Genomic DNA, 106,798 nt, shown 5'->3' with positions numbered 1-106,798 from the left:
GGGGGTGGTCTCTGAGGCACTGGTGCAGAACAGCTCCAGCTGTCTCCAGTGGGCTCCTGTGAGTCCCAGGTGTTGGCCTCTAAACTTTGGGGTTACTCATCAACCAGGGGTGAGTGCTGTGCAAACCAGGAAGCTTCACAGCCTGCTCCCCTCAGCACCTGTGGGGTTTGCCTCACTCTGCAGACTGGGGAATTGACATCACAGAAGGATCATGGAATGGTTTGGGTAGAAAAGGACCTTAAAGTTCACCCAGTCCAAGCCCCTGCAGCCAGCAGGGACATCCCCAGCCAGAGCAGGTTGCTCACAGCCCCAGACAACCTGACCTGCCCTGGTGCCAGGCATGGGGCAGCTCCCAGCTCTCTGGGCAGCCTGGGACAGGCTCTCCCCACCCTCAGTATAAAGATTTCTCCCTTCACTCTGAATCTCCCTCTTGCAGTTCCAAACCATCCCCCCTTGTCCTGTCCCAACAGGCCCTGCTCCAAAGTCTGTCCCCAGCTTTCTGCTCAGCCTCTTTAAGCACAGCAAGGCCACCAGAGGGTCCAGAGGAGGCCACAAAGATGATCAGAGGGCTGGAGAGTCTCTGCTGTGGGGACAGGTTGGGAGAGTTGGGGCTGTGCAGCCTGGAGAAGAGAAGGCTCCAGGGAGACCTTAGATACCCTGAAGAGGCTCCAGGAGAGCTGGGGAGGGACTTGTGACAAGGGCTGGGAGTGCCAGGCTGAGGGACAATGGCTTTGAGCTGGGAGAGGAGAGATTGAGAGTGGAGATGAGGAAGAAATTGTTGAGAGTGAAGGTGGGGAGAGCCTGGCACAGGCTGCCCAGGAGGCTGTGGCTGCCTCCTGCCTGGAGGTGTTCAAGGCCAGGCTGGATGAGGATGAGCAAGCTGTGCTGGTGGGAGGTGTCCCTGCCCTTGGCAGTGGGGGTGGAACTGGATGGTCTTTAAGGTCCCTTCCAACCTCAGCCCATTCTGGGGTTCTCTTTCCCTGCTGGGGGTGCAGCACAGAGTGGTTTTCTCCCTGGGAAGGAGGGGCAGGAGCCAAGCTGAGCAGAGCCCTCCCTGGGGCTGCCTGCTTCTGCCAGGATCAGCAAGCTGGCTGAGGAGACTCTGCAGGGTTTGATCCTTCCAGAGGCATGGCCACCCTGAGTGGTGGCAGCAGGGGGAGGGAGCCTGTGTTCAGCAAGAGCTGTGCAGAGCTGCTAAAACACTGAAGGATTTGGGCTGTTGTGTCCCAGCTGATTCTCTCTTGCCAGCAGCTCCCTTCCCAGCTAACAGCCACTGTTGGTTTGCCTCAGCAGCTGGGAGGGTGCACAGAGGCAGAGGAGCCAAGAAACCATCTCAGCACCTAAATGAGGCATTAAACCTGGTGAGTTCAGACAGCTTTCTCTTGCCATGTTTGTGCTTTGCAGGGCTCCCCCCGACCTGCCTGTCTCTGCAGGGGGCCTGGGGCAGCTCCCTGCAGCCTCAGCCTTTGCCAGCTGCCTCCAAGAGCAGGTTGGTTTGCTGCTGAATGAGCCAGGCCTGCAAGGAGGGCTTGTGCTGAATGAGGTGCCTCAGGCTGGAGCTTCCTGTGAGGAAGGAGAAATCCTGAGCCTGCCTGGAAGGTGGCAGTGAGCTTGCTGTGGGCAGCTGGAGAGCAGCAGTGTGCAGGGGGACCCCCAGGCTGGCAGTGTGGCAGCCACTGCCCTGAGAGCCTCCAGTTCTAGGAGGTTCTTTGGGTGCTGGTTAGTGACACAGAATCATAGAGTCACAGACTGGGCTAGGTGGGAAGGGACCTTTAAAACTCATCCAGCCCAAGCCCCTGCAGCCCCCAGGGACATCCCCAAGCAGAGCAGGCTGCTCACAGCCCCAAACAACCTGACCTGGGGTGGTGCCAGGGATGGGGCAGCTCCAGCCTCTCTGGGCAACCTGACAAGAGCCCAGCCCCAGCCTCTTGCCCCCCACAGCTCCTTTAGCTCTTGCTGAGCATTGCTCAGCTCCCCTCTGGGGCTGCTCTTCTGCAGGCTCTCAGCCCCAGGGCTCTCAGCCTTTGCTCCTCACAGAGCTGCTCCAGGCCCCTCAGCAGCTTTGCAGCCTGCCCTGGACTCTCTCCAGCAGCTCCCTGGCTCTCTGGGAAGGGTTCCCTGTCTCCTTGTTCTGGGCAGCCCAGAGCATCCCAACCCTGACCTTGTTGTGTGCTGCTCAGAACTTTCCTTTGTTTCAAGCAGTTTTATTTCAGCTCTCCTGCAGCTGGTGCTTGGGAGGCAGCAGTGGGGTTGGGATCCTTTCCACACCAGGCTCTCTGCACCTGCTCTCCAGAATCCCAGGATCCCAGACTGGTTTGGGTCAGAAGGGAACTTAAAGCTCACCCAGTCCAACCCCCTGCAGCCCCCAGGGACATCCCCAACCAGGGCAGGTTGCTCACAGCCCCAAACAACCTGACCTGCACTGGTGCCAGGGATGGGGCAGCTCCCAGCTCTCTGGGCAGCCTGGGACAGGCTCTCCCCACCCTCAGGGTCAAACATTTCTCCTTCTCTCCACTCTGAATCTCCTTTGAGTTCCACCCCATCACCCCTTGTCCTGTACTGATATTTTTCTTTCTCCAACAGGTCTGCTGCTGCCTGCCTGAACCTTCCCCAGGGAACCCTCACCAGAGCAATGGCAGGTAAGGGCCTCTCCAAACCTGGCAGTGCAGGGAAGGTGGTTTCAGAGACTGATTTCCAGTGAGTTGTGATGGCTGTAAAATGTCAGGGGTGCAACTTGAGTCCCTTCCTCAGCTCTTCATGACCCCTGGAGCTCTTCAGCTACTTCTTTTTCCTTGCCTTGGTCACAGTCACCCTTACCCTGTGCCCTCTGTAGGTCAGGTCTCTCAGCTGAGGTTGCTGTTGCAGTGCTAAAGGCTCAGGTGAGACTTGTCTGCAAGTTTAATGAGGAGGGAATCACACAGAAGGGTCCAGCAGAGGAATTCCTGCCTGACAGAGGCTAAAGAGCTTCCCACAGTGCTCCTGCTGACATCTCCACATCTGAAATTTCATGGCCTCACAGAATGGTTTGGATTGGAAGGGACCTTCAAAGCTCACCCAGTCCAACCCCCTGCAGCCAGCAGGGACATCCCCAACCAGAGCAGGTTGCTCACAGCCCCAAACAACCTGACCTGCAATGGTTCCAACCATCTCTCACCTCCCTGGGCAGCCTGGGCCAGGCTCTCCCCACCCTCAGGGTCAAACATTTCTCCCTTCTCTCCACTCTCAAGCTCCCTCTTGCAGTTCCAAGCCATCCCCCACCTTGTCCTGTCCCAACAGGCCCTGCTCCAAAGTCTGTCCCCAGCTTTGTGCTCAGCCCTTCAAGCACTGCAAGGCCACCAGAAGGTCTCCCTGGAGCCTTCTCCTCTCCAGGCTGCCCAAGCCCAACTCTCTCAGCCTGGCCTCCCAGCAGAGGGCTTCCACAGCCTTTCTTCAGAGGAGAGCTGCACTGGAGTGAAAGGAGCAGCACAATTCCTGCCAAGGTTTTGAAGATAAGATAAGAAAGTCAGAGACTTCCACCCAGCTGCTGTTCATTGATAGAATAACTTGGGCTTTGCAAGCAAGGCTTCTCCTGGCTGATCCAACCTGTTGATCCTGGCCCTGGAGTGGGAGCAGCCAGACGTGAGAGGCAATGTTTTCCTTTGCTTGCTTTTGTCTGCTCTTGGAAGCCACCCACAACAGCTGAAAGCTCCAAGGTCTCCCTGGGAGAGGAGGTGCTCATCTGGCTGCCTGCAGCTGGGCAGCAGCACTGAGGATTCCTTCTGCTCTTTGTGTGCCTAGCAAACCACCATGGAAGGGTTTGGAGAGTTCTGTCAGCCCCACAAGTGACCCTGCAGCAGCTGGTGCCCAGCAGGACAGTGGGGTTTGGGGACTCTGTGCATTGGAAGATGGCAGCAGAGCTGTTAGGATAGGAGAGAGAAAAGGGAGGAGAGCAGAAGGAGAGGAACCAGCTGCAGCTTGGGCTGCCTGAAGAGGAATGGAACCAAACTTTCCTCATGGAATCATGGAATGGGTTGGGTTGGAAGGGAGCTCCAAAGGTCATCCAGCCCAACCCTCCCTGCACTCAGCAGGGACATCCTCCACTGGAGCAGGTTGCTCAGAGCCTTGTGGAGCCTCACCTTGAATATCCCCAGGGATGGAGCCTCAGCCAGCTCCCTGCCTTCTCAGAGAACCTGCTTTAACCTTGGGCTCCCTGGCTTCCCTAGAGAGCTGACTTGGTTTCAGAGCTTGCTCCCTCCCTTTCCTTTGACCCAGCACTGCTGTGGCTTTCCTAGGCTGCTGGCTGCCCAGGAGAAAGCCCTCCCAGAGTTGATAGCAAAGCAAAAACCACTTCTGTGAAGGCCAAATTCCTTTGGACTTTGGAAGCAGCCCTGAGACATCAGCCCTGGGTTGGGGGGGGGTCAGCAGAAGGTGTTAACCAGTAACTGATACCAGCTTCAGAGGCCACCTGAAGTAGTCATGGAAAGGTTTGGGTTGGAAGGGACCCCAGAGATCATCTGCTCCAAGCTCCCTGCCATGGGCAGGGACACCTCTCAACTGGCACAGGCTGCTCAAGGCCTCATCCAGCCTGGCCTTCAACACCTCCAGGGATGAGGCAGCCACAGCCTCCCTGGGCAGCCTGTGCCAGGCTCTCCCCACCCTCACTCTCAACAATTTCTTCCTCATCTCCACTCTCAGTCTCTCCTCTCCCAGCTCAAAGCCATTGTTCCTCATCCTGTCCCTCCCAGCCCTTGTCCAAAGTCCCTCCCCAGCTCTCCTGGAGCCCCTTCTGGTCCTGGCAGGCTGCTCTGAGGTCTCCCTGGAGCCTTCTCCAGGCTGAATTCAGCCCCTCAGCTCCCTCAGAGCCATGTGAGGATGCCTCTGCATTCAAGTGATCTCTGTGTTCTGTGTTGTAGAAAAGGTGAACAACTTCCCCCCACTGCCCAAGTTCATCCCCCTGAAGCCCTGCTTCTACCAGAACTTTGCTGATGAGATCCCCATCGATTACCAGGCTCTGGTGAAGAGAATCTACCATGTGTGGATCTGTAAGTGGAGTCAGAACCTTGTGCTGGGGCAATGGCTGGGGGTGGGAGAAGCTTGGACATTTCACTGCCTTGTGTGCTTTAAAGTTGTGGCAAATTGTGGAGCCTCCTTCTCTGGAGAGCTTCCAAACCCCCCCCTGGCCCTTGTGCTCCTGGGCACAGCTGCTGTGGGTGCCCTGCTGGAGCAGGGGGGAGGGTGGTGGACTGGATGAGCCCCAGAGGTCCCTTCCTACCCCTCCCCACCAGCCTGGGATTCTGTGAGTGCAATTAGTTGATGAGAGAGCAAATCCTCTTAGAATCCTGCAATACAACTTTGGGAGCAAATGTTAAAGCTGTCTTGCCTTGAATCATCAGCACAGAGCTGCTGGTGGAGAAAGGAGAGGGAAACAGGGATGGAAAAAGCCAGGAGGAGGTTTGAGGAGAGCAAAAGCAAACCCCACCTGGCACCTTTGTTAATGGCAAGTGATGCTGGCCTCCCAATTCACCTAAAATAGGGTGAAAGGAGAATCTTAGGCACCAAAAGGAACTCACAGAATGGGTTGGGTTGGAAAGCACCTCAAGGATCATCCAGTGCCAACCCCCCCTGCCATGGGCAGGGACACCTCCCACCAGCCCAGCTTGCTCAAGGCCTCATCCAGCCTGGCCTTGAGCACCTTCAGGGAGGGGACAGCCACAGCCTCCCTGGGCAGCCTGTGCCAGAGCCTCACCACCCTCATACTGCAGAACTTCTTCCTCAGCTCCAGCCTAACCCTGCTCTGCCTCAGCTTCAAACCCTTCCCCCTTGCCCTGTCTCTACACACCCTCAGGAGAATCCCTCTGCAGCCTCCCTGCAGGATCCCTTCAGGTCCTGGCAGCAGCTCTGAGGTCCCCCTGGAGCTTTCTCCTCTGCAGGCTGCACAGCCCCAGCTCCCTCAGCCTGTGCTCCCAGCAGGGCTCCTCCAGCCCTGGGATCCTCTTTGTGGCTTCCTCTGGACTCCCTCCAGCTGCTCTGTGTCCTCCTTCTGCTGGGGACACCAAAAGTGTTGTGAAGGAGCAGGTCTGCTGGCTCTGGCCTCGTGTACCTTAACCCCTCCAAAGCCAGCCCTGAGAGCTGCCCTTTGGACAGTGCTGCTCAGTGCAGTGCCAGGGAATGCCCTGGAAGGTGAAAATCTTTTTTGCCTTGCTTGTATTTATTTTCCTTCCCCCCCTCAATGTTCCTCATCCCTTTTTTACCCTCCCCACTGAAGGAAAGCTGCTCTTCTGCCAGCTCTGCATTGGGTGGCCTGGTTTGGGGTCCAGATGCATGGGCTGTGTGTCTGAGGGAGGTTTGTGTGCAGCAAGAATGGCCTCCTCTATGGCCCCATTGTCCCTGCCTTATTTAGAGCTGCTGAAATGAGCTCTGTAATTCTCTTGCCTGAAGAAACTGCTTGTCCCTTCAGCCCAACTGCTTCCATGTTTGGGGGCTCCAAAGCCACCTTTGTCTCTGCCTCTCCCCCAGACAAAGCCTCCCTCAAGGCCAGTCAGTGGCTGGCTGGAAAGGTGCCAACCACTGTGGGCCACTGGTCCCAGGGCATGGCTTGAGGAAGCCCTGGAGTCCCCACCCTGAGCTTCAGCTCTCCAGCTGCAGCTTTCTGCTGGGCTCTCCTCGAGGTTTGGGGCTGAAAGGAGGGAAGGCTGGAAGCAAGGAGAGGCTGCTGTTAAAAATAGCAGCCCCAAGTCGTTGCTGGAAGGTTGGCTGCTCGTTGCTTTCATGAGATGTCAGCGTCTGATGGAGGTGGGAGGTGGTTTGGGGAAGCCTGTCCCAGAGCTCCCACTGCTGGAGAACAGACTCCTGCCTGACTGCAGAGCAAACTCCTCCTCTGGAGACCTGCCAGCCCCATCTGGATGTGTTCCTCTGTGAGCTGTGCTGGATTCTCTGCTCCTGCTCTGGCAGGGGCTTGGACCCTGATGATCTCTGGAGGTCCCTTCCAACCCCTAACCTCCTGTGATCCGCTGCAGGGATGACCAGAAGGTCCTTCAGACATCCCAGGTGCTCTTGGCTCCAAGGCTGTTCTTAGTCAAAGTAACTGGGGGGCAATAAATGGCACCTGGAAAGCAAAGTTTGCAGAAGCACAGCTAAGAGGAATGCTCCAGGAGTGTGGAGTTGGGAGGGCAGGGTTAATGCTTGGACTCTGATGGTCTCAAGGATCTTCTCCAACCTGAAGGACTCTGTGTGAAGGAAATGTCATTGCTGACAATTCCTTCCCCCAGTGTTAAGATGTAAGAGCAAGGAATTGACCCCCAGCATGGAGGAGTTGGAAGGGACCTCTGGGAGGGGTGCAGTGCACCCACAGCAGCCTGCCCAGGAGCACAGTGCCCAGGGGGGGTTGGAAGCTCTCCAGAAGGAGACTCCACAACCTCTCTGGGCAGCCTGCTCCAGGCCTCCAGCACCCTCACACCAAACAACTTTCTCCTCCTGCTCAGATGGAACCTCCTGGGCCAGGCTCTCCCCACCCTCAGGGTCAAACATTTCTCCCTTCTCTCCACTCCCAATCTCCCTCTTTTAGTTCCAAACCATCCCCCCTTGGCCTGTCCCAACAGGCCCTGCTCCAAAGTCTGTCCCCAGCTTTCTGCTCAGCCCTTGAAGCACTGCAAGGCCACCAGAAGGTCTCCCTGGAGCCTTCTCCTCTGCAGGCTGCCCAAGCCCAGCTCTCTCAGCCTGGCTCCCAGCAGAGGGCTTCCAGCCCTCCAAAAAGAGGAACTTGTGTTTGGGCTGAGCCTGGGGGGGATGCAGGGAGTCCCTGGATCATTGAGGGGAGCCCATGGAGGAAAGTGGGGAGCCCCTGGCATGGGGACTGAGCTCAGGCTGCAGAGCTGGGAGCTGTGCAGCTCTGCTTGGTGCTGGGAAAGGGAGGAGCAGCAGCAGCAGTTTGCTCACATCTCCTTAGCACAGCACTAGTGTGCTCCAGGGGCTGCTGTCATCTGTTCTTTTTATCCAAGTGGCAGGAGCAGGGATATGAAGAGGCCTTGGAGCTGTCCCTGTGGTCCTGTGTTCCCAGCCTGGCTGGAGTTTGCTCATCCCCTCACTCACAGCAGCACTTACAAGCCCCTGAAGCTCCCTCCTGGCTTCCTCAGAGGCCCAGGGAAGCAGAGGCAGAGCCCACAAAGGCTGTGCTGACCTGGGGGAGCTCCTGAGGCAGCCCCAGTGAGCACAGAGACCAAAGTCCTGCTGAGCCTGGGTGCAGGGCAGTGTTCCCCCTCCTCCCTTCTCCCCTCTCCCCATTTGCTCCAAGTGGGACCTGGACCCTGCTCGTAACTCCGGATCCTGCTGGCCTGAACCTGCTGCTGGTCACAGCGTTTGCCACCCAGCTCTCCACCCTTTGGCAGGTCCCAAAAGAGTTTCCTCATCCCCCTGTCACTGCATTCCCTTTGGGGGTGGATGTGCCAGCTCCTGGGGCTGGCAGCAGCCTGCATGATTGCTGCAGGATTGGAGTTCCCCACTGCAGGGTGGACCCTTCCCATTGCCGCCCCTGGGTGCTGACTTCCTCCCTGTGTGGAGATGTGGCACTGCAGGACCCTCTGTCCTCTGCTCTCTTGCAGTTTACTGCATCACTCTGGTGGTGAACATCATTGCCTGCCTGGCCTGGTGGATTGGAGGAGGCAATGGAGTCAACTTTGGCTTGGCCATCCTCTGGCTCATCCTCTTCAGTCCCTGTGGCTACGTCTGCTGGTTCCGCCCTGCCTACAAAGCCTTCCGGTGAGCACCAGCCCTGGAGGAGCTTCTCTGTCCTCCTGGGGGGGTGAGGGGGGGAATGGGGTAGTGGAGAGGGGGCTGGGTTGTTACTGCTCCTCTGGAGCTCCCTCTGGGATGAAGATCTTGAGGTCTGAAAGCCTTGGTTACTTCTGAGGTGATCAGAATGTGGCTGTTTCTAAATGCAGGGTGCAGGACTGAGGGTCACCAGGGAACCACAGAATGGGTTGGATTGGAAGGGACCTGAAAGCTCATCCAGCTCCAGCTCCCTGCCATGGGCAGGGACACCTCCCACCAGCACAGCTTGCTCAAGGCCTCATCCAGCCTGGCCTTGGACACCTCCAGACAGGAGGCAGCCACAGCCTCCCTGGGCAGCCTGTGCCAGGCTCTCCCCACCCTCCCTCTCAACAATTTCTTCCTCCCCTCCAGTCTCAATCTCTCCTCTCCCAGCTCAAATCCATTGTCCCTCATCCTGGCACTCCCAGCCCCTGTCCAAAGTCCCTTTCCAGCTCTCCTGGAGCCCCTTCAGGTCCTGGAGGGCTGCTCCGAGGTCTCCCTGGAGCCTTCTCACCTGCTTAGGATCAGAGGTGAGCAGCAGTGAGTTGTTTGCTGCTTCCATGAGGATGAAATTCATCTCTTCCTTAACTCTCTGGAGCTAGCAGCAGCCTCCCAGCAGTCTGCCACTCAGCTGCTGGTTTGGTGAAGCCTCACTGAGGCTGCTTTTGATGGAGGACCATTAGCTTATTAGTTTTTGAGAGCTCTTCTTTCTGTCTCTGGATCCTCCAGAGCTCAGCTGCTTTGCTTTAGAGATAAAAGCAGCTCCCTGGAGCAAGTGCTTCTGAAACTCCACAAATATTTAAAGCCATCTGAGGGTTGTTTTTTTTTTCACTTTAATTAATAATCATTTGCATTTGCTCCTGCTGGCTGTGATCACCAGGCTGGATTCAGTGCATGAAGCTTGTCAGAGCTGTGAGGGTCCTCCAGAGGCAGGGAGGGGAGACCCCTGCCCAGTGTCACACAGCAGACCCCACACACCACTCAGGGCTGTGGGTGGTGAAGTTGAAGCTTTTCCTGCTTCCCCATTACCAAAGTCCTCAGGATTGTGATGATTAGAATTGTTTTGGTTGGAAAAGATCTCTGAGCTCTCAAGAGGGACTTGGAGCTGCTGGAGAGGGTCCAGAGGAGGCCACAAAGATGATCAGAGGGCTGCAGAACCTCCCCTGTGGGGACAGGCTGGGAGAGTTGGGGCTGTTCAGCCTGGAGAAGAGGAGGCTGCAGGGAGACCTCAGAGCAGCCTTCCAGTACCTGAAGGGCTCCAGGAGAGCTGGGGAGGGACTTGTGACAAGGGCTGGGAGTGCCAGGATGAGGAACAATGGCTTTGAGCTGGGAGAGGGGAGACTGAGAGTGGAGATGAGGAAGAAATTGTTGAGAGGGAGGGTGGGGAGAGCCTGGCACAGGCTGCCCAGGGAGGTTTGTGGCTGCCTCCTGCCTGGAGGTGCTCAAGGCCAGGCTGGATGAGGCCCTGAGCAACCTGTGCTGGTGGGAGGTGTCCCTGCCCATGGCAGGGGAGTTGATAATCTCCAGAGGTCCCTTCCAAACCCTTTGTTCTGTGATTCTCTGATCAGAAAGTTCTACAAGACAGGAAAATGTCAGCTCTGAACTCTTGCCCTCTGGGGCTGGGGTTTTGTCCTCATCCCTGCTTGAGAAGCCCTAAGCCTGGCTGGAACTCACTTCAAAGAGCTGTTTCCAGGCTGGGAGAAATTACTCCTCCCTGCTGACCTCCCCTGGGCTCCTCAAGGAGTGTTTCCAATTATTTCTGTGGTGTTGGTTGTGTGTTTGTGCAGCTGAACACTGAGAGGTCCCTGAGGTTGCTCTGCAAAGACCTCAGCAGTTAAAAAAAGCCCAGGCCCAGGGGGCAGCCTGGCAGGGCCACAGGGAGCACTCATTGCCTTTGACATCAGTTGAGGGAGAGCCTGGAAAAGCCCTGCCAGTGGGGCAGCACTGTGGGATTGCAGCTGGTTAGGAGCCAGGACAGTGAGGTCAGACCCTCTTGTTCTGCTGCTTCTGGGAAGAGGCAACCCTTGGGCCCTGGCCTGCTGCCTGCCAGGAGGCTTTCGTCAGAGCTTCGTCACAGCTCTGCCTCCAAACCAAGCCAGCTGCAGAGCTCTGGGGCCAGGCCAGGGCTTGCTCCGGGCCGGGGCTTGCTCCGGGCCGGGCCAGGGCTGCTCCGGGCCGAGGCTTGCTCCGGGCCGGGCCAGGGCTGCTCCGGGCCGGGGCTTGCTCCAGGCCGGGGGGCTTGCTCCGGGCCGGGGGGCTTGCTCCGGGCCGGGGGGCTTGCTCCGGGCCGGGGGGCTTGCTCCGGGCCGGGGGGCTTGCTCCGGGCCGGGGGGCTCGCTCCGGGCCGGGGCTTGCTCCGGGCCGGGGGGCTTGCTCCGGGCCGGGGGGCTTGCTCCGGGCCGGGGGGCTTGCTCCGGGCCGGGGCTTGCTCCGGGCCGGGGGGCTTGCTCCGGGCCGGGGGGCTTGCTCCGGGCCGGGGGGCTTGCTCCGGGCCGGGGCTTGCTCTGGGCCAGTGCTGCTCCAGGCCTGCTCCAGGAATCACAGAATGGACCAGGCCAGAAGGGACCTCCAAAGCTCAGCCAGTTACAACCCTGCTGCACTCAGCAGGGACATCCTCCACCAGATCAGCTTGCCCAGAGCCCTGTCCAGCCTCACCTTGAGTATCTCCAGGGATGGAGCCTCAACCACCTCCCTGGGCAACCTGTTGCAGTGCTCCAGCAGCCTCCTGGTGCAGAACTTGTTCCTCACATCCAATCTCAATCTGCTCTGCTCTAGTTTGAAGCCATTGCCCCTGGTCCTGTCCCTTCAGGCCTTTGCAAACAGTCTCTCTGCATCCTTCCTGTAGCCCCTTCAGGTCCTGGCAGGCTGCTCTAAGGTCTCCCTGGAGCCGTCTCTTCTCCAGGCTGAGCACCCCCAGCTCCCTCAGCCTGTCCTCATAGCAGAGCTGCTCCAGCCCCCTGAGCATTTTTGTGTCCCTCCCCTGGACCCTCTCCATCAGCTCCAGGTCCTTCCTGTATTGAGGGTTCCAGCCCTGCACACAGCCCTGCAGGTGAGGTCTCAGCAGAGCACAGTGGCAGAATCCCCTCTCTGGCTCTGCTGGCAGTGCTGCTTTGGATGCAGCCCAGGCTGTGATTGGCCTCCTGTGCTGCAGTCTCCCCCTGCCTGCTCCTGGCCAGCTTCTCCCCCACCAGCACCCCCAAGTCCCTTTCCTCAGGGCTGCTTTCTGTGACCTCCTCCCCTGGCCTGTGTTGATTGTGAGGTTTGTTCTGGCCCAGAACCCTGCACTTGCTCTTGTTGAACTTCATGAGGTTCACCTAGGGCCACCTCTGCAGCTTGGCCAGGTCCCTCTGGATGCCATCCTGTCCAGGAAGCTGGATCAGAAGCCACCTTTTCTGGGGATCCTCACTAATTCCCACAGATCCTCTCAAATGAAGACTCCTCCAGCCCTTGCAGGTTGGAGTTGGAAAGAGTCTGTCTGAGGGCTCAGCTTCCAGCCTTATCCTGGTTAATTGGATTGGGGGAGGCTCTGAGCAGCCCACGGTGGAAGGGTTCCCTTCACTTTGCTGTGCTCTGGGGTGACATTTGAAGGGTGGGATCATGGGGATGCCAAATGTCTTTCATGGATTCAGAGAATGGGTTGGGTTGGAAGGGACCTCAAAGCTCAGCCAGTCCCAACCCCCTGCCATGGGCAGGGACACCTCCCACCAGCCCTGGGTGTGTAAGGCCCCATTCAGCCTGGCCTTGGACACCTCCAGGCAGGAGGCAGCCACAGCCTCCCTGGGCAGCCTGTGCCAGGCTCTCCCCACCCTCACTCTCAACAGTTTCTTCCTCATCATTTCACAGCAAATCTGTGGCCTTCTTGTGAGAGGCAGAGGGTGACTGTCCCAGCACAGGGATCAGTGCCAGGGCTCTGCCTGGAGGCCTTTCTGCTTGTCTCAGGCTAGCTGAGGTCCACAGCATCAACCTCTCCAGAGGCTGGGCTCCTGCCTCTCTCATCTCCTTGTTAAGCATCAGGGGATGATAATTCCAATCATAAACAGTTGAATGCTTCCAGGGTCTGTGCAGGAACTGGGAATGACCTCAGCTCTTTTGCAACCTCCCCCTTGCTCCAGGCTGCCTCCTGAGCAGCTGAAGTAGGTTTTGTGAAGCTGTAAATCAGAGAATCCCAGAACTGTTCAGGCTGGAAAAGACCTCTCAGATGATTAGGTTCAACCACTGCCCCAACACTGCCCCTGAACCATGTCACAGAACCACAGAGTTGTCAGGGTTGGAAGGGACCTCAAGGATCATCCAGTTCCAACCCCCCTGTCATGAGCTGGGACACCTCACACTGCATCATGTCCTTCAGCACATCTCCAGAGCATTTAAATCCCTCCAAGGATGATGATTCCAGCAGTGTCCTGGACAGCCTATTCCAGGGCTTGACAACCCTTTCAGTGCCACCATGGCATCTTTGAGGTCCTGTCACTGCTATCATTCACCTCATAAAAACTGGCTGCTTGGGGGGTTCCACATGTGCCTGGGCTAACAACAAAGGGCTGACTCCATGGCAGGGCTGCTTGCATGGGATGAAGATGCTCTGCTGCAGTTCTGTGGCAGAGCCAAGGCTTGGAATAATGAAATCATAGAAGTGTTGAGGTTGGAAGAGACTTCTGAGCTCACCAAGTCCTACCTAGAGCTCCCAATCCAGGCCCTGCTGCTAAGCCACTGCTACCAAGCCATGGCCCTCAGCACCACATGGAATTGTTGGGGTTGGAAAAGCCCTCTGAGATCATCCAGTTCATCACCAACCCAACCCCATCATGGCCACTAAACCATGGCCCCAGGGTTCTGGAACACCTCCAGGGATAGGGACTCCACCACCTCCCTGCTCAGCCTGTGCCAGTGCCTCAGAACCCTTCCTGGGAAGCCATTTTTCCTCTTCCCCAACCTGAACCTCCCCTGGCACACCTTGAGACCATTGCCTCTTGTGCTGTCTCTTGTCTTCTTGAGAAGAGCCCAACCCTCACCTGGCTCCGGACTCCCCTCAAGGAGCTGCAGAGGGCAATGAAGTCTCCCTCAGCCTCCTCTTCTCCACACTAAGCACCCTCAGCTGCTCCTCCCCAGCCCTGTTCTCCAGACCCCTCCCCAGCTTTGTTGCCCTTCTCTGGACCTGCTCCAGCCCCTCATTGTCCTCCTTGCAGTGAGAGACCCAAATCTGAACTGAGCAGAACCTGGGCCAGACAGAGCAGTGCTCCAGAGCACCCATGACAGAGAGACCATGATCAGGTCTCCTGGTTTGGGACCATGTTCATGCTCTCTGTGCCCTCTCATGTTCAGGGCTCTCTCAGCCTCCCCAGCCTGGAGATGTGGAGCCCTCAAAGCTGTGAAAGGCAGCTCCTGCACCTGCTCTTCTGGTGTCTCCTTCCATCATGTCCCAGTGCTGGATCATTACCCATGGGCAGGATGCTGAGGAGCCCCCGAGACAACCCCAGCTGCAATTCTCATGCTCCATGATTGCTTCTGGCACATGGCAGCTTCAGCCTGCTGCTGCTGCTCAGGTTCCTCTGTGCCAGCTCTCAGGGCTCAGGCTGAGCTGTCTGCAGGTGCTGGGGCAGAGGAATGCTTCAGGCTCTCTCTGAGCTGCAGGAGGCTGCTCTGCTCGTGTGTCAGCATCAAGGCAGGCACCCTGGCAGAGAGTTGCAGGAGCCAGGCTCCCTGGGAGGGGTCAGGTACTGGTGATTCATGGATCTGTGCTTTGGCTGCCAGGGAGAGAGGAGAAACCTTCAAAGCACAGAGCTCCAGAGGGGTCTCTTCTGAGAGGGTCTGTGCATGGGGGCTGAAGAACCTCCCCTATGGGGACAGGCTGGGAGAGCTGAGGCTTTTGAGCCTGGAGAAGAGAAGGCTCCAGGGAGACCTCAGAGCAGCCTTCCAGTACCTGAAGGGCTCCAGGAGAGCTGGGGAGGGACTTGTGACGAGGGCTGGGAGTGCCAGGATGAGGAACAATGGCTTTGAGCTGGGAGAGGGGAGACTGAGAGTGGAGATGAGCAAGAAATTGTTGAGAGTTAGGGTGGGGAGAGATTGGAACAGGTTGCCCAGGGAGGTTTGTGAATGCCTCTTGCCTGGAGGTGCTCAGGGCCAGGCTGGATGAGGCAGCCTGTGCTGGTGGGAGGTGTCCCTGCCCATGGCAGGGGCTTGGAACTGGCTGAGCTTTCAGGTCCCTTCCAACCCAACCCCTTCTGTGAATCTCTGATGGGGTCAAACAAGGGTGTGAAGCAACGTGGGGTGTTGGTCCTCCCCTAACTGCCTCTCTTCCTTTCCAGGTCAGACAGCTCCTTTAATTTCATGGCCTTTTTCTTCATCTTTGGAGCCCAGTTCCTCCTCACAGTCCTGCAGACCATTGGCTTCTCTGGCTGGGGAGCCTGGTAAGCAGAAAGCTCCAACAGCCTGGCAGCTGAGCATGCAGCTCCCCTGCCCCAAGGGCTGCTTCTGGCAACTTCTGAGAAACTGGTGGGAGCCTGTGCTGGGTGGAGTGGAGGCAGCTCTCTGTTTGGGCTGTAATTACAGAGTGCACTGTTTGGTTGTTGCAAGAGTTCCTCTGTTGGCAGAAGTCTGCTTCACCTGCTTGGTCTTTGCAGCACCTTCCTGCAAGGCCCACTGCTTTTTACCATTTCACCACCCAGTCTCAAGGTTAATGGAACTGTTTGGGTTGGAGAAGCTCTCTGAGAGCATCCAGTCCAACCTTCAACCCAACCCCACCATGGGCACCACACCATGGCCCCAAGTGCCATGGCCACAGGGTTCTGGAACACCACCTCCAGGGCTGGGGACTCCACCACCTCCCTGGGCAGCCTCTGCCAAGCCCTGACCACCCCTCCAGCAAAGAAATTGTTCCTCCTCTCCAACCTAAGCCTCCCCTGGCACAATTTCAGGCCATTACCTCTCCTGTCACCAGATCCTAAGGAGAAGAGCCCAACCCCCACGTGGCTCCAGCCTCCTCTCAGGAGCTGTAGAGGTCTCCCTCAGCCTCCTCCACACTAACCACCCCCAGCTCCCTCAGCTGCTCCTCCCCAGCCCTCTTCTCCAGACCCTTCCCCAGCTTGGTTGCCCTTCTCTGGACCTGTTCCAGCCCCTCAGTGTCCTCCTTGCAGCGAGGGTCACTCTCTCTTAAGAAGAGAGCTCTGATGATGTTGTTTCTCTCTCTGTGTCTCCAGTGGGTGGTTGGCAGCCATTGGCTTCTTCAGCTCCAACGTGGCAGCTGCTGTGTTCATGCTGTTCCCTGCCATCATGTTCACACTGTCAGCAGTGGCAATGCTGATCTGCATTATAAGGGTAGGTTGCTCCAGCTGTCTTCTCTGTCCTCAGCTGGGGGGTCTCAGGAGTATCTAGAGGGCAGATCCAGGGAACACAAGACATGGGGCTGGATGTTGTCACCCCTTCACGTGGTGATGTTCCTTGCCATGGAATCATAGGAACATAGAATGGGTTGGGTTGGGTTGGGTTGGAAGGGACCTGAAGGCTCATCCAGTCCCAACCCCCTGCCATGGGCAAGGACACCTCCCACCAGCACAGCTTGCTCAAGGCCTCATCCAGCCTGGCCTTGAGCACCTCCAGGGAGGAGGCAGCCACAGCCTCCCTGGGCAACCTGTTCCTTTCACCACCTTTGTACTGAAGAACTTCTTCCTCAGCTCCAGTCTGACCCTGCTCTCCCTCAGCTTTAGACCATTCCCCCTTGTCCTATCCCTAGACACCCTCAGGAGAAGCTCCTCTGCAGCCTTCCTGTGGGCTCCCTTCAGGTAGTGGCAGGCAGCTCTGTTCTCCAGCTGCAGCTCCCTTCTCTCCAGTGCTCCCTTCTCAGTGTGTTCAGTGCTGTTGCTCCTTGGAAGTGCAGCTCCTTAGAGAGAGAGAGGAACAACCCCAGCAGAGCCCCTGAGGGCCTGGAGCTCTCCTCAGCCGAGGATGCCTGGTGCTGACTTCCCTTCTCTTCTCTCTCCCCTCCCTTAGGTACACAAAATCTACCGAGGAGGTGGTGGAAGCTTTCAGAAAGCTCAGGATGAGTGGAACAGTGGCACATGGAGGAACCCCCCCAGCAGGGAGGCTCAGTACAGCAATTTTTCTGGGAACAGCCTGCCAGAGTACCCCACAGTGCCCAACTACCCCCCGGGAAACCAATGGCCTTAAGCAGCCTCAGCTGCAAACTGCCTGGCTGCCCTTCTCTGGTTTCCTCTTGGGTTTTGGTTGGGTTTTGGGGTTTTTTTTTTGATCTTTTTATTATTGTCATTTGAAAAGATCATTTGGCATTCCCCCTGCCCCCCCCAAGCCACCCCCACCTTGGGGCCTGTGGTTTGGTTTTGTGTCTCCTCATCACCGCAGAAGTGCTGCCAGCCCTCGCCAAGCCCTCGCCAGCTCCGGAGCTCTGCACGGCCTGCCCCACAAGGTTTTTCCTGTGCTTTTTGTTGCCAGTGTTTGCCTGAGGAACCAACCATTCCCTGCCCTTCCTCCAGGGGATCACACCTCTCTTCCCCCTCCGTGGTGGTGCCCACCACCAGGACTGCTCCTTCCCCTGCCTCCCTGCTGAGCTTTCGTCTCTCGAGCCGCCGGCGCCCGGCGAGCGCTGGGAGCCCCTGGGCTTTGCTCTCCTGGGTGAAGGATCTGGACTTGGTGACTCCAAGGGAAAAGCAGCACTGCAGTTACATGGTACTAGCAAAGGTATCTGTGACCTCTACAGCCTCAGCCTCCCCTGCTCTCTGCTGAAGAATCCCTTTGGGTGCTTGTTGTGGGTGAGTGGCGTTCAGCTGTGAAGTCCTCAAGAGTCCTCCCGAGCCTGGCCAGGACTCTGCTGCCACCAGACACTTTGCTTTCCCTGCTGCCAAAAGTTGTAGCTGGATCTGTGTGCTTCAGAGGTGCAGATTCAGCTCATCTGCTCCATGATTGCTTGCTAAAAGCCTGAGTCAAAGCCCACAGGAACCTGCTGAGAAGCTGGCTGACTCTGGGCTTTGGACCTGGCTCCCTGGGCGACGTGCTCCCTGTCACAGGTAGGCAGCACAAAGTCTCTGTGCCACCTCCACTCCACTCCTGTGGCATCCAGGTTTTGTGCTGACCCAAGAAGGGCCCTCTGGGGCACACCTTGCCTTGGTGGGACACTTCTCTGGGCCATCAAGGTAACTGTTGAGCTCAGTGCTGGGCCCCAGCATGGTTTGGGAACATTTCTCTCACAGTGAATAGTTTTAGTCCTGCCTGCTCCTGGTGTGGTTGAGACCCAAACGTGGTGGGGTCTGGCAGACCAAGAGAATCTTCTTGTTAGTGCTCCTGAGTGGTGTTTGCTGTGCAGACCTGCTCTGTGTAACCAGCAGCACTCTCTTCCCACATCTGAGCAGGGAGAGAGATTCCTGCCTTGCTCCAAGAGTCAGCTCAGGAGAGGATGAAGCTGCTGGGAGGTTTTGTTTTCCCCAGGAGCTGGCATCCATCTCATTGTTCATCTCTGTTCTGCACCCCAGGACTTGTGTGGCCTGAGCCATCCCCTTCCCCTCTGTCCCACAGCCCTCCAGGCAGCACAGGTTCTTCTTCTTCCCCAGAAGCCTGCTGGGAAGCTTTTCCAGCCTGTCAGCTGGGAGAGCACTTCCCAGTGGTTTTCTAGGGGAGGGAGTGTTCAAAGCCTTCAGCTCTGAGAGTTTTGGCCCCAGTGACCCTCTCTGGAAACCTGGGAAGGGTTGGGCACCAGAACTGGGATGGGATCCCAGAGGTGTTCTGGTGTAAGTGGAGTCACTCCAAATTCACACTGAGTAACTGGAAAATCCAAATTGGCTGCTGGAGAAGGCCAGGGAGGTTGTCCTAGGTAGGTGGGACTGATGTGCAAGTGATCTTTTGTCTCTACATGTGCCTTATCTAATCAAGTACTGGCTGGGGAAGGAGAACCCTTCGGCCCCCACCGCCCCTGTAGGACATCCCCTTTGCTCCAACTCCTCCTGTGTCATACTGGAAACACCACCTGGAGCCTGCAAGGCAGCTTTGTTAGGGCCCAAACGAAGAGGGATCAGAGGGCAGAGCCTCCCTGGGGGCTTCTGCTCACAGGCAGCACTGAGGCCTTCTGCTGGCTCCGGGGGTGCTGAGCTGCTCCCAGCACCGGGGGTTTAGTGGTGACTGTGCAATGTGCTTGTACGTACAAAACGCTTGAAGCCTTCTTAACAGAGCACAACCTGACCGCTGTTGTCAAGCTTTTAGGTGCCTTTGTCTTGTGTCAAGTGTCATTTGGAGTGTTCTTTGTCACTGGCCATCAGAGAGTGACAGGAACTGCCTGGGGGTTAACTGCCTGGAACTGCGACTGCCTGCGGGGAGCCAGGTGGGGAACAGGGCTGGGAAGCCAGAGCCCGTGGGGCACCCCTGCACCATGCTCCCACCTCCCAGCCCTGCCCCTTCCCCAACCTCAGCCTCTTGCCAAAACCTTCCAAAAGCAACTGGTTTGGTCCTTTTTTAGCGTGTCAGGTTGGAGGTGCCAAGGGAACCAAGAGGAGAAGCACTGCTGGGGTCCTCCACGTCCTGCTTCTCTCTGAGGTTGTCTTTCTCACCCTTGGCTAATCCTGAGGGGGCAGTTTTGAAGCCTCCCCCTCCAGTCACGTTGGAAATGCTTGAGGCAAGGAGAGGAGGGGAAGTGTTTAGGAGCTTGCCCACCAAAAGGCTTGGAGCCAGCCACCAAACTGATGCCCAGAGCTGGCTGAACCTCTCCAGCTGGGCTCTGCCATCTCTCATCCCCCTTCCATGTCATCGTTCCAGGAAGTTGACTCAACACAGTGCCAGAAACTTCGGGGCTTTTGTTGTTGTTTGCCTCACGGTTTGGGCTCCTCCTGGATGTTTTTAAATGTTTACATTTTAGCTTCCAAAGGCTTTGTTTAACACCATTAACCTGGCCCTGGCCCCCCGGGCTTGCTTGGCCCTCCCGTGGCGTGGAGGTGTCGCCGCTGGAGCTCGGGGCGGGGGGTGTTTATTTGTGGGTTTCTGTTGGGTTGGGGTTTTTTTTTCTCCTCTCCTGATCACAAGACAATAAATGCTCATCCTGTGCTCGATGAGAAGAACTGGGCCTCTGCAGAGAAGTGTGTCTGTTCCTAGGTAACCAGAGCTCCCTGGCAAAGGGAAATGGAGATGTCTCTATTTTTCCCTCCGCGGTCTCCCAGCGCAGGTTGTTTTGTCTTTAAAAGAACAGCACAATGTGGGATGAAGCTCCTCACCCGGGCTGGGAAAGCAGCACAGGAGTGGCCTCCTGTGCTTCCTGCTCCTACAGGTCTGCCATGAGCAGAAAAAAAATCACAGAGTGGTTGGGTGGGAAGGGAGCTCTGGAGAGCATCCAGTCCAACCCTCCTGCCAGGGCAGGGGCACCTGGAGCAGCTCACACAGGAACACATCCAGGTGGGTTTGGAATGTCTCCAGAGATGGAGACTCCAGCACCTCTCTGGGCAGCCTGCTCCAGGGCTCCACCACCCTTCAGTCACAGGAGTTCCTCCTCATGTTCAGATGGAACCTCTGATGGGCAAGTTTGTGCCCATGTGGAGTCCTGGGGCCAGTTCTGGGCACCCCAGTTTGAGAGACAAGGAGCTACTGGAGAGAGTCCAGCAGAGGCTCTGAAGATGCTGAGGGGCCTGGAGCAGCTCTGTGAGAAGCAAAGGCTGAGAGCCTGCAGAAGAGCAGCCCCAGAGGGGAGCTGAGCAATGCTCAGCAAAAGCTAAAGGAGCTGTGGGGGGCAAGAGGCTGGGGCCAGACTCTGCTCAGTGGTGCCCAGGGACAGCATAAGGGGCAGCAGGCACAAACTGGAACCCAGGAGGTTCCATCTGAACAGGAGGAGAAAGTTGTTTGGTGTGAGGCAGGCTGCCCAGAGAGGTTGTGGAGTCTCCTTCTCTGGGGAGCTTCCAACCCCCCCTGGCCATTGTGCTCCTGGGCAGGCTGCTGTGGGTGCCCTGCTGGAGCAGGGGTTTGGACTGGATGATCTCCAGAGGTCCCTTCCAGCCCTCACCACGCTGGGATCCTCTGTAAATGCCTTTTGCTGAAGTTCTTGCTCCACATCCTCAAAGTTTGAGCACAAAACACAGCTTTAAGCTCTTGGTCCAGCTGCTGCTTGGGCAGGTGCTTGGCACCTGGAGCTGTGACTCGTTCACCTCTGCCACACTCCCTCTGCAAAAGCCTGGACTCAGGAAGCAGACAGGGCAAACAGGACAGGCCCAAAGTGTGGGGGCAATGGGTGGTTGTGCAGCCAAACTCAGCACCGTGCCCCCAAGGAGCTCCCCAAAAGCTTCAGGGTCCTCTCATCATGGTGCACCCACCAGGAGGCTTTGCTTTGTCTGCTTCTTGATGTGTTTTTGTCACTTTGCTTTCCCAGGCCCTGACCAGGAAGGTTTCAGGGCAGGAAGGTTTCATCCTCCCACCGCTGAGCAGCTCGTTCTGTTTGTCATTGGGAGTGCTTCATTTGTGTTGTCTGCTGCTAATTATCCCTCATTAACTCCTGCCCACGGGCGAAGGGCAGGGTTCAGAGCTGGATGGCTTTCCCAACAGAAATTCCCTGGCTTTCCTGCCTCACTCCCTGGAGCTGGTTCTGGAGCTGGTTCTGGGGCTGTGCAGGTCTCTGCAGCCCACCTCTGGCATGCTGCATCCTCACCGCTGGAGATTTGCCCTTCAAATAAAATTCAGATGATTTGCTTTGCCCCTCTCCTGCTCCAGATGGTGCCTTCAGTCCTTGGGCTAAACAGCTGAACACCCTGAGTGTTCCCCAAGTGCTTGACGTCAGCTCTCCCAGTGGTGTGGGGAGGTGGCATGGTGCAAGAAGGAAATGGGGGGGGGGGGGGAGGGGGAATGGGGGTGGCTCTGCCAGTGGGTGCTGCAGGGGCAATTTTCCCCTCTGCACCAGCAGGATGAAGCTCACAGCCCCTTGCTGCCCTCCTGAGCAGGAAGAGGAACAGGACCATGCCACAGCTTGGGCTTTATCAGAGAATTGTTTGGGTTGGAGAAGCTTTCTGAGATCATCAAATCCAAGCAGCAACCCAACCCCACCATGGCCCCAAGTGCCATGGCCACAGGGTTCTGGAACACCTCCAGGGATGGGGACTCCACCACCTCCCTGGGCAGCCTGTGCCAAGCCCTGACCACTCTGGCAGCAAACAAATTGTTCCTCCTCTCCAACCTAACCCTCCCCTGGCACGATTTCAGGCCATTTCCTCTCCTATCACCTGATCCTAGGGAGCAGAGCCCAACTTCCACCTCACTGCATCCTCCTCTCAGGGAGGTGCAGAGAGCAAGGAGGTCTCCCCTCAGCCTCCTCCACACTAAACACCCCCCAGGTCCTTCAGCTGCTTCTCCCCAGCCCTGTTCTCCAGACCCTTCCCCAGCTTGGTTGCCCTTCTCTGGACCTGCTCCAGCCTCTCAATGTCCTTCTTGGTGTGAGAAGCCCAAAACTGACCCCAGGATTCAAAGTGCAGCCTCACCAGTGTCCAGTCCAGGGGCACCAGCACTGCCCTGCTCCTGGTGGCCACACCACTGCTGATCCAGGCCAGGCTGCTGGTGGCCTTCTTGCCTACCTGGGCACATGTGTGGAGCAGCTCATTCTCTTTTGTTTGTTCTCCAAAATCCTGGCATTTTTTGGCAGAAGCAAACACCCACAGGGAGAAATGAGCTCCAGACAAGTGCTGGGGGGAGCATTTCCCTGGAAGTGGGAGAGAATCAATGCCAGCAGCTGGGACTGCTGAAGAGGGTTTGGAGTGATGCTGGTGTCTGAAGAACCCCCCAGCCCCACACAAACTTGTTTGCCCTTTGCCTGGAACTATTTTGGGGGTGAGTCTGTCCTATGCTGTGCAGACGTGGAGAGCAATGGGATCATACAGTCATGCCTCTGCTCTCTACTGATACCCTGAAAGGGCCAAATGGTGACAGCTCTGTGCCACCACCAGAAAGGAGAGATTCTCCTGGCTGTGCCCTCCTTCACAAGGAGAGGGCTTTAATGGCCTAATGATTGAACAGAGTAGCTCCAAAGACTGAAAAGAGCAAAAGAGCTTTAGGAGGTGGCACTGGGGGCTGTGTGCCAGGCTGGCTGCTGTCCTGGCAGGGGTATTAGCCTGGAGCTCTGTCCTGGTGACATCCCCTGTAAGGCAGCGAGGATGGCAGCAGCTCCTTCTCTCATGTTCTGTGCCAGTGACTTTGCTTGGGGCTGCTGTCCCCAGAACAGCTTCAATGTCTGTAAAATTCGTTTCCAGCTCTCCTCTCCTCCCATGGGCCAGGATGGGGTTGCAGTGGAGGTGGCCATGTGGCTACACTCACCAGTTCCATGGCTGTACCCCCTCTGTCCTATCCCCCAAGCCTAGGTGTCCTCCTCAGATTGCCCAGCCAGGCTCTAGAGCAGGGCTGGGTGTTGCTGTGCCCTGTGGTGGGGTCGTGCTCTATACTGGGGCTGTAGACTTATTCGGGGGCTCAGGCCTGGCCCCTATACCTGAGTTGCTGTGACACATACCGGGGCCTGCCCCCTATAGCCTGTGCTGCCTATATAGCAGGGTCTGGGCCCCATAGCGGTGCCGTGCCCCATTCTGGAGGCTGTTCCCTGCAGTGGGGCTGAGCACGGTGCACCACACCGGATCCCAGTGGCTGTAGTGGTGCTGTACCCCACACCGGGAGCACACCCTGCAACGGGGGCTGTACCCCTCTAGCGGGGGGCTGGCGTCTGCGGAGGAGCCGTGCCCTATACCGGAGCCTGCCCCACACATGGAGCTGGGGGTAAGGCGGAGCTGGACCTTATTCCGAGCCCTCTGGACCAGGCCCGCTCGCGCCCGCCGGGCAGCGGGGAGTTAAACGGAGACGCCGCCGGCAGCCGCCAAGCGCGGCGCTACCGTAAAGCGCTCTGCACTGCCGCAAAAGCGCTCTCCCGTCGCTCTTCTCAAGCCGCCTATTCTCGAACGCGCTTTACGCCAACGCCGTTGCGCCACCACCCTGCTGCCGGCTGCGCTTGCGCTGAGCTCCGCCGGGCCTCTCCGCTCCGGAGTTGGTATTCAGGAAGGGCGGTTGCGCCGGCGGCGTGACGGGGGGCGTATGGGTGCGTGGGGAGCCTACGCCGGCGGCGTAGTGCTGTGGCTGGCTGGCCGCTGCCCGCGGAGTGCTGAGGGGAGGCGAGAGGCGGCGTGAGGAGAAGCCGGGCCGGGGGCGCCGCCATGGGGAGGCGGCCGCGGGGCAGCGGCAGCGCGGCCCAGCGCTGAGGGCCCGTGGAGGTAACCGGGGCCGCGGTGCCCTGCGGCTCGACCCAGCCTGGACCGAGCAGCGCCGGGGCCGGGGGAGGGCCGGGCCGGGCGGCGCCTCGGGCGGGGGCGGCGGGAGCCGGGGCCGTAGGGGGGCTGCGGGGGCTGGGCAGAGCCCGGAGGGGAGAAGGGGCTGTGGAGGCCGCGGGGCGAGGTAGGTACTGGGGAGAGGCCTGGGCTTGGCCTGGGAGTCTGAAGGGGGTCGGGGAGGTGGTGGGGCTGAGGGTAGGGGCTCGGACTGGGCCGGGGGGGTGGGGGGGTGGGGCTCTGACTGGATCTGGGGGTCTGGTGGGCTGTTGTGGCCGGGGAGTGTCGGGGGGCTGAGGGCCCAGCGCCGCCGTGCTCCATTTCCTCCCGGCGATGCCTGTTTTGTGGCCCTGGGAGAAAAGGGTCCGGCTCCAGCCGCGATCGCGGCCCCCTCTCCCCCCCAGCCCCTTCTGAGGTCGGGTCGAGGGCAGGGATGGGCTCAGGCCTGTCCCGGCTGTGTCCCCCCTGGCCTGCCCCCAGCCCCGGCCTGCCCCGGGGAGCCGGAGCCTCGCAGGATGTTGGCTCCTTTGTATGTGGCTTTCCTCTCTCCAGAGGGTTTGGGAAGTGTTTATTTGGGGGAAGGGACTGGGCTGAGCTGCTATTTAAAAGAGCTTTTTATTATTTTTTTTTTCTTTAGCAAAGAGGGTGAGGATGAATGTGAGAAACGGGGAAAATACCTTCCCCCCTTCTGCCCCCACCAGACGGGAGCTGACTTTCCGAGGCAGCCAAGAGCAGTTTTGCAGAGGAGAGAAGCAGCTCTCCTGTGGAGCTGGGCCACCACCAGAGGCCTGTGGCTCCCCTGTGGTGGCTGGCAGAGGGGAGCTGAGTGGGGCTCTCGCCCCTGGAGGGTGGGACACAAATAACCTGATGCTGGGGGGGATTTCAGTAAGGTCACTTCCTTTGAGGAGCAGCTCGTCGTCTGGGTAGAGCAGGGGCCTCCTGTGTTAAAAAGAATGAAGTTTGTGAAACCTCTTCTAAGTTGCCATGAAATTAGTGAGTTCTAAACGAGCTGGAGCTAACCAGGACCCAGGTCAAACCCTGTGTAGAGTGACTGCAGGGATGCAAGTGGTTCCCACCAGAGTGTTTGGAAGTTGCCTTGTTAACTAAAGCAATTGTTTCCTCTTTGCACAACAAGTGGTTGGCTCTCTGGAGATGATTCCTGGGGAGTCTGGAAGTTCACCTGCCAGCCAACTGTCCCTTCAGCCTGCCCCCTCTCCCCACAGCCAGCGTGGAGGCTCCAAAACTGGGCCTTATGTAACCGAGGGGAGCCAACGTTTGGTGTTTGCCAGAGTGTCTGAGGAGGAATGGCTGTAAATTAGGACAGGAGGCCTCCATGGGGATCCTGTGGAGAGGCCTTGTCTGTGGCAGGGCAGGCTTGGCTCCTGCCAGAAACTCACCAAACATTTGTTAGGTTTGGTGCCATGCAGATAGGAGCATTGCTTGCTGCTGGCTTTAGCACTGCTTAGCCACCTTTGGGGCCTCTAGGGGTGGGTTGTAGGTGGTGTGGTGCAGATGAGGTTGGTCTAAGCCTACTCTGCTGCCTGGCTGGTGGCAGGTCTGGATCTGGTGGTCTGGCATGGGGTTGGAGCTAGATGATTCATGGATTCGTAGAATGGGTTAGGTTGGAAGGGACCTTCAAGATCATCTAGTTCCAACCCCCTGCCATGGGCAGGGACACCTCCCACTAGACCACGTTACTTAGGGCCCCATCCAACCTGGCCTTGAACACCTCCAGGGAGGGGGCAGCCACAACCTCCCTGGGCAACCTGTTCCAGTGTCTCCCCATCCCCACTGTCCCTCTTCAAGGTCTCTTCCAGCCCATTCTATGATTCTACCCACGCTCAGGGGACCCCCAGCTCTCCCCAGAGAGGATTGTCTCCTTAGCTGCAGAGACAACTGCACTCCTGTGTCAGGCTACCTTGGGATTTGATCATCTCCTCCTTAGCTTACAAATCTGGAAGGCCTTCTGGAGCCGTTCTGCAGCTTCTTTGCAGGAGCAGCTGCCGCCCTGCTTGGTGCTCGCTGCGGACCGGCCGGGGCGCAGGTGGCGGTTTGCAGGGCAGCCTGTGTCTCTGCCCAGCGGTTTCCCTGGGCTCACTGAATGGGGCTCTGTGTGCCTGGCCTTGCAGCGTGGTTTGTGTTTGGTTTGCTTGTTGCAGCACTCCTCAGAAGAGCGAGTGGAGAGCAGGAAGCCGGCGCTTGCCGTTCAGCAGGTTTCTGGCTGCTGCCCTGCGAGCGCTGCTCCCTGCCGCCGCCGGGAGAGGCTCTGCCTGGCCTCTCGCTTTGTATTCTGCTTCCAGGCTCCTGTGCAGCCTGAGCCTTGTCAAAACTGTTGGTAGGGAGTGACTCAGCGGATCAATGAGGCTGACAGGAGGGCTGTGCTCACGGACAATCAGGATTGTTATTTCCCCTTCCAGCCCCGCTGGGCTGGAGGAGACCACGTCCGAGAGCAGCTGCCGATAAACACCTTCCCTGGGCTCTGGCCTGATTGTGCTCTGGAGCCTTCTCCCCCCTGCCCTCCCCTGTGCTTTTCCCAGCTCAGAGGAGCTCTGATGAGCTGTGCTGGAGCAGCAGCACTTTGCTTTGGCTGCTCCATCCCGGTGTGTGCCTGGCTGCTGGGCTGGGGATGTTACAGAAGGAGCCAGGCTGGGCAGGGAGCTGTTTATCTGTGCTCCTTAGAGAGGGGAACTGCAGCACCACAGGCACTAAAGGCTTGTCTGAGGTGCTGAGGAAGCCTCGGCTGAGCAGCAGCCCCTGCAGTGCTTTGAATCCTTTCTGGGGGTGTGCAGGAACAGAGCAGACTTCAGGTCTGTGGAGATGCTCTCCTGTCTCTCAGCAGTTAACAGGGGGGTTGGTAGCACTGTGCAGGGGCCTGGTTTGCCTTGTGCTGCTCCTGTGATTTCCACCTGCCCCAGGAGTCAAACCCTCTGCCCTCATAGCGCTGCTGGGAGGGGAGAGACTCAGATGCCAACTCAGGAGCTTCCTTCATCTGCTTGCATTGCTTGGCTCAGGGCTGGTGGGAACACAGTCTGTCTGTCTGCCTTCTGATGGCTGTGATGGGAAGGCTGCAGCAAGTTAGGGGTGCTTGAGAGGTGCTGAAGTGATCCCACACTGTGCTGTCTAGGAGGTGGTTCCTCAGGTAAGCTGGAACCTGTGGGTGAAACCTTGCAGGGCAGTTTGTGATTTCTTTCAGGGCTCCCAATAGAGTTTGCTCCTGGAGTGAAGGAATTCAGTTAGTTCTTGAGAGGCTTTGAATTGGCTTCTTTGGTTCCACAAAGATGAGGAACAGAAGGAATGTTTTCCAGTGCCCATGAAGTCTGTTCTGCTGGAAGGTTGATGGCAGTTGCATTGTCCAAGCAGTACCCTGCTGGCATCTGCCCACTGCAGTCAGACCCAGGTCACTTAAAATGTTGCAGCTGAATGTCCTCACTTGTAGGAAACAAAGATCTGGATGGCTTGAGGCTGCTTCACCTGTGACAGTGAAACCAGGTGTGCTCATGAGCTCATCTGCTCAAAACTGTGAGTCCTGCCCTGTGAGGGACACAGGAGGTGGGTGCCAGGCCTGGGGAGATTGCCCCACACTACAGGCTGACACATGGAGCTGCTGGAGTGGGTAAGAGGAGGCCATGAGGATGAGGGCTGGAGCACCTCCCCTATGGGGACAGGATGGGAGAGTTGGGCCTGTTCAGCCTGGAAAAGAGAAAGCTTCAGGGAGACCTTAGAGCAGCCTGCCAGCATCTGAAGGGGCTACAGGAGAGCTGGGGAGTGACTTTGGACAAGGGCTGGGAGTGATAGGACAAGAGGGAATGGACTGAAACTTGAGGAGGGGAGATTGAGACTGGAGATGAGGAAGAGATTGTTGAGAGTGAGGGTGGGGAGAGCCTGGCACAGGCTGCCCAGGGAGGCTGTGGCTGCCTCCTCCCTGGAGATGTTCAAGGCCAGGTTGGATGAGACCTTGAGCAGCCTGGGCTGGTGGGAGGTGTCCCTGCCCACGGCAGGGGGTTGGAGTAGGTGATCTTTCAGGTCCCTTCCATCCCAAACCCTTCTGTGAACCTCTGAATCTCAGCTTCCTCCCCAGTGTCAGGCAGCAGACTGCAGCTGCACTGCTGCCCACTGGGCCCCTCGGGAAGGGAGCCGCTGGGAGGTGCTGCCTGCTCTGGTGTCCATGGGGCAGAGCTGGCAGTAGGATCACAGAATCACCAAGGTTGGAAGAGACCTCAAAGATCATCAAGTCCAACCTGTCACCACAGACCCCATGACTAAACCATGGCACCAAGTGCCATGTCCAATCCCCTCTTGAACACCTCCAGGGATGGGGACTCCACCACCTCCCTGGGCAGCACATTCCAATGGCTAACAACTCTCTCAGTGAAGAACTTTCTCCTCACCTCCAGCCTAAACTTCCCCTGGCACAGCTTGAGACTCTGTCCTCTTGTTCTGGTGCTGGTTGCTTGAGAGAAGAGACCAACCCCCACCTGGCTACAACCTCCCTTCAGGGAGTTGTAGAGAGCAAGAAGGTCTCCTCTGAGCCTCCTCTTCTCCAGGCTGAGCAACCCCAGCTCCCTCAGCCTCTCCTCACAGGGCTGTGCTCAGGGCCTCTCCCCAGCCTTGTTGCCCTTCTCTGGACATGTGAACATGAGAGTTGGTGTGAGCCATGCTGCTGCTGCAGCCAGCTCTCAGTGAGGCCTTCCTCAGGCTCCTAGGGTGCTTGAGACACAGAGTGTGGAGGAAAGCAGCATTAATTTTGGTCATCCTTCATCTTCTCGTGTCCACCCAGCGAGGAATGTCCTGTGGCCCTTTGTTACTTCCCCTTATGTAATGGCTGTTAATGAGGGAGCCTGGCTTGTGCTTTCCACACGGTGAATTAGGCAGTTGGCAGGTGATGCACCAGCTCTGTCAGCCCAAGAGGGACCTTCTTGAGTTGATAAACAGGGGCTGAGCTTGGTCTTCAACTTGGATTTTTGGGAAGCTCTGCAGCCTCAGGGGTCTGCAGCTGAGCAGGGCTGTGCTGGGGGGAATGGGGGGCTACTGCATCCCTGGGGATTCATTCCCCTTCCCAGCCTGGAAAGTTGGGCACAGGGGGCTAAAGACAGCCTCTGGAAAGTCAGTGTCTGATTTGAAACCAGAATGGAGGTGTGATGGATTTGGTCTCCTGGGAAGCTCCATCCTCACAGGCTCTTGCCACACTGCCTGGTGTTTTCAGGTACAAACTTGCTGCTCTTTGCTTTCTAGAGAGCACTGAGGGATAAAGAGCAAAGCCAGAGCCCCTTTTTCTTTCCTTTCTCTAGCATGTGCTGTTGGCAGTGATGAAGTTTACACTCTCTGCCTGATCCCCCCAGGTACTGCTGGGAGAGGATGGTGCTTTCCAGCACCTTCTGTGCTGTGTGTGTGGGCGAGGGGCAGGCCAAGGCTCTCCTGGAATCCCCCCACCCCCAGCTGTGCCAATTCCTCTGATCCCAGCAGTGCAGGTTTGAGCTGGAGCCTGGCATTGGTGTGGCCAGGTACAGGCAATGACTCGGAGCAGGTGCTGGAAGCAGAGGTGTGGTCTGTGTGGTGGAAGGCACTGCTGGCCCCTGTCCTCTCTGGTGACTGGGAGGTCAGCATGCTGTGGGATGAGGCTCTGGAGATGTTGGTGCTCACAGGTACAGACCCATCTCTGCCTCAAGGCTTGGGAATTCCTGCACAAACTTGCTGGAGCTTGTTGCTCGGAGGGCTTTGGTGGCTGGGGAAGGACTGGGAAGTGCTGGAGCTTTCCCATTTCCTCCAGGGTAACTTGCAGCTGTTTTTTAAACCCATCAGGGGGTCCCAAGAAGGGACTCTCAGAGTCCCCAGCAGACTCTCCAGCCTGAAGCAGTGGATGTTTTAGTGTGGGGAAGGAGCAGAGGGGAGCTCCAGCACAGCAGCCAGCAGGCATTGCATTGCCAGGAAGCAGTTCTCCATTGCTTAGAGGAGGAGAAGCTGAACAGGGACCTCCTTGGGCTGGTGAGGACCAGAGGCACCAAGTTCAGGAGAGTGAAAGGGAAGCTCTGTTAATGCTCCACACTGGGCTGAGCTGGGTATGGTATAAAGCTCAGGAGCAGGAGATGCTGTGCAGTGAGCTTCAGGGACTGGCTAGAGAGGGGACAGCAAAGGGCTGCAAAGATGCTGAGGGCAGTGGAACATCTCTGATGGGGAAACACTGAGAGAATTTGGGCTGTTCAGACTGGAGAAGAGCAGCCTGAGGGGGATCTGATCAGTGCTGAGCAACACTTCAAGGGGGGCTGTCAGCAGGGTGGCACCAGGCTCTGTTCAGTGGTGCCCAGTGCCAGGCCAAGGGGCAGTGGGCACAAACTTGCCCATCAGAAGCTGCATCTGAGCATGAGGAGGAAATTCTGTGACTGAAGGGTGGTGGAGCCCTGGAGCAGGCTGCCCAGAGAGGTGCTGGAGTCTCCATCTCTGGAGACATTCAGAGCCTGCCTGGACATGTTCCTGTGTGAGCTGCTCCAGGTGCCCCTGCCCTGGCAGGGGGTTGGACTGGGTGCTCTCCAGAGCTCCCTTTCAGCCCAACCATTCAGTGGTTCTGTGCTGTCCCCCTGTGTGTGCTGCAGTAACCTTTCTCCAGCTGAAGCTCTCTGGCTGTATCTCCAGAGGCATTTTGCCACAGGGCACTGGTGGGCAGAGTCCTTGTGTTGGAGCAGACTCTGGGTTTGGGTGGTGGTGGAGCCTGCCTGGGGCCGGAGAGGTGAGAGCTGCCTGGGGATGGAGCAGCCCCAGCTGCTGAGGGCTGGCTGAGGGGCTGGGCTGCACTGAGGCTCTGCTGGGGCTCTGGCTGCTCAGGGCTGGCTGCAGGGTCCCAGGAGGAGCTCTGCTCTCCTCTCCTCCGTGGAAAGCACAGCCCAGCCATGCTTCAGGTGTGCTGACCCCAGGGGGTTCTTTTTGATGTTCTCCTCGCCTTTCCCTCTTCCGTTTGTTGTGCTGACATCTCTCTGACTACTTGGGCTCCTGCCTGCTGAGCTGTTTCCTTGCAAGAGCTGGCATGTCCACTGGGAAGCTGTGCTGCCTGCAGAGCAGGAGCAGCCTGCAGCATCTTCTGCATGGGGAGCTGGGCTGCCAGCATGGCTGGGTGAGGAGGTGGGCACCACCGAGAGCGGGGCTGCTGCAGCCAGGGTGGGGAGGGCACTGCTGGCAGATGTCCCTGCTGCAGTTTGCATGGCATCCAAGTCTCCCAGGGGGTCTGCTCCAGTGTCTCTGAGTGTAGATAAAAGCACAGACCTGGGAATGAGACTCAAAATATCCCTGAGCCTGGTGCAGAGGATGCACTGCAGCGGGTTTGGCTTGGGGACAGCAGCCACTCGGGGTGTGATAGAGCAGGGGATGGTTCCTGCTGCTGGTTCTGGTCCTGGCAGGGGATGTGCAGAGCCTGAAATCTGTCTTCTCCTGGGAGAGGAGAGTAATGCTCTGTGCTTTGCTCCCATTCTTGTTTGGAGCCAGAAATCAAAGTCCAGAGCAGAGCTTCTCCAGCCAGAATCATTTAAAGGCACTTGCTGTTGTTTTAGGGCCAATATTTAACTTGTGCCTGCCATGAGGAATGTCTGAGTTAAACTCCAGTGTTGGCCTTAAGGAGTTTGAGGGAAGAACATCCAGTGCTGGGGGGATGCCATGAAGATGATCAGAGGGCTGGAGAGCCTCCCCTATGGGGACAGGTTGAGAGTTGGGGCTGTTCAGCCTGGAGAAGGCTCCAGGGAGACCTCAGAGCAGCTTTCCAGGACCTGAAGGGGCTCCAGGAGAGCTGAGGAAGGACTTGACAAAGGCTGGAAGTGACAGGAAGAGGGGCAATGGCTTTGAGCTGGGAGAAGGGAGATTGGGACTGGAGATGAGGAAGAAATTGTTGGGTGAGGCTGGGGAGAGCCTGGCACAGGCTGCCCAGGGAGGCTGTGGCTGCCTCCTGCCTGGAGGTGTTGAAGGCCAGGCTGGATGAGGCCTTGAGCAACCTGGGCTGCTGGGAGGTGTCCCTGCATGGGGGTTGGAACTGAATGATGTTAAAGGTCCCTTCCAAGTCAAACCCTTCTGGGGTTTGGGTGGAGGAGCTGTGTCCCTGTGCCCAGGGCTCGGTGTGAGCCTGGCTGTGTCCCCTCCTTGGCGGTGCTGGCAGGGCCGGAGGCTGCGCCGGCTGAGCCGCAGCGCAGGAGCAGGAGCTGCTGGGAGGAAATGTTTGTGTGCTGGGGCGCTGAGCAGGGTGTGTCTGCTCACACAGCCCCAGTCCTGCTCCTGCTGCCAGCAGGGATTTAAAGGCACAGGTTTGGAGCTGCTCTCCAGCTGGGGCTGGTGTGGGCAGCCGGGCTGCAGCGTGCGTAAACTTCCCATCAAAGCAGCTTATGGGAAGAGAAATGCTCCTGCCTCTGCTTTCTCTGTGGGCTTTGGTGGCCAGAGTGCATTAGCTGTGAAATCCTCTGCAGTGGATCCTGCTAATGGCAGGATTTCCCTTCCCCTGACCTGCTGGATGAGGTGCCTGTGGTTTCCCCTGTCCTCTCTCACCTTCCTGCGTGAGCCTGCTCGCAGCGTGCCACAGACCCCATTGCACAGCCTCTGGTAAGCTCACAAAGGGGTCTGCTGCTGCTGCCCAGCCTTCTGGGCAGAGAGCAGAGCGTGGGGCTGGGTGCTGGAGGTGTACCTTGGAATCTAGGTCGGGTTATGCTGGCATCTCCCCAGGCTGCATGGGCTGGTGGTGGTGTGTGAGGATGAGGTGATGGAGAGGAGCCTGACCCGCTGTTCCCAGCTCCTTTGGTGACCTTAGGCCAGTCAGGCAGCCTCTCTCTGCAGACAGGACAGGTTGGTTGTTCTGGGGCTGGGTGTGAGGCTTCCTGGTAACCTTCTGCCCTGCTTTCTGGAGCTCTTGATTGGATGCCTTTGGCCATGCACATACAGAAAGATGTTTTCTGCTGAAGCACAATCAAAGGCATGCAGCTTCGCCTGCCCACGGGAAGGCCTTTGCCTGGGCTCCTGTGTGCAGAGTTCAGGCCAGCTCTGAAAGGCTGAGAACTTCCTCCTTCCAGTGTGGCAAAGGGCTTGCAGCAGCCTTCAAACCCAGCCTGAAGCCAAGTCCAACCTGAGCATGCTCTGTCTTGGAGAGGCAGAACCAAAGGCATGTGGTGGAGCCCCATCCAACACAGGGTGGTGTGGTGCTGGAGATGGAGAGGTTCTGGGGCTGTATAGGAAGATGGCAAAGTGAGGAATCTCATGAAGTTCAACAAATGCAAATACAGAGTCCTTCAGCTGGGGAGGAACAACCTCCTGCACCAGTACAGCTGAGGGGTGACCTGCTGGGAAGCAGCTCTGCAGAGAAGGGCCTGGGAGTGCTGGTGAGCAACAAGCTGCCCATGAGCCAGCACTGTGCCCTCATGGCCAAGAAAGGCAATGGGCTTCTGGGAGGCATTCAGGAAAGTGTGGCCAGCAGGTTTGAGGGAGGTTTTCTTCCTCCTCTGCCCTACTGAGGCCACGTGTGGAGTCCTGGGGCCAGATCTGGGCTCCCCAGTTAAAGAGACAAGGAGCTACTGGAGAGAGTCCAGCAGAAGCTCTGGAGATGCTGAGGGGCCTGGAGCAGCTCTGTGAGGAGCAAAGGCTGAGAGCCCTGGGGCTGAGAGCCTGGAGCAGAGCAGCCCCAGAGGAGAGCTGAGCAATGCTCAGCAAGAGCTGAAGGAGCTGTGGGGGGCAAGAGGCTGGGGCCAGATTCTGTTCAGTGGTGCCCAGGGACAGGGCAAGGGGCACAAAGTGGCAGCCAGGAGGTTGGAGCTGAGCAGGAGGAGAAAGTTGTTTGTTGTGAGGGTGCTGGAGGCCTGCAGCAGGCTGCCCAGAGAGGTTGTGGAGTCTCCTGGTGTGGAGAACTTCCAACCCCCCCTGGCCATTGTGCTCCTGGGCAAGGTGCTGTGGATGCCCTGCTGGAGCAGGGGCTTGGACTGGATGATCTCCATTGCTTCCTTCCAACCCCACCATGCAGAGGCTCTGTGTTCCCCCCCACTCCATTTGCATATTCTGCAGCTCCTGGTAGCATTTGTGGTAGTGATAACTGAGCTGTGTCCATTCAGCCTGAGGCCTCTGGAGGTGTCCCCACTGCAGCCCAGAGCCCCTTTGTTGTTCTGTCCCCAGTTTGAAAGGCCCTAGAGGGGCCATGTTCCAGAGCAGCCTCTCTCAGCCCCTACCCACGGGGCTGGCTGTGGGTGTGCAGCTGTGGGAAGTCCTGGTCCCTTTCCCTAAGGAGTGTGGATGGGTTTAGGCCCACAGGTTCTCTGTGTAATGAGTGGAGGAACCTTGGGAGCTGTGTCCTGTCTGCAGGGACTGGAAGAGGTGCTGGGAACTGGAAGCAGGGATAATTGAGTCAGAAAGGAGGAAATGTTTGGGGTTTGGATGGGAGTGTGTGCTGGGGAAGGGTGAACGTGTGTTGGCTGAGCTTGCTGGGACAAGGCAGGGAAATGAGAGCCCAGAAATGAGGGGAAGGGAGGGTTTGGTCCTGCAAATAATGTTCCAGGTATTAAGAGCAGCAGGATGAAATGGGTCATCTTGGGGCAGTATCCTGTGTGTTGCCTTTGAGGGTGATCCCTCTGAAGCCTTTTGTGTAGGGCCCAGAGAAGCAGGTGGGGAAGCAGTGAGGTTGCACTTGACCTACCTGCTCGAGAGAGGGAAGTCTGCAAGGAGGGGAGGCTGAGGGGAGGCCTCATGGCTCTCTATGGCTACCTGAAAGGAGGTTAGATTGAGGTGGGGGTCAGAGATTGTGCCAGGGGAGGGTTAGGTTGGAGATGAGGAACGATTTCTTTGCTGCCAGAGTGGTTGGGGCTTGGGGCTGCCCAGGGAGGTGGTGGAGTCCCCATCCCTGGAGGTGTTCAAGAGAGGTGTGGCCATGGCTCTTGGGGCCATGGTTTGGTGCCCATGGTGGGGTTGGGTTGCAGGTTGGCCTGGCTGATCCTGGGGGGCTTTTCCAGCCCAAACAGATCTGTGCTTTTATGAAAAGCTTCCTTTCCCAGCCTGCAGCTGCACCTTCAGCAGCAGCCACTCTCCTGGGTGTTCCTCTGCCAGTCCTCACCCTTTGAACCCTGTGCAAAACAGAGATGGGGAGCAAGGCAAGATGAGGAACCCCCTTTGGAAGGTGGCAAACCAGAGGAGTCCTTAATCCTCCAGCCTGTCACAGTGCATAGCAGAGGGCTGTGAGTCTGATCCCCTGCCTCAGGGGTGGAGGAGTGAGAAGGTCCTGAACAGTCTGTGGCATGACCAGGAATGGGATGTATGTCTCTGGCCCCTCTGTTCTGAAGCTTATCCCTCCCTGCAAGCCAGCAGGCTGGGGCATGTGTCTAGGACTTAAGGACTGGTCCCTGTTAGTTGGGAATCAACCTTCTCCTCCTTCTTTTCTTCTCAGCTCTCTGGCCTGTCGCTTCCCCATCTGCCAGCTAGGCAGCTTGCTTCTGGACCTTCAGGGTGTTATGAGGAGCAGTGTGTAATGGGTTGAGCTGCTTGGGCTTGGAGCAGGGCTGGGAAGATGGATCCTCATGGATGGCTCTGAAGATGCTGCTGATGCTCCTGTGTAAGCTGCTGGATGTTGTTGTGCCATGGGGCAGCCCTCTGCCTCAGTTGCTCTGCAGGGAGGATTCGTTGCATGGCAGTTCTGGGCTGTGGGTCCTGCTTGTGGTCCTGGCTGACCCCACTGGGGTGCAGAGCTGGGAGCTCTCCATAGGCCAAGGCAGCCACGAGTGACTTTGCAGTAGGGAGGTGACTCTAGCATCTCTGCACAAGGAGTTTGATGGCTCTTCAGCGAGAGGTTTCTCTGTGAACCCCCCCTGGAAGCTTTCCTTTCCCTCCCTCCCCAGTTCTCCAGGCTTGGCAGTCACTGGAGAGGAAACGTGTGGGGCTTGGAGCAGCTTAGGGAGGAAAGCAGAGCAGGAGGTGGTGTTTGCTTGAATGTGGGACAGCTTGGCTTGGCAGAGCTGCAGCTCTGCAGCCCAGAAATGGAAACAGCCCTTGTCACCAGTGGGAATGACACCCTGCCTCCACCCACCCTGCGAGGGGTGAAGGGCCCACGCCGGAGCGCTGAGGGGCTGGGACTGAGCAGAGCTGGCACTGCTCCTGCTTCCATGCCCTCCTAGAGGAGTTGGGGAAGTTGCAGTTAGCTGTGGTTTGGTAATTGAGAGAAAACTGGATCCAGGCACCTCCTCCTTCCTTGCCTTGCTTTGCAACAGGCAACCCCAGATCTGGCACTGCAGCTGCTTCTTAACCTGGTTCTGTCAAGAGGATGTGGGTTAAGGGGGGAAAAAAAAGCCCCAACCTTACTATAAAAAGTGCTTATGCACCCAGATCCTGCTGACAGAGAGGGGTTGGGAGCGATACAGCTGACAGGAGGCCAAGCAGGTCCCTGCAGAGTGACAGTCCCCAGCTGGGCCGAGGCCTGGGGGATCCCTGCTGTCACCTGCAGCTCCCAGCCCTCGGCAGCCGCACTGGGTGTGCGCCCGGGATCTGCCACTCGGAGGCTTTGGAGGGCTGCTTCCCCCCTTTCTCCGTGCCTGGCATGTGAGTGGCTCCTTGGCAATCCCTTCTGCAAACCCCTCCAGCTGAAGGCCTCAGAGTGCTCAGCCTGCCCCTGTTCCTGCAGGATGAGGAACCATCCCAAACCCTGGAGATGGGAGATGAAGCAGGCTGTGGTTTCCGCTCCTCCAGTGCTGGGTGTTTTCCATCTGCTGCTTCCTACTCAGCCCTAGTCCCTGGGCAGGGTTGGGAAGAAGCTGGTAGTTGAGGTCTGGGGCAAGTCAGCAACTGCCCATGAGAAGTGTTGGTGAGGGTGGCAGGGGGAAAAGTGGTTTGGCTAAGCCTCCCAGCCGGGCTTTGTGCTCTCCTGGCTGGCTGCTTTGTAGCACCAAGTCCTCAGGGCTGCCTCAAGCTGTCTGTGGTGGCCAGGATCTTCTGACATCTTCAGCTGCAGTGCTGAGCTGTCACATCCCCTGGGTGCTCCCAGCACCTCGTTGCCTCCTCACTGAGATTGCAGGGGGTACAGCACAGCTCACTCCACTTCCCCAGCTGTTGGGGCTGGGAGCCCCTCCTTTCCCCCTCCCATGGAGTGGCAGAGCAGGGGAGGAATCCCAGAATCCCAGCAGGGGCTGGCAGCAGGCCAGCAGCTCACCCACAGCGTGGCAGCGTGGGAAGGCAGCTCTGTGCTTCACCAGGGTTTGTCTCCACCAGCTGTCCACAGAGCACACCAGAACCCGTGGGGATAGAGGCTGCCCCCTTCATCAGAACCTGACTGAGAGCTTCTCTTGACCTCCCCAGCCATGGGAATGGATAAGTCACAGAATCCCAGCAGGCTGGTGGATGGGAGGGAGATCTGGACATCACCCAGTCCAACCCCCCCTGCTAAAGCAGGGGCACCCCACAGCAGCTTGCCCAGGATCACAGTGGCCAGGGGGGTTGGAAGCTCTCCAGAGAAGGAGACTCCACAACCTCTCTGGGCAGCCTGCTCAGTGCAGGAAGCAGGAGATGAACCCCCACCACTGTCCATCTGTATCCCCTGGCAGTAGGTCAATGACTTTTCAGAGGTGGTGGCTGCCCAGGGTAGCACTGGGGAGGAGGAGGAGGAGGAGGATGGAGGTTCTGGCTGCAGGCATCTGCTCCACCCAGCTCCTAGAAATGTGAAGCAGGAGACAAATGTGAGGCCAATGTGGCAGCGGAGCGGTGCTGCCCCAGCAGGGCTACTGCCCTGGCCTGCAGGAGCTGCTGGGAGCTCTGCTCCTCTCCTCCTGCCACCGCTTTCTGCACAGCACTGAGTAGTTATGTGCCTCAGCTCCTTCTGTCAGGTCTCTTCCTTGGTGAGGAGCTGTTGGAGTGGGGCTAGAGAAGGCCATGGAGATGATCAGAGGGTTAGAGAACCTCCCCCATGGGGACAGGCTGGGAGAGCTGGGGCTGTTCAGCCTGGAGAAGCAAAGGCTCTAGGAGGAACTTAGAACAGCTTTCCACTACCTGAAGGGGCTCCAGGAGAGTTGGAGAGGGACTTTTGACAAGGGCTGGGGGTGACAGGACAAGAGGGAATGGTCTGAAACTCAAGGAGGGGAGATTGAGACTGGAGATGAGGCACACTGAGGATGGGGAGGCACTGGAACAGGTTTCCCAGGGAGGTTTGTGGATGCCCCCTGCCTAGAGATGTTCTAAGCCAGGCTGGATGAGGCCTTGGTGGGAGGTGTCCTTGCAGGGGAGTTGGAACTGGATGATCTTTAAGGTCTCTTCCAACCCAAACCATTCTATGAGTCAATGTACTCAGGCTTGGGCTCCTTGTCTCTTGTTCTCAGGGAGCCTTCTCCCTGCTCCCTGTGCAGATGAGTAGAAGTGCTGCTGCTCCTCCTGTGGCTCTTTAGGGGTGCAGGGAGAGACCAGGGGGTGCTGAGAGCTCAGCTCTGCTGAACTTGCTCCCTGGAAGTTGGGAATGAGTGTGGATATTCTGGGTTGTTCAGTGCTGCTGAGCCTTCTCTGACCACTTTCAAGCCATTTGTGTTGTGGGGAGACCTGAGGGCAGCACTCAACATCCTCCTGGTCCTGAGGCTCCTGGGAGCTCATCCAAAGGCTGTGGAGGGGCAGAAGTGCTGAGTGTCACTTGTGTCACACTGCCTGGGCAGGAGTGACCTGGCCAGGCCTTGTTTGTGTTCAGCTGAATTCCTCTGCAGGAAGGAAGTCTCCTCCAGGTGGATGAAAGGCTCTGAGACTGTCACCTAGCATGGGCTGGGGTGAGGAAGGGGTCCATGTGCATCCAGGAATTCGGCCTTGCTCTAGGAAAGGGCTTGGGAAAGGTTCCCTGTCCTTTGGAGAACAGATGTGGAGCCCCTCAGGCAGGCTGCAGCTGATCCCCTGCAGTGCCAGAAGGAAGCAGATGTGGGACTCAAGGCTTTGGGATCTCTAAGGACATCCTCAAAAGGGTTGCATGCTTTTGCTCTTGATGGTCTTACACCCCTTGACAGCTCTCCCTCTTGAGCCACTGCTCAGATGGCTGCATCCTCCCATGTCCTCTGCTCCCCTTCTGCTGCAGCCTGGCCTCTGGGACACAGCTGTGAGTTGTGCTCTGTAAGCAGAGTCCTGAGGAGCTCTCCCATGGTGTGTGGGAGGTCTGGTGGGACCCTCTGACTCATGCACCCCACAACACCTCTGCTCAGGGTTTCTCTGGAGCCTTGTCCTGCTGTGATGAGGAATGGATCATCCTGTGGGCAGCAGCCCCCTTGGATGATGCCTGTGACACCAGGCATAGGAGGGTGGATGAGAGGCAGGGGCTGGCAGCAGCCTGGCAGCGTGGGAAGGCAGCTCTGTGCTTCACCAGGGTTTGTCTCCACCAGCTGTCCACAGAGCAGACCAGAACCCCCTGCATGAGAGCCTGATTGAGAATTAATAAGTCACTCCCAGCAGAGTGGGGGTTGCAAGGGACCTCTGGAGATCACCCAGTGCCACCCCTGTGCACCCACAGCAGCTTGCCCAGGAACACCACACCCTCACACCAAACAACTTTCTCCTCCTGCTCAGCTCCAACCTCCTGGCTTCCAGTTTGTGCCTGCTGCTCCTTGTGCTGTCCGTGGGCACCACTGAGCAGAGTCTGGCCCCAGCCTCTTGCCCCCCACAGCTCCTTCAGCTCTTGCTGAGCATTGCTCAGCTCCCCTCTGGGGCTGTTCATCTGCAGGCTCTCAGCCCCAGGGCTTTCAGCCTTTGCTCCTCACAGAGCTGCTCCAGGACCTTCAAGCATCTCCAGAGCTTCTGCTGAACTCTCTCCAGTAGTTCCCTGTCTCTCTTGAACTGGGGTGCCCAGAGCTGGCCCCAGTACAATAAAGGAGCTGTGCTGCCAGCAAGCTGGGAGCTGTTGTGTTGTCCACTGCGTGAGGTGGGCCTGGGGCTGCCTGCCACGGGCAGGGCTTGTTCTGGGGCTCACTGACCAAGGGGTGAAGGCAGCTCAGCAGCCCCTGCACATCCCATGGGGTTTGCACATCTTCCTGAGGCTGGCTGTTTTTCTGTCCTCAGGGCCCTGTGGCTGCATAAGCAGGAGGAAGGTTTTGCTGTAGATCTTCCTCAGTGGGCTGTGGTGGAGGCTGTGGACCCTGCTCTGCCTTCAGGGGAGGCGAGGGAAGCGGTGGCAGCGTGCACAGCGTCGTGTGTGTGGCAAGGCTTCGGTGGTGGCTTGGCCTTGGTGATGGTTGGGCTGCCCCAGGGCTGGGAGTTCAGGACACCTGCCCTTCTCCCAGCTTTGGTGGGGAGATGGAATGAGAGCTCTCCAGGAGTTTGCTGTTTTGGCCTCTGACTTCACCCTGAAGATGAAACACACTCATGTGCTCCGGGTGCCAGTGCAGGAGGGAAACCTCAGCCCTGGTGCCCAGCAGCCCTGGTGCCCAGCAGCCAAGCCAACCCATTGCAGTGTGGTGGGACATGGACAGTTGCTTGCCTGAACATCAACTCTTCTGCCCTGGTGGGGTGTGCCCAGCACCCACATGTGCCAGTCTCTGGGGGTCACTGTGGCTGCTGGCTCCAGAAGGTGCCAAGCGGGTGGGCTTAGGGTCAGCTCTCGGGTGGGCTTAGGGTCAGCTCTCGGGTGGGCTTAGGGTCAGCTCTCAGGTGGGCAGGGTGACTGCTGCAGCATCTCTCCTCTGCTTTGGCCCCTGCCATGCAGCTCTGATGTTTCCTCTGCTGCTGGCTTTGGTAGCTGCTGTTCCTCCAGGTTCTCTCTCAAAGTCCTCTTACAGCAGGCTGTCCCTAAACCTCCTTCTGCTGGGTGGGTTCTGCAGCCTCTGCCTGCTGGCCTGGCAGGGGCAGCAGCTCTCACCAGCCTGGCTGCTGCTGCAGAGCAGAGGTGCAGCCTGTCCCTTGCTGCAGTGGAGGCAAGCAGAGCACCTTCCTCTGCCCTGCCTGCCTGGGAGGCCAAGCCCTGGCAGCTTTTGCACATCCCTTCCTCTGCCCGCAGCTGCAAGCTGAGGTCCCTCACGGAGGGGAGGGCGAGCAGCACTTTCTCTTTCTCTTGGGCTGGTGAAGAGCTCTTGCTTTTGAGGGCACTGGGAGTATCTGGGGACAGGGCTGAGGAAGCAGAGATGGTCTTAACCTTATTTCAGGCTGCAGCAGCGCAGGAGGAGGTGGTGTAGCCTCAGATGTGAGATGCCAAATGGAAGCGGTCGTTCCAGGCTGCCAAGTGAAAATTATCTGTTTATCCAGGAGCCTTTTTTATTCTCTGCCTGCTGACTGGGAAGGAGGCTGTGAGCTCTGTGGACAGGAGGGAAGGAGGTGGAAGGGGACCCCTCCTTGCTGAGGAGCCTGACGTCTGGATGCAGCGTTGTCCTGCGTGGCTCTTGGAGCCGGCACAGCCAGGCCGATGGTCTGGGTCGCAGTGTCAGCAGATTCCTGTGCTGGTGACACGTGCAGCCTGATCCCTGCCACAGGAGAAAGGCTTTGCAGGTGCCTTGGGTCCCACCACTGCCACCTGCATCTTGCTGACGCTGGGCTTGCTCTCAGAACCTCTGTGGTGCTGGGCCCAGGGACTTGGTGTTGTCAGGCAGGAGCTTCCTCTGCCTTAGTAAAACCGAAAGCACTTCAAGGTCCCACTTGGCTGCTTCTGCTGAGCTGCTAGGATGGGACAGATCCTGCAGAGCTACAGCTTTGGGTGAGTTGCTTCACATAGGGGCAGAAGGTGACCCTGTGTCCTTTCTCTTGGTGTTCACAACCAGGTTTGCAGCTCTGGCTATCTGCAGCATCCATCTCATGCTGACAGCAAAGCAAGCTGCAGCTTCTCGGGCAGAAATTGCCCCACCCATGCCCGAGGCCACGCTGGGATGAGCAGTGGGGCAGCAGGATGGGGCTGGGTTATCTGCTGAGCTTGCCACCTTCCAGCTGAGTACAAGGACCTCTCCTGGCCCAGCAGCCAGGTGGATGACTGTTAGAGGTCTGGGAGAAGGGATCATAGAGTCATAGAATTGTTAGAGTTGGAAGGGACCTCAAGGCTCAGCCAGTTCCAACCCCCCTGCCATGGGCAGGGACACCTCACACCACAGCAGGTTGCTCACAGCCACATCCAGCCTGGCCTTAAACAGCTCCAGGGCTGAGGCTTCCACCACCTCCCTGGGCAACCTGTGCCAGGCTCTCACCACCCTCATGGGGAAGAACTTCTTCCTCACATCCAATCTGAATCTCCCCACTTCTAGTTTTGCTCCATCCCCCCCAGTCCTATCCCTCCCTGACACCCTCCAAAGTCCCTCCCCAGCTTTCTTGGAGCCCCCTGCAAGGCCACAATAAGGTCTCCTGGGAGCCTTCTCCTCTCCAGACTGAACAACCCCAACTCTCTCAGTCTGTCCTCATAGGAGAGCAGCTCCAGCCCTCTGCTCATCCTCGTGGCCCTTCTCTGGATACCTTCCAGCACCTCCAGAGCCTTCCTTCCTAGGGGCTGCAGAACTGGCTGCAGGAATAAAGAGCAGGCAGAAGGTGTTGGTCTTTAGAGGTCTCTTCCAACCCTGACCATTCTGTAGCATGCCAGAGGTGTGACAGCAGGGCTGGGTGGGAAGGTGGGCAGGCACCTCTGCTACCTGGCTCCATTCTGCAACCAGGAGTTGGCATTCCTGGCATCTGGTTTGGCATTGCTGCTGTGCCCGGGTGGTGTGGCTCCAGCAGAGGCTCCTGGGATGGACCTGGCTCAAGAACTGGGAGGTGTGGCTGCTCTGGGGCTTAGTTGGGCACACTTGCCTGTCACACAGGGGGTGTAGCACAGACCCTTTTCCTGTCAACCAAAAAGCTGCTTCCCTTCAGCTCTCTGCTCAAGCTTCAGGCTGTTTCCTGGAGCATTTGGAAGTCAAAATCTGTGGCTGCTGAGCCCCGGAAGGTGGCTGGACTCTCTTAGGCCTGGTTCTGGGATGGGTTTGCCTGCCCATGGTTGATCTTTTCCAGCCTAGCTCTCAGATCTGCCCTTATTTTAGCATCTCCATATTTACTGTTGTTATTATTTTGGCTGGAGAAGTATTTTTAGCTGCTTTTTGCCTTGTGCTTGGTTCCTGTGCCGCTGGAATTTCCAGCGTGGCATTTCCGGCCCCTGGGAGCAGCGGCCTTAACGTGTTCCAGCCAGGTGTAGCTGCCCTGCACAGGGATCCAGGGAAAGTGCTGGGAGCTGAGCTGCTGGAGAGCAGCTCCTGCAGCTGGGGAAGAGGATTTGTCAGTGCTGGTGGACAAGAGGCTGACCCTGCCCCAGCAAGGAGCCCTTGTGACCAGAAAGGCCAATGGCATCCTGGGGGGCATCAAGAAGAGTGTGGCCAGCAGGACAAGAGAGGTTCTTCTCCCCATCTCCTCTGCCCTGGTGAGGCCACAGCTGGAGTAGTGCATCCAGGTCTGGGCTTCCCAGCTCAAGGAGGTCAGGGAGTGGCTGGAGAGGGCACAGCAAAGGGCTGCCAAGGTGCTGAGGGCAGTGGAACCTCTCTGGTGGGGGCAGGCTGAGAGCATTGGGGCTTTAGGCTGGAGAAGAGCAGCCTGAGGGGGATCTGATCAGTGCTGAGCAACACTTCAAGGGTGGCTGTCAGCAGGGTAGCAGCAGGCTCTGTTCAGTGGTGCCCAGTGCCAGGCCAAGGGGCAGTGGGCACAAACTTGCCCATCAGAAGCTGCCTCTGAACATGAGGAGGAACTTCTGTGACTGAAGGGTGGTGGAGGCCTGGAGCAGGCTGCCCAGAGAGGTGCTGGAGTCTCCATCTCTGGAGACATTCCAAGCCCACCTGGACGTGTTCCTGTGTGAGCTGTTCCAGGTGCCCCTGGCTTGGCAGGGGGCTGGACTGGATGCTCTCCAGAGGTCCCTTCCAGCCCAACCATTCTGTGATGCTGTGGAAAGAGCAAACCCCTGCCTTAGGCTGGGAGCAAACCACACAGCAGCACACAGCACAGGGAGATGCTCCATGGCCTCTGCTTTGTGGCTGCTTTCACTGGGAGCTTTAGGAGCTGCCCTGGCAGAGCTGTTGACTCTGCAACCTCATTTGTGTTCAAACCCATTGAGGATCTGGGCTGCTCTGAATCTGGGCTGTCCAAAGCACATTGATTTCCATTTCTGCTTATGCAAGCAGGGAGCAAACAGGCAGCCAAACACTCCTGCTGGTTAAAGAGAGGCCTCTCTCCTCCTTAGGTATTTTTGGGTGCTAAATAATTAGTGCTGAAGTGCTGCCAGAAAGCTGACACTGCACAGGCATCCTCACCCACCTGCCAGGCAGGACCTTCTTGGCCAAGCTGTGCTGAGGTGTGAGTTTGGGGGGAGGTTGTCTGGCTGCTGCTCCAGGGGTGTTCTCTGCCCTGCTCTGCTCATAGAGGAGGCAGTGGTTTGAAATGGCAACAGGGAGGGGAATTCACAGCTCCACAGGACTGCTGCCAACGATGCTGCCTGCAGCAGAAACTGAAATCACTGCCACTGCTTCCCCCTGAGCCAGCAAGCTGCCCTGATGGCCCACAAGGCCAATGGTCTCCTGGGAGGGGGGTGAAGAGGAGTGTGGCCAGCAGGTCAAGGGAGGTTCTACTCCCCCTCTACTCTGCCCTACTGAGGCTACATCTGGAGTCAGGGGTCCAGTTCTGGGCTCTCCAGTTGAAGGGACAAGGAGCTGCTGGGGAGAGTCTGGGAAGATGCTGAGGGGCCTGGAGCAGCTCTGTGAGGAGCAAAGGCTGAGAGCCCTGGGGCTGAGAGCCTGCAGCAGAGCAGCCCCAGAGGGGAGCTGAGCAATGCTCAGCAAGAGCTGAAGGAGCTGTGGGGGGCAAGAGGCTGGGGCCAGACTCTGCTGAGTGGTGCCCAGGGACAGGGCAAGGGGCACAAAGTGGCAGCCAGGAGGTTCCAGCCGAGCAGGAGGAGAAAGTTGTCTGGTGTGAAGGTGCTGGAGGCCTGGAGCAGGCTGCCCAGAGAGGTTGTGGAGTCTCCTTCTGTGGAGAGTACTGGGTCCAGGTCTGGTGCTTCCAGCACAAGGAGGACATGGAACCTGGTGCAGTGGCTCCAGAGGAGGCCACAAAGGAGATCAGAGGGCTGGAGACCCTCCCCCTGTGGGTACAGGCTTGGGAGAGTTGGGAATGTTCAGCCTGGGGAAGAGAATGCTCCAGGAGCAGCTCAAGTGCCATTTCTCCTTCAGCATGGGAAGGGCTGGGGCTGGTTTCCCCTGCAGCAAACTGGGACAGCACAGCCTGGTTTCACTTTTGGCCTCACAATATTTACAAGCAGGAAATCTGCAAGAGCACTTTGGCCAGGAGAGGACTTCTGTTCCCATCCCTGTTGTTTCTTGAAAAGAGAAAACAAGCAGCAGAAAGCTGAGGCTGAGGATTCCACCAGAACCTCTTCCCAGCACTCAGGGGTAAAAAACACAACACACAACCCCCACAAACCCCCTCCAGTGTGGCAGCAAAGCTTCTAATCCAACATGATCCCAGCATCCTTGTTGCAAACCTCCCCTCCCTGGCTTCCCAGCTCCTCACTGAGAATATGCTGTGTCCCTAGGAGCAAGGACCTGACCCACTGGCTGCAGTCCAGCTCAGCTCCAGCACCTCCAACCTCACCATAGATTCAGACTGGTTTGGGTTGGAAGGGACCTGAAAGCTCATCCAGTTCCAACCCCCTGCCATGGGCAGGGACACCTCCCACCAGCCCTGGTGGCTCAGGGCCTCATCCAGCCTGGCCTTCAACACCTCCAGGCAGGAGGCAGCCACAGCCTCCCTGGGCAGCCTGTGCCAGGCTCTCCCCACCCTCACTCTCAACAATTTCTTCCTCATCTCCCCTCTCAATCTCCCCTCTCCCAGCTCAAAGCCATTGTTCCTCAGCCTGTCCCTCCCAGCCCTTGTCACCAGTCCCTCCCCAGCTCTTCTGGAGCCCCTTCAGGTCCTGGAAGGTTGCTCTGAGGTCTCCCTGGAGCCTTTCCTTCTCCAGACCGAGCAGCCCCAGTTCTCCCAGCTTGTCCACACAGTGGAGGTTCTGCAGCCCTCTGATCATCTTTGTGGCCTCCTCTGGACCTGCTGCAGCTCAGTGATCTTCAGAGGTCTCTTCCAACCCCTACCACTCTGTGCTTCTGTGGAAGCAGAGGGAGAGCAGCATGGGGAGCAGGTCCCAGGCACTGTGCTGGGACTGGGATTGGGTCCATATTGGCTGTGGGTGGGAGGAGATTTGAACCTGTGGGGTTCAGCTGGTGCTGGAGGTGTTTGAGTGCTCCCACCTTGATGTAAAGCTGGCCTAGTTCTGCTTCACTTGGCTTTTGTCCTTAAACCTCAGTTTAAATGGGTCAAGCTGGGGCTTTCCTCTTGTGGCTGTGCTTCCTCTCACTCCAGTGCAGCTGGCCTGGTGGTGCTGGCCACGGTGGTGCCCCACAGCAGCTTTTGGCTGGGGCAGATAGGGTTGGAACTGGAAGTTTCCAGGCCATGAGAAGCAGCTGTGTTATTTTGACACCTCGGGCAATCCACTGGATTTCCCAGCTGGGGTAACTCTGTGGACAGGCTTTGCCTCCAAGCTTTCAGCAGAAGTGAGGAGCCTCAGCCCAGAAGAGAGGACCTCAGCCAGGCCTGCAGAGCATGGCACACTGCAGAGCCAGCAGGATGGGTTTCTGCTGCACTGGGACACCCCAGAAGGTTTTTCATTTCCTCTCAGGGCAATGTTGGAGGGGGAAGGTGACTCCATGGAACACCCTTTGTGCACAAGCTGCTCTCTAGCTCCTCCAGCTTGCACTGGCCTCTGCTCCCCACTGCTGTGGGCACACACTGGAGCCATGTCCCCATGGAGGGTGTAGGTGTGGGCCCAAACCTCCACCTCAGGAGGTTCCCCCAGTTCACAGCATTAGGCTGCAATGAGTTTGGGGTCCTTATGTTCCCCCTTCAGCATATTTTTCTCCTTCTGTAGCTGCTCCCACCTCAGAAGAGTTGTTCCTCTCCTGTGCCTGCTTGACCTGGAAGGCCTCAAGTCAGAGCCACCCATGAGTGTTAAGAGTGGGTGGCCCCCAAGTGTGGGGTGGGTGGAGAGGGCCCCAGCAGTGCTGAGCTGGTGCCTGCAGGCTACTCTCTGTGTGCCTGGGCAGTGCTCAGGCTGCTCCAGAGCTGGAGGTTGCCAACAGGTCACTGCCCTTCTGCTCTCTGAGCTCTTGGGGGGGTGCCTGTGAAGGGCTGTCCTTGGCTCTCCTGCCCTCCCATGGGAACCAGAGTGATAGAAACATTTTGGTCAGAAGAGACCTTTCAGATCATCCAGTCCAGCACTGCCAGGGCACCACCAACCCCTGGCCCTCAGCACCACAGCTGCAGGGCTTTGAAACCCCTCCAGGGATGGGGACTCCACCACTGCCCTGGGCAGCCTGGGCCAGGCCTTGACAGCTCTCAAGGGGAAGAAATTGTTCCTCATGTCTAACCTAAACCTCCCTTGGGGCAACTTAAGGCCATTTCCTCTTGTCCTGTTGATTGTTCATGGGAGAAAAGACCAACCCTAACCTGGCTCCAAGCTTATTTCATAGATGAGTGAGGTCTCCCCTCAGCTACCTCCAGGCTTTTCTCTAGGACTGATGGAGCTGCCCTGTGTCCCTCCAGCACCTCCTCTCCCACCACAGGGATCTCTATCACAGGGGTCTCCTGTGGGAAGCCTGCTGAGGCTTTCCATGACTCCTTTTGTTGGGAAACCTCTGTGTCATGTCCCAGCTTTTCCATGTCCATCCTGAGCTGGGCTGGCTGCCAGCATTGTGGTCTGGAATCCACTTGCAAGGACAGACCCTGCAGACATCATCAGGGATTGCCTGCAGCTTGCTCTAAAGCTGTTTAGTCTTGCTCTGCTTTAAGGCTTTGAATCTCCTGGTGAGCAGAGGCCTCTTCTGCCTCTCAAATGTTTGCAGTTCATTGGGGTTTGGGTTGAGCTGCCTAAGGCCACTGGTTGCTGATGGGGCTGGGCTGCTGGGCTGGGATGCAGCTGGTGGGGCAGGGCTGCTGGGCTGGGATGCAGCTGGTGGGGCAGGGCTGCTGGGATGGGATGCAGCTGGTGGGGCAGGGCTGCTGGGATGGGATGCAGCTGGTGGGGCAGGGCTGCTGGGATGGGATGCAGCTGGGGGGGCAGGGCTGCTGGGATGGGATGCAGCTGGGGGGGCAGGGCTGCTGGGCTGGGATGCAGCTGGGGGGGCAGGGTTGCTGGGATGGGATGCAGCTGGGGGGGCAGGGCTGCTGTGCTGGGATGCAGCTGGGGGGGCAGGGCTGCTGGGCTGGGATGCAGCTGGGGGGGCAGGGTTGCTGGGCTGGGATGCAGCTGGGGGGGCAGGGCTGCTGGGATGGGATGCAGCTGGGGGGGGCAGGGCTGCTGGGCTGGGATGCAGCTGGTGGGGCAGGGCTGCTGGGCTGGGATGCAGCTGGTGGGGCAGGGCTGCTGGGCTGGGATGCAGCTGGGGGGGGCAGGGCTGCTGGGCTGGGATGCAGCTGGGGGGGCAGGGCTGCTGGGCTGGGATGCAGCTGGTGGGGCAGGGCTGCTGTGCTGGGATGCAGCTGGTGGGGCAGGGCTGCTGGGCTGGGATGCAGCTGGGGGGGGCAGGGCTGCTGGGCTGGGATGCAGCTGGTGGGGCAGGGCTGCTGGGCTGGGATGCAGCTGGGGGGGCAGGGCTGCTGGGCTGGGATGCAGCTGGGGGGGCAGGGTTCCTGTGCTGGGATGCAGCTGGGGGGGGCAGGGCTGCTGGGATGGGATGCAGCTGGTGGGGCAGGGTTGCTGGGATGGGATGCAGCTGGGGGGGCAGGGTTGCTGGGATGGGATGCAGCTGGGGGGGCAGGGCTGCTGGGCTGGGATGCAGCTGGGGGGGGCAGGGTTCCTGTGCTGGGATGCAGCTGGGGGGGGCAGGGCTGCTGGGCTGGGATGCAGCACTAGAGCAGAGCAGATTGAGATTGGATGTCAGGAACAAGTTCTTCACTATGAGGCTGGTGGAACACTGCAACAGGTTGCCCAGGGAGGTGGTTGAGGCTCCATCCCTGAGGTTGGACAGGGCTCTGGGCAAGCTGATCTAGCTGGGGATGTCCCTGCTGAGTGCAGGGGGTTGGCCTGGCTGAGCTTTGGAGGTCCCTTCTGGCCCAGAGCATTCTGTGATCGCTGTGTTGGGATGCAGCTGATGGGGCTGGGTTGCTGTGCTGGGAGCCAGCCCTTGGGTCATCCTTTGGGACATCTCAGGGTATCTGTGATTATTTTTAGCTGTTAATTGGCAGGGAGCTGTACTTGGAGCTGTGCAGTGTCAAGGGCTTTTCTTCTGCCTGCTCTCCAGAAGCTTTCCTTTCTCTTTCATCTGGCTGCAGCTGTGCTGCTCTTTCACTCACAGAGTACATGGGGGGGAAGCCAGCTTCAAGGAAGCATCTCAAAGGCTTGTGGAGATCAGGGCTCAGATCAGTCAAGCCTCAGAGGCTGGTGGCAGCCTCACACCTTCCTGGGGGCTGGCTGGGCTGTGACACCTGGACTCTGTTCCAAGAAGTGCCATGGATGTGCTCCCTGACCTTCACCAATCACCTCCCTGCTCCTGGCCACCACCTTTTCCTCTTCTTGCCCTCCTTTGTTTTGTCCTCTTTAGTTGCAGCCTCTTTTGGGCAGGAGCACTCTGTGTGTCCAAAGGGTCTGGAACCAGATGCCCCAGATGGTGGTGTGCAGGTCCCTCCTCAGCAGCCACAAGGTTTTATGTACAGGAAAGGCATTTTTAAACCTACAGCTCTTAGCACTTCCCTTTTCATACCTGCAGATGTGGCCAGGAGCTTCCCAAGCCTGCAGATCTCAGGCCAAGCCTCAGAGGCCAGGACTGAGCACTACAGGCACAGCTCTTTCTGCTGGTGTGGGCAGACCTGGCCTCATTAAGGCCATCAGTGCCCCTCAGCCAGTGAGAAGCTGAGCTTCAGAGCTGTAGATGGCTATGAGGAGTTTGTTTCTCTGGTGTGAATTTGATAGGTAGCAGCAGTGGTGTGGCCATCAGGAGCAGGGCAGTGCTGGTGCCCCTGGACTGGACACTGGTGAGGCTGCACCTTGAATCCTGGGGTCACTTTTGGGTCACTGGCTGGAGGCTGGAGCAGGTCCAGAGAAGGGCAACAAAGCTGAGGAAGGGTCTAGAGAACAGGGCTGAGGAAGAGCAACTGAGGGACCTGAGGTGGTTTAGTGTGGAGAAGAGGAGGCTGAGGGAGACCTCCTTGCTCTCTACAGCTCCCTGAGAGGAGGTTGGGGACAGGTGGAGGTTGGTCTCTGCTCCCTAGGCTCAGGTGATAGAAGGAGAGGAATTGGCCTGGGACTGTGCCAGGGGAGGGTTGGGTTGGAGATGAGGAACAATTTCCTTGCTGCCAGAGTGGTCAGGGCTTGGCACAGGCTGCCCAGGGAGGTGGTGGAGTCCCCATGCCTGGAGGTGTTCCAGAACCCTGTGGCCATGGCACTTGGGGCCATGGTTTGGTGCCCATGGTGGGGTTGGGTTGATGCTGGGCTGGATGGTGGTGGTCCTGCTTTGCACACAGGGGAGATAAGAGAGTGATGATGCCAGGGACCAGCTAAGAGAAGGAAAGGATCTAGAGGAAGAAACAGGAGTGCCTCTGAGTTGACACACTGGGAAAGTATTTTTCTGAGCAGTTTCTGCTACTGCCTCAGAACCACAGAATTGTTTGGGTTGGAAGAGCTCTCTAAGATCATCCCTCTGGATGGATCCCTTCCCTCCAGCAGGTCAGCAGCACCACACAGCTTGGTGTCACCCACAATGTGATGTGATGCTGAGGGACGTGGCAGAGAGCCTGACTTGGAAGAGTTAGGTTATGCTGGACTGGATGGTCCTGAAGGCCTTTTCCAGCCTAAACAATTCTAGGATTCTCTCTTTGAAAAGAGACACAACCCCCCCCACCCCCAAACCCCTTTTCTCACCCTCATGGCTGCAGGGAGAAAGCTTTTAACAGTGACTGGAGCAGAGCTGGTGTGCTCAGAACCAGATGGCAGAGGAAATTAAAGCAGTATTTCACAGCAGGACAAAGTGGAGAGGTGTGAAGGGAGCTCTGGAGGTCATCCAGTCCAACCCCCTGCCAGGGCAGGGGCACCTAGAGCAGCTCACACAGGAACACATCCAGGTGGAGTCTGAATGTCTCCAGAGATGGAGACTCCACCACCTCTCTGGGCAGCCTGCTCCAGGCCCCCACCACCCTTCAGCCACAGAAGTTCCTCCTCATGTTCAGATGCAGCTTCTGATGGGCAAGTTTGTGCCCACTGCCCCTTGGCCTGGCACTGGGCACCACTGAACAGAGCCTGGTGCCACCCTGCTGACAGCCACCCCTGAAGTGTTGCTCAGCACTGATCAGATCCCCCTCAGGCTCAGAGGATGTGAGGGGTTGGAAGGGACCTCAGGGGATCATCGAGTCCAAGCCCCTGCACAGGCCACACAGGATCACATCCAGATGGGGCTGGAAAGGCTCCAGAGAAGGAGGCTTCACAACCCCTCTGGGGAGCCTGTTCCAATGCTCTGTGACCCTCACAGTGGAGAAATTCCTCCTGCTGTTGAGGTGGAACCTCCTGTGCTGGAGTTCATATCCATTACCCCTTGCTGCTCTTCTCCAGGCTAAACAGCCCCAATGCTCTCAGTGTTTCCCCCTCAAGAGATGTTCCAGGCCCCCTCAGCACCTCTGTATCCCTTTGCTGTACCTCCCCCACCATGTCCCCCTCCTTGGGGTGTCAGCTGATTGCCTGAGTGTGGCTGTAGCCCCTTGCTGGTGCTTTCAGGGTGTTTGTGCTTCTGCTTTTGGGAGCTGCTGAAGCCTCCTGCGCTTGGTTGGAGTTCATTTGCCTGGCCTGGAGCGTTGCAGACACCGCAGGGCAGTGCTTGTTTGCTTCAAGCCCACACTTTGCTTTGGAATCTCTTCTGCCAAACTTGAGGCCAGCTGATGGTGGTTGGGTTTGGGGTTTTTTTTGCCTTATTCATCCCCCTCCTTCCCTCCCTTCCTCCCAAAGAGAAAAAGAAGTTCTCTTCACCTCATCTTGCAGCAGCTTTGGTACCAAGCCAACAAAGCCAGCCTAGAAGGTGCTTTTCTGAGGCTGTGACTGTCTGGGTGAGGATTCCTGCTGAAGAGAAAGGAATTAGGAAGAAATTGTTGAGAGTGAGGGTGGGGAGAGCCTGGCACAGGCTGCCCAGGGAGGCTGTGGCTGCCTCCTCCCTGGAGGTGCTCCAGGCCAAGCTGGGTGAGGCCTTGAGCAACCTGGGCTGGTGGGAGGTGTCCGTGCCCATGGCGGGGGGGGGGTTGGATCTGGATAGTCTTGAAGGTCCTTTCCAACCCATTCTGTGAATCCCTGGAGATACCAGAAGGAGCTCTTGGTTTAATCAGTGGTGGCTTCCTCACCTTGCTGCTACCCTGGGGCAGCAGGGAGGGCAGGGCAGGGCAGGGCTGGAGTCCATGTCGCCCATCCTGAAGCTGCTGGGACTGAACACACAGAGGCTTTTCAGGGCTGTTTGCTCAGCAGCAGTGGGAGTCCTGGGATTTTACCAAAGGTTTCTGTTTCTAATTAGGTTGTTCTCAATTTTAAAGGCCACAGATCTCTTTATGGCACAGAGTGGAAAACCTGACCAGTGGCTGACACCGCACAGAGAGGTGGGTCCTGCTTTTGTACCGAGCTGCAGAGAGCTGCTGCCCCTCCTTGGCTGTGAAGACAGAGTCCTGCCAGCCCCCAGCTGCCCTGGGTTTGGAGGTGCATCACTTACCCTGACCTGACCCACAGGGATGTGGCTGGGTGAATTCCTGCTGCTCTGGCTGCCCAGTTTTCATAGATTCAGAGTGGTTTGGGTTGGAAGGGACCTGAAAGCTCATCCAGTTCCCAACCCCCTGCCATGGGCAGGGACACCTCCCACCAGCCCAGGCTGCTCAAGGCTTCATCCAGCCTGGCCTTGAACACCTCCAGGGAGGGGACATCCACAGCCTCCCTGGGCAGCCTGTGCCAGGCTCTCCCCACCCTCACTCTCAACAATTTCTTCCTCATCTCCCCTCTCAATCTCTCCTCTCCCAGCTCAAATCCATTGTCCCTCAGCCTGGCACTCCCAGCCCTTGTCACAAGTCTCTCCCCAGCTCTCCTGGAGCCCCTTCAGGTCCTGGCAGGCTGCTCTGAGGTCTCCCTGGAGCCTTCTCCAGGCTGCACAGCCCCAACTCTCCCAGCCTGTCCCCACAGTGGAGGTTCTGCAGCCCTCTGAGCATCTTGGTGGCCTCCTCTGGACCCTCTCCAGCAGCTCCAGGTCCTTCTTGTGCTGGGGGCACCGCAGCTGGAGGCAGTTCTCCAGGTGTGCTCTTTGGGGCAGGGACAATCGCAGGGTTGCAGCTGTTGGGCACAGAGCCCTGGCATGAGGTCAGTGCCATGGCCTCACCACTTGTCACCTGCAGTCAGGGTTTAGGGCCAGGTTCTTCCTGCCAGGGCTGGGGCTTGGTTCTGAGGCAGGGCTGGAGAGCTGCGCTGCGCTGCTGCCTGTTTGCCTCGGGGCGGGGGTGAGGCACTGCAGGCTCTCAGCGCTTGCAGGAAGCAGTGTTTGTTTTTTCCCTTCTGCTGGGGCTCTGGCTCGCTCCATTGTCTGAAATTCCCTTGCAGAGGCTGGCCCAGACCTCCTCAAAAACATTGGAAAAAGTCATCCCCAGGCGGGGCCTGGAGCTCCCTGAGCTCTGGCTGCCGGCTGCCTGCCGCCGTGCAAACACAGCCCTGGCCTGGAACCCCCCTGGGACATCACAGAAAGGCTGATTCAGAACCAAGCCAGGCTGCAGAGTGGTGTGAGCCACACAGCGCTGCCTGCCTGCCCCAGCCCTGCCCACAGCTGGGGACACTGCCTCCTGGAATGCCCAGGGAGAGCTGTGCCATGCCAGGGGCAGCGAAGCTGGGCAAGGGTCTGGGGAGCAGGGCTGGGGAGGAGCCGCCTGAGGCACTTGGGGTGGTTTGGTGTGGAGAAGAGGAGGCTGAGGGAGACCTCCTTGCTCTCTGCAGCTCCCTGAGAGGAGGCTGCAGGGAGGTGGGGGTTGGGCTCTGCTCCCTAGGATCAGGTGATGGAGAGGAAATGGCCTGAAATTGTGCCAGGGGAGGGTTAGGTTGGAGAGGAGGAAAAATTTCTTTGTTGCCAGAGTGGTCAGGGCTTGGCAGAGGCTGCCCAGGGGGGTGCTGGAGTCCCCATGCCTGGAGGGGTTCCAGACCCCTGTGGCCGTGGCACTTGGGGCCATGGTTTGGTGGCCACGGTGGGGTTGGGTTGAAGGTTGCACTCAAGTGACCTGGGAGGCCTTTTCCAGCCCAAGCCATCGTGTGCTGTGACAGCCAGTCTGGGAGCTGGGGTGTGGGGGGGAGGTGGCTCCTGGGTGTCCTCATGCAGGGCTGGGCGGTGGGAGAGGCCGAGCCGATGGCTCGGGGCACGGCCGCGGGGCACAGCCCCGGAGGAAGCGCTCAGGGCAGCAGGGAATGAGCAGGATGTCACCCTCAGGATGTCACTCACAGTCAGGATGTCAGTCAGGATGTCACATGTGGGCCCTGTGCCTCGGGGCTGGGGCAGAACAAAGCTCAGGGAAGCCCTGCTCCTGCCGCCCTCCCAGCCCACTTCCTGCTGGCACGGCCTGGGGGCCGCTGGCTGCCGGGGGAGGCAGGGTCGGCTGGGAGCCTCTGGGAGGCTGTGAGGCTCCACCTGCCTCAGTTTCCCTCAGCTGAGGTGGGCTGGGTGCAGTAGGGTGGCCCCCAGGTGTTGGGCTGCTGAGGTGGTATCAGCTCTTCATTATGAGGGTGGTGGAACACTGAAACAGGCTGCCCAGGGAGGTGGCTGAAGCTCCTGCCCTGGAGATGAAATTCATGGTGAGGCTGGACAGGGCTCTGGGCAGTCTGAGCTAGTGGAGGATGGCCCTGCTGACTGTGGGGAGGTCAGACTGGAGGACCTTTGGAGGTCCCTTCTGGCCTGGACCATTCTATGACCTTTGGAGGGCCAGGCTGTTGTGTTCTGGGGATGTTTTGGAGGTGTTGGCCTGAAAGATGGAGCCTGCTGGGGCCTCCCATCCCACATGAGGGTTGGTGCTGGAGGTGTCCCTGCTCACTGCAGGGGGTTTGGACAAGATGACCTTTGAGGGAGCCTTGCAACCCCCTGCAGTCCGAGTCTGTGGAAGCCTCATTCCCTAGCTCTTGAGCAGGCAGGGCCCATAGGTGAGCCTCATGCACCCACAGCAGCCCCAAGAGCTGGCCCAGCAGCTCCAGTCCCTCCTGGAGAGTGGTGGCATTTGGCCAGGACGATGTGGTGGACCTTGGCAAGTGATCCCTGGGAGTGGGGCAACCCCAGGGAGCAGCTCCCCTGCCATGGACCCTTCCACAGCTTCTCCTTCCCCCAGGCTCTGGCTGGGCTGTGCTGCTGACAGACCCTCCCCCATCCCCCCGTGCACCCTGCAGCAGGAGAGGCCTTTTGTTGGTGTTACTGAAGCTGTTGGGAGCCAATAGAAAGTGTGCAGGGGGCTGGACCTGCAGTGTGCTCATTTCCTGCAGCCTGAGCTGCAGGGGCTGGGGGTTGCTGCTGTATCCCGCAGGTAATGAGGCAGCCCAGGGCTCTTGGTGGGCATCACAGGAGCCTGGAGGGGAGCTGAGGAAGGTGGTGAGAGGGGGAGTGGGGCAGGGAGGGGTGGGGGCTGCCTCCCAGCTCAGCTCGATGGAAATGCAGCGAGGGCTGAGCTGGGAGCGGCGCCAGAGGTGGTGAATGCTGGGGAGAGCAGGCCAGGGGTGTGGTGCTTGGGCTGGCTCTGACCTGGCCTCCCAGGGTGCACTCAGCTCCTGCTCAGCCCTCTCTGCTTCCCAGCCCGTGTCCAGCTCCCTGGCTGTCCCACTCTGGGTGTGCTCTGGCTGCTCCTGTGTGTCCCTGAGAGGAGGCACTGAGCCTGGCCTCCCTCCAGCAGCTCCAGGAGGAGGCTGGGGTGCAGGGAGAGCACAGCCCCCTCCTGGTCACCTGCTACCCAAAGCTCCTTTCAGTGGTGCCCAGTGACAGGACAAGGAGTACCAGGTGTAAGCTGGAACCCAGGAGGTTCCACCTCAACATCAGGAGAAACTTCTGTGCTGTGAGGGGGCTGGAACCCTGGAGCAGGCTGCCCAGAGAGGTGGTGGAGTCTTCCCTAGAGACTCAAATCCCACCTGGACATGTTCCTGGGTGACCCTGCTCTGGCAGGAGGGTTGGACTGGTTGATCTCCAGAGGTCCCTTCCAACCTGCAGCATTCTATGGTTTTATGATTCCCTGAGCACTGGTTGATGGTCATTCTCATCCCACCCCTCCAGCAGGGAGTGAGGAGGGGCTCATGTGGAGCTGATGCCATAGAATCACAGGGCTGGTTTGGCTTGGGAGGGACCTTTAAAGCTTATCTGGCTTGAAACTGGAGTGGGACATCAGGAGGAAGCTCTTCACAGCGAGGGTGGGGGAAATACTGGCACAGGTTGCCCAGGGATGTGGTTGGGGCTCCATCCCTGGAGCCATTCAGGCCCAGCCTGGCTGTGTCCCTGAGCAGCCTGCTCTGGCTGGAGCTGTCCCTGCTGCCTGCAGGGGGTTGGACAGGATGCCCTTGCAGGCTCCCTTCCGACCCCCTGCACTCTGAAGCTGGTTTAAACGCAGTGCTGGGAAGGAGTTCCCTCCTTTGAGGGGCTGAGTCGAGTCAGCACAGTTTGCAGGGACTGAGGGGTCCCAAGGTGTCCCAGGAGCTGCAGGGGACTTCCCAGCAGCCTCACTGGGAGGCTGCACCCTGGAGGGTGGCCTGGTGCTGAGCAGAGAGCATCCACGGCCAGTGCTGCTCTCCTCAGTGTTGCGATGGCTTTTGCCCTGGCTGTAGCCAGCAGCCCTCAGGGCCCCCACGCTGCAGCTGACCCCCAGGTTAATTTCTGAGAGCAGAGGAAGAGGTGGAACCAGGAGCTGGCCATGGAGCCCTTCAGGTCCTGGAAGGCTGCTCTGAGGTCCCTGCAGAGCCTTCTCCAGGCTCAACAGCCCCAGCTCTCAGCCTGTCACCACAGCAGAGGTTCTGCAGCCCTCTGATCATCTTTGTGGCCTCCTCTGGACTCCTTCCAACAGTTCCAGGTCCTTCTTGTGTTGGGGGGCACCAGAACTGGACCCAGTACTCTCCAGGTGTGGCCTCAGCAGAGCAGGGGGCCAGGATCCCCTCCCTGTCCCGCTCCTCACCCTGCTGCTGCTGCACTGCAGCCACGGCTGGTCCTGGGCAGGCAGCGACCAGCGCCGGCCCCTGGTGAGCTTCCCATCGACTGACGTCCAGCTGACTTCAGCGTTGTGGGGCGCAGGGGAGAGGGTGCTGGGAGGGCTCTGCAGAGCTGGGGGCAGGAGCCTGTTGCCTTCTGTGTCTTCCTTTCCCCCTGCTAACCTCCTCTCTCTCCCCTGCCTGCAGCTGGGAGCGCGAGGAGCCGTGCTGGGAGAAGCCTCCTCACAGGATGTCCTCTCCACCAAAGAACTCTCTGTAACGGACGACGATGACAATCCCGGCGGGACCTTGGGAAGCACTAACATTTCAGTAGCCCAGCACCCATTGTGGGTGGCCATTTCTCCCTCCCTTCTCCAAAGCCCACCCTCCTCCTCCTCCTCCTCCTCCTCCTCACCGTGATGATCTATTGATCAAGGAGAGCCCTGCTTCGTTTCGCTCCTCGCCCCCCGTGACTTCCGGCAGCTCTTGGGATTTGTATGGCAGCAGCGTAACCGTGGAGAGGCCAGGGTATCACAAACTTATGGATTTTGATAAGAGAGGAGGGAAAGGGGAGCTGGAGGAAGGCAAAAGGATGTCCAAGACGGGTGGAGGAAGGAGCAGTCATGGAAGTCGAAGCGCTGGAACCAACTCAGGAGTCTTAATGGTTGGTCCTAACTTCCGGGTCGGCAAGAAGATCGGCTGCGGCAACTTCGGGGAGCTGCGGCTAGGTGAGCAGGGCCTCGCTGCGGGGCCTGAGCTTCCTGGGGAGGGGCTCTGCCCTGGCATCCAGCCTCTGGAAGGGCTGCTGGCACCTGCCTGTGCCAGCGAGGGTTGCTGGCATGCGCCTGTGACCGCCAGCACCGAGGGTGCTGAGCAGTCCTAGGTTGCCCGCTGCAGAGTGACTGCTCTGCACCCTTGGTTTCCTCCTCCTCAGCCCCTTCCCCCTGTGCTTGCTCTCCCAAAGCCCACCACAACCCAAAGGCATGGTGGCAGAGGTGCTTCCCATCTCCCCACCTCACTGCAGAGTGACTGCTCTGCACCCTTGGTTTCCTCCTCCTCAGCCCCTTCCCCCTGTGCTTGCTCTCCCAAAGCCCACCACAACCCAAAGGCATGGTGGCAGAGGGGCAGAATTCCCCCAGGTGGATTCTCTGTTTGATCCTGGTTGGTTCAGCTCCTAGAAGTTTATGCTCAGGCAGGAGAGAGAGAGGGCTGAATGAAGCCCAGCACCTTCCATGGTCACTCCCAGTGGTGAACCAGGTTTATCAGGAAGCAAATTTTGCTCACTGGGTGGCTGAGTTGAGTCGCTCCTCTCACCAGGCCTCTTCGTGCCCCAGGAGGCTTTCAGCAGCTGTTAACCCTTCAGCTGGGAGCAGCCTGGCAGTGCCAGGCACTGTGGTGCCAGCAGCTCAGTCTGGAGGGCTCCAGGAATGTTGGCCTTGGCAGGCAGTGCTCTGGGGAAGGGCTTGAGCCCTCGGGAAGAGCCAGGCCAGAGCGGGCTGGGAGCTGTCAGAGCCTTGCTGCTCCCTGGTGTTTTTGGCAGCACCCCTTCAAAGCAGGCTCTGAGCTCAGCCTGCAGTGAGCAGGCTCTGGGCAGGAGGAGCAGGAGCTGGGAGGCTGTCAGCAGGGTGGGGTGACTGTGCTCACCTCTCTGAGCCAGCCCTGGCTGTGGGGAGCTGGCCTTGGCTCTGCCCAGCCTGACAGACTGGCTGGTGCCAGGCTGAGCCACCCTGTGCCTGCCCTCCCTGATGGGATCAGAGCGTGGGCAAACGCTGCCCTTGCTTCAGCTGAGTGCTTCCCATGGGCAGGGGCTGTCCCAAATGGTGTGGTGAGGAGAGGAGCTCTGCTCCTGCCTGCAGAGCCAGGCACCATGGAAGGAGAGGAATTCAGGGGTTGTGCCACAGCAGCTGCTCCTTTCAGTACCCCCTGGGGGTGCTGCCCCTGCTGCTGCCCCTCCTGCTGCCCCTGCAGGGCTGGCTAGGAGGGAGTGGCTGGAGGGCTCTGAGCTATGCAGGGTCTGTGTCCTTCCACCTCCTTCTCCCTGCTCACCAGTGGGCATCCCACAGTGGGTTCCTGTTTCTGGGTGAGCTCTCTTCCATCAGCCTGCTCCAGGCAGGGGCTGGAATGGGTTGAGGCTGTGGCTGTTGCCTTGTGCAGTGTGCTCGGCGCCGAGGCTCATCCAGGCCTGCTTTGGCCTCCCCTGGGCTTTTGGGGGGACAGCACCGAGGTGGACCCAAGTCTTGAGTGGGTGTGGGGAGCATCTGTGGAGCTGGCAGCCTGGGTTGCTCTGGGCAGGGCTGCTGCAGGGCCCTGGGAGCAGCTGGGCTCCGTTTGCTCGTGGCTGAGGGGACGAGCAGACAGCTCTGGCTCTGGGGCTCTGCAGTGGTCGATTCTCCTGCCAGGGTTTGTCCTTGCCACCAGCAAGGGAAGCTTCTGGTCCCTTCATGGGGTTTTGCTGTGCTGTCTGTCACACCCTGGCAGTGCCATGGGGAAGGGCTGAGCTGAAGATCTCCCCACAGCAGTGGGAGCCACAGCTCTGTGGCTTCCCTCCTAAACTCACATCTCCCTTCCTGAGGTGTGCCTCAGAGCTGCCTCAGGCCCCAGGAATGCTCCCAGGGCTCCACAGAAAGCAGGGACTCCTCCAGCTGCAGAGGGATGGCAGGGGACTGGAGGGATCAGCAGTGCCATGAGCTGTGGCTGGACATTCAGTCTTCCCCTGGGAATGGAGCACTGAGTCCCCAGGTGGCTGCAGAGACCAAAGTGTAGCTCAGTGCTCAGAAGCTTCCAAACCTTTTGCCTTTGCCCTGTCACAAATCAAGGCAGGAGCTCGTGCAGGAACATGCCAGGAGGTGACTCCTCCAGCTCCCAGCTGTGGGGGATGGAGGAAGATGAAGTTGTCTTCCTGACACAGGTAGCCCAATTCCACCACTCCCCCATCCTGGGTGCCCCAGGTCAAGTCAAGTGCTCCCCTTCCAGGGCTGGAGGTGTCCCAAACCCAGAGATGTTTGGTTCAAAATAAAAGGGAAGGAAATTTGGTGTAAGGCATCTGTGGGGAGTGCCCTGGGCAGGAGCTCCTGGCTGCCAGGGCAGGGCTTGGATCCCTCCCTTCCATGTTGCTGCTGGCCATGGCAGGCTGGGCAGTACACAGATGTGGTGCCAGTGCCAGCCAGCCCATCTCTCCTGCCCCCCTCACTGATTGCTCTTGCTTGGATTTCCTCTCAGGCATTCAGAGCCTCCTCAGGAGGCAGCTCAAGCTCTACAGTATTTGGGGTTTCACCCCCACAGTGGTATTAACCCCCAAGGAACTGTCAGTGCTTGGGGTGATGCAGCTCCTGTCACTGGGGATGCAGCCCTGTGATGGTGCCCTGCTGCCTTCTCCTGGGCCCCTGATGGCACTGCCTGGGTGCTGGGAGAAGCACTTTGGCTTCTCTGGCTTCTGGGAGAAGCACTTTGGCTTCTCTGGCACCCAGGCACAGCACCATGCTCCTGCTGCAGGCAGAGCCACTCAGAATCCCAGCACGGCTGGGCTGGATGGGGCCTCTGGAGAGCATCCAGGGCAGGGGCACCTGGAGCAGCTCACACAGGAACACATCCAGGTGAGCTTGGGATGCTCCAGAGATGGAGACTCCAGCACCTCCCTGGGCAGCCTGCTCCAGGCCTCCACCACCCTTCAGTCACAGAAGTTCCTCCTCATGTTCAGAGGCAGCTTCTGATGGGCAAGTTTGTGCCCACTGCCCCTTGGCCTGGCACTGGGCACCACTGAACAGAGCCTGGTGCCACCCTGCTGACAGCCACCCTTGAAGTGTTGCTCAGCACTGATCAGATCCCCCTCAGGCTGCTCTTCTCCAGCCTAAAGCCCCAATGCTCTCAGCCTGTCCCCACCAGAGAGGTTCCACTGCCCTCAGCACCTTGGCAGCCCTTTGCTGTGCCCTCTCCAGCCACTCCCTGACCTCCTTGAGCTGGGGAGCCCAGACCTGGCCCCAGGCCTCCAGCTGTGGCCTCACCAGGGCAGAGCAGAGGAAGAACCTCTCTTGTCCTGCTGGCCACACTCTTCTTGATGCCCCCCAGGATGCCACTGGCCTCTTGGCCACGAGGGCACCCTGCTGGGCCATGGGTAGCCTCTTGTGCAGCCTGGACTCCAAGCTCAGAGGCTCCCAGCATGATGAGTGGGTGCTGTGCCTTGCACTGTGCCATGAGCAAGGGCAGTGCCAGGTCAAAAGTGGCACAGGGGAAGCCACTGAGATGGGGACAGAGTGAAGAGCCCAGCGCAGAGCCCAGCTCCACCTCAGGCTGCTGTGATGTGCAGGAGCAGCTGCAGGAGCCTGCTGCAGCCAGCTGCACCGTGGGGAGGGGACAGTCAGGCTGTTGGCAGGAGGTGAGGAGAAGGTCTGTGTGGTGCCTGTCCAGCCTGTGGGCACCAGGCAGACCCAGGGCTGGGTGGCTGCCCCTGGCTCAGTGCTGCTGGGCCAGGTCCCATCCTGCAGGTGCTGGCAGCTGGATCCAGAGGCTCCACCAGCCCCGAGCAGGGCAAAGGCCTCCCTGCAAACACAAATATTTGCTGTCTGACTCCCATCCTGCTGCTTTGCTCTTCTCTTTCCTCCTCCCAGAAGCACCTTTTCAGCTCTGACCCCTGCAGCACTGCCCAGGGCACACCCAACACGGTTTAGGTGTTGAGGTTGCCCTGAGCTGGGGGTGGCTGCAGGAGCTGCTCCTGGAGCAGGGAGTTCCCAGCGTGGGGGAAGGACTCTGCAGCTCTCCCTCTCTCCTCCTTTCACTTTTTGTTCCTCTCATGCTGGGCCACTTCTGCTCTTTGCACCTTTTCTTCGTGGGGAAGAGCCTGGTGCTGGTGGTGCTGGTGGTGGTGCTGGTGCTGGTGGTGGGTGGACAGCACCAATGGTCCCTGCTCCTCTGCTCTTTGTTACCAGCCTTGCCCAAGCCCTCAGAGCTTTGCAGGCAGGGGTGAGCCATGGCTTGGGCTGCTTCCTCAGGCTGCCAGCTCCCAGGGCATATCTGTGGGGAGCTACAGGAGGGACCCAGCGTGGTGGGGACAGGGCAGATGCCACCCACCAAGAGCAGGGAGGACCCCTCCAAGCACAGCCCTGCTGAGGATGCTCCCTACCTACTTCCTCTCTCCTTCCTTTCTCCCTCCTGCCACCAAACCATGGCCCTCAGCACCACATCTCCCCAGCTTCTCAGTGCCTCCAGGGATGGGGAGTCCACCACAGCCCTGGGCAGCCTGGGCCAGGCCTTGACAACCCTCAAGGAGAAGAAATTGTTCCTCTTGTCCAACCTAAGCCTCCCCTGAGGCAACTTGAGGCTGTTTCCTCATGTCCTACCACTTGTTCCTTGGGAGACAGACCAACCCCCACCTGGCTCCAGCCCCTCAGGGAGGTTTTTTCCCTCCCCATTAAGTCACTGGGATGTGAGTGCTTGCAGCAGGGCTGAGGTCCATCGGGATTTCAGTTGCCCCTCGTCAAGTTCCCAATGAACTGAGGCTTTCCTGGAGCTCCCAGGAGCCGTGCAGGGCCCTGGGGGCTGTCCCAGCTCCTTCCCAGGAGCCGTGCAGGGCCCTGGGGGCTGTCCCAGCTCCTTCCCAGGAGCCGTGCAGGGCCCTGGGGGCTGTCCCAGCTCCTTCCCAGGAGCCGTGCAGGGCCCTGGGGGCTGTCCCAGCTCCTTCCCAGCCGTGCCGGCCCAGCGTGGGCCAAGCCCCCCGGCTCTGGCATATGCTTGTCCCTCCCAAATCGCCTCCTGCCTAATCCCTGAGAGGGGATTTGGTTTTGCAGAGCCGGGAGCCAAAGTGGCTTTGGGGGAGGTCCCCTGGGATGGGAGGCAGGCAGGCAGGGAGGGAGGGAGGGAGGCAGCGGGGCCCTGGGAGGAGCTGCTCCGTTAATGTCTCCCATTCAGCCCTCTTCCCCTAATCCTGCAGCAGCTGCCTCTGATGTCAGCCGGCCAGGATTTATTGCTGCTTCAGGTGGAGAGCAGCCGTGGGAGCAGATGAAATCTTATGCCAGGAGGAGCTCCTTTCCCTGAGCAAATGGCTTGGAGCAAATCCGAGGAGACAGATGCAGCTCCCGGGGGTCGCAGCTCTGCTCTCCTGGAGGCCTCTCAGGCGTTGCTGCAAACCTCTTCAGTGAGGAGAAACCCCCTGGGGGTGAGGCTGCTGGAGCCCTGCAGCTCAGAGGGGTTGTGGAGTCTCCTTGCAAACCCCTCTTGCTCCTGGGCAGGCTGCTGTGGGTGCCCTGCTGGAGCAGGGGGCTTGGACTGGGTGAGCCCCAGAGGGCCCTTCCCACCTCCCCTGGCCATTGTGCTCCTGGGCAGGCTGCTGTGAGTGCCCTGCTCTGACACTGTGAGCCCCAGAGTCCCAGCCCCACCGTGCTGGGATTAATCTTGGCCTTTATGGACCTGGGGCAGAGTTTGTACTGACTCTTCCCAGGGGTAGCTCCTTCCTCAAGGCCTCCAGGCTCTCTGGGGTGAGCAGGGTGATGTGCAGGCACACTTAGTTCAAACTTTCTGGGTGGCAGAACTCGAAGGAAGGTGCTGAGCCATCTGGGAAGTCGTTTACAGGGTTGGGGGGTGGCATGGCTGCTCCTTCAGCTGCCCCTTCAGCTGCCCTGGGGTGTTGGAGGCAGGCACCTGGGCTCCCCACAGGGCAGCAGGGCCTTCAGCTCCACCTTGTACGGCCTGGGCTATGCTGTGGGTCTGCTCCTGGCTTCCCCTGCAGGACAGCAGGGCCTTCAGCTCCACCTTGTACGGCCTGGGCTATGCTGTGGGTCTGCTCCTGGCTTCCCCTGTAGGACAGCAGGGCCTTCAGCTCCACCTTGTACGGCCTGGGCTATGCTGTGGGTCTGCCCTGGGGGAGGGCTGTCCACCTGCCTGCTGTGTCCTCAAACCACTGCCAGCTGCAAGCTTTCCCAGTGCTCCTGGGGGCCCTTCCTCCCTGCCATCCTCCCACAGTGTCCCCCAGCTCTGGAGAGCACCCCCAGAGCAAGGCAGCTCCTCTCTGTGCCAGGGCTGGGAGAGAAACATCCAGTCCCAGCCTTGGCCATGCCTGCAGGCCTCCCCTGGGAGGTTGCCCCCTCCCGGCAGCCTTGGCTGCAGCCCCCCAGCAGCCTGCCTGTGCCACAGGAATCCATCTGGGAGTCATTAGCAGGCGTGCTGCACCTCCCCACACCGGGTTCCTGCTCCTGCTCCTGCCTGCAGGCTCCTCCAGGAGCTGCTGAACCTGTTCTGGCCGTTCTGCGGCGCTGGGGGTGGGTGTGAGGTGGAGCTGAGCCAAGGCTCCCTTGTTCCAACTGCCTTTTGTGTCTCTCCCTGCAGGGAAGAACCTCTACACCAACGAGTACGTAGCTATCAAATTGGTGAGTGCTGGGGGGCCCTGCTCAGGCTGCCTGGGCAGGAGCTGCTCACCCTCCCCGGGCTGGTTTTGGGGGTCAGGCAGTGCTGGGTGGGGGCTGGGTGAGGACAGGCAAAGCATCCCCGTGCAGGAGGGGTGGCCTGGGCCCGGGGGCTTGGCCTCTGCAGGCTCTCCCTGTGGCCTGTGCCACGCTCAGCTGGTGCCAGCAGCACTGAGACTCCCAGGAGAGGGTGGTCCCCACTGATAGCTGCTCCATGTCTGCCCCCAGCACCCAGATCTCTCTGCAGGGCTGGCTCTGGCTCCCACAGCTCTCTCTCGTTGGCCTCTTGAGGCTTCATTTCTATTGCATGCCAGCCCCCAAATGCTCTGAGTGCTGCTGCTGCTGCCAGCATCTGAAGGAGGTGTGTGACAGGCAGACCTCCTGAACGGCCACTCCACGGCAGCCTTAACTGTGCCTCCTTCTCTTCCCCCCAAGGAACCCATCAAGTCCCGGGCCCCGCAGCTGCACCTGGAGTACCGCTTCTACAAACAGCTCGGCAATGCAGGTTGGGGGCTGGGCTGGGCTGGGGGCTGGGCTGGGCTGCGGGGGGCTGGGCTAGGGGAGGGAAGCTTCCCGTCGGTGTGACTCTGCAACTTCCCTCCCCAGCCTGAGCAGCCCCTGCCCATCTGCTCGGCAGGGCGAGGCTGCTTTTCCACACAGCCTCCACGTCTGAGCTTTGATCCCTTTTGATTTAGTCCTTTCCCCCCCACCTCCCCCACAGCAGAGCCAGGGATGCAGATGGAGCTGCCTCCTTCACCCTCCTGCCAAGAGCAGAGCCAGGCTGGCTGCAGCACAGGGGGAGGGCAGTGCAGGGACATCCCCCCGCTGCCTGCAGCCCCTCTCCCAACTCCATGGCCCTGAGAGCGTGGCCCTGCGCTGCTGCACCCTGCCAGGAGCTCTGCCAACCCCTGCTCTGTCTCTTGCAGAAGGAATTCCTCAGGTTTACTACTTTGGCCCCTGTGGGAAGTACAATGCCATGGTGTTGGAGCTGCTGGGCCCCAGCCTAGAAGACCTCTTTGATCTGTGTGATCGAACCTTCACGCTCAAGACCGTCCTGATGATCGCAATCCAGCTGGTGAGGGCACAGCTGCCCCTCCCCTGGGCACCAGAGTGCCATCTGGGCACGGCTGTCACAGCCTGGGGACACTGCAGGAGGAGGGGAGGGGACAGAGGGGTGAGCAAGGCCCAACCGGCTACAGGAGACACTGGCACACCCCAGGCCACCTCCTGCCACAGCTCAGCCTGGCCCTGACCTAGGAGGGTCTCCCTCCCTCCCTCCCTCCCTCCCTCCTGCCTCCCCAGCAGCCCTTTGCTGAGCACAAACAAGCAGCTCTGACTGTGTGCCCAAGGTGTGATTAGGACATGCCAGCCAGAGGGACCTGGAGAAGTGGCCTCATGAGACCCTCATGAGGTTCAACAAGGCCAAGCACAAAGTCCTGCACCTGGGCTGGGATAACCCCTGGGACCAACACAGCCTGGGGATGAAGGGCTGGGCGGTGATGAGCTGCCAGCCCAGCCCAGCCTTGTCCTGGGCTGATCCCCAGCAGTGTGAGCAGCAGGGGCAGGGAAGAGATTCTGCCCCTCTGCTGTGCTCTGCTCAGAGCCCCCTCCAGTGCTGGGGCAGCTCTGGAGGCCTCAGCACAGACAGGGACCTGGTGGAGCAGGGCCAGAGGAGGCCACAGCAATGCTGGCAGGGCTGGAAGGCCTCTGCTGGGAGGCCAGGCTGAGAGAGCTGAGCCTGGGCAGCCTGGAGAGAAGGCTCCAGGGAGACCTTCTGGTGGCCTTGCAGAGCTTCAAGGGCTGAGCAGAAAGCTGGGGACAGACTTTGAAGCAGGGCCTGTTGGGACAGGCCAAGGGGGAATGGTTTGGGGCTGCAAGAGGGAGCTTGAGAGTGGAGAGAAGGGAGAAATGTTTGACCCTGAGGGTGGGGAGAGGTTGCCCAGAGAGCTGGGAGCTGCCCCATCCCTGGCACCAGTGCAGGTCAGCTTGTTTGGGGCTGTGAGCAGCCTGCTCTGGTTGGGGATGTCCCTGCTGGCTGCAGGGGCTTGGACTAGATGAGCTTTGAAGGTCCCTTCCCACCCAGACCAGTCTGGGATCCTGCATGAGCAGGCTGAGGCCATCTCCTGGGGCTGGAGCACCTCTTGGCTTACCCTTTGGGCTGAGGGTGAGGCGCGGGCAGCGGCAGCAGAGTCAGGCCCGGGGCAGGAGGGTGCAGAGCGGCGTGCAGGATGCTGGCTGGTGCTGAGCTCTTCCTCCTGCCCCCAGATCACCAGGATGGAGTATGTCCACACCAAAAGCCTCATCTACAGGGACGTGAAGCCGGAGAACTTCCTGGTGGGGCGGCCGGGCAGCAAGCGGCAGCACACCATCCACATCATCGACTTCGGCCTGGCCAAGGAGTACATCGACCCCGAGACCAAAAAACACATCCCCTACCGAGAGCACAAGAGCCTGACAGGGACAGCTCGCTACATGAGCATCAACACACACCTGGGCAAAGGTGCCTGCTGCCAGCACTGCCCCCAGCACGGGCAGGGGGCCGGGCAGCAGAGCTGCCGGGCGGAAAGGGACCCGGCGGGGGGGTGGTTGACAGCAGCTGAACACGAGCCAGCAGTGTGCCCAGGTGGCCAAGAATGGCATCCTGGCCTGGATCAGGAGCAAGGAGGTCATCCTGCCCTGTGCTCAGCACTGGTTAGGCCACACCTTGAGTCCTGTGTCCAGTTCTGGGGCCCTCAGATTAAGAAAGATGTTGAGATGCTGGAAGGTGTCCAGAGGAGGGCAACGAAGCTGGGGAGGGGTCTGGAGCACAGCCCTGTGAGGAGAGGCTGAGGGAGCTGGGGTTGCTTAGCCTGCAGAAGAGGAGGCTCAGGGGAGACCTTCTTGCCATCTACAACTACCTAAGAGGACATTGTTGCCATGTGGGGGGTGGTCTGTTCTCCCAGGCAACCAGCACCAGAACAAGAGGACACAGTCTCAAGCTGTGCCAGGGGAGGTTCAGGCTGGATGTTAGGAAGAAATTCTTCCAGACAGAGAGATTGGCCTTTGGGATGTGCTGTCTGGGGAGCTGGTGGAGTCACCATCACTGGAAGTGTTTAAAATAAGCCTGGATGAGGCACTTGGTGCCATGGTTTAGTTGATGAGATGGTGCTGGGTGATAGGTTGGACTGGATGATCTCAAAGGCCTTTTCCAACCTGGTTAATTCTGTATTCTGTATTTGTGCCTTTTCAGCCCTGGGGTGTTGGTGGAGTTGGGATGATGCAAGGTCTGGGGGGGATAGGGGCAGTGGTTGTTATCTTCTCCTAGGCTGCAGCAAAAGCATTTGACTTGGAATTCAACCAGCAGCAGCAGCAGGGTCACTTGTGGGCAGCTGCAGCAGCACTGGGCACTGGCAGCACAGGAGGCCAAGGGCAGCCTGGGCTGCAGCCAAAGCAGTGTGGCCAGAGCTGGAGAGAGAGGATCCTGCCCCTCTGCTCTGGGGAGACCTCACCTGCAGGGCTGGGGCCAGCTCTGGGGCTCCCAACCAAGAAGGACCTGGAGCTGATGGAGCAGGTCCAGAGGAGGCCACCAAGATGCTCAGAGGGCTGCAGAACCTCTGTCATGGGGACAGGCTGGGAGAGTTGGGGCTGTTCAGCCTGGAGAAGGGAAGCTTCCAGGTAGACCTTTGAGCTCTATTTCAGTATCTGCAGGGGACCTCCAGGCAGGCTGGGGAGGGACTGCTCAGAAGGGGCTGTGGGGATAGGACCAAGGGCAATGGTTTGGAACTGGAGCAGGGCAGGGTTAGGTTGGACAGCAGGAGGAAGCTCTGCACAGTGAGGGTGAGGAGATGCTGGCACAGGCTGCCCAGGGAGGTGGCTGGGGCTCCATCTCTGGAGACATTTAAGGTCAGCCTGGCTGTATCCCTGTGCAGCCTGCTCTGGCTGGAGCTGTCCCTGCTGCCTGCAGGGGATTGGCCAAGCTGCCCTTGGAGGTTCCCTTCCAAGGCAGTGCAGTCTGTGACTGTTTTTGTCTCCATGCAGAACAAAGCCGCAGGGATGACCTGGAAGCACTTGGGCACATGTTTATGTACTTCCTCCGTGGGAGCCTCCCTTGGCAAGGCCTCAAGGTAAGTGCCTCTTCCCTTCTGGGCATGGCTGCCCCCTGGGTCTGGCTCTGCCAGGGCATGGGCAGCATCAGGGAGCTGGGGAGGCTTTGTCCCCTGGGGCGTTGGAGGGCTGGCACCGTGCAGGGGCTGCTGCTGCGAGCTCTGTGCCGCGTGGCTGCAGGTGTCCCCCCCTGCTTCTGGGTGTCCCAGCTGCTCCCAGAGGCTGTCCTGGAGCCACGCTCCCTGGTGTTCCTCCTCCTGGGTGGGAGATTCCTTGGGAAGGAGCTTTAGGCCATAACTGGGAAGGGGGCACCAAGAAACCATCGTTGGCCTGCTGGCACCCAGTGCCCTGCCCTGCTGCTGCCCTCCTCCCTGTCCCCGCCAGGCCGACACGCTCAAGGAGAGGTACCAGAAGATCGGCGACACCAAAAGAGCCACTCCGGTGGAGGTGCTCTGTGAGAACTTCCCAGGTGAGGGCTTCCCTGGGGGGCTCGTCCCTGTCCCCCCCCCGAGCCTGTGGCCGGCATCTGTGCCTCCCTGCCCCCGCTGAGCCCCGCCTGTGTCCCCGCAGAGGAGATGGCCACCTACCTGCGCTACGTGCGGCGCTTGGACTTCTTCGAGAAGCCTGACTACGACTACCTGCGGAAGCTCTTCACAGACCTGTTCGAGAGGAACGGTTATGTCTTCGACTACGAATACGACTGGGCAGGGAAACCCCTGGTGAGAGGCCCAGGGGTGCTGGGCAGAGGCTGCTGGGCCCCACGCAGGCGCTGGGGACTCGGTACCGCGGCCCCCGGCCCTGCCGTGCTCGTCGCAGGGTCGCAGAGTGGTAGGGGCTGGAGGGGACCTCGAGGATCCTCCGGTCCCCTGCCAAGGCAGGGGCAGCTAGGGCAGGTCACACAGGAACGTGGCCAGGTGGGGGTTGAAAGCCATGGAATTGTCAGGGTTGGAAGGGGCCTCAAGGATCAGCCAAGTCCAACCCCCCTGCAGGGGCAGGGACACCTCACACCAGAGCAGGTTGCTGCTCTGACCTGGCCTTGAACACCTCCAGGGAGGGAGCTTCTACCACCTCCCTGGGCAACCTGTGCCAGTGTCTCAACACCCTCATGGGGAAGAATTTTTCCCAACATCCAGTCTGGATCTTCCCACTTCTACTTTAGCTCCATTCCCCCCAGGCCTATCGCTCCCTGACACCCTGAAGTCTGCAGAGATGGAGGCTCCACCACCTCCCTGGGCAGCCTGCTCCAGATCTGTCAGCCTCACAGTGCAGCAGTTCCTCCTCATACTTAGATGGAACTTCCTGGCTTCCACTTCATGCCCATTGCCTCTTCTTTGGTCACTGGGGACCACTGAGAAGGGTCTGGCCCCACCCTCCTGCCACCACCCCTTAGATGTTTGTAGGCATCCATGGGCAAGGGACGAGCTCCACCAGGCTCCCCAGGCACCAGCAGCCAGCTCCACGCTGGGGCTGTCCAGCTGATGAGTTCAAGCTGTGACACAGGGGTCTGAGGCTCCTGCAGCTGAGGGGAGCCCAGCAGTGGAGCTGGCACCTCACCTGCCGCCATGGGCACCCCAGGGGCACCCCCAAGGGCTGGCTGCAGCCACCCACCGAGCGCTGAGCTGCTGGGGCAGGGATCAGGCCCTGAGTCTGGGGTGTGGGGGTGCAGGGTGGGGGAGTTCTGCTGTGCCATGGCTGATGTTGTCCTTGTGGTGTCCCCAGCCCACCCCCATCGGCACGATGCACAGCGAGGTGCAGGTGCAGCCCCCGAACAGAGACAAAGCACAGCCACACACCAAACACCAGGTGAGAGGGGCATGGGGCACTGGGCACGGGGCATGGGGCACAGCTGGGCTTCTGCTCCACAGACTCTCAGAGCCCACTGGGGCCTCTGGGCAGCAGCAGAGACTGGTGCAGCCCTTTTGCCCCAGTGATGTGTGTGGGAGGGCTTCTTCCTGCAGGTCTGAGGCTGTGGCTCATGAGGGGACTCAGGCAGTGTCCCCTGTGCCAGGTGGCCTGGCAAAAGCAGGAGGAAGCTGCCATGGGAAGCTCCAGCATGGCAGGCCTGGGCTTCAGCTGGCAAGCTGCAAGGTTATTGCTGGCCAGGGGCTGTGGGCATGGCACAGGCTGAGCCACTGTGATGTCCCCTGTGCTGTGCCACCACGGGGGTAATGCTGCTCTGTTCATGATGCCACCTCCATCAGTGGGACAGGGACGTTGTGGGCCAGCTTGGTGGTGCATGGCCCTGTGCTGGAGAGAGGAGCTGGCTCTGTCCTGGGCACCAGCTGGGCAGACAGGGCTGGCAGGGCAGGAGATGGGCAGAGCTGTGCCAGCAGCTCCCTGCCTGTGCTGCTGTGGGAAGGTGCCAGGCTGTCCAGGCCCTTCTCTGGTGCTGTGGCCTGGAGGAAATGAGGCTTTGGAGCTGCTGCCATCGAGAGCAAACCTCAGGGCTTCCCCAGCAGCCCTGGGCAGACCTCATCCTCTTGGCTTGAACCTCCCCAGGGAGCAGAGCAGCTGCAAATGGGCTGGAGCTGGGGGTGCAGCACCCACACATCAACCCAGCAGTGCCCCTTGTTGCTCCTGCCTGAGCACAGGGAGCCTGGCACAGCCCTGGCAGCGCTTCCTTAGGGACAGGGCAACATCTTCAAAGTGCCTCTGACTTGTTCCTGGGAACTGGCTCCCAGTAAGGTCTGCTCCCCACCTCTGGGCCATGAGATCCCTGCTTGGGAGCAGTGGGAAAGCAAAGAACTCTGCCAGCCTGGCAGCAGGCTCCATCCTGGTGCTGCACAGCCACGGGGCTGTGCCATGCTCACCATGGCAAGACATTGGCAGTAGGGGGCAGTTCCTGGCTGTGGGACAGCTGAGGAGCCTGTGCCCTCCAGGAGCAGCGTGGCAGGGGCTGTGCCAGCCTCAGAAGGTCTCACCCAATGGACCAGAGGCATGGTCTTGGCCCAGCTGCATCTCCCCAGCCTGCTCCAGATGGGGCTGTGTGGGCCTGGTCGTATTCTGTGGGGCTGGCTGGGATGTGTGGGGCTGGCTGTGTGCTCTGTGGGGCTGGCTGGGCGCTCCGTGGGGCTGGCTGGGCTCCATGGGGCTGGCTGTGTGCTCCGGGGGGCTGGCTGTGCGTTCCGTGGGGCTGGCTGGGCCCTGTGGGGCAGGCTGTGCTCCGTGGGGGTTGGTTGTGCTCCATGGGGCTGGCTGTGTGCTCCGTGGGGCTGGCTGGACTCCATGGCGCCGGCTGTGTGCTGTGTGGGCTGCCCTGAGGCACATGGCCGGAGCCTGGCAGCCCCGCAGAGGAGGGCACAGCCCCGCGGGGAGGACACAGCGCGGCAGGGCAGGGACCCCCCCGGGCAGCCGCGGGGCAGGGCAGGGCAGGGACCCCCCCGGGCAGCCGCGGGGCGGGGCAGGGCAGGGCAGGGACCCCCCGGCAGCCGCGGGGCAGGGCAGGGACCCCCCCCGGCAGCCGCGGGGGCGGTGCCGCAGCGCTGCCCTCCCCGCTCGCAGGCTCGGCTGCCCCGGTCACGGTTTTGCTTTTGCACGTTCTTATTTTCTCGACTCCCTTTGCCACTCTTCTCCCTGCCCCTTCCTTCTCCCTGCCCCTTCCCACCACCTCCTCCCCCCTTCTCCTCCCCCTTCTTCCTCTTTTCTGTTCTTTTGTTTCTTTTCGTCCTGTTCCTCCTGCCTGGCCGAGCAGCCGCCCGAGGGGACGGAGGTGTGGGAGCCTCAGGCCGGTGTGCAGCCTGCCGAGGAGCCTTTGGGAGCTCAGCTGGCAGCCGGCAGGCTCGGGGGGTCCGTGCAGGTACACACAACCACGCGCCGAGGGCAGGGGGGGCACGGGAGGGAGCAGAGCCAGCCCGTGCCGGGCGGCCTGCGGCCCAGCGCAGGGCAGGGCTGGCTGTGGGCAGCGCTGGGGACCAGCCCTGCCCCCTGACCTGGCATCAGGGCCACGCGTGGCCTGGTCTGCCACACAGGCTGCCCTGTCCCTGTGGCACTGCCACACAGGCTGCCCCACACCCGTGGCACAAGGGTGCTCACAGCTCAGACAAGGCTGGCACTGCTTCCTCAGTACCCTGGGTGCTGCCATGGCACTCGGAGGGCTGTTAGAGCTGGATGAGCACTGGCTCTGTGCCACACTGCAGCCCAGTGGGCATCAGGCTCTGCCCCCAGTGCAGCTTGTGCCAGCAGTGCTGGACCAGGAGGCCTTCTCCCAGGTGGGGACTTCGCTGTGCCTCCTCGGCTGGGTCCTGCTTCTCCTCCCTTCCCTGCCCCCCCCTCGGCCTCCTCCCCCTGCCTGGGTCCTGCACTTGCGCCGTTGGCCTCCTGCTCGCCGCCCTCGCAGCCCTCTGCCCCCCTGCCCCCTCGGCCTGGTGTGCTGCAGCCCCTGCTGCTGGTGGGCAGCCGTGGTGGATGCCCCGGGGCTGGGCCTGCGCTGCTGCCTCCGTCTCTGCTGCTGTCCCTGCTGCTCCTCGCTGCTGCTCCGTGGTGAATCTCTGCTGGTGCTTGGTCCCAGAGCCTGGGCAGAGAAGGGCTGGGGCAGGCCCTGGGGCCAGCTCGAGCCCTGCCCAGCTCCTCCTGTGCCCTGTCCCCTCCCTGCTCTTGCAAACCCCAGTCCCTGTCCTCTGCCCGTGCCCAGCACTGCAGGGGGTGCTGGCGAAGCTCAGAGGTCTCTGGGCTTGTTCTGGGGGGGGGCTGTGGCTCGGCGTGGTCCTCCCAGCTGGGCACTGTGGCTGTCAGGTGGCAGCTCCTCCGTCAGGCTGGGTGAGGCTGAGCCTCTTAGCTTGGTGATCCTTTGGGCTGTGCATCCCCAGGGAGCTCCTGGCTTTGCAGCCACAGGACAGGCAGGGGTCAGGCAGGTCCCAGCTGCCTGTACCAACCCCAGCTCGCTTTGGTGACTTGGATCTCCTGCCAGCCTTGGCACCACGCACAGCCCTGCTGCCCTGGTGAGCGGGAAGGAGCTCAGGGGCACCTCAAGGCTGGCAGTAGCCCACGGGGCTGGATCCTGCAGGGCTCAGCAGTGTCTGGGCTTGGGACTGGGGAGCAAGAGCTGTGCCCAGCTGCTGAGCCGTGGCAGAGCCTCCTTGGAGCCGATAGCTTCCTGGGGCCAGGCCTCCAGGCTGTGCTGGAGCTGGCAGCCACCGAGGTGTGCAGGGGTTCTGGGATCCTCCTTGGGACTCCAAGGGGATCCAGCCCCGCTGTGTGCTCCGCAGCCGAGCACTTCCCAGCACTGTCTGGGGGTGGAACCATCCTGCTGCCCTCTGCGGGGCCCTCCTGGCTCATGCAGGGCTGGGGAGGGCCTCCTGGGGCCGCTCCTCTCCGGGGTGCAGCTCCACGGGGTGGGGGCTGAGGCTCAGGGCCGGCGCTGCCCCTCACTGCCCACTGCTCTCTCCCCAGGTGATGAGCTCCACCAACGGAGAGCTGAACACGGATGACCCCACGGCAGGACACTCGAATGCCCCCATCACAGCCCCCACCGAGGTGGAGGTGACAGACGATACAAAGTAAGGACAGGCACAGCCCTGCTGCCTCCTGCTCCCCACCGCCGCCGGGGCCTCGGCTGGGGAAGAGCAGCCCAGCCCTGAAGCCCAGCCCTAGAGCCCAGCCCTAGAGCCCAGCCCTAAAGCCCAGCCCTAAAGCCCAGCCCTAAAGCCCAGCCCTAGAGCCCAGCCCTAGAGCCCAGCCCTAAAGCCCAGCCCTAAAGCCCAGCCCTAAAGCCCAGCCCTAGAGCCCAGCCCTAAAGCCCAGCCCTAGAGCCCCGCTGCTTCTCCCTGACACCCCACTGGGGTAGCCCTGCAGTCCTTCCCCACCTCGCCCTGCTCGGCCCTGAGGGTCTCACACCCTTCCCACAGCCAGCACAGAGGAGCTGGGGACATTTCTCCTCCAGGAGCCCCAGCTCAGGCTGCTGCTGTTTGCTGTGGCTGGCAGTGCACATTCCATGGCCACTGCCACTCACTGCATGCTGGGGGTTGGAAGGGACCTCTGGAGCTCATCCACTCCAAGCCCCCTGCTCCAGCAGGGCACCCACAGCAGCTTGCCCAGGAGCACAAGGGCCAGGGGTGTTGGCAGCTCTCCACACCAGGAGACTCCACAACCTCTCTGGGCAGCCTGCTCCAGGCCTCCAGCACCCTCACACCAAACAACTTTCTCCTCCTGCTCAGCTGGAACCTCCTGGGTGCCAGTTTGTGCCCCTTGCCCCTTGTGCTGTCCCTGAGCACCACTCAGCAGAGTCTGGCCCCAGCATCTCGCTATTTGCCCTTTAGTGTTCCCAGTCCAGCCCCTGCCATGTGCCAGGGCTCCCCCCACGGCAGCTGTGCCCACGGCAGCTGTGCCCACCGGGGCTCACCAAGAAGCTGGAGGACTTCCCCCACCCCCTTCCTCCGCCTCTGCCCCGACCGTGGCCCTGCTGCCCGCCTCCGTGTGGCGGCCGGGCGCTGACGGGGTCCCCTCTGCCCGCAGGTGCTGCTGTTTCTTCAAGAGAAGGAAGAGGAAAACCACCAAGCGTCGCAAGTGAGCCGCGGGGCCGGGCGGAGCGGCGTGCGGAGGCTGCTCTCTCCCTCCGGCCGCGGCCGGATCTTCCCCCGCGGAGCCGGCGGCGGCGGCGGCGGCGGCGGCGGCGGCCCCGGGGTTTGTGCGGGGCCGGGGGAGGGGGGTGCCGAGCCGGACGGGCTCCCCCCCGAGCGCCCCAGGCGCAGGCGGGGAGCGGGGACTCCCCAAAACTGCTTTGTCCTTGGGTTCTTTTTGTTTTGTTTCGGTTTTGTTGTCGTTTCTTTTTTGTCCTCCTGCCACTCGCCCCCGTGGCCGTTTGACTCGAACCGAGCCCAACTTCGCCGAGGTCCTGCGTCCGACACCAAGAGAAAAACAAACACCACGAGAAAAAAAAACCACCAACAAACCAACCCAAAACAAACAAAAAAAAAAACCACAAAAGAAAATAATAAAAAAAAAAATAATAACGGAGAGGAAAAAGGAAAAAAAAAAGAGAGAGAGAGAGAAAAAAAGCAACAACCTGAACCCCCCTCCCCCCCAACAGCTTCGCTTTGCTTCTGAGTTGGCAGCTGGGGATCAGCTCACAGACTCTGCCCCGTGGCGGCAGCAGCAGCAAAGGAGGAGGAGGAGGAGGAGGAGGAGGAGGAGGAGGGATTGAGGAATTCTTTTTCCCCCCTTTTTTTTTGCCCCCCCCCCTTTTTTTTTCCCTTTCCTCTTTTTTTTTTTTTGTTCCCTTCCTTTTGTTGTTTTGGGTTTTTTTTTTTCCCCTCTGTTGCTTCTTCGTCTCTTTAAGTTAATTTAAAGTGAGTCTCGGTGCGGAGTGCTGAGTCGTCAGTCTTTGAGCGACACCTTCGGCGCTGCTGCGTTCTGCTCCGCCTGTGAGGGCCGGCCTGTGTCCCTCCCTCCCCCCGCATCACCACCGCTCCCCGCCCCCCCCCCCCGCCCCCCGGTGCGTTCCCTCCCCGCCCCCCGCCGGCGGAGACAGCGGCGAGGTCTCGGATGGGGGATGGGGATGGAGGGTGGGGCTGGGGGGCAGACCCCCAGCATTTGCCATGCACTTTGGTGTGATGCTTGGCCCTGCCAGGGCCAGGTCGCTGACTCCTGGGGCACAGGCAGGCAGGGACAAGGGCCAGGCGGGCACTGCACCGCCCCAGCTGCTGCCAGGGGGCTTGGCAAGACCAAAGGGAGCCCGAGGGGAAGTGGCAGAGCAGGGAGGGAAGGTGAAGCAGCCTCCAGCCTGGGCTCTGGTGCTGCCATGGCTGAGGGCTGGAGCTGGGCCCATAGCAGCTTTAGGAGTGTGCAGGGGCAGCACCACAGCTGCCCTGGCAGTACCACAGCTGCCCTGGCAGCACCACAGCTGCCCTGGCAGTACCACAGCTGCCCTGGCAGCTCTCCTGGGGCCTTGTTTCTCATTTGTTTTTTACAATCTCTTTGTGTCTGAGACTCCCAGGGGGAGACTGGGGCTGCTCCCTGGGGCTGCTTCCTCAGAGCTGCTCCCTGGGAGCTGCTCCCTGGGGCTGCTTCCTCAGAGCTGCTCCCTGGGGGCTGCTCCCTGGGGCTGCTTCCTCAGAGCTGCTCCCTGGGGCTGCTCCCTGGGGCTGCTTCCTCGGGGCTGCTCCCCGGGAGTGCTCCCTCAGAGCTGCTCCCCGCGGCTGCTCCCCGCAGCTGCTCCGGGCACGGGGTGGGTTGTGGCCAGCAGACAAAGAGGCACTCGGTGAGGGTGGCAAAGGGCATCAGGGTGGTCAGGCACTGCTGGTGCTGCCAGCGTGGGCTCCCCTGCACTGGGAGGGTCTGATCCTGGGGCAGGGGGCGGGTTTGCAGCTTAACCACGGACACAGCGAGACACACAGACACAGACAGACACCTCCCCCACTGCCCCTGCTCCTCACTCCCCTGGGCACCGCAGCTTCCCCACCCGACTGACCCTGTGCTGGTGTATTGCTCATGACACATTTGGGGGCGGGAGGGAGGGAGGGGGCAACACTTATCTTTACCAAAACCCTCTTGTTCTGCCCCAAAAGAGGAGCTGAGGCTGTGCTGAGGCTCTGGGGGAGGATGGGCAATGGGACCGTCTGTGGCTGCTGCCAAACATTTGTCCAAACTGACCCTCTGGGGGTCCTGAATTGCAGGAGGGGCTGCTCCGGCCTGGGGGGTGTATGAGGGATGGGGAGGGGGCACCTCGCCCTGCATGGGTACCAGAAGGGACCCGGGGGAGGGGGCCGCGCCGTGGCCTCTCTTTCTCCTCAATTTGGGGTGTGCCACCCCCCGGCTTCGGCTTCTCCTGGGCAGGAGGGCAGCGGGACAGCCCCGGCCGCATCCCGGGGCAGGGCTGGGGCTGCCGCGCTGCGCTCGGCCTCGCTCCCCCCGCAGCGGGACAGCCCCGGCCGCGTCCAGGGGCAGGGCTGGGGCTGCCGCTCTGCGCTCGGCCTCGCTCCCCCCGCAGCGGGACAGCCCCGGCCGCGTCCCGGGGCAGGGCTGGGGCTGCCGTGCTGCGCTCGGCCTCGCTCCCCCCGCAGCGGGACAGCCCCGGCCGCATCCCGGGGCAGGGCTGGGGCTGCCGTGCTGCGCTCGGCCTCGCTCCCCCCGCAGCGGGACAGCCCCGGGATAGGGCTGGGGCTGCCGTGCTGCCCTCGGCCTCGCTCCCCCCGCAGCGGGACAGCCCCGGCCGCGTCCCGGGGCAGGGCTGGGGCTGCCGTGCTGCGCTCGGCCTCGCTCCCCCCGCAGCGGGACAGCCCCGGCCGCATCCCGGGGCAGGGCTGGGGCTGCCGTGCTGCGCGCGGCCTCGCTCCCCCCGCAGCGGGACAGCCCCGGCCGCATCCCGGGGCAGGGCTGGGGCTGCCGCGCTGCGCTCGGCCTCGCTCCCCCCGCAGCGGGACAGCCCCGGCCGCGTCCCGGGGCAGGGCTGGGGCTGCCGTGCTGCGCTCGGCCTCGCTCCCCCCGCAGCGGGACAGCCCCGGCCGCATCCCGGGGCAGGGCTGGGGCTGCCGTGCTGCGCTCGGCCTCGCTCCCCCCGCAGCGGGACAGCCCCGGCCGCATCCCGGGGCAGGGCTGGGGCTGCCGCGCTGCGCTCGGCCTCGCTCCCCCCGCAGCGGGACAGCCCCGGCCGCGTCCCGGGGCAGGGCTGGGGCTGCCGTGCTGCGCTCGGCCTCGCTCCCCCCGCAGCAGGGCAAAGGAAAAAGGTTCCAAGAGTCGCCTTAAATTTTCCCTGGAAGTGGAGCCTGCGGCCGGCCCAAGCCCCGCAGAGGCCGAAGAGGAGCCGTGGAGGGGAAGGCTCCGGCCCGGGCTGTGCCCTGTCTGCTGCCGGGGGTGGGGGCGGCCGAGGATGGTGGCACCGCCCGCGGGGGGCTTGGCCTCTTCCCCCTGCCGGGGGGGGGGCGGTTTCCATTCGCCGGTTTACCTTCTGCTTGCCACCAAGCAATGGCAATTCCAGCTTCTGGGATGGTTCCTGGAAGCCAGAGAAGTTAGGGGCTTTTTTTTTTCCCCTTTTTATTTTTTCCCCTCCTTTTTTTTTTTTTTTCTTTTTTTTTTTTTTTTAATAAACCCACCCCCCACCCCCCAATCAAATACAAGAATTAAAAAAAAAGGAAAAAAAAGTCTTTAAAACCCTCCAGCATCTTCCTGTGCTTGATTGCAGGGCCCGCAGGGTGGGGGGAGGAGTGGCCAGCTCGTTCTTTTCGGCTGAGGTTCAGCAGATTCCCCGCCCCGGCTGGGGGCTGCCTCAGCCCCGCCTGTGGTTTCCCTGCTTGTGCTTTTTTCCTGCTGCTGAACAGAGCCGAGCCGCGAAACGCAGCCCCACAGACCAGGGGAGGGCCAGGGGAGTGAGGCTGATGGCTCCGGGCAGCTCCCCGGCGCCGCTCCTGTACGCAGCGGCAGGGGAGGGCAGCGCCCACAGCTGGAGCTCAGCCCTCCCGCACCGGCTGGGCTCTGTCTGCGTCCAGCGCGAAGAGCCACAGCCCAGAGGGGGTGAGGGACGCGGGAGAGCCCTCGGCCTCGCAGCTGAGGAGGAAGGATGGGATGAGCATCGTGCTTGAGCCAGGTGAGATGCAGCCGCAGCCTCAGGCCCTTGTGCCTCCTCCATACACACCAGGGAGGCAGGAGCAGAGGTCCCAGGCTGAGCTCGCTGCTGTTCCCAGCACTGAAGCACTTCCACAACCAGGCCCAGGGGATTCATTTCACCAGGAGGCTCCTCCACAGCCCTGCCCCTCCCCAGGCATCACCAAGGTGTTGAGCAAGGTGCCCAGAAGCTGCCAAAAGAGACTTTCCTGGGAGCCGCTGCTGTGATTCCAGGGCAGAGCAGAACAGAGCTCAGCCCTCGGCGCTGCCTCATCCCTGCTGCTGCCTTCCAGCTCTGGCTGCACAGAGGGCAGGGAACAGCCTCCTCCCCTCGCTGCTGCTTTCAGACCCGGAGTGAGTCAGCAAGGGCCAGGGCAGCTTTCAGCAGCCGTGGTTCATTGTTCAAACCTTTCAATCAAGGTCATTCAGTCACAAAAAAGCCAGGCTGAGCCTGCCCCACATGCAGACAGCAGAGCTCACACACAGGCCCCTGCTGCCCCAGGGGCTCCACCATAGCCTCATTGCCCAGCAGTTTTAGACCTCCCAAGCAGCATCTGCCTGTCTGGGGAGTCCTAAGGCATCACTGCGGAGGGACCTGGCTCACCCCCATGCCCTAGGATGGGGAAGCTGAAGTCCTCACACACTGATAGAATGGGTTGGAGGGGACCTTCAAGACCACCCAGTTCCAAGCCCCTGCCATGGGCAGGGACACCTCCCACCAGCACAGCTTGCTCCAGGCACAGGAGCAGGCACAGCCTCCCTGGGCAGCCTGTGCCAGCATCTCACCTTGCAGCCTGGCTGGGGGGAACCAGCTGGACACTGCTCCCTCCTCCCTCTGAGCCTCCATCAGCTCCTTCCAAAGCACACAGAGAGGCTGCTAAAGACAACCTGGGTGTCTTTATTGATTCCTATTTACAGATCACGAAGCTGGCCGGAAGCAGAGTGAGCACTGGACGAGAGCAGCGAATACATTCAGCGGCAGAGCGCCGCGGGCCCGGCGGCCCCGGCTCCGCCCGCAGGGTGAGGTGGAACCACAGGGGGATGGCTCTTAACTTCTTCTGGGAACAGGCAAGTCCGACGAGGAGTTACATTCATCTATCTACAAAAGCCAGAACTGCATCAAAGCCGTTAGGAACAGAAGCTGCTCAGGTGTAGCTCAGTTTGAGTCCTCTCCTTCCCCCCCACGCAGGACCGGGGCCCGGCCGTCGGGGGGGGGCGATGGGCAGGGAGGGTGGATCTGGGGCAGAGAATCAGCAGAACAAAAGAGAAGTAAAAAGAATTCTTCCAGGGAAGAGCCAGCAGGGAGCCTGAGCAGGGTCTGCTGCCTCAGCCCTGCCTCATCCCAACTCCAACCATTTCCTCTATTGCCACAGGGAGGCCCCGGGAGGCTGCGCCCCCCCCCCCCCCCCCCCCCCCCCAGCAGAGAGCCCTCCCCGGGGCAGCAGTTGGAAGAGGAGAGGCAGAGGCAGGGGGGACAAGCCCAGGGCCCTGCTGTGTTCATGTCTCACACTTTGCATTGCACAGAGTCAGGTTCAGGAACCAAGTTGTGGACCCAGCTTTCCTTTTTTTTCCTTTTTCTTCTTTTTTTTTCCTTGTTTTTCTTTTATTCTTTTCCATCCTTTTCCCCCCTGTTTTTGTTTCTCAGTCTCTTGCTGTGTACTGGCCTTGTTCACAACATCCTACCTCGAAGCAGGCTGACAATATACACATCTGACAACGTCCTCCTAGGGAAGGGAACACACTATGGACACTGCTAATAGCTACTGGTGAAGAGGTGCAGGCTGCTGCTGCTGCTGGCAGTGCTGCACGGCCAGGGAGGGGACACCCAGCAGCCACCCCCCACGGAGCAGGAGACATCAACGCCCCAGCGAGTGAGCAGGCACCGAGGCCGACCAGGTTCCAGCTCTGAGCAGCTCAGTGCAGCGGCAGCTGCTGCCTGGAGACTTCCAACAGCTCTGCCTGCCCAGAGCGGAGCTGTGCCAGGGCTGTGCCTCAGCTCTGAGCAGCACCAACCCCACAGTGAGTCCTGAGCAGGCTCCAGCCAGGGCTGCAGGGCTCCCCCCGGGGGCTGCAGGGCTCCCCCCAGGCTCTGGCCACCCTGCCCTCCAGTTTTGCTTACAGCTTCCTCTGTGGAGGAGCAGTAGGAGGAAATGGTCAGGCAGCAAGCATGGGGCTGGGTGGGCAGCCACCCACATCCTCCTGCTGAGCCGAAGCTGCTTACAGGGAGCAGCAACTGTACCAGGTAAGAGCTCAAGGGCCCCAGGACAGGTGGTGTCTAAATCCATCCTCCTCCTGCTCTGGGCAGGCTGTGCAAGCACACAGCAAGCACAGAGCCCTCCCTGAGCTCCTGAGCTGTGCCACAGGGCCTTCTCCAGCAGGCAGCTGCAGCTCAGCCTCTCTCCCTGCTCTGCAGCAGGCTCAGGCTGGGGCAGCAATGCAGGGAGAGAGAAAATGCATTGGAACGTGCATGGGAAGAGCAGCAGAGGAGCACGGAGGGGCTGGGCAAGGCAAGGCCCCTGCTGGCTCCAGCTGACAAACCCTGGGCACAGGAGCCATCAGTGCAGGCACCTGCCCCTGGGCATTATACAGCTGCCTGCCCCTGGGCACTGCACAAGGCCTTTCCAACCCCTCCCATCACCTGGAACATGCCAGAGGCTGAGGCAGCACCACCCGGCCCCAGCAGAGGGAGGGCAGGGCAGAGCCTGCCCAGCCAGGCCCTGCCGGGGAGGTCCCTGCGGCGTCAGGAGCTGCCCCAGGGGCAGGATTGTCAGAGATGGGTGAGGAGGGCAGGAGAAGGCTGCAGTCTCCCCAGAGGTGCTCCAGGTTGGAGGTGCTCCTCGAGCCCCTGCAGAGCTGGCATGGTGCAGCCCCGGGGACAAGGCCACTTGCCACAAGTGTTTGAAGGCAGCCCCGGGGGCCGTGGCTGGCAGCAGGGCAGGGGCTGGGCACGGTGCCTGCTGGGCCTCAGCACCCCGGGCTCGAGTCTCTCTGCAGGATCATCTCCTCACAGCAGGCAGAGCCACAACCAGAGCCACTCCTTTCCATGCTTCTGACCGGTGGGGGAAAGCTTCTACATTCATCACAGTCCAGGAAATGCATCTCCTTAGGGGGGGAGGGAGGAATGACAGCCACAGACAAACCTAGGAACGGCCCTGGGGCGCCGGCTGCCCTGGCCCCGAGTTGCTCTGGCAGGGGAGAGCAGCAGAATCACCAGCACGAGGCAGAGGATGAGCCGGGAGAATGGTTTGGAAGTGAGAGACCTTCGGCCGGGGCGGCTCCGCTCGCTGCGGCCAGGACTCGGCCAGAGGCTTCCGTCGGTTCGGGAGGCGATGGAGGGAGAGAGGAGGAGAGTCCAAGGGGCAGCTGGCAGCTGCACTATGTGTAGAAGATGATCTCTGGGATCTGTCCATCCTCCACCGAGGTGCCGTTGTTGTTGCCGGCGGCGTAGCAGAAGGTGAAGCAGGTCTTGGCGCCGCTGGTCGGCGACTCGTGGATCACCTTGCGCAGCCCTTTGGTGCCGTAGTGCGAGTCCGGACCCTGCCGAGGCCACAGCGACAGCAGCGCCTCAGGGGGAGCTCACACGGCAGCAGCCGGCCTCACAGCCCGGCCTCAGGCTGCCGGCCCCCCGAGCCCCGGCCCCCCGGCACCGCCGAGCCCCGGCTCCCCGAGCCCCTGCCCCCCCGGCACGGTCAGGGTGGGGAAGGACTTCCGGAGTTCATCCAGGTCAATCCCCACAGCAGCCTGCCCAGGGGCACAGTGCCCAGGGGGGATTGGAAGCTCTCCACACCAGGAGACTCCACAACCTCTCTGGGCAGCCTGCCCCAGGCCTCCAGCAGCCTCACAACAAACAACTTTCTCCTCCTGGTTAAGTGGAACCTCCTGGGTGCCAGTTTGTGCCCCTTGCCCCTTGCGCTGTCCCTGGGCACCACTCAGCAGAGTCTGGCCCCAGCCTCTTGCCCCCCACAGCTCCTTCAGCTCTTGCTGAGCATTGCTCAGCTCCCCTCTGGGGCTGCTCTCCTCCAGGCTCTCAGCCCCAGGGCTCTCAGCCTTTGCTCCTCACAGAGCTGCTCCAGGCCCCTCCTCAATTAGATACCAACTGCTCAAGCCCTGGCAGGCAGGCTCTGGGGACACCCCCTCAGAACTGCAGCTCCTCTGTACACACCAAACCCCCACACCCCATGACTCAGGTACCTGTTCATAGAACCATGGAGTGGGATGGGTTGGAAGGGACCTTAAAGATCATCCAGTTCCAACCCACTGCCACAGGCAGGAACACCTCCCACTAAGCCCAGGTTGCTCTTTGCCCATCCTGTTCATTCCTGAAGCTGGTCTGTGGTGCAGGTTCTTGCTGCACCGAGGCAAGGAGCACAGAGAAGACAGAATCACAAACTCCCAGAATCACAGAGCTGTCAGGCCTGGGAGGGACCTCAAGGCTCAGCCACTTCCAAACCCCCTGCCATGGGCAGGGACACCTCACACCAGGGCAGGTTGCCCAGACCCACATCCAGCCTGGCCTTAAAACCCTCCAGGGCTGAGGTTTCCACCACCTCCCTGGGCAGCCTGTGCCAGGCTCTCACCACCCTCCTGGGGAACAACTTCTTCCTAACATCCAGGCTGAACCTTGAGACTGTGTCCTCTCCTTCTGTCACTGCTTGCCTGGGAGCATCATAGAATCAACCAGGTTGGTAAAGACCTCAGAGAGCATCCAGTCCAACCTATTACCTAACCCCTAACACCTCCTGACAGCTAAACCATGGCTCCAAGTGCCACATCCAAGCCTTTTGTGAACACCTCCCTGGGCAGCACATCCCAGTGGCCAATTACTCTTTCTGGGAAGAACTTTCTCCTCACCTCCAGCCTGAACCTCCCCTGGCACAGCTTGAGACTGTGTCCTCTTGTTCTGGTGCTGGGTGCCTGGGAGAAGAGCCCAACCCCCTCCTGGCTACAACCTCCCTTCAGGGAGTTGCAGAGAGCAATGAGGTCTCCCCTGAGCCTCCTCTTCTCCAGGCTGAGCAACCCCAGCTCCCTCAGCCTTACACCACAAAGCCTCTAAGAGGCAGAGCAAAGAACCAGGCTGCAGTGACAGGAGGAGAGCAGCTGCTGCCCCCTCCCCTCTCTTTGCCTGGTGTCTGGCAGCCATGGGCAGGCCAGGAGGGTACCTTCAGAGTGGCACAAGCTGTGTAGTTGACGTTGGGGAGGATCTCCACAGGCTCCTTGAACATGACGCGGAAGGTGCTGGAGGAGCCGTCGCAGCTGAAGCCGGTGTCGTTCTGCCCCAGCACCGTGTTGCTGTCCGTGTGGATGATCTGCAAGGCAGAGCCACAGCCTCAGCCTCAGCCTCAGCCACAGCCTCAGCCTCAGCCACAGCCTCAGCCTCAGCCACAGCCTCAGCCACAGCCACAGCCTCAGCCACAGCCTCAGCCACAGCCTCAGCCACAGCCTCAGCCGCAGCCTCAGCCACAGCCTCAGCCACAGCCTCAGCCTCAGCCACAGCCTCAGCCACAGCCACAGCCTCAGCCTCAGCCTCAGCCACAGCCTCAGCCACAGCCTCAGCCACAGCCTCAGCCACAGCCACAGCCACAGCCACAGCCACAGCCACAGCCAGGCTCCTGCTGGAAGCTTGTCCTGCAGCACTGCAGGCAGGTCACAGACTGCTTCTGCTCGGAAGGGAGCCTCCAAGGGCATCTCTGTCCAACCCCCTGCAGGCAGCAGGGACAGCTCCAGCCAGAGCAGGCTGCACCAGGGACACAGCCAGGCTGGTCTGGGGCCTCCACCACCTCCCTGGGCAACCTGTTCCAGTGTCTCCTCACACTGCCCAACTTCCTCCTGATGTCCAACCTAAACCTCTCCTGCTGCAGTTTCAAACCACTGCCCCTCAGCCTATCCCCACAGGGCCTTGCAGGTCCCCTGCAGGTAGGCTGCTCCAAGGTCTCCTCTTAGCCTCCTCTTCTCCACACTACACACCCCCAGTACCCTCAGCTGCTCTGCACCAGCCCTGTTCTCCAGACCCTTCACCAGCCTTGATGCTCTTCTCTGGACCCACTCCAGCCCCTCACTGTCCTTCCTGGAGCCAGGGGCCCAAACCAACCCAGGATTCAAGGTGCAGCCAGAGCTGGGGACAACCCCTTTCTGCTGGCCACTCCATTGCTGAGCCTGAGATGCTGCTGGCCTTGGCCACCTGGGCACAATCCAAGCCTTGAAACACCACTCCAGCCTTTAAACAAGATCCTGATGGACTTCAGACAACAGAGTCCCCCTCAGAGCTCATCATGGTCACTGGTGGTGTGAGGCCACACAGCAGCACTGCCCAGGCCCAGCACAGACCCAGCAGCTGCTTTCTCTCCTCTCCCCTCTCTGAATTGTGGCTGCTCTGCTGCAATCAAACAGCCAGGAGCCAAAGAAGGTCCAAGCAGAGCTGCAGCACCCCCAGAGCAGAGCTGCTGGAGTGGGAAGCACCTCCAGCTTGCTCCCAAACTGCGTCACCAAGCTCCAGGAGATACTTCCAGGGGCTGTGGGCTGGGGAGATCCTGCAGTGACGCAGGCCAGGGGACAGCAATAATCCCTCTGATCCCCAGGGCCCCATCTGGCCCTGGCTGCAGCTGCCAGCACCCTGGCCAGAAATCACACCCAGCCCCTTCTCCCTTCAGGTTTTGGGGCCTATGGACCCCAGAATGTGTGAGCAGCCCCCCAGCAGCCAGCAGTACCTGGATGTTGACTTGGTAATCCGTGGGGCCGTGGATGGATCCATAGAGCCCAAAGCCAACCACGAAGATCCTCTTGTTGACAGAGAACCTGCAGGGACAGGGCAGAGGAGTCAGAGCAGCCTGGCACTGCTTGGCCACAAGGCAGACACAGCAAGGGTCACAGAATGGGTTAGGTTGGAAGGGACCTGAAAGATCATCCAGGTCCAACCCCCTGCCACGGGCAGGGACACCTCCCCCCAGCCCAGGCTGCTCAAGGCCTCATCCAGCCTGGCCTTCAACACCTCCAGGGAGGGAGCAGCCACAGCCTCCCTGGGCAGCCTGTGCCAGGCTCTCCCCACCCTCACTCTCAACAATTTCTTCTTCATCTCCACTCTCACTCTCCTCTCCCAGCTCAAAGCCATTGTCCCTTGTCCTGGCACTCCCAGCCCTTGTCACAAGTCCCTCCCCAGCTCTCCTGGAGCCCCCTCAGGTACTCTGCTCTAAGGTCTCCCTTCAGCCTTCTCTTCTCCAAGCTGAACAGCCCCAGCTCTCATCCTGTCTCCACAGGGGAGGTTCTTCAGCCCTCTGCTCATCATTGTGGCCTCCTCTGGACCCACTCCAGCAGTTCCAGTGTGCCAGGGGCACCAGTTCCAGTCCCCGGTGTGCTGGGGGGCATCAGAACTGGACACAGGACTGCAGGTGGGGACCTTCCCTCACTTTAATTCCACACCCAGGATTTCTCTGAGCACTCTCTAGTGTTCAGAGCCACATCCAGCCTGGCTTTGCTGTTTCTCTGCAAGCTCAGCTCTAACCAAACCAGGTACCAGCAGCAATGCAGCCACAGGCAGCAGTTTAGGCTAGAGAGCCAAGATGAGGTCCAAATGTGGCTTCTGGAAGCCCCTTACAGCAGGGAACCAACCTGGTGGCTGACAGAGCCAAGCACAGGAGGAGGCCACAAGCTGTGTGGTGACTCCAAGCACTCTGTACAGCTGCAGGAAGCCACTTGAGAAGGAGACTGAACAAAAACTCAATCCCCCAAGAGGCCTCCAGGGCAGCTGAAAACCTTCACCAAGACAGAAGCCAAGAGGCAGCCTGCAGCTTTCCCTGCAGATTGGGGCATCCAGCGATGCTCTGTGCCCTTTGGGGTGCAAGGCAGGGTCTGGCAGGGGGGGTCAGGTGCAGGGGAGGCTGAGGCTCGGCACAGCCCTCCCCCACGGGCAGAGGAGCTGACCTGATCCTGTCGCTCGTCCCGCTGTAGCCCCAGCGGCTCTCCACCTGCTGGAAGCGGCTGATGCTGCACTCCTTGCCCCGCAGGCAGCAGCGCGGCCGATCGATGAACTCCACCCGCGGCTTGGGGTTGACGGTGAAGTGCAGGAAGAGGCTGACCACCTCCCGGTCCGTCAGGATCCCCGACTGGGCCGGCCCTGCAGCACAGGAGAGGCTCTCAGCCCTCGGAGCCTCCACCACCTCCCCGGGCAGCCTGTGCCAGTGTCTCCCCAGCCTCACTGTGCAGAGCTTCCTCCTGGTGTCCAACCTAACTCTGTCCTGCTCCAGTTTCAAACCATTGCCCCTCAGACTCTCCCCACAGCCCCTTCTGAGCAGTCCCTCCCCAGCCTGCCTGCAGCTCCCTGCAGATACTGCAGTGCAGCTCTGAGGTCTCCCTGGAGCCTTCCCTTCTCCAGGCTGCACAGCCCCAACTCTCCCAGCCTGTCCCCATGGCAGAGGGTCTCCACCCCTCTGAGCATCTTGGTGGCCTCCTCTGGACCTGCTCCATCAGCTCCAGGTCCTTCTTGGTTGGGAGCCCAGAGCTGGCCCCAGCCCTGCAGGTGAGGTCTCCCCAGAGCAGAGCAGAGGGGCAGGATCCTCTCTCTCCAGCTCTGGCCACACTGCTCTGGATGCAGCCCAGGCTGCCCTTGGCCTCCTGTGCTGCCAGTGCCCAGTGCTGGCTCCTGCCCAGCTGCTCCCCCACCAGCACCCCCAAGGCCTTCCCTGCAGGGCTGCTCTCAACCTCATCCCCCCCAGCCTGAATTGAGAGTGAGGATTGCTCCAGACACCTTCTCATCTGCTCCCCTGGAACCAGATGTTCTTCCAAGGTGCTGCTGAACTCAAGCTTTGCAAAGCCCTCTGAATGCTCTCAGAGGTGGAACTGGGCAAAACCTGAAGGTCTTTAGCACAAGAATCCAAAGCTGCTCTGCAGCTCTCTGTGCAAGAGGCTTTTAACAGCAACAGAAGTGCTGCATGCTTGAGAAACAACAGCAGGAGCTGCTCCCCAGTGTTGGAAGCAAGTCACCAGCTCTGAGCTGCTCCAAACCCACCTGGAGTTGGTCTGGCTCAGCACAGGCTGGGGGCCCCCCAGCTCAGCACCATGTTCCACAGACAGAAGGTGGCCCAAGGCTGCAATAGGCAGGGATGAAAGGACTGAAGGCAGCGGAGTGCTGGCAGAAGTGAGCCTCTGGATGCTGTGCTGAGCAGAGAGCAGCTCTGCCACTGCTCAGGTCTGGACTCATCCTGCCTTGCTCAACCCCATCCTCTGAAGTTTCAAATTACTTGCTGGGAGGGAAGGCAGCATCACAACTGCCAGGTGAAACATCTGCAGGCACAGCTCCAGGTCTGGGAGCAGATCTGACTGCACAAAGCACTGCCTGCAACAACCTGGGGCCTCCTCTTTGGGCTTTCTCCCCCTCTTTTGGCAAAGGGAGGTGGAAGGGAGGTGGAAGGGAGGTGGAAGGGAGGTGGAAGGGAGGTGGAAGGGAGGTGGAAGGGAGGTGGAAGGGAGGTGGAAGGGAGGTGGAAGGGAGGTGGAAGGGAGGTGGAAGGGAGGTGGAAGGGAGGTGGAAGGGAGGTGGAAGGGAGGTGGAAGGGAGGTGGAAGGGAGGTGGAAGGGAGGTGGAAGGGAGGTGGAAGGGAGGTGGAAGGGAGGTGGAAGGGAGGTGGAAGGGAGGTGGAAGGGAGGTGGAAGGGAGGTGGAAGGGAGGTGGAAGGGAGGTGGAAGGGAGGTGGAAGGGAGGTGGAAGGGAGGTGGAAGGGAGGTGGAAGGGAGGTGGAAGGGAGGTGGAAGGGAGGTTTCCCTCTCCCACCTCTGCTGTGATCATCAAAGCAATCAGTCACTCAAACTCAGGAAAAGGACAAAGCTGAAGCAATTTCAAGGCAGTCTCTTGTTTAAGGAGCAGCTGATGAGCACAGGCTCAGCTCTGGGGTTTCTTTAGCTCTTCTTTGAGGTAAAGGAAGATGGAGAAACACAAAAGAGTTTGCTCTGGACACAGCCCAGGCTGCCCTTGGCCTTCTGTGCTGCCAGTGCCCACTGCTGCTGCAGCTGCCTACAAGTGACCCTGATGCTGCTTGAATTTCAAGTCAAATACAAGCCCCAGCAGCTTTCTGAATGTTAGATCTGAGAGCAGCACATGTCTGGAGCCATCAGCTCTTCCAATTACCACCTCCTGGAAGGGGATGAATGGAGCAGAGATCCAACCCACAGCTCCACAGAGATGCAAGAGCAGCATGGACAAGGAGGCTGCCATTGGCCTCGTGGGCTGCAGGTTCCCATTGCTGGCTCATGCCCAGCTTCTGCCCCACCAGCAGCCCCAAGTCCTTCTCTGCAGTTACACAGTGGGTTTGGCAGCTCAGTGGGGCTGGGGGATAGCAACAGATTTAAGTAACTACAGGATACAGAGAGGGGGAAAAGCCCAAACCACGAAACAGCCCCAAACCAAATCCATTTTCCTGTCATCGGTGCTCGGCAGTGGAGAGAAAGCCAAGGCCAGGCTTGCAGGGAGGCCTTCTGTTGAGTTACCTGCTGCAAACTCCTCAATGGTCATCAGGGGGAAGCGGATCAGGGAGAGAGCCTTGCCCAGGACCTTCCTCTTGTTCTCTGGAACCACCTGCAGCTGCTGCCGCTGGCACTCGGCCTCCGACCAGCGAACCACCGCGTTGAAGAGCCGAACCTCGCGGATGCCCAGCGTGTCCCTCTCCAGCACTGCCACCAGGGTGTCTGCAGGGCAGGACAGTCACACCCCAAACCATCCCCAACCCCTCCATGTGTCCCTCTCCAGCACTGCCACCAGGGTGTCTGCAGGGCAGGACAGTCACACCCCAAACCATCCCCAACCCCTCCATGTGTCCCTCTCCAGCACTGCCACCAGGGTGTCTGCAGGGCAGGACAGTCACAACCCTAGGCAAACCATCCCCATCACCCCCTCCATCTGTCCCTCTCCAGCACTGCCACCAGGGTGTCTGCAGGGCAGGACAGTCACACCCCAAACCATCCCCAACCCCTCCATGTGTCCCTCTCCAGCACTGCCACCAGGGTGTCTGCAGGGCAGGACAGTCACACCCCAAACCATCCCCAACCCCTCCATGTGTCCCTCTCCAGCACTGCCACCAGGGTGTCTGCAGGGCAGGACAGACAGTCACAACCCCAGGCACTAACCCAAACCATCCCCATCACCCCCTCCATGTGTCCCTCTCCAGCACTGCCACCAGGGTGTCTGCAGGGCAGGACAGTCACAACCCAAACCATCCCCATCACCCCCTCCATCTGTCCCTCTCCAGCACTGCCACCAGGGTGTCTGCAGGGCAGGACACTCACAACCCCAGGCACCAACCCAAACCATCCCCACCCCCCCTTGATGTGGCCTAGCCACCAGGCCCCTGTGGACAGCCAAGAGAAGGAAAATGAGAAGCAAGTGAAATAAAAGAAACCCAAACCCAACCTGTGGTAGTTTTAGGCTGTGCCTAGGAAATTTTCCACAGGTCTTGGACAGAAAGTAGCAGGATGTTGGGGCGGGGGGGGAATAATTTTCCAGCCACCACACAACCCCAGGACCTCCTCCAAGTGCTGCCTGCAGCGTCTGAGGGTGATGAAGCTGCAGCCAACCCTGCCTGCCTCGCTGGGGTGTTAATGGAAGTGCAGAGGAAAGAGCTGCAACTTAACTTTGGATGAAGCAAGCAGCATGAGAGCCAAAAGGGCTCCTCAGTGCATTACCTCCACAGTCCCTCCTCAGGCAGAAGAAGGTTAAAGTCTGAATGGTTTAATTAGCTGTGCCCAGCAAGCCTGAGAGCTGCAGAGGATCATTCAAAGAGCCAATTCTGGCCTCCAAAACCACACCACCTTCCTCACTCCAAAACCTGACTGAACCTCAGGGGGAACAAAGCCAACTCCACAACAAGAAGGCAGCTCACACCCACCCCAAAAGCTGCCAACACCAACAGAGGAAATGGCCTTTGCAGCATGCCCACAGCACTCAGCTTGGCCCAGGGGATGCAGATTCCAGGGTGCTACTGCAGGCAAATGCCTTGGCTCCAGCCACCCAGTGCCAGCCTCTGCTCTTGGCTGCAGAAGAGCAGAGCCACAGAAGTGTCAAGTCTTAACCTGGCATAGCTTTGGAGGCTGGTTATGAAAGCAGGTGGAGGAGGGAGGGAAGATGGGGTTGGGGGGAAGCCTTACCCAGATCAATGTCTGTAAAGCCCTCAGCGTTGATGGCGTCAGAGGTGTTCTTGTCGATGTTCTCCAGGCAGAGGCTGGCCAGCTGAGGCTCATCAAAGAGCCTTGCCTGGGGGAGAAGCAGCAGTGCTGAACACAGAAGGCATTTTGAAGTCTGCACTGAGGATGGACCCCACTCCCTTCCCCCCAGAGACTGCCTCTGTACTCAGCACTGGTGAGGCTGCACCTTGAAAACTGGGGTCAGCCGCGGGCCCCTCACGTCAAGGAGGGCATGGAGGGGCTGCAGCAGGTCCAGAGAAGGGCAATAAAGCAGAGGAAGGGGCTGGAGAACAGGGCTGGGGAGGAGCTGCTGAGGGAGCTGGGGGTGTTCAGTGTGGAGAAAAGGCTGAAGGGAGACCTTAGAGCAACCTTCCAGGACCTGAAGAGGCTCCAGAAGAGTTGGGGAGGGACTTGTGACAAGGGCTGGGAGTGCCAGGATGAGGAACAATGGCTTGGAGCTGGGAGAGAGGAGATTGAGACTGGAGATGAGGAAGAAATTGTTGAGAGTGAGGGTGAGGAGACACTGGCACAGGTTGCCCAGGGAGGCTGTGGCTGCCTCCTGCCTGGAGGTGTTGAAGGCCAGGCTGGATGAGGCCTTGAGCAAGCTGGGCTGGTGGGAGGTGTCCCTGCCCAGGGGGGATGGAACTGGATGAGCTTTGAGATCCCTTTCAACCAAACCATTCTGTGAGTCTATGAACAGGGCTGGTGAGGAGCAGCTGAAGGAACTGAGGTTTGTCCAGCCTGGAGAAAAAGGAGGTTGAGGAGAGACCTCTGCAACCCCCTTCAAAGGAGGCTGAAGCTGGGTTTGTGTTGGTCTCTTCTCCCAAGTAACAAGTGATAGGACAAGAGGAAACAACTTCAAGTACCACAGGGGAGATTCAGGCTGGCCATGAGGAGCAACCTGTTCCCCACAAGGGCTGTCAAGGCCTGGCCCAGGCTGCCCAGGGCAGTCCTTGAATCCCCATCCCTGGAGGGACTGAGAAGCCATGGAGATGTGGTGCTGAGGGCCACAGTTTAGTGGTGCCCTGGCAGTGTGGAGGTTAACAGCTAGACTGGATGATCTGAAAGGTCTTCTCCAAGCCCAGTGGCTCCATGGCTCCAGGATTCAGCAGCAGCTCCGTGCCCGGCTGCCCGGCGGGGCTGCCGCAGCCTTTCACAGGCGGCTCAGCGTGACAGGCACAGCAGAGAGCTGCTCTTGGCACCAGCTCTGCTGGGGCTCTGCATGCCTGCAGGCACGTCCTGCTGTCCCCACACATCACTGAGCGTGGCCCCAGTGCTTCCAGGCACCACACTGACCCTGCCAGCCGAGCAGGAGCTACCACATGGTTCGATACTGAAAGCTCTGCAGGACGGCTGCAGGGCTGCTGGCCCCAGGGACTCGTGGAGTGGGTTGGCTTAGAAGGGACTTCAAAGCTCATCCAGCTCCAACCCCCTGCCACAGGCAGGGACAACTCCCACTACACACTAGGGACACCTCAACAAGAGGTGGCTCAAGGCCTTATCCAGCCTGGCTTTGAACACCTCCAGGGAGGAGGCAGCCACAGCCTCCCCGGGCAGCCTGTGCCAGGCTCTCCCCACATTCATGAATTTCTTCCTCATCCCCACTCTCAATCTCTCCTCTCCCAGCTCAAAGCCATTGTCCCTCAGCCTGGCACTCCCAGCCCTTGTCACAAGTCCCTCCCCAGCTCTCCTGGAGCCCTTCAAGAAGGTTACTCTAAGGTCTCCCTGGAGCCTTCTCTTCTCCAGGCTGAACAGCCCCAGCTCTCCCAGCCTGTCCCCACAGCAGAGGTTCTGCAGCCCTCTGGTCACCTCTGTGGACTTTTCCTGAGGGTGTCTAGAGACAGGCCAGGAGGGAATGGTTTAAAGCTGAGGCAGGGCAGGGTTACACTGGAGCTGAGAAAGAAGTTCCTCAGTACAAGGATGGTGAGGCTCTGGCACAGGCTGCCCAGGGAGGCTGTGGCTGCCTCCTGCCTGGAGGTGCTCAAGGCCAGGCCGGAGGAGGCCTTGAGCGTCAGGGGCCTCTCTGCCCACAGCAGGAGGGTTGGAGGAGACAATCTCTGAGGTCCCTTCCAACCTAAGCCATTCTGTGGCTCTATGGTGTGATGGCCATGGTGGTGCTGGGTTGAAGGTTGGACTCTGACACCTTGAGGAAGAACCCTCTGGTCTCTGGACGCTCGGATCCGTACCGCGCTCCTAGCAGGCCGGAGCTCCCCCAGGGGCCTCCCCCTGCAGAGGGCTGTGAGCTCACCTGTGTCAGCAGCATGAAGGCATTGTCTGCTCGGAGGTTCTTCTTCAGGAACTCCACACAGTGAGCCTCCAGGGCGGGCACTGCGTATTTCTTGGCCGTGTACAGAGTTGTCATAACAGTCTCGGGGCCGATCTGAACCTCGTCCGAGTAAAGGAACCTGAAAGCGTGCAAGCAAGCAAACACTGCCCTGCTGCAGCCAGCAAGGACACAGCCTCAGAGCCCTCACAGCTCAGAGAAATGCCCCACAGAATCACAGCGTGGCTCAGGGTGGAAGGGACCTCAGAGGTCACCGCAGAAGGGACCTCCAAAGCTCATCCGGTGCAACCCCCCCGCTGCCAGAGCAGGGGCACCCAGAGCAGGGCACACAGCAACACATCCAGAGAGGGATGGCTCCACAAACCCCCTGGGCAGCCCTTGTCACCTTCACAGGGAAGTAATTCTTCCTCATGTTCACATGGCACTTCCTCTGCCTCAGCTCCCACCACTGCCCCTTGTGCTGGCACTGGGCATCCCCCAGCAGAGCCTGGCTCCAGCCTCTGGGCACTGCCCCTTCATGTATTAATAAACATGAATGAGGTCACCTCTTAGTCTCCTCCTCTCCAAGCTGCAGAGCCCTCAGCTCCCTCAGTCTGTCCTCCTAAGGAAGATGTTCCACTCCCTTCATCACTTTTGTGGCTCTGCACTGGACTCTCTCAAGCAGTTCCCTGAGGTCCTTCCTGAACTGAGGGGCCCAGAACTGGACACAATATTCCAGATGTGGCCTCACCAGGGCAGAGTAGAGAGGGAGGAGAACCTCTCCATCACTGGAGGTGTTCAGGAGGAGACTTGATAGAGTGCTTGGTTGCATGGTTTAGTTGATTAGGTGGTGATGATAGGTTGGACACAATGATCTTGAAGGTCTCTTCCAACCTGGTCTGGTCTATTCTATTCTACTCTACCTACTCACCAGAGCCTTTCCAATACAGCCTAGGATACCATTTGTCTTCCTGGCCACCAGAGCACATTGCTGGCTCAGGGTCAACCTTCCACCCAGCCAGACCCCCAGGTCCTTCTTCCTTTCACTGCTCCCCAGCAGCTCAGTCCCCAACCTATCCTGCTCCACGGGGTTGCTCTTTCCCAGGTGCAAGACTCTCCCCTTGCCCTTGTTGAACCTCATTACATTTCTCCCTGCTCAACTCTCAGCCTGTCCAAGTCTTGCTGAATGGCAGCACAACCCTCCTGTGGCAGCCACTCCACCCAGCCTGGTGTCATCAGCAAACCTGCTGGCAGTGCCCTCTGTGCCCTCATCCAGGCTGTCTACTGCAACCCCCCTGCCATGGGCAGGGACACTTACAACTAGATCAGGTTGCTCCAGGCCTCATCCAAGCTGGCCTTGAACACCTCCAGGCAGGAGGCAGCCACAGCCTCCCTGGGCAGCCTATTCCAGTCTCACCACTCTCTGCTGAAGAACTTCTTCCTCAGCTCCAGTCTCACCCTGCTCTGCCTCAGCTTCAGACTATTCCCCCTGGTCCTGTCTCCAGACACCCCCAAAGCTCTTTCTTCAAGGCTGCTCTCAACCCACTCTGCACCCAGCCTGGATTTGTGCCTTGGACTGGCCTGACCCAGATGCATGGCCCTGCACTTTGACTTGCTGAACCTCATGCAGCTGACCCTTCTCAAGCCTGTCAAGATCCTTCTGGATGCCATCCCTGCCCTTAAGTGAGTCCAGAGCACCAGAGAGCTTGGTGCCCCCAGCAACCCTGCTGAGGGTGCACTCACACTTACAGCTGGAAGGGTTTGCACCTTCTTTCCACTGGCTCCCATCTATCAAGGAGAGGCCTTGAGGGTCCCTTCCAGCCCAATGCAATCTGTGAATCTTGCAGGAGCCTTCCAACCCAAACCATTCCCTGGGGGCCAGGCACAGCAGAAGTCCAGCACAAAGCAAGAGTTAAGTGCAGTGGGACACGAGGGCTGCCCTGCTGCCAGCCAGGCTCAGCCTTCCCTGGGAGGTCAACACAAGGAAGCACATTCATCCTGCAGGGCAAAACAAAGCCTGCAGCAGAAGCCTGCCCAAGCCTCTGAGCCTGCTGAGCAGAGAGGGCAGGAACTGCCAGGCTGAGCTCAGTAAAACCAGCCCCACACTGCACAGCAGCCCTGAGCCCACGCTGAGGCCTCTGTTGGCTGCTTTGCCTTTAAGCAGTGGAGCATTTGCCACGCAGCATGTCAGAGGCATGGGGCACAGAGGTGTGGCACCACGTGTGCCAACTCTGCTTGGCATTCCTGTGCCAGGGAATGTTTTGGAAACTCCAGCAATTGCTTCTCCTGCCTTTCTCTAGGGGACCCAGCAACACCTTGCTGCTCCTGGAGGCTCCCTGCAGCAGCAGGGTCCTGCTAGGGGCATGCCAGGCAGTGGCCCCAGCTGCAGGGACCTGTCACAGAGCTTCTCCAGCTATTGAGGGGCAGGAGGCAGTTCAGCAGCCTGGGGTGCATTGAGTGTAGCCAACAGGTCAAAGGAGGTTCTCCTCCCCCTCTGCTCTGTGCTGGTAAGGCCACATCTTGAGTACTGTGCCCAGTTCTGGGCTCCCCAGCTCAAGAAGGACCAAGAGCTACTGAGGAGAGTCCAGCACAGGGCCACTGAGGTGCTGAGGGGACTGGAACAGCTCTGACATGGGGACAGGCTGGGGAGCTGGAGAGGGGGAGGCTGAGTGGGATGTGATCAATGCTTACAGATATCTCAGGGGTGAGGGGCAGGAGGATGGGGCCAGACTCTGCTCAGTGGTCCCCACAGACAGCACAAGAGGCAATGAGCATGAGGTTGAACATGAGGAGGAACCTTTGGTGTGAGGGTGGCAGAGCCCTGGGGCAGGCTGCCCAGAGAGGTGGTGGAGTCTGGAGAATTTCAGGCCCCCCATGGATGTGCTCCTCTGTGACCTTCTCTACCTGCCTCTGCCTTGACAGGGGGGTTGGACTGGATGATCTCCAGAGGTCCCTTCCAGCCCCTGCCATTCTGTGAGGCACAAACAGGGAGAATTCCAAGGGAGGGAAGCATTCCCAGCACTGCTGAATGCAGGTTTTGTGCTGCTCTAGAGCATCTCTTAACAGCACCACCAAGCTCAGGGAGGTACTTTGCACACACCCAGAGCTCTCTTCTCTAAGCAACCCTTTTAATGACAAGGCCAAAAGAGTCATTGAATGGTTAGGGCTAGAAGGGACCTTAAAGACCACCTAGCTCCAACCCCCTTGCCAAGGGCAGGGACACCTTGCACTAGCCCAGGTTGCTCAAGGGCCTGTTCTTAGAGCTGCTCTAACAACAGCCACTTCTAATTACTGCACTAATTAGGTTAGTGTTTATCTTTATGAGAGGCCAAACTGTTTGTGCAGAGCTGGAAAACAAGAGAGGCTCAAACTGTGGAGGAGGAGACTCAGATCACAGCCCCAGACAATCAAAAATGTTCTTTGGGTTACCATGGAAATAAAAGTAATTAAAAAGGTTCTCTCAAGACCATTACAGCAGAACAGCCAAAGGCTCTCCAGAAAGGGCCCTGTGCTGAGCTTTCAGGATGGGCACATCCACAGATTTGCAGCAGGTTGGAAGGGATCCCTCCAAGGGCAGCTTGGCCAAGCCCCTGCAGGCAGCAGGGACAGCTCCAGCCAGAGCAGGCTGCACAGGGACACAGCCAGGCTGAGCCTGAAGGGCTCCAGGGATGGAGCCTCAACCACCTCCCTGGGCAGCCTGTGCCAGTGTCTCCCAACCCTCCCTGTGCAGAGCTTCCTCCTGCTGTCCAACCTAACCCTGCCCTGCTCCACTTCCAAACCATTGCCCATGGTCCTATCCCCACAGCCTTTTCTGAGCAGCCTCTCCCCAGCCTGCCTGCAGCTCCCCTGCAGATATTGCAATGCAGCTCTGAGGTCCCCTTGGAGCCTTCTCTTCTCTCTTCTTTGTCCCTTGATAAGCTTCTGATCCTACAGTGTTAGGTCACAGCTTGGAGCAAGTCCAGAGGCAGCTGTCAGGACCAGCTGCCATTTCAGAGCAGTGTTTGGAGGGTCCAGTTTTCCTCTGGGAAGGTTCAAACCATGTCCTTGGTAAGGTTCCTGCAGGAACACAGCATCCCAAACCTTCCTTTGGCACATCTAAGCTCTGAACATCTCACAAGGGACAGTTTGATTCTATTGGGAGGAAATTCTTGAGAGTGAGGGTGGGGAGAGCCTGGCACAGGCTGCCCAGGGAGGCTGTGGCTGCCTCCAGCCTGGAGGTGTTCAAGGCCAGGCTGGATGAGGCCCTGAGCAGCCTGGGCTGGTGGGAGGTGTCCCTGCCCATGGCAGGGGTTTGGAACTGGATGATCTTGAAGGTGCCTTCCAACCCAACCCATTCTGTGATCCTATGCATCTCCATTTAAGCATCCACCACTGACCCTGGCCACAGCCTCAGGCTTTGGAGGCCCTGTGCTAACTCCACACACTGCTCCCACCCAAAATACCAACATTTCAGGTGATGGCTCTCATCCATGATCACAGCCTCAGCACTGGCAGGGCAGCAACAAGAGTCTGCCTCTAATTCAGTCTCTACTGCAGCCTCACCAGGTCACAAAAACAACAACCTCTGCCCTCCAGAGAGCTCCACCTGAGCTGAGAGAGCCAAGCACCAATTAAAGGGATTCCCCAAGTGCTGGAGTTTGGTTTGAAGAGAGCTGAAGGGGAGGGGGCTTGGGGCTCCCTTGTCAATTAGAATCACAGAATTGTTAGGGTTGGAAGGGACCTCAAGGATCATCCCCTGCCAACCCCCCTGCCATGGGCAGGGACACCTCACACTGAATCAGGTTGCTCAGAGCCACATCTACCCTGGCCTTGAAAACCTCCAGGGCTGAGGCTTCCACCACCTCCCTGGGCAACCTGTGCCAGGCTCTCACCAGCCTCCTGGGGAAGAACTTCTTCCTAACATCCAATCTGATTTCTGGCCTTTCATTGCAGCACAGATGCATTTTTGCATCTTCTCAGACAGTCCTGACCCTTCTTGAAGGTAAAGCCAGAAGTGTGCCAGAGCTCCACACAGTCATCAGGCCCAGCAGGAAGCATGTGGAGAGCACAGGACTGGAAAGCCCTGGAAGGAGGTGACAGCAATCCCACAGAAATGGGACAATGGGGATGTCACACAGACCCAGCCAAGCTTAAAGGCATGGCTGAATAGGATGGTACAGCCCCTTCCTCCTCATCCCCCCCCTCCTCCCAGCCTGACAGCTCCATGGAAATCCAAGCCCAGCTCTCCACAAGAGGAGCAAACCACAAGGGAGACACCCCAGGGAGCAGCTGACAGCCAGCTCACACCCTTGCCTTACCTGTTGCAACTCCTTCCTTCACCCAGAGCCTAAAGGAGCTCCAAGGATTTCTAACTTCCAGAGCATTAAGAGACCTCTGAGCAGCCTTCCAGTACCTGAAGGGGGCTAGAGAAAGGCTGCAGAGGGACTGTTCCCAAAGGCCTGCAGGGACAGGACCAGGGGCAATGGCTTCAAACTAGAGCAGAGCAGCTTGAGATTGGATGTGAGGAACAAGTTCTGCCCCAGGAGGCTGCTGGAACACTGCACCTGCTTGCCCAGGGAGACAGCTGAGTGCAGGTATTCAAGGTGAGGCTGGACAAAGCTCTGAGCAACCTGCTCCTCTTGGAGGATGTCTCTGCTGACTGCAAGGGGGTTGGACTGGATGAGCTCTGGAGGTCCCTTCCAACCCAAACCATTCTGTGATTGCATTTCCCCAACAGCTTCAAATCAACCCAAAGCATGAGGGAGAATTTCTGAGACAGCATCTGAAAAGGCTGAGAATCAATTCACCTCCAAGGGCCACCACATGCCCCTGCTGCAGCTGAACACCTCCCTGCTGCAGCACTTGCTTGGTGTAAGGACATTTAACTGCATGTTTACAACAGTATTAAGTCCCCAGTGTAGTTCTGCCCACAGTGCAGATCAGCAGCAGGGCAGCTAATCCATTTAACCATTGCTGAACCAAAGCATGGAGAGAGTCAGAGGCTGCTGTGCAGCAGCTTCACTGGAGTCTCACCCAGGGAAAGAGGGGGTTTTGATACCAGCATTTAACCATCCTTGAACAGATCAACAAAGGGGATCTGGTCAGACCTCACCTGCAGGGCTGTGTCCAGCTCTAGGGCCCCTAACACAAGAAGGACCTGGAGCTGCTGGAGAGGGTCCAGAGCAGGCCACAAAGATGATCAGAGGGCTGCAGAGCCTCTGCTATGGGGACAGGCTGGGAGAGTTGGGGCTGTGCAGCCTGCAGAAGAGAAGGCTGCAGGGAGATCTCAGAGCTGCATTTCAATATCTGCAGGGGAGCTGCAGGCAGGCTGGGGAGGGACTGTTCAGAAGGGGCTGTGGGGATAGGGCCAAGGGCAATGGTTTGGAAGTGCAGCAGGGCAGAGTTAGGTTGGACACCAGGAGGAAGCTCTGCACTGTGAGGGTGAGGAGACACTGAAACAGGTTGCTCAAGGATGTGGTTGAGGCTCCATCCCTGGAGCCATTCAAGATCAGACTTGCTGTGTCCCTGTGCAGCCTGCTCTGGCTGGAGCTGTCCCTGCTGCCTGCAGGGGCTTGGCCAAGCTGCCCTTGGAGGGATCCCTTCCAACCTGATGCAATCTGCGACTCCGATGTAGAAACTCAACGACCTCCACTCCACAAACCACTCCACACTGCCCTCACTGCCCACAGCCTTCTCTCCAACCACACTGCTCCCCCCAGTCACACCAGAGCAGCAGCTTACTTCAGCAGAGCGAGGAAGGCAGCAGGCTCCACGTCAGGCAGCTCAATCTCTGTAGAGGTTGTGGCCATTCCCCCATTAAACATCGCATCGAAGACTGCGCTGCCCACAGCCAGCACAAACCTGAGAGGGGGGGAAAAGAGAACAGCCAAACAAGCACAGAAACCTCCTGTTAAAGGCAGTCCCCAATAAACAAAACCAACCAACCCAATCCCAGGCTGCTTGCTGTTCCCCCAAGGCCACCCCCAGGGAAGACAAATCGTTGCCCAGTGTTAAAGCAGAAGGGTTTTGCAGGAGCAGGGAGCCTCAGGCTTGCTGCTCCGCACCACAGCTGCAACCAAGGCCATTTGGAGCCCTGTCCCAGCACACCCAGAGGAAGGGTTCCCCTCCAAAGACAAGAGCTGCTGCATGATGGAAGGGAAGGCACGTGGCTGCTTTGCAAAGTCCTCCTTGGAGGAGCGTCCAGGTCACTCAAGTGGTGGAGAGGCTAAGAAAGAAGGAAGTGAAGGGCCTCAGATTCCCCCAGAGAACAGAGCCCAGGTCTCGGTGCAGCTCCTCACAGCCAGCTCCTGAAGACACTGCAAACTTGCCTCTGTGACCCTCCTGCCCTGCCACCAGCAACACATCCCTGGGGACAGCACTGCAAGCTGTCAAAACTTGATGCTGGGAGAGGGGAGATTGAGAGGGGAGATGAGGAAGAAATTGTTGAGAGTGAGGGTGGGGAGAGCCTGGCACAGGCTGCCCAGGGAGGCTGTGGCTGCCTCCTGCCTGGAGGTGTTGAAGGCCAGGCTGGATGAGGCCCTGAGCAAGCTGGGCTGGTGGGAGGTGTCCCTGCCCATGGCAGGGGGGGTTTGCAGTAGATGATCTCTAAGGTCCTTTCCAACCTGAGCCATTCTAGGGTTCTATGAGATGTGGTGCTGGGGGCCATGGTTTCGTGGTGCCCTGGCAGTGCTGGGTTAAGGATTGGACTTGGATGATCTCAAAAGTCTCTTCCAACCTCAACAATTAGCAAGCAGCACCTGCCTGCTCCTCACTCCCTCTGCAAGAACAAAGCAAAGTGACTTGCAGCAGTGCCCCAGCCACTTCCCTGAGCTTAATTATTTTGTCTTCACAAGGATCCAAAGTTGACTCCAAAGGCTCTGGAAGGCCTGCAAGGAAACTCTTCTCATCCTGCTACTCACAGATCCCCATCCACCTATTTTCCCCTGACTTTTTTGTACCCCTTGGCACCTCCACTCCTCACCCTAGCTTAGTTTGTGTGTGCAGCAGTGCTGCTCCCCTCTGAGGCACTGCAGCCATGCCAACAATAAGCCACTGGAGGACCACGAGTGCCCCAGGGCTGCCACACCACCTCCCTGCTCCATCAGCTCTGCTGCCAAGAGAGCTTAAAATACCTCCTCCAGAAGAGCTGGCCCAGGAACAGGGCAGCACGTGATGAGCTGGAGTTTGGTGAGAGCAGGGGTGACAAGAGGTTAATGAGTGATGAGCAGTTGCTGGCTGCATGCTTCCAGCTCCCCCAAGGACCAGAGACACCTGGTGAAGTGAGCTGGAGGCAAGGAGAAGCCTGAACAATGCAGGCCTGGAGCTGAGCATGGGGACACCTCAACATGGGACACTGCAGGTGCTCCAAAGGATCTTGAATGGTAGGGCTTGGAAGGGACCTCTGGAGATCATCCAGGCCAACCCCTCTGCAGGGTCAGCCAGGGCAGGGCACACAGGAACACATCCAGGTGGGTTTGGAAAGTCTCCAGAGAAGGAGACTCCACAACCTCTCTGGGCAGCCTGCCCCAGGGGTCCAGCACCCTCACAACAAAGAAGTTTCTCCTCCTGTTGAGGTGGAACCTCCTGGGTTCCAGCTTGCCCTTGTTCCTTGTCTTGTCAGTGGGCATCACCCAAGAGAGCCTGGCACCTTCTTCTTGCCCCCCACCCCTATTTATAGACATTGATCAGAGCCCCTCTCAGCCTTCTCCTCTCCAGCCTAACCAGCTCCAGGGCTCTCAGCCTTTCTCCACAGCAGAGATTAGCACATGAGCAAGAAAAGAAAGGATGACCTCAGAAGAGAAACACCTGGAAACAGCAGCCAGAAACCCCCATGGACTGTCCCCAGGCTGAAGCCATCCCAGGGTGTGGCACACAGAGGGGTCCATGGCCACAGGCTGCCCCTGCTCCCTTTCAGGCCACATTTCCTGGCCACTTAACAAGCTTAATTAACAAGCTCAGTTATGACACCCAGTCAGCTCCTGGCTGATGAGGTTTAAGATGTTTCTAAGCTGGTTGATGTTGTGCTCCATGAAGCAGATCTAGAAGAAGGCTGAAACAAAGCCCTGCTGCAGGGCACAACCAAGGCCCTGACCCTGGCCATGTCACCATCGTGATGCTTCCACCAGACATCAAAACCATTCAGGCCCTTCCTCCTGCAGCACTGACTCCAGTTGTGGTGCCCTCAACACAAGGAGGACATGGAACTGTTGGAGAGGGTCCAGAGGAGGCCACCAAGATGAGCAGAGGGCTGGAGAAGCACCCCTGTGGGGACAGGCTGGGAGAGTTGGGGCTGTTCAGCCTGGAGAAGAGAAGGCTGCAGGGAGATCCTCTTATGGCCTTTCAGTACTTAATGGGGACAAAAAGATGGGGATGGACTTTTCAGTAGGGCCTCCTGTGATGGTTTGAAACTAAAAGAGGAGAGATTCAGACAAGATGTGAAGCAGTAATTTCATAGCATCACAGAATGGGTTGGGTTGGAAGCAACCTCCAAGATCATCCAGTTGCAGCCCCCTGCCATGGGCAGGGACACCTCCCACCAGCCCAGGCTGCTCAGGGCCTCATCCAGCCTGGCCTTCAACACCTCCAGGCAGGAGGCAGCCACAGCCTCCCTGGGCAGCCTGTGCCAGGCTCTCCCCAACCCTCACTGTCAACAATTTCTTCTTACTCTCCAGTCTCAATCTGCCCTCCTCAAGGATCTTTTGAGGCTGAGGGTGGCGAGATCCCATCCCAGGTTGCCCAGAGAGGTGGGAGATGTCCCATCCCTGGAACCACTCCAGGTTAGGTTGTTTGGGGCTCTGAACAGCCTGCTCTAACTGGCAGATTGTTGGACTGGGTGAGCTTTAAAGGTCTCTTCCCACCCAAACCATTCTTTGATTCTGTATTGATTGTCTTCCTCCATGGCTTTACAGAACCACTGAACTTGACAGATTCCCTCAGACACTCACCTAAACCAACAGCAGGCTCAGAAACCTCTTCCCTGCACCACCACATGTGGATGGCATCACTGTGGTCACTTGGCATGGATGCTACATTCAACCACCTCAGCCTACAAAGGCACCACCTCTGCTCTGCTGCTTCCTGGAGGAGCCCAACCAGGGAGCAACTGCACCATCACCTCCAGCTCCTGCAGGAGCACAACTCTCAGCTTCGTTGCCCTGAGCAGTCTGCTGTCAAAACTGGCCACTTCCACCACACCATGAGACCACATCAGACATCACAAAGCTGCCTGGCTGGGAAGCACCTTAGGATCATCAACTGCCCACCACCACCTAACATCTCCCTGTTCACAACTGCCAGACCATGTCCCTGAGCACCTCATCCAAACATCTGCCAACACCTCCAGGGGTGGAGACTCCACCACTGCCCTGGGCAGCCTCTTCCAGTGCCCAAGGACCCTTCTGGTGAAGAAATTTGGAGGAGGACCTGGAGGTGCTGGGTGGCAGCCATCTGACCGTCAGCCAGCTGTGTGCTTAGGCGGCCAAGGCCACCAGCATCCTGAGCTGAGTGTGTAAGTGTAACCAGCAGGAGAAGGGAAGCGATTGTGCCCCTGGACTGGCACCAGCGAGGCCACACCGTGAATCCTGGGGTCAGTTCTGAGCCCCTCACTCCCAGAAGGACATTGAAGGGCTGCAGCAGGTCCAGAGAAGGGCAATGAAGCTGGGGAAGGGTCTGGAGAACAAAGCTGGGGAAGAGCAGCTGAGGGAACTGGGGTTGTTCAGCCTGGAGAAGAGGAGACCGAAGGGAGTCCACTCTCAATCTCCCCTCTCCCAGCTCACAGCCATTGTTCCTCATCCTGGCACTCCCAGCCCTTGTCAAAAGACCCTCCCCAGCTCTCCTGGAGCCCCTTCAGGTACTGCAAGGCTGCTCTGAGGTCTCCCTGGAGCCTTCTCTTCTCCAGGCTCAACAGCCCCAACTCTCCCACAGGGGATGTTCTCCAACCCTCTGATCATCTTTGTTGCCCTTCTCTGGTCCCTCTCCAACAGTTCCAAGTCCCTCTTATGCTGGGGGCACCAGAACCGGACAGAGTCCTGCAGGTGGACTCTCACAAGAGCAGAGCAGAGGGGCAGAATCTTAGAGCTCTTTGTTCAGTGCTGGTACAGCCGAGCAGCCCAGAGGCACGTCCCGCAGCGCTGTGGTGCAAGTGGCACACGGCAGTTCACCAGGGCTGCCCCAAGATGCAGCTGAATGTCAGAGGAGCTGCCCAGAGAAGCAGCTGAACGTCAATCAACCACCTGAGGTTTGCATTATCCAGGTGGAAGCCATGCCCAGCTTCTCAGCCAGCCAGGAGCTCAGAGCCACAAACTCTTTCAAATGGCAGCTCAGCCCTCCAGCGTTTAACCTCATCTGGTTACCTCCAGCCCAGATGTCAACTCCTCCCGAATCCTGAGGGGTGTTTTATGGTAGTGGATTACCCTCAAAATACCGAGCTTCAGAAAGGAGGCAAGAGAAAGGTTCCCCTAGGAAGGAAATGTCGTGGGCAGAAATCTGCTGTCTCAAACCGCTGCTCTCTCCTTTCCATCCCCAGCGCTCCCACCGATCCCTTTCTCTGTCAGCAGAGATCAGGCACTCTCGGGGGCCGCTCCTCCTCTCCTCCAGTACCCACACAACCAAGGGTCGCTTACGAGGGCAGGGATTTGGGGGTTTTCCTCCCCGTGCTCGCCCCTGTCGCACCTATCCTGCAGGGAACACCCTGCCGAGAGGCAAACCGGACCCCATCTCACGGCCACCCCCTTCTCGGTAACCGTAAGGAACACGACGCTGATGCGAGGCGACAGCACCCGACCAAGGCCGCGGGGCAGAATCGCCTCTCAACCTGCACAAGCCCAGCCCGGGGGGCTCCGCACGCCGGCGCTCGGCGCTGCCTCCCCCCGAGCCGGCTGCCTGCTGCCGGGGCCGGGCCGAGCCCGGCGCATCCCCGCCACGGCGGAGAAACGCGGGGCGCAGTTACCCGGCCCCCATCTCTCCTTTCAGGAGGGAGACGCAGAAGCCCAAACCCTGCACCTCCCCTCCCCGGCTCACCCCCAACCCCGCCGCGGGGGTGCAGGAACCTCCGCACGCAGCACAGGGCCCGCCCCGAGGCCCGGGACCCCTGCGGGCCGCCCCCTCCCCGGCCTGCCCCGTGCCCACCGCGTCACCGCTCTGGGGCTCCCCGCTCCGCGGACCCCCCGGGCCCCCGCCCGCGGGGCCGCCCCCGCTGCCCACCTGTGCGCCGGGATGCGCTGCGAGCCGCGGCCCTTCCCCACCAGGAAGTGGACGTCGCTGAGCACCTCGTTGTTGAAGAGGAAGGCGAACCGCTCCTGCACCGTCGGCTTCGTCGCCTGCCAGTTATAGACCGGCTCCCGCTGCAGCGCCCCGCCGGGGCCGCCCGCCCCGCCGGCCGCCCCCGCCGCCCCCGCAGCAGCAGCCGCCGCCGCCGCCGTCCCCGCCGCCGGGCCCCCCGCGCCGCCGCCGCCGCTCGCCGCCGGGTTGGCAGCGCCGCACTGGTTGTAGGTGAGGCCGGGAGGCGACGGGGGAGCGCCGTTGGTGCAGGCGGCGGCTGCGGCGGCCGCGCCGTTGCCCGGCGGTGGCGGCGGCGGCTGCGGGCAGGAGGAGGAGAGGCCCCCGGGGCCCCCGCCGCTCCCACCGGCCGCCATCTTGTGCGGCGGAGGCGCAGGAGCGGGCGGCGCGGGGCGGCGCTGCAGCAGCACCAGCACCAGCAGCGGCGGGCGGGACACGGCGGCGGCGGGCGGGAGAGGGGCGGCGATGGCGACGGCGGCGGCGGCGGGGCGAGGGGTGCCGGGGCGGCTGCCGGCGCTGCTGCCGGTGCTGGTGCAGAGAGCGGGGCAGCAGCGGCGCATGGGGCACGGCGCGGCGCCGCCGCCGGCCGGGCCAAGGGGGAGCGGCGGCAGCAGCGGCGGGGCGGGGAGAGGGCGGGGGGCGGGCGGGGCCGGGCTGGGCTGGGCTGGGCCGGGGTGCGGGGAGCGAGGGGAGCAGGGCGAGCCCCGGTGGGAGGAGGGCATGAGGCGGAGAGGAGTGAGGAGAGAGCCCTGAGGGGCAACCCTGAGGGGCAGCTTGGGGGATCTGGGAGTGATCCCTGAGGGGCAGCTTGGGGGATCTGGGAGTGATCCCTGAGGGGCAGCTTTGGGGGTGCAGAGGCAATCCCTGAGGGGCAGCTTGGGGGATGAGGGAATGATCCCTGATGGGCAGTTTGGGAGATGAGAGACAATCCCTGAGGGGCAGCTTGGGGGGTGCAGAG

General features: G+C 59.7%; 3 protein-coding genes across 6 annotated transcripts; 2 read left to right on the top strand and 1 right to left on the bottom strand.

Moving 5' to 3' along the window:
* The first annotated feature begins 2,590 nt into the window (after positions 1 to 2,590).
* On the top strand, positions 2,591 to 17,018 carry SCAMP4 (secretory carrier membrane protein 4). Its single transcript, XM_009909583.2, has 6 exons — positions 2,591 to 2,639; positions 4,893 to 5,021; positions 8,577 to 8,733; positions 15,087 to 15,188; positions 15,978 to 16,095; positions 16,768 to 17,018. Exons 1-6 carry the CDS (start codon positions 2,633 to 2,635, stop codon positions 16,942 to 16,944), a joined length of 690 nt encoding a protein of 229 aa, XP_009907885.1. The 5' UTR covers positions 2,591 to 2,632; the 3' UTR covers positions 16,945 to 17,018.
* Positions 17,019 to 23,771: 6,753 nt separating this feature from the next.
* Positions 23,772 to 75,347, top strand: CSNK1G2 (casein kinase 1 gamma 2). Of its 4 annotated transcripts, XM_054175245.1 has the most exons (14): positions 23,772 to 23,993; positions 52,521 to 52,583; positions 57,361 to 57,881; positions 64,468 to 64,508; positions 64,980 to 65,049; positions 65,471 to 65,619; positions 66,810 to 67,044; positions 68,562 to 68,647; positions 69,012 to 69,096; positions 69,198 to 69,346; positions 70,347 to 70,430; positions 72,319 to 72,423; positions 74,016 to 74,122; positions 75,078 to 75,347. In XM_054175245.1, the coding sequence occupies exons 3-14, from the start codon at positions 57,695 to 57,697 to the stop codon at positions 75,130 to 75,132; spliced, it is 1,353 nt and encodes a 450-aa protein (XP_054031220.1). In that variant the 5' UTR covers positions 23,772 to 23,993; positions 52,521 to 52,583; positions 57,361 to 57,694; the 3' UTR covers positions 75,133 to 75,347. The 4 variants fall into 4 exon arrangements, with proteins under 4 accessions (XP_054031220.1, XP_054031219.1, XP_054031222.1 ...); XM_054175244.1 differs by lacking the exon at positions 52,521 to 52,583; XM_054175246.1 differs by lacking the exons at positions 23,772 to 23,993; positions 52,521 to 52,583 and adding an exon at positions 24,122 to 24,174.
* A 5,974-nt stretch (positions 75,348 to 81,321) lies between these two features.
* On the bottom strand, positions 81,322 to 106,446 carry BTBD2 (BTB domain containing 2). Its single transcript, XM_054175237.1, has 9 exons — positions 105,766 to 106,446; positions 100,306 to 100,425; positions 93,571 to 93,727; positions 91,287 to 91,392; positions 89,634 to 89,831; positions 87,075 to 87,267; positions 85,865 to 85,952; positions 84,320 to 84,466; positions 81,322 to 82,697 (listed from the first exon to the last, which is right to left on the bottom strand). The coding sequence occupies exons 1-9, from the start codon at positions 106,398 to 106,400 to the stop codon at positions 82,536 to 82,538; spliced, it is 1,806 nt and encodes a 601-aa protein (XP_054031212.1). The 5' UTR covers positions 106,401 to 106,446; the 3' UTR covers positions 81,322 to 82,535.
* Positions 106,447 to 106,798: the final 352 nt, after the last annotated feature.

Source organism: Dryobates pubescens, chromosome 31 (genome assembly GCF_014839835.1).
Source record: "Dryobates pubescens isolate bDryPub1 chromosome 31, bDryPub1.pri, whole genome shotgun sequence".
In the NCBI taxonomy this organism is placed as follows: domain Eukaryota; kingdom Metazoa; phylum Chordata; class Aves; order Piciformes; family Picidae; genus Dryobates; species Dryobates pubescens.
This window is presented reverse-complemented; position numbering and strand designations above follow the sequence as displayed.

Coding starts and splice junctions, on each gene's coding strand:
- SCAMP4 (XM_009909583.2), top strand. Junction 5,022..8,576: donor AATCTACCATGTGTGGATCT/GTAAGTGGAGTC, acceptor GCTCTCTTGCAG/TTTACTGCATCACTCTGGTG. Junction 15,189..15,977: donor TTCTCTGGCTGGGGAGCCTG/GTAAGCAGAAAG, acceptor CTGTGTCTCCAG/TGGGTGGTTGGCAGCCATTG.
- CSNK1G2 (XM_054175244.1), top strand. CDS start 57,695: ATGGATTTTGATAAGAGAGGAGGGAAAGGGGAGCTGGAGGAAGGCAAA. Junction 68,648..69,011: donor TCCCTTGGCAAGGCCTCAAG/GTAAGTGCCTCT, acceptor TGTCCCCGCCAG/GCCGACACGCTCAAGGAGAG. Junction 70,431..72,318: donor AGCCACACACCAAACACCAG/GTGAGAGGGGCA, acceptor CTGGCCGAGCAG/CCGCCCGAGGGGACGGAGGT.
- BTBD2 (XM_054175237.1), bottom strand. CDS start 106,400: ATGCGCCGCTGCTGCCCCGCTCTCTGCACCAGCACCGGCAGCAGCGCC. Junction 100,426..105,765: donor CAGCGCATCCCGGCGCACAG/GTGGGCAGCGGG, acceptor CCCCCCTCTCAG/GTTTGTGCTGGCTGTGGGCA. Junction 84,467..85,864: donor ATTACCAAGTCAACATCCAG/GTACTGCTGGCT, acceptor TCTGCCTTGCAG/ATCATCCACACGGACAGCAA.